A 142,282-nucleotide genomic window follows, 5' to 3' on the forward strand; every position below is an offset into this window, starting at 1 on the left:
ATGATAGCCTATAAATTACTTTAGAATATTCAAGATCAGTAATAAGTAATAAGTAATAACGTTGAGTTAACTGTCAATGATAGTCTATAACTATAAGATAGTTTGTATTAGTTTTATTCACTCCAATAGGTCTAATTCCGAACATTATTGAGCTTTAAATTAAATACAATCAATTATTAGTGTAATAGATTTATTAGTTTAATGTATTCAAGGTCACGAATAAGTATAAATACATAATATTACATAAAATGGTTATGATTACTTGATTAATCTAATTCACTTTATTATAATAAGTTTCAATTATCAAACTTAGAAATACGATTGATTATTAGTGTAATAGAGTAATGTATATTCTAATAGCTTATACTCCCTCTAATTAAAAACAAATGTCTCATTTGGAATTTGCATAAATTGTCTCTCTAGTAATATATTCTAAATTTCTAATAATTTAATTTCAAGCCTAAAAAGAAATCGAGAGAATTACTTTGAATTTGAGGGACTATTAGTTTAGAGTACGCAATAACATTATTGTCTAAGTATGTAATAGCCTATAATATAGTTTAGATTATTCTTATTCATTCAAACAAATCGAGTTTCGATTATCGAGTTTTAATATTCAATTAATTATCAAAAGTAGCAACATGATGCATTGTTAAATAATAGTCTCATATATATATATATATATATATATATATATATATATATATATATATAAACTAATTGAAATTAATTGATCTGCCATATTTGATAAAACAATCGGTAATTATTTTTTTTAAGTAAATGAGCATACTGCATACATCAATTAAAAACCCGACTATTAACTTATTTCGATATTGACCCGATCAATAGTTGTCCGTAACCGATAACTACTCGAAAAATAAAGCTCGAACCCGATTTGTGCCAAAAAAAAAAACGAATTAATGTTAGACCGATGACAACCCGAGCTCGATTGACACGCGACTCGAATTTCAACCGATAACAAACCAGTTTGAACCCGATAATGCGAACAACCGTTGTTAAACCGACATTTTACTAATCGATCTAACCCGAGTATGACCCGTTGTTGCATACAACCGAAATTTTACCGATTCGAAATCCGACCGAGCCGAATTACACCCGTCTGAAACCGACCCGATGACCCGAATGAACACCTCTAGTTGGATCGTTTCCATCTATGTTATAAAACACTAAAAATTATAAAAATCTAATATTATGAAAATATGCGACGAGACAAATAAAATAAAATCTCACGTGACTATATTTTTTTCTCGTATTATAACAAAAATATTAAATTACCATAGAATGATAAATGTACAAAAATTGGTTTGGTATATTACCATAGAATGATAAATGTACAAAAATTGGTTTGTTATAAGTAATACGAAACTGAGGAATTATTATGGTAATGATGTCGTTTTATTCGGTTATTCTGAAAGAGAAGTGATATAAAATATCTTAAATGGATCCATCAAATAAATCAAAATCTGATAACTTTAAGCCGAAAAAATTTAAGAAAAAATGATATTAATAATTCAACTTTTCACCTATCCGCTGTGAATAATTCCACCTTAAAATTTTTTTTAATAATCTAATTTTTGCTGAACTTTATTCCATTTTTTGCTGTGATATTAATAATTTTTGCTGTGGATGAGTAAAATATTAGATTATTAATATTAATTTTTCCAAAAATTTATTCCATTTTTCTTTCATCTTAATTCTTATCCAAGGGAAAATAAAAACCTAGTTACATTTTTCCTTGCTGAAGAAATTCTTTAAAATGGCAGATCAAGGGAAGAAAGCCGAGATCTTTGAACTCGACAATGGCTCAATGCATGTCAAAATTACAAATTATGGTTGTACAATCACTTCTTTATTAGTTCCTGACAAAGATGGTATGTCAATTTCAATTGATAATTAATTAATAATACATCATAAAATTTTTGTCTTTTCATAAAATTTTAGTTTTTTTCTTTAATTATTAATTTATGGATTTTATTCTTGCATGGGGGTTTCTTCTCTGAACTTTTTGAAGGAACACTTGCTGATGTTGTATTGGGATTTGACTCTATTGATCGTTACCTGGTAATCACTCTCTTAATTCCCTTGAGTGTGAATTCAATTGATTGATTGCATCTAATTTCTTTTTAGGGTTTTGTTTTTTTAGAACAGTTTCATTTTATGTTTGTTTTTTAGAACAGTTTAATTATATGTGAATTATGTCTCTACAATATGCAAATTAGCAATTGATTTATTGTATTTGTTAATGTTAATGATTTCAATTGCTGTTAATTTGTTGGTGAGATTACTAGAAGTTAGGAAGATTTAATAAACAGGACTAGCAAATTCTTATATTTACCAGTAATTTTGTTGCCCTAGATTTGCTACTCTATCAGTAACAGTAGAAGTTTTTTTCAAATGAGAAAGCTGAAGACTTTCTTTTTCACTTTGTGATATGAGTTTGATTCTCATATAGGGCAATCCTGATAAATCTATTAAGGGGCTTGCACATAAACCTGATGAGGTTCCATCATATAACCAATCGGTAATATGAGGAGTAACCCATCAAGATTATGTTAGTCAAGCTTCAATGTGGGATCACATATGGGTTATTTTTCCAACAATCATGGTATCCAGAACCTAATGGATTTTGCTTTGGAGTTGAATGTGCATTCTACCTCTTTTTCCACTGCCGTTGATCTTTGATGTTTTTATGCATGTGAAAATCTTATTCTAATAATTGTACATCAGCAAGGAGCCGGATCATATTATGGTTGTATTGTGGGTCGTGTTGCAAATCGAATCAAGGATGGGAAGTTCACACTAAATGGAGTTGAGTACTCTTTGCCTGTGAATAATCCCCCAAATAGTCTCCACGGTACGATATCTTTAGCTTCTAAGATGTTCAAGCTTGTTTTCTTTATCATGCAGACCATTTGCCACTGATGGAGACACATCTCTACAACTATTTGTGGACACAATATACAATTTAAGTATTGAAATTTGTTGGGTTTTTTTTCAGAATTATAACTGTCATTTGGGCCATGAACTTGAAATTTTCCTTCTTTTTTGAAAGATGTCTTTCCAGCATTATCGTAGTTAGATGATACAAAGTTTTGTATCTTATGCCTACATTGCTCTAGGCGCTTGACGCAATATAGCACCCATGCACTACAAAAGGGTGTAATTCCCAGCATTATCGTACTTAGATATTGAAGTTGCCGAATCAAGGTTTTTGCCCCCCAGTGCTGCTTTTTGCTCTGGGCCTCTGGCTGACCATGTTCTGGGGGCATACCTGGCCATGGTATGTTTGGGTTCTTGTTCCATGGCATTAAGTTGAATTAAATTAATTGGTAAATTAAATCACAGTGCTTTATCTGTTCCATTTGCAAGAACATACTGCACCCTCAGTAACATAAAATCATTTATCAGATGTTTCCGCTTCTCTGTTATGACCCATCTTTTGTATTCAGGTGGAAACAAGGGATTCGATAAACGGATATGGGATGTAGTAGAATACAAGAAAAATGATACTCCGTCCATTACTTTTAAGTATCATAGTCGTGATGGCGAGGAAGGTATGCTTTTCCTGTCTATCAATGTGTTCCTCATCTTACGTCTCTTAAGTATATTGACAATTTTAATAACTTCCCATTTGTTTTTTGTGCACGACAAACGGAAATTTTGTTGTGGAAGGGAGTATAATTTTCTAAGTAATGGAAAAAATTTGTTAGCACTAACATTCTGGTTTTGGTCTAACATGCTCGTCTGACTTACTAGACGAACTATTTAAGAACTTTTGTGTATGTTAAATGCTATTATCACTATATTTTTTCAATGGGATTCTAAGAACTATTCTTCATGGAACAGGTTATCCTGGTGATCTTTTGGTCACTGCAACATATACTCTCACCTCCAAGACAACCATGAGGCTTGACATGGAAGCTGTGGCGGAGAATAAGGCAACTCCGGTTAATCTTGCTCAACATACATACTGGAATTTAGCAGGGCACAATTCCGGTTCGGTGCTTGACCATCATATCCAAATTTGGGCAAATTACTATACCCCGGTGAATGAGAACATTATCCCCACAGGGGAAATCTCCCCAGTTAAAGGCACTCCATTCGATTTTACTTCAGAAAAGAGAATCGGTCTGGATATTGATAAAGTTGGCATGGGTTACGACCACAATTACGTGCTTGATTGTGGGGAAGAAAAGATGGGATTTAAGCATGCTGCTAGAGTCACTGAACCGTCCTGCAAAAGGGTGCTCGACATCTGGACTAACGTGCCTGGCATGCAATTCTACACGGGCAACTATGTGAATGGAGTTACTGGGAAAGGAGAGGCTGTTTATGAGAAACACGCAGGACTTTGTCTCGAGACCCAAGGATTTCCGAATGCTATTAACCAACCAAATTTCCCTTCTATTGTTGTCGAGCCTGGTAAAAAATATCAGCATAGCATGTTGTTTGAGTTCTCAACTGCATAGACTGCACCGTTTTCTTTCTCTGGAACAGTCTCTTTTTGCAATTCCTAAATAATATGTTTCGCCTGTGTCACTACTTATGCACTCAGATTTGGTACATACTTTCTCAGCCCCTTTGAGTTTGTGACTGAACATCAAAAAACGTTCACTTCGATTGTGTTATGTAACAAATTGAAAGGAACAATAACGAAAAGCAGGCGATTATCTTAAGACTGTTCAATATATATATAGATAGATAGATAGATAGATAGATAGATAGATAGATGTGTGTGTGAAGAAGTTCAAGTGAAAACTATCCTTATATGAGAACCGTGAGAATCATTCTGCTTAACAAAAAAGTGTTATTTTTAGACTAAAAAGGGGTAACTTTTTTTTAAAATAAAAGATGATACTTTTAGGCAAATAAGTATTACTTTAAGAAAATTTTTTTGAAAAAAACTCACAAAAAGGTGTTAACATTTTTATCAGAGAGATTAATTCTCACAGTTCTCATATAAGCTTGGTTCTCACTGAAACTTGACCAAATATATATATATATATATATATATATATATATATATATATATATATATATATATATATATATATATATATATATATATATATATATATATAGAAGTTCAAGTGAAAACCATCCTTATATGAGAACTGTGATAACCATAAAAAGGTGTTACTTTTTAGAAAAGTGTGTTACTTTGCATTTATATATTTTTTTCTGAAATACACTTTTTTGGTAAAAAGTACCAGATTTTTTTAAAAACAAAAGTAACACATTTTTTTGTGCAAAAGTAACACCTTTTTTGTAAAGAGGTAACATATTTTTTGGTTCTCACGGTTCTCATATAAGCTTGGTTTTCACTAGAACTTGACCCTATATATATATATATATATATATATATATACCAATAAGAAGGGGTGTGAAAATAGGAAGGATAGAAAGGAATAGCTACTGTTGATTAATTAAGATATAACGATTTAAAAAAAGTTGTTTTAACAAAAGATCTAGTAACACATGTTTATGAAGAAAGCATTACATATTAATTTAGAAAACATCACAATTTCAAGTGACACATGTTTATACAGAAACTATCACATATTAATTAAGAAAATATCACAATTTATTTACTGTTCTGAACCGCGTGCAAGATGAATCATTGATCTAAGATCTGACGAATGAAATTCCTTTCTATCCTTCTTATTTTCAAACCCCTTCTTATATATATATATATATATATATATATATATATATATATATATATATATATATATATATATATATATTCAAGTTCCAATGAGAACGAAGTTTATAAGTTTATATGAGATTGATTCTCACAGTTGTTAGAACCTTCTCATATAAGCTTATAAGTTTGGTTCTCACTGGAACTTGACCATATATATATATATATGGTCAAATTTTAGTAAGAACCAAGCTTATATGAGAACTGTGAGAATCAATCTCATATAAGCTTGATTCTCACTGGAACTTGACCATATATATATATATATGATCAAGCTCCTGTGAAAACCAAGCTTATAAGCTTATATGAACCAATCTCATATAAGTTTGATTCTTATTGGAACTTGACCCTATATATATATATACCGTAAGAACCAATCTACATGATAAAAAACTATTACTTTTTTTCAAAAAATGTGTTACTTTTAGGCAAAAAATTTTAATTTTTTTAGAAAAAAATTATTTCTTTTTGCCAAAAAAGTGTTACTGTTAAAAAAATTTTCATAAATCAAATTATACAAAGTAACACGTTTTTTCCGAAAATTACACTTTTTTATGTAAAAAGTAACACATTTTCATGAATTTTATTCAAAATTTATGTTTGAAAGTAACACTTTTTTTGTCGGAAAGTATCATTTTTTTTTTAGAAAAATAACACCTTTTTTACCTAAAAATAACACCTTTGTAATAGAAAAGTAACCTTTTTTTATCAGATAGATTGGTTCTCACGATTCTCATATAAGGATATTTCTCACCGAAACTTATATATATATATATATATATATATATATATATATATATATATATATATATATATATATATATATATATATAAAAAGTTTGGATAATGTGAAAATCACTGAAGGAATGAAAACTGAAATCAGTCTGAACATGACAAGTTGAAAAAGTTGTTTAAGTTAGAAAGATTATGAAAGATCTAACTTGATTGAAAACGATAGAAGATTTAGTACAGGATGAAGATTTCCCCTTCTCCAGAAGTTATGCAAAGTTTATATAGTTTTGTATTCAACGGTGGTCTTTTTGCAGACACCTCCAAAAACTATATACAGAAAACATGAAGGGGCCTAAAGTAAACAAGACATCAAACACATTCTGTAGTTGGTCAAATAAAACTCAAGAGTTGAGTATCAGAAAGTAGTTAACGTGGAGATGCTGATCGCTCTGAGAAAGTCCTGTAAATACCATTTATCGTCTTTGGGGTAGTTCTGCAGCATCCGCCAAATAAAGAAGCTCCTGCTTTCCACCAATTTTTCACGTAAGACACAAAATCTTCATCTGCAACCCCTGAATTTTGCTGCAAGAAATTTAGTAAATATACATAAACTTCTGAAGGACTCGCCAAATAAAGTAAATAACAGCAGGCAGGTATCTACTAAAAACAGAATAATATGTTTTTAACAAAATGCCTGAGGGGCTGCTGTGACGCATACACCAGTTTGAGAATAATAGGGTAACGTTAGTTTCAGTGGTGCTACTCACATTATGAAATAAAAATTATTTGTTTCAAAATATGAAGACGAATAGTTTGATAGAATCATAGCAACATAATAAGAGAAGCACAGTACATATCAGTATAACATGTACCACAGATGAAACATTTCCTTGATCAAGTCCCACATTAACACCAAGTTTGGATGAGAGGCAATGGAGGTAAAGGAAGGGGAGGGAAATGTCATTTCCCTCATTTGGATACCAATTGGGGAAATGAGGAAAATGGACGGAAGGAAATTAGGAGGAGGAACTTCCTTTGCATTTTAAACAAAAAAAATATTTCCAACAATGGAGAGCTTTGGAAGGAAAACACACCAATGTCCCTCTCCTTCGTTTACCTTCTCTCCCTCTTCCCCTTTCCTTCCTTTCCTCTCAAAAATGTTATCCAAACATAATGTAAGGTTCTGTTCTATATGGTTTACTCGTGTAAAATAAGTTTCAATAAGTTCAAAAAAGGGCAAATAAGTTTAATTAAGGTCAGAAAGGTGAATGTCTCACGTACTCCACTCATTTCAAGGCTAATAAGTTCAGATTAGGGCAATCAAGTTCAGATAACTTCAGTATCTAATGAGGGAAAATAGGTTCAGATGATTTATAAACATGTCTTGCAAGAAGCAAAAGGTTTCTTCCAGACTTATCTTATGGCCTTTGCAAGAAGCAATTACTCTAAGATTTTTGGGATGTGGCCTTGGCGATCATTTGGCAACACCAAGAGCCTTAATTCTTATTGCCTAGTCCCACCTGAGTTTCCCTAGTACAGAATTATTCAATTTTTGAGTTAGTCTTCAAGTCATAACTTGCAGCATGTAAATGACTAGCATCAGGTGTCACAATCAGACAAAGTCAACCATGTATAACCTTAGCACTTTGTTTGGATTCATGGAAATGGAAGGAAGAGATTTGGAGGGATACAATTTCCTTTGTTTGGATAACAATATTGGGGAGAGAGATTTGGAAGGAAAGGATTTGAAGGGATTAGTTTCCTTAATTTTGTTGATGACCAAATCTCTCCAAAAGCGGAGAGTTTTGGAAGGAAATGGTTTATTTCTTCGTCTCCCTTCCTTTCCCTCTTAAATAAACAAGGGAAGATTTTCTTGTCTTTCCTCTCCTTCCTTTCCCTTCCCTCCTTCACCTTCCCCTCCCCTTCCCGTCTTTCCCTCCCTCCAATTCTTATCCAAACATAATGTAGAGGTCTATCAAACAGTACGTACGTGAAATATGCACATCTAGGTAAAAAAAACACCGGCATCACCAAGGCTAAAAATGTGGTATGACAGCAAAAGGAATCAAGACTCTCCAATCAGTTGCTCCATGAGTTTCCAGGGTTTTCTTTCGCGTTTATATGTACTTTTTGCTAAGGAAAGCACTTCTTAGATATTTTTCATTAGCAGTACAAATGTATAAGAGATTGTTTTAAACTTAGATCTGTTGAGTAGGAGTGATAGTAAACAATTTCTCAACAAAGTGAAGAAAGGAACTCACCACCCACTCCTTTATGATGGGATCATAGGTCTCACCACTGTTTGGATATATGATAATTGGTTTGGTTGCCACCTGAAATATCATCAGTAATGGTGTTGAAATACAACAGAAAAGAGAGAAATAGAGTGCATCTTTGAATTATTAAGAGAACCAAAATTTTGAACCATCAGAAGATGTTCCCCACAGTGAAGCAGATATCAGAAAACAGGCTGATCGTACCTTTCTAATTGACAAAATTAATCCTTGGATAAACCTTGGAGGGGTACAATTAATTCCAACTGCAACAACCTTATTGCTTGCCTCGGCAATTGATGCACACTCGAGCAAGGAATCACCACTGACCACATGCTCCCCATCTTTTGAATTAAAAGTAAACCAAGCTGTAATGTTTACATTTCCTTCTTCCAGGAGTTCAGCATAAGCCTGGACAACCAACAAGACAACCAGGAAAAATATTATTGAAAAAATCCACATTTATAATGTGCCTCATTAGCTAAATCTATATCCTCCAAGGCCCCTGAATTGCAACTAGAATTTCTGACTTGACAAACCGGCATATGTTAAACAAAGTTGCATCTTTGCCATCTAGAACCAGAACAATGAATTTGAAACATCCAAAATAGAAAGCAGGAAAGTCAAAGCGAACAATGAATTACTAATAAATTGGCCAAGCTGCAAATGCACTGAATTTATGTTATATAGCATGTATCGAACAATTCATAAACTTCACGATCATATATATAGCCTAAAAAGTATCTATATATTCAGATCTCCAATCCAACATACCTGTGCTTCTAATTTATTTGGAATTGTTTCAAATGCAATCAGATCAGCGCCTGATTCAGCCAAAATCTGAACTCTTCTCCGATGAAAATTTTTCAAGCAATCTAGATCCACTGTATTACCATAGTCCCCACTGTAAAAGCATGATAGGATGAGGAACATGACTAAATCATCTAAATTTGTGCCATGATAAGCCAATAGGCCAATTTGATATGCAGAACATAGAAGATAGCCAAGATATTAAACAACATACAAGTTTAAGAAAATTCTTTATCTTTACAAACGTGACATAGTCACTAACCTTGTCTACTACGAAAGGACAGTCAAGGTGTAGAAAACGTAAAACTGAAACAGAACATATGATTAAGAAAGGCCGAACTAAGGAAACAACTTATTCATTCATGCCGGTACCACAAAGACTTAAAATAAAATCCAATAGGATATATGAAAGTCCAAACTCCAATGAGACACCAGTCTGAGTGCCTGGCCATGTAAAGCTTAGCTTTTGCTTCTCCGCTCTAAACAACATTTATTACAATCAATAAAGTCTTATCTCTTTCTCATCAACTATCTTTCATCTCTTAGGAGTCAAGTACTGTAAGTGCTTCTGTCTCAGGAGATAGATAATTGGGGTAAGTGCTCTCAAGTATTATTGGTGTTGCCTGTTGGTGATGTGACCTGTTAATCAGACATTTCTATCCCTAAAATAAAGTGTATAGCATATCATTAAAACGTGAAAGTAAATATATTAGCACTTCATGACTTCACATAAACCACGATAATGTCATGATCGGCCATGTACACATACAAAGAAAATAAATACGAAAAATGTAGTAATTGGAAGGGGTTTGCCAGAATTAGTGCATTTCCTCTTCTATCAATTACTCCGGAAAAATAATTGCAAGCTAACATGACAGCAATACTGGAAGTTATATAACTAACTACTATGATAAAGACAAGAAGTAGGGACACGCTAAAACAGAAAGGAGAAAAACATTTTTGGGACAGTAGAAGGATATTAGACAGGTAAACCATTACAACTTGAATCTACAGGTGTTTCTGGAATTGAAGAGATCAGAGAAGCTCAATGCATGGGATGAATGAAACAATATAATTACACAAGAAAAAAGGGGGATGGGAGGTCTTTTGTGTTACCTATACTCAGAACCATCAGCCAAATAAGCACCATAGCTCCCAACTGATGCTGCAACTAAGATGGGCCGACATTTTAGGATCTTGCTATCATCTCTATCTTCCATTGACGCTCTACCACATTTTTCATAATACAAGTTACGTGCTTCACAGGCTATTTCAACACTTTTCCTTAGCAAGGCTTCACTTTCTTCTAGAGAGAACCCTTTAGCCCTAAATCCCTGAATGGTCGCCTATCATGGTAAGACAAAAAATGTATTCAGTCTTCACATGTCTATGCAAGAGGGTACAGAAGCACAACAATTAGTAATCTTGTTGTGGTTCATTGATAACAAAATAAAACGAAGCTACCTGATATGATGCAGAGATTATAATATCAGAACCTGCTTCAAGGTAATCAAGGTGAACCTGCAACATCATGTACTTCATTATAAAAATGCAAATAAGGAGGCTCAGTGACTACTCATCCAAAACGGATTTTGAAGCCTCCTTCATGAAACATCATTCTATTATCGCTAATATTTAAGTACAAAACTAGTAGTTCGGTCATTCCAAGAAATGGTTGATAAAAATTTTTTAACATAAATATTCCAATATTGATTGACATGTTATAGAAACAAGATACTTATCGCAACTCTCTTCATTCAGTTTCTTAAATATTTTCCTACCTTAAATTGGTTTAACCTTTATGATTAATCTTTTTTAGTAAGTTGGTTTAACTTTTGACAAAGTAATTATATGAAACTACCCCTGGAGACATGACCAAGCTTTAAACATAAATTAACAAATAAATGTTGGCACTTTATGAAAGTTGGAGGAAGTATAATCTTAAAGCACTTAACCTATAAAAGTGGCCCATGTATCCTTTGGCGAAGAGTCGGCTTCCAACCCAAAATGAGCTTAAGAGTAAATTTTTGTCATCTCTTTTATCTTTTTTGGTACAAAAGTTGTGTAATTGGAACATCTATAACTATCATATTAAAACAGAATTAACACAAACAGATAATATTATCACCTAACCAACCAAGTCAAGTGGATTAACCTAATATCCACTAGCATAGCCAAATAAAACTATAGTAAATTGTTATTAAGTTACAATCTTCAAAAAAAAGGCCTAAAGGCCTAAAATTAAGAAAAGCAAAGTTAATAACAACTACTTCCCTTTTTTGTTGCTTGCACCCTATTGACTTTCGCGCTTTCTAACTTTGAATGGTAAAAGTAAATATCTTCAGTTATACAAGAGTAAAAATCATATAAAGTTGACATTACGAAACTAAGTAAGAGATGATTTTTGTTTAGCTCGCTTGACTAAATTTTTTCTTATACTCCGATGTCCCCTTCATTTGGCACCATTGAGGTGAAAAAGTTCTCATATCATAGTCCGAAATGTGGCTATTTATGTGGAGCTGAATTACTGAAGAGTACATTACACTCTTTGTCCCTAAGATTTTTCTACATTTTACTTTTTCATACTATTCGGTGCACCGATTCAATCATTAATATCTTTAACTATATATAATACAAAATTATAAAAAGTTGATATGAATAATTCTTGCATTGAGTCGAATCAAACAAGATCTCACCCGGTATATTTTAACTGAATAAAATACAAATTAAGACTGATTGATGAATACCGCCTAAAAAGCAACTATTGAAAAATGTTTAAGGGACAGAATGAGTAACTATTTGTGGTAAAACTTTGTTTAAGAAAAATGTAAGAAGATGAAATAGAGCAATTAAAAAAGGTAGTATTAATTAGCAAATCAATATTAAAATATGAACAATAAAAATGCTAATGTTTGAACTTGAGCTTCCGAAATATGAATGAGTTGCACACAATGCCTAATGTATTATTGTTTTTAGAATGAGCATGCAACACCTTTTATGCTAAAAACAACTTAAATATACTTTTTAAGCAAAAAGATATTGAAAAGTTTTAAATTCTATTGAAGAATCAACCTTTTGTTACTATAATTTGCTATTAATTACAAAAGATTTGTCATTTTGTATGTGATGAAGTCAATCCAAATCGCCACTTCCTTACCAAATCAAGAACTAAAACATGAAATAAACACAAATTCCGAACCTTAATCAAGCATACAAATAGACGCAAAAAACAACCAATTCAACATAACATCTCAACAATCACCACAAATCCACCAAAAAAGAGAGCAAAAAATCAGCAAAAAAAAAAAACACAAAACAAAGCAAGAAATCTAATTAAAATACCAGAAAATAATCAAAAAACATGAATAGAAAAAGAAAAAACCTGACGAACAAGATGAGGAGAAGTGAGAAGACATTTAGCGCTCCAAAGAGGATCATTAAGATCAGCGCCATGACGCTCTAGTTCCGTCGCTAATCCGCCATCAACGATTGCGATTCCACCGCAATCTGCAAGAAATTTAGAAAACATTGAAGAGGAAGACGATGATAGGTTTTCTCTCATTTGGCTTTCTGGTTTTCTCCACTGAAAATTGAAAATGAAGTTGGTTTCAGCTGAACTAGTGCAAACAAATTGCGTATAAGAGAAGAGCAGGAGAAGTGACAACTTCGAGTTTCTTTGATAGTAATGAGTACCGGATGGTACTTATATGACATGTGTGGACCCCCATACCACACCTCCGCTAATACTTTGGGACATTTATTTTTTTGAGGATATTCACTTATTACTTTTAACTTTTATTTTATTCTTAATTTACAAATTAAAATATGGTCAAAGTGCAAATTTGTTTTATTTGTATCAATACAAAGATTATTAATATTTAATTTTTTATAATATTTCATTATGTATAAAAGAGATATTCATTAAATAAGTGCATTGGATAGTGTGAGAAAGTAAATGTCTTATTTTCTATGGATTAGAGAGAGTATAATTTATAAATTTTAGTGTCAAATTTTGACTATGATTTATCATTAATCTATATGAAAAAACATATTCAATTGAGATCTTGATAAATTCTTTCTAAAAATTTATTTTTTAGAATTTTTAGAAAGTCACAATTAAAATTATTTGATTTTTTAATTTGCATTTGGAATTTGCGAAAAAAACCAAATATAGTTCAAAATTAACAAAATTACGATCATTGTATATGAGATCTGACAATTTTAAATATCCTCTTTTACACATCACTGTTTGACACAGCCTCCTACAAGGGGGTCTTTCGATATGTTGTAGTCTTGAGATAGAATTAAATTTGATATAGTTGATGGTAATTGCAATTTTTGGTACCTGCTGCATTATCGTATTAATCTTTACCAACAAATCAATTAAAAACCAAACTTCATAACTTTAAACTCTTACGAGGAGATAGATCAAAACGCAATATATGGGTAGAACAACTTTCTTGTAGGGAGAGGATAAATATTTATTTTAATCATATTCAAAAAGCTTAAAATGAACAAATCAGAGGCTTACCATCAACTAAAAGGTTGATGATAGTCCCAAACTAACTATGAAGATTAATGTTTTTTGGAGAGAGAAGAGAGGAAAGGAGAGGGAGGCGGCTAGGGTTTAATTATGCATTATCTTTTAATAGGTGTGTATTAAATAATAATAAAAAATTATAAACAAATTTATTATAATGATTAAAGTTTTATTTTTATAAAAATGACAATATATTTCATAAAAATTTATAGTATAAGTCATTCTCGTTATCACTTTTTATGCCAATAATTAAATTGCTGCATTTGAGTACGTCTATCATTGCAAATTGCGAATATTATAATTGTAGTAGTAGATTACAGACAATTGTATATTAATTAATTAATTAAATTTATTAGAACTTAGACATGTTTTCGGGTCGTAATATTTTAAATAGCTCTTTTTTTCACGAATGATACTTTAATTGCCCTAAATGCTCATTAAAATAAGTTTTTGGTTTAGATTTTTTATATGCATATTCGTCTCTTATCATAAAATAGAAGCTACATTAAACTTGTAGACGAGGTTTAATAATACTCTTTGCCTTTTCAAGAGAACATTTAAAATATAGAGTATAAAATTAATTTATGGTGAGAATAATACAAAATATAAATAAATATTGAAAATAAGTAATTTAATTGAAAAGAGAATAAGTTGGGAATAAGAATAAAAGAAAGGAAATGAGAATATAATAAAAATAAAATGGACCAAAATAAATTTTAAAGCTTTTTTAAAGAGACAAAAGAGTATAAATTTACCTTATTTTTTTTTATAAAATAAATTTGTTCTTACAAATTAATTCATTTAGTATGGATTCTCTCCCTTAAAGTCTCGTTAACTCCGGTACCCCTTGATTTAATTTAATGAAGCTTTAAGCATGGAGGAATCCATCTGGCTCTCACGCCCACAAGGGAAGACACTGACATTTAAAAATATACTTCCTCCATTTCGTTTTAGTCGCTACATTTGTATGGGCACGCGAATTAAGAAAATTGATTGACTTACACTGTAGCTGATTGTTTACTTTATAGAGTTTAAATTTTTTATTATTGTTAATTGAAAAAGAAAAAGGAAAAATAGGTTGTTAGGTTATTTTATAGAATATAGTATAGTATTTTATTATAGAGTATAGAGTATAGAGTAGGATAAAAATAGGGGTAGGTAGAACTTTAAATAATTGTTTTATTACTAAAAATGGAAATGTAGCAAGTAATATAAAATTGCCAAAAATAAAAAATATAGCAAGTATTATGGAACAGAGGAAGTATAAGTTTGCAAGGAAAGAGGATCTACCCTGAACCAAAGGTTAAAGATAAGTCGTGCATGCACTAACTGATTATGCTATCAAAATTCTTTGAATATATGTGATTTCACTATTAATATTCTCTATAAACCGCTAAACATGTATTCGTGATTATTACCTGTGTATTTGTTAATTGTTTTGGTAACTTTATTGATAGGGATCTACTTTGTAGCAAGGTTAGAATCAATCCTACGCATCTAGAATCGATAAGCAGTTGAATCGAATCGCAGAATCGTGAGATCATACAAATATATTTTGATATGATAATATAACTATAAGATAATTGATTATATGTCAAATTTGTTCATTTTAGTTCATCGAGATGTAAATAAAAATTGTTGACTTTATATTTTAATTGATTAAAAGAATACTTTTAAATAATTATTTATGAACTGCAAATCGATAAGTACATGAATTTTCATAATCTTTATGAATATATATTTTAACTTGTATTTATATGTAAGTAAAAGCTAAAATATAAGAAACGCTATATAATTGAGATTACCGTTGGAGTATCGGATCGTTGGATCTTATATTCTTGATTTTAGTAGGATTGTACTTATACTACCATTATTAAGATCCTACTAAAGATCTGGATCGCTCGCATGCTTTAATTTTGGATCGTAGAGTCATAGTATTCCTAATGATCTTATTGCTTTGCAGTTTTAAAAATAAAATAGTTCATCGAAATAGATTATAGAATTTTATTTAGTAGTATTATGTAGTAGTGTAGTACAATTATATTTCTTTCCTACATCAAAACGTATAATCACATTAAAATATATGTGTGTATATGATCCTACATACAATACCGTGCCAATATATCTACTAATTCACTTTATAGAAATTTGAGTACATCTATAGTTGCAAATTAAGTATATTATTAGTAGATTACAGATAATTGTATATTAATTTATAGAAATTAGACATGTTTTCAGTTCTTAATCTTTTAAATAGGTCGTTTTTTCACGAATAATCAACTTTAAGTTGCCCATTCAGGGCATAAATGCTCATTCAAGAAGTTTGGTATAGTTTCTTTATGCATTCGTCGTGATCTTATCATAAAAGAGGATCTACATTTAACTTGTATGATAGGTACACAAAAAATATGTGAGAAATGGTAGACAATTTCAAACTTGGATTGACTTATTATTTATTTTTTAAATACTGTATTAAGAATAATGTAAGTAAATATTTAAAATATTAAAAGTAGGCATTAAGTATACGGTAAGTAAGCATTAAGGATAATATAAGTAAACATTAATTTTTAATGGGCTGGACTTGAGATATGTCTTTCAAGAGACTAGTTGTAAGAGGTGTAATAAAACTCTTTCTGCCTCTTCAAGAAAGCCCTTAAAACTTAGAGTTTAAAAATTAATTTATAATGAGAGAATAAGACAAAATATAAATAGATAGAAAAAATAAATCGTTAAATTAAAAAAGAATAATTTGATAAATAAAATAAAAAAAAAGTGAAACCATTGTAAAAATAAAACAAACCAAAATGAATTGCATAGCATTTTCAATGGGTTAGGACGTGAGATTTAAAAGGGTCAAATGTACGCAACCTTATTATATAATTAATGATAGAACTAACAACATTGCATATCTAAAACAAATGGCAACATTTGCATAAAAAGAGAAGGATGTCAATTATAACACACTTAAGTAGATATTCCTAGCCTAGTTCAATTCAAAATGTGTACAGAGTTTGTTATATATTATGTACATTTTAAGCAACAAAAAAAGATTATTTTAAGCCACAAGAGGCAATTCTCTCATAACAATGAACCAATAACAACATATATTAGAAAATTGTTAAAATAGTTAAAACCGACTCCTAATTGTATGTATAGAAAAAAAGAAAAATATAACAAACATTATGGGCCACGGCCAAAACTAAAGCAAAAGCAACTTTGAACTCGATCCTCCGAAACCATATCACCTTTGCTTGTATCGATGGTTTCTAATTGTTTCACGACCTCCTCCATTTCGGGGCGTCTATATGGGTTAGCATCCCAACATTTGCGCATAATGTTCGCTAATGGTGCTGGACAACATCCCGGTATTTCTGGACGCAAGTTCTACAAAAGAAAACGAAATATTACATACAACTCGTTATGAATCTAAAATCTTCTAATTGTAGTTAATCTTACCAATCGAACCACCGAAGAAGACACATCGGCAAAACTCAAATTAGCATAAGGCATGTCACAACAATAAATTTCCCACAAGCAGATCCCAAAACTATAGACATCACACTTCCTATTATAAGGCTTGCCATCAAGCACCTGCAAATAAGTTATAAGCATCATTCATTTTGTAGAAATCGATTCTTGGTTTTACAGGCAATGGAGCGGTTATATGATCATACCTCTGGGGCCATATATCCAAGCGTACCCGTTTCACCGGTCATATCACACGGATTTTGTGCCTCGACTCGAGCAACACCAAAATCAGCAATCTTTAATCTCCTACTAGTATCTAACAACATATTTTCGGTTTTAACATCACGGTGTACTATTTTTTTCGAGTGAAGGTAACTTAACCTAGAAACGAAACAATAAATGCATCATTATCTCATAAATCCTATATAAAATATCAATGCCAGAGCCTTAATCCCTAAAGATTAGGGTTAGCTACAAATCCGAGGGGAGGGGGGAATGCAAGTGCTAACACAAAACTCACCCTCTCGAAAGGTCCAAAGCAAGTTCGATAACAACTTTCATAGGAAGTTTCCTTCTAGTATGTTTGATTAAATAATGTTTTAATGTTCCTCCGGCAAGATACTCGACGACAACGCAACATGTCCGAGGAGGGGGCGAATTGTCGACCTCACCACCTAAGCTAGCAGAAGGGATTTTGAAATTTGAAAATCCCATTGAAGCTCCAATAAACTACAAAATATAATAGAACATAAAGGTAAAAAACTAAAAATAAAGCTATAATTCAAAACACAAAAGTACCAATTGACCACCGTTTTTACCTTCCCACGTCTTAATTTAAATAACATGATATGAATATATAACGATATTAATCACATAATGTAACTTTTACCTTTGTAACATTCGGATGATCAAGTTTATTCCAAACAACAACTTCCTTTCGCAATGCGTTTCGTAGATTCTCTATTTCAGCAGCAGTGGCCATACCGTCTTCACCCCAGTTTAAAACTTTAGCTAAATAATCACAATATAAAAATGCAGAAATGATCAGAAAGAAAAAATATATAATTGTACTGAATATCATATTACACATCAAGTTACAATTCTTAAATGATCAAAAGATGCAGAAAAATATGCCCTATTAGCTAAACTATATGATTTTAATACAACCCTGAACTTATATCTAGGCCGGGTTAAGATGTAAAAACTTTATAATACGGTCACAATACACTGGTTTGGGCAATAGTTTACACTTTACACTGTGTAAGAATTACAACAAAATGTAGGGAGTGCCGACCACAACTTATGACACATTCATATAGATTAGGAGAACCGAGTACCGACCACAACTTATGCTAACTATACACACTCCTTATATTAAAGGACATGGAGTATGTTACCACATACTTCCTATGCCGCCAAATATTTTTTCCATTTGACCAGCTAATGAATTTCATTACTCTAATGCTATTAAATATTACATGACTCTTATCTAAGCTTCGATGAGTTCCATCTACGCAAGATTTGAGGGGTAAAACGCATGCAACCTGACCCTTGTAAAAAAAAGTTATTTCCAAATAATGCTTGATAGTTGCTAACAAATAGCATATGCAAACCTGAATAAGAAGTGTATGTGATTTAAAAAACCATTTCAAAACTAACTTAAGACCTTTTCAAGGTATTTGAGGTTAACACTTGGATCAGCTGGGGGGTTTCTTGACTGCGCACATCCTTTTTATTCCCTCCTTGAGGGGAACGGGTATAGGAAAAAAAAAAACCCACTCAGACCCTGCCTTTTGCGGGACACTAGAAGTGTCCTTTACCTTTTTACCTTTTACTTGGAGACAAATGAAGTTGTCTATAAAATGTTGAAAATTAAGAGAAATATATTAAGAGAAATACAGATGATGTAACCTCTTGATAGAGGCAGTGAGGCACAAAACACATCTTAACAACAAATGATGTTGAACAATGCATAACTCAAAGTCTTAGGTAGATTGCATGCTTTTCCTCCTCTTCTATAATTTCTATAGAGCTTAGATTAATGCATAAGAATACAATTTCCAAATTTTCTGTTTGACCTTTCATAGCAAATATCATCAACTTCACATAAATAAAAAGTGTTCGCTTTAATATATACATATCTTATAATGATTGACACCATAAGAAAACAATTAAACATCATGATCATCATACTCATTCTATGATCAAGATCTAGGAAGGATTAGATTACGGCACACCATACCCTTATCAAGACAAATAAGGAGGTCGCTTCCAATGAGACTCTCGACTCAAGAATAACCTGCAAATTAAATATCAAATGTATAATCTTAAAACCAGCAAAATATGCATATTAATTATCAACAGTTTTCATTACCTGCAACCTCTCTTCCATCATAAATAGCCTTGTAAACAGATCCATAAGTTCCATTGGCAATATTATACTTCAATTCGAGTTTCGCTGAGTCTATTTCCCATTCCTCCTTAACATCTCGAGACAAAACCCGACTGAAATGTCTATGTATATGAATATCAAAGTTCTTTAAATCAACCATATCAGCCCTAAACATCATGCTTTTTGAACTCAATTTTCCCACATCATTTGCATCAGAAAGGGAACGTTTCTGGGTGGCATTTGATTCTTCAACAGTCTTTCCGATCTCTGGAATATTTTCATTACTTTCATTGCTCTTTGAATTCATTTTTCCCCAAAATAATTAATCAAATTTCAATAAAATCAGCTAAATCCCTAATGGCTCATATTGCATAACCTACATACAAAAATTTGAGATCAAAATTCTGAAAAAGCCAAGTAAAATATAATAACCCAATTCATAATTGACTACCCTAAATCAAAAAAATTTAGTATGAATGATACAACTTTAAATAAGGATTAAAACCTATTTTTTTCATTTTATATTATAAAAGATCATAACTTTCACAATCAAACACAAAACCATTCAGAATAAAATTAATTAGACATCACCCCCACCAAATTATTTAATTTAATAAAATTATGGTCTCGACAAACTAAATAACATGCAATGAGTAAATATCCTTAAATCTACCCAAACATGAAAAAAGAAAGAAAAGAATTATCGCCCAGAAATAATCAAATAAAAATAATCAAATTTCATGTATAATTCGTACGAAAGATCAAAACATTAACCCAAAGACAAACAGAAACAATAAAAGATTAGTAATCAAAAAAAATCAAATCAAATAAATTTAATCAAATACAAATAATAAATCCCATGAGAATAATTCATAGAAAAAATGTATGAATCAAAACAGAAAAAGGATGAAAAGGGATAGACCTGGGTAACAGAACAAGGTAAAGGGAGGATGAATAATCTCTGTTAGGGATAAACCACAATAGTAGCTGATTTACAGGGAAAGTTGTTTCAAAATAGCCTAATTTTTGTTTGGTCGTTAAAGTGTTTATTAACTACTTCTATATATAGGTATTGTGGATTAGTAGGACTAGGGATGGACGTGAGTCGGATTTGATTGGGTCTAGATAGATACAGATTTAAATTTTAATTTTTTTATTGGACTCACGTTTGATCCAAATTCATAGGATCTGAAAAATTTGTACTCAGACTCAGATTCTTAGGGTATGACAAATCTAGGGTCTGGATCTGGGTTCAAAACAAATTTAATTTATTTTGATGAAATTTTTTTAAACATATACTATACAATTTTCAACCATTCATATACAGTTATATAAATATTTTCGACTAACAAGAATCTTGTAATATTTTATACTAAGTGAGTAAATAAATATATGAAGCTTTTCAACATATAAGTTCGTATAACGAAATATTTAGCAAATCTTTTAATTTTAAAAGTATAGATACAACGACCACATTTCAATTTATATGAATCGACAAAGTTTAAAATCACTTTATGTTCATAAATATAACGAAATTTCAAATCAAACAATTAAATTTTAATATATAATTTTTTAAAAAATTCTATATAGGTCTATGGGTCAGGTCTGGGTCTCAAATGTATGGACCTAGACCCGAACCCTAAGGTTATAGACCCAGATTGACCTAGATCCATAGAGTTCAAAAATAGGTGGATCCAAACCCTTCAAATTAGGGTCAGGTCGGATCTAGACCCTAAAGATTCAACACCCATGCCGTATCCCTAAGTAGGATTGTAGGAGTATATACTCGTATATAAATAGATATCTTCTATTTTATTTATCTAACTATCTATCTATAAACACTAAGAATAGGTGTCGACTTTACAATAAAAAAATTCGCTTTTTTTTTATTCCAATTAGGCAAATATTGTTTAGCATCATGTATTATCTTAGTGTCTTTTAATCACAATAAATAATTATCGGATAACATATGATTACTTATGTAAAAAAAATATTTTTATTAAAATATTTTTGTAATAAATTGAGAAAAGAAAATAATTTTAAATAATTTTTCATAGATAATTCATAATCCTATACTTACATAGCTATATTCCAAAAACTATAAAAATTAAATAAATTACACATTATTTATTTAAGTAAATAATTATAACAAACTTGTTGATGGTTTGAACACTACTTTACTCGATTAGCTAAATTTTCCTATATTCGTTATTATTAACAATGCACAAGACAACCATATTCTTTTAAAAGAGTTACAAGGATGCATATTTTCAAAAGTTTTTATTAAAGAAACTTATTTATTTTAGAAGTTCACAAATAATGGTAAAAAATGAATTTATGCCGTCTAAAATCATCATGCGCATAATTTTTATTTTCGTTTTTGAAGAGATGAACAAAATATTTTGTGACAGCACAGGTGATGTCCTAGAAGGAACTCCTAATGAAATTAATATCTTGTCTTCTTCGCATATATCAAAGAAATTGTAATAGTATGACTTTATGACTTTACTTTAACAAATGAACTTTTGTTTTGTATTAATTTTTTCATAAATTTTTTCGCTTTTCCACACTTTGGGAAAGGTACGGATATAAATAGTCTCCCTTGTTTTAAACTTTGTTTTTGAGCGGAATAATGACTTTGTTTTCGAGCGGAATAATGACTTGATGATGATGATTCTATAGATTGTTACAATATATCCGTACGATTAAACATTTGCATAAAGCAGAAAACGACTCAACTTACCAGACGGAATACAATAATATTACACGATATTATATTCCTAGTACATCATGTAAATATTTAGTTATGTTATTCGCTTGTTACTAAGATAAACCTTATACATCTCTTTATATTTCCAAAACGAATGAAATGGCAAGGCAAGTAAACCATTATACAATACTGCCTTTTCGCAAGGTCATTGTATAAGTTATGCCCAGACTCAAAATTGCATACAAAGCAGTATTTGGGTTACACTAATGACTGTCAGATTCATTCTCTGAATCTACGTTTGCAGATTGTGAATTCTTGTAGCCACCGATTTGATCGTTGTAACGCTTCTTGTCAGCGCGTGCTTTTGCTTCGTAAGGTTCTTTTTCCTCAGCTGCATATCAAACATCAATCAATTTTAGATTTGTTATGTTTTACTGATTTGAGAGACAGATTTAGTATGTTTCTGTTCAAATCATCATACCTGACATGTTTCTCCATTTCTCCCCAAGAGCTTTCGCGATATCTGTGAACATTATACCTGGATTTTCTTTCTTTGTGTTCTGCAAAAAAAGAGAGGATAAAGAGTTCGGTATGCTGCAACAAACTAGAAAAAAATAAAAAGATCAAAATCATCGTCATCCTTACCTCGCGTTCAGCTTGCGAGAAGAACATAAAACCAGACATCGCCTTCTTTGGTGCATTTGGATCCTTTTTCTTCTTCTGTCTTCTCTTCTTCGATCCTTCTTCATCTCCATCTTTAGATTTCTTCTTGCTTGAGGAGGCTTTTGATGTTGTCAAGTCTTTCTTTTCCTTCTTCGCAGGCTTCTGAATCTAATAATTCATAATTGAAATGAATCAAATCTGCAAAAATAAAGTTCCACACTGGTTGCAACACCATTATGTCGTGTTAGCTACTTACCTCTCCCTCCTCACCACTAGCACTAGCATCAGATTGATCTTCTTCAGAATCATCAGTAGGAGACCCTCCGTCATCCCGGTCTGCAACAAAATCTTCATCCTATACAGAAGGCACACAGCTAAATGTTCAGGCTTCTCAAGGCAAACCTTAGGTACAGTGGAAGTTACAAGTCTATAACCAACACTTTGCTTCCCCCTTTCCAGGATTTAAATTATAGAAATACAAACACATACAAACTTCAATGAAATGGCAAGGTTCTTGAGCAAGAAACTTGGTATGAACTTTAATCGGTCAAATACTCGAATCTATAATGTTAAAAGAAATAGCAAATGGTCTAATACCTCTTCATCACTCTCATCTTGTGCATCCCTGATTCTATTCAAATGAGGATCGACATCATCATCATCACTGCTAAGAGCTGCAATGGTGCTCGTAGGTTGACCAGCACCATCACCCAAATTCATGATTTTCAAGCCCTTAGAGCTGCAAAATCAGAAATGTCAAAGAAAACCCAGATACTGCTTTCAATATATACCAAAATTGGAAGTGTATTAAGACCTGATGAAGTCAAACAAGTTGTGGTATTCGTTCCTCTGGATATTCCGAAAGAGATGTTCTTGATCTGTCTTCAATTTTACAAGGAGGTCAAAATAATGCATATTTGATCCTGCAACAACGTGCCTTTGGAACTCCAGATAATCAATCTAGAAACAAGAGTAAGCCCATGTTTGTTAAGCTGACAAGAAGTAACTAAATATCATCTTTTGCAACTACTCTAAACATGGAAGAATACAAAATGTAACTCCGCACTGTGATTGAAAAGAATACCTCCTCATGAAGAATAAGAGTTGGGGGCTTGGGTAAAAAGAAAAAGCTCTTTTCAAGCGGGTACAAAATTCCATCTTCTGCTTTGAGTGATGACTTGACAGCATATCCATCTTGGCAGCTACGGAATTTTCCGGGTCTAGTGACTTTGGCACTAGATAGGGCACGCAATATGTTTGTGAATACATCATGAATGAGACCCTGAGTCATGGAAAAACAACATTAAAAATCAATGAAGATGACGAATATATTTCAAGTACTTTCAGATGCAAAATCTGTCAGCACTTCGCATACCTTGTAAGAAGGTTCCAACTTATCCTTGTACTTGGTATTTAAGAGTTCCTCACTAATGGAAAGAGTGCTCTCAACCACATAATCAGTCTCAAACTGAACATTAAAGAAATTAAAAATCAATATATAAAGCAATTCTACAATTCATGAACATCCAGAAAATGAAATTACACATACCTGCATGACGATGTGTGGATAAAGTGTTTGCCCTTTACGAATTGGAGGGTCTAAAGTGATAACAACAAATGTATGTGGTTGGTTTGACTGCAACAATACAACAAAACTATGTGACCATTGCATAGCAAAAGTAATTAGCGACGTTCAAAAGACAGAGAAGACGAACAAACCTTGGGAAGACAGAAAAGACGAACAACACTGCTGTACTGGATTTTAAAATCATTAGCTTGTCCTTGAAGACGTAAGAACGAAAGATGGAGTTCGATACTATACCGACCCCTGGAATAAAGAAATATTCAGCAACTCATCTTTGTTATAAAAGGCAAAGTGGCAAACATAAGACAAACAAAACAAGAAAACATCATTACATCTGAAGAGAAAAAGTGGATTGGATGTTTCACATACCTAGGAGTAAGGATAGCAATACCATCAAATGTGACAACAGCCTCTTCTGCATCAACATCAGCCATAGACATGATCTTGTCGTGGAAAACCTAAGAATGACAACCACCCAAAGCAAAAAGATTAGAAAATTTAAATGTAGGAAAAGTATTTTCTGCATTCAGCAAATTTATGGAAGTCAAAAAGGAACACACTTGAGCAGAAGGGCGATTTTCATCACCAACAAACTGGGTGTTAGAATTTGGTATGTGAAAACTGATCTCCATAAGCGAATCTTTCTGCAGAACATTAACCGTGTTACTCCAACAATATTATCAAGCACATAAGTTAAAGAGGTAAATCCACAGAGAAAAATAGAAAGTAACCTCGTTAGCACCAGTGGTATCATCCACATGGAACTCTAATAGAACGTCATTTTTTCCTTGCATCTGAGTTTGTGAAACATCAGCAAGAGAAAGTTCAAAGGCTTGCTTTGAGCCAACCATGAAAGCCAGCATATTACCTGTGATGAGCATAAAAATTGCTAAATTAGTAAGAAGTACCAATTAAAAAACCATATCAGGATTAACAAATATAATCAATAAGCTGAAGGGCACACCTATCAATAGTATTAGGATGAATGAATAAAGGAAGCCTCAGATAATTGTAGATATGGGACCAACTACCCACATTGGTTAACAAATGTCATGAAGCAAGAAACTGCTAAATAAAAAAATAGAAGTACATGCTACAAATAGGTACAAGAAAAGATATCAAGCGACAGATGAGTACAAAGTAATGCACAAGACAAATGGTAAAGGAAGGTGATATCAAGCAATAATTGGATAAAAACAGGTGAAATGAGTACGTTCATTCACTAGGAGGACTGCACCTCAAGGCAATCGTGAACGATGGTTTGACTTTGAAAATGGCATTGTTTGGGGAAGAAATATTGTTAATGTCATACCAAACTACCAATACACCCACTTCCTCGGCACACACCTTGAGGCAAAATTGAACGCGGTATTTGGTGTTGGGAACAAGGGGAAATGAACCACACTAAGCGACTTTAAAAAGACACAAAATTTAGATTGGCTTGGTAAAATCTAAGCCCCTTAAAGGACTTTGCCAATATATGTTTCCCCAAAAAACATTTTCATAGTCAACTCAAGGTGCATGGCCTGCAAGTAGGCATACGAGGTGCAGTGGTACTCATTTCAAGCACCTTCTCGAAATTTGCATCCCTTAAGCACATTTAATGTGTCTGTTCACTATAAATGTAGTTTCAATTAATGCATAATCTAGGCAGTTTTGTGGCTTAAGTATTGCAAATTTTTTACCTAATTGTGGTTTGGTGTCAATTTTATAACCTATTTGTTTCTGTGTTACTTTTCCACTTGTCGCTTGGTGTCACCACTTTTTGAAGAAAAACCTTGTTAGAGTAGAAGACATTGCTACAAAACAGCCCACTGCAATAACATCTAATTACAATAAAATCTTCCAATAGCTTCTTCATAAATCATTAATATCAAAGCTCCCAAACAAACCATTGGTTTTTAACCCACTGAGTTGCCAAGCATTTATCCTTGTCCCAAATAACATCTAATCCAAAGAAAAGATCCTTGAAAATGCGCCTATTCTTTTCTAATCATATCGCCCAGTGTGGCTAAGAAGCAACAATGTCATAAAGTCTTGTGTTCCTTCTTTCCAAAGCCACAAAATGTCATCTGAATATCCTAATCCTAATACTTGCCGGCTCAATCCAAGAGTCACCAATAATATTAAAAAAATTAACCCACATCCCTCTTGAAAAATTACAATGTCGAAAAAGATGGTCGTTAGAGTGAAGGGTAAGTGTTTTTGGAGATTTTCAATAGTATTGAGTTCACCCAAAACCACAAGCTAAGAAAAAGCTCTTAATCTTGCCGGGAGTTTTAGCATTCCAAATAAGCTTGGCCAAGGGAAAAGTTGGTGACTTTGAAGGAGGAAAAACAAGAAGGGAATATAATGAAGCACATAAAAAGGACTTTGAAGAATCTTGGTTCCAAACTCTCCTATCAGGATTAGAAATGACTATGTATGTTACTAAGCAAGGAAATAAGCTCCATTAGTGATTCACAATCTCTTTTAAGGGGATGATATCTAAAATAAAAAGATCATGAATCTAACCATCACTACAGCCTCCGTGATATTGCTTACCATCACCTTTTATATCTATTTAGTCTTTTTACCAATTTGGTTCATTGACCTAGATATGAAATAAGCCAGCAATCAAAGATATTAACTTGGAAAATTAGAATGAACCCAAAAAAATTACTTAGAATGTGTGATAAATAAATCAAATAGCTGCTAGGCCAGTTGATACAAACTAACACAAAACCCATGTCCTTATTCACAAAGTCCGAGTACAAGTGATTCATGCATAGTTCACAAGGTAAAGGATCATCCACTTAATGAGTTAGAAAAATAAAAATGAAGTCTCCAAAACTGCTTTGCGCTTTTCATCTTATGTAGCAGCTGCCAAGACAATATCCGCAAACACACTAGTCTCTAAAGAGATCTTTTGTGTATTGAAGAAAAATACTACTTATTTGGAAATCGCAATGCAACTGCATGTAAGTGTAAAATAAAACTGTTGACTTCAGCCAAGTAGTGAGTGATATTTACTTCCCTAGGAATATTATGTTAGCCAAAACCACCATTGACAAAAGTCCAAGAAAGTAATCTTATGTGAACCAAAAAATTCTACCATTTCCCTTTTCGTGCATATCATATCAATAAATGTCGACAAATGGCAACTGCGTATCCAAAATAGATTTCTTTTAAAAAGAAGGTTCATCTAGTAAAATTCAGTTTGTCACCTGTGAATTTAATAAATATCTCCTGGAGTCTAATTTCATACGTTAAATAGCAGCATGTAGCACCTGATAAAGTTCAGCTTTTCCTAATATAGGATCTGTTTGGCCTTGTGCCTTGCGCCTTTTAAAACTAAGGCAATAAACTAACAATTCTTTAAAATACATGGTATCAAGATTTACAATGCGACCACAATACGGTGATGTGGGAGATAATTTGCATTATGTTGTTTATAGTTAATTTAGTTTTGGGTACTCCATTCTCAAGGGTGGTGAGGGTTAAGACTGACATTTTGATACATATATACCTGTTCATCTAAATTACATAAAGTATACCAATAATGACAACCGATAGCCCCATTACTCATCAACACTCAAAAAGGTAAATGCTAAGTGTGAAATGACAGAAATGTATAGCGCCAGAAAGGTTGAATTATTTAAGATACTAAATACATCGAGAAATAAGAGAATGCAGTAATAAATAAAAGAACAAAGAAACCAGTTTACCATTAAAATCAACTTCTCCCCAATTATGCCCACTAACAGAAACATGTTTCTCTTCGGGGTTAATTCCATAGCTGCTTTTGAAAAAGCTGGTCAAGGTGGCAACATCCTGTAAATAAAAAAGATAATAAATTTCTATGTAGTAAACGCTTCTTAAATCCTTATTGGAGGACCCCATTAAAAGGCCCAGAAACACAATCAAGAATAACTTGAAAAAAATAACCAACGTCATTGAAGAACTAGCACAGCAACATGTCAATTTCCTAAGCAGTCTGCCGCATATAAACCATCATTCAGTTCATAAAACACAATATACATGATACATGTTAAACTCTGAGCACTCAGATTTAGAACTGACTTCTAATGTTTGACTCCAATACTTTGGAGCTATGGCATTGTTGTAATGTTGAAAACAAAAACATTCCACCTCATAGATTCTTTTTTCTCTTTTCAATAATTATGGGGAGTAAATGGTATTCAAAAGTGGATCTCCTTCAAATGTTTCATCCAAAGTATTTAACCTCCTTGTTAAAGCCTAGAAGAAATTCAGTAGCAAGTAGTACATCGAAAAGAAGCTAAAAAAAGTTATTTGTATAATATTTTTGACACCAATATTTTCAAATGGATCGAAGAATTAATAATGGATAAATGTAGAAAAAAACACCAGCCACAACAATCAACATGAGCATTATTAGGCTCATATGAGCATCTACCAAAGGTGTTCATATGTCCACTAAAGGTATGAAATAAAATGATTATCAAACACCTATGGTCCTCAAAGCCAAACATTCTCCGACATAATTACTTTACCATGGATACGACAAAACCAAGCATCTTTTCTTTTTCAAAGAATTCAATGATCCACTAAATTAATAGAAAACCAAGATGCTAATAGTGTTGTTATAACAAAAATAATTCAATGATCCACCAAATTCTTGTATGTCGCAATTAGGTTAAAAGAATACTCTTTTAATGTCAATAAGATAAAGCTACACATTTCCACTCCCCAAATGCTATACAGAGAGATTTTTAAGCACACAAGATCATGCTAATGCTAATAGCGTTATAACAATAATTATTAGTAACAAAATAACAGCAAACGTATACGTGAAACATAGATGTATAACAAGTACATCTATATGTACAAAGTGAGAGTATCAATAGTGATCACATTGCCAAAAGCCCCAAACAGCATCCAATATGAATGTAGATGTCAATCATTAAAAGATGTACTCCACAGATCTACATGCTAAAAGTAGCTTTTGAATCCAATCAGAGCTACAATAAAAAAAGTTCTCAATATTTTCCTATTAATGGTTCTAAATCTCAGTGTTTAAATGCCATTGAGCAAGAAACTCAAAACTCCAATTTTTGAAACGTTTGCAAAAGCAAGAAAATATTGACAAGATTAAGAAGAATTACACCCAAAATTAACTTAGTTACAACAAAAAGTTAAATAAAGAAGTGAGCGGGAAAAAAGAAATAGACCTGATCCCGGAAACCTGTAAACTTATAATACAACCCATCTCTGCTTTGAACTCCAAGTTGATTTGACCTCTGCACCTTCATCCAGAATAATCCAGAGATATTACTCTTATCGACTTCAACAGCTTTTCCCCCGCCCAGCTTTTTCCACAGAACAGCACCTGAATGAACTCTCATCTGCCCTTGCTTCTGCAAGACCACACACAGGGAAATCATTTTAGCACACCTCCATCGAACATTTCCTTTGGTCCCCCAAACATGAATGTCTGGTTACACACCTAAAAACGGAGTCAGCTCTCCACCCGATTGCACAAATACAAATATAACAAATTTAAATTAGCCAATATCAATGATTTTTCTCCATAATCCACTGAACACAAATCAATCAAGTGAGTAAATTGAATATAGCAAATTTAAATTTCCTCCCCCCGAGGCGCAAATTAGGGTTCACTTCCTAGGGTTTGTAATTAAAAAGAAAAGCTCAAGATACGAGGCAGATATCCATCTCAAATCTCATAGTGCTTCAAATTTCAATGACATAAACCCTAAATTCATGCAAAAAAACAAAAATAAAAACATTCTAACAACCTAGAGTATCATCAGAAATCAGTAAATTCAAACAATCCATTCTTACACCTCGTAATCAAGACTAATATTAGGTAAAATGGAGAAATGAACACTAATATCAACAAATATTAAAGAAGAAAACCACAGAAGTTACCAACCGATAACCACAAAAAATTAGGGTTACAATAACGAGGTAAAAATGAAATTGCAAACATGCAATAAGAAGACAGAAATTGAAAGAGTGAAATAAATAAACTAACTGTGCCGCCACGACCGCCAAGAGAGATGTTGTTAAAGAGGTGACCGTCCGCCATGACTAAGGTTTTGCGAGATTTTCAGGTGAGCGAAAAACAGTCAAGTTCTTCTGAGAGGAGAAATAAAATGGAAAATTGGGAAGGAGAGCTTTTATGTATGTGAAGTATGGATTATAATGGCGCGAATTTGTCCATCTTCATTCTTTGGGTTCGGTCACTCTGCACCGACTCATGTCAATATGTTGCATATTGGGCTTTCTACCATGATATTTTAGCCCACTTAGATGGCGAAAAGGTTTGGACTACTTTTGTGAAAAATTATTTCTCAAGAAAACGGGCTTAAAATAAGAACATATGTAATAACTTATATAAGGTGGACTATTTAACAGTTCGTCTTGTATGAGACTGTCTTACGGTGAGACGACCTCAAAACAAGAAGCCTATAAGCTAAAAGTTTTTATAATTGGGCTATTTAATCCAAATATGATGCATGTCTCACGGTGAAACCGTCTTATATAAGAATTTGTGTTTAAACTAATATATGGAATGTGTCTCACGATAAGACCGTTTTATGATAGAATTTGTGAAAAGGGTTTTGAGTATGGAAAGGTCGAAGCAAAAACTTCTTAAAATTTGCTCTCAATGGAAAATTTCATTTAAATGACAACTATAACTTGTTCAAAAGTTGTTGATGGGGGCCATGTAGTGTTGATTGATAGTCTTTGTTGGATTAGGGTTGCTCATAAGTCATATCTAACCGGAGGATATAGATTGAAAGTTAAACAAAAGGGCAAAAGTTATTTCTGATGAAATAGAACTAGTTAACAACTTAAATGAAAACTATTATCTTTAAGTAACAATATTGCATGTTAGTTAAGCAAAACTTATACCAAATAATATCTAAGGGAAATTCTTAAATGAATCCAATTTAACACCTCTAATAAAAATACCAAACATGCTCTTGAACTACCAAAATTCAACTAATCTATTCTCATGTATTTAATAGTTTTGTACTCCATAATTTTAAATTTTTTAGTAGGTCACAATAATATTTGGCATTTGGCAATATATCCCATCTAGTATGAGTGTGGTATGTGTGTAACTAGGTTTAACATAAGCCACATTTCACTATTCTCAAACACTGGGCCCAAAGGGCTTTTATTGGGAATTTTTGAAATTCTTGAGTGAAAAAAAAAATTAATTAAATAAATGAACCTTTAAACTTTTTCCAAAAGTAAGCGTCCAAATCCTAAAGCTGTGCTTTGAAGCTGTTCGCAGTTACTAACTGCGAACAGCATATAAGACAAACTAACTGTTCGCAGTTAGTAACTGCGAACAGTTCAAAAAAGACAAAATAGCTGTTCGCAGTTACTAACTGCGAACAAAAAAATAAATAAATAAAAAAATTTAAGGTCAGATAGTTGTTCGCAGTTAGTAAGTTAGTAACTGCAAACAGCTATTTTGTCTTTTTGCTGTTCGCAGTCTAACTGCGAACAGTTATTTTGTGTTTTTTGAACTGTTCGCAGTTACCAACTGCGAACAGCTAGTTTGTCTACTAACTGTGAACAGCTCCAAAGCACAACTTTAGAGTTTGGACGCTTACTTTTGGAAAAAGTTTAAAAGTTTGTTTATTTAATTATTATTTTTTTTTCACTCAAGAATTTCAAAAATTCTTTTATTGGTTGTTGAAGTTGGCCTAAAATTGTTTGCTACTACGTTTTTAAAGCATGTAGAATAATGGCAAATTTACAAGACACTGAGCTTTTTCCTAAGCTCTTATTTCTGCTATTGTTATTCACAAGTCTTTTATAACACCATTTGATTATAAAAGGTTTATATAATTAATCAACTTTTCTAATTGATCACTTTAAATTAAAGTAATCACTTTAAGATTATAAATAATTATTTTAAAACTATAAAAAACGGTAAATGATCACTTTAAAGTTCTAATTGGTTATTTTAAAATTAGAGAAATTCCACGTGATAGCATCCAATTTTTATGAAACGCCAGTGGTAGCACTTTTTAAGATTTCTCCACATGGTAGCATTCACTTTATGCTATCTGACTGCCGTAGCATTTTCCGTTAAATTCTTGTTAATTTTTGTTTAATTCATCATTTTGTAAGAATTTTCCACATGGTAGCATCCAATTTTTGCTCTGAAATGTTTAACTCATCATTTACACGTTTTATTCATCGATTAATTTATCAACGCCCTTAAATATTGTAACAATTTTATTTTATTCAAATTATTGGTATTATAAAGTTCAAAGGTGTATTACAAACACTAATAAATAATTCAAAAGGTGCATTTTATAAGCGTAAAAGGGCATTTCATAAGTTCAAAAGGTGCATTCCAAGCACTGATACATATCTACTTATTTGTTACAACATTTAAGGGCGTTGATAAATTGATCGGTGAATTAAACATTAAAATGGTAAATTAAATATTTGAGAGTAAAAACTGGATGTTACCATGTGGAAAAATCTTACAAAATGATAAATTAAATGAAAATTAACAAGAATTTAAAGGAAAATGCTACGGCAGTTAGATAATGTATAAATTTGATGCTACCATGTGAAAAAATCTTACAAAAGTGCAACCACTGACGTTTTATAAAAACTGGATAATACCATGTGAAATTTTCATTAAAATTATAAGGAGTCACTTTAATAAGATTATAAGTAATCACTTTTGACATTGTAAATATATATTAGAACAGCACAATAAATATAATTTCATAAAACTGTCCCATTTGAAAATTTGTGATACCAAAGTTTAAATTTGTATTCACTTTCATGATCAATTGTGACATGAAAGTGTTAAACATTTAATGTATATTAAATCCTAAGAACTATCACCAAGTACTACAAATAATAATGGGACAAAGTCTACTAAACATACAAGACCTAAAGGAGTCAAAGGGAAGGACAAAAGACAAATTGGAACAAAAATGTGCCTTTTCGTATTCTTTGATCAATGAGCATTGAATTCTATTCTTGTTCAACTTTGATTATGGAGTTACAAGTGATTTAATAGTGTGAATAATGCTCATGAATACCATAGTTATAATGTTATTGATTGATGGTTATTACACTTGCTCATCAATGAATGATTAAATGTCCATGACTCTTTGGTATACTTGAACTAGTATAAATAGGGGCTTGGGGAAGAATGTCACATACACTTAATTTCTGACTTCTTATATCCTTACTTTCTCTCTTACTTGTGTTCTTTCAAAAAGAGTTATAAACTTTTTGTTAGAACTTTTAAAGTTTAATTCATCAAACACGTTGTTGGTAAGTTTCATACCCTAAGTACTAAGGGTGTGTTGTGTTGTTTATATCTCATTGTGAATTTTCTAGTCAAAACCCAAGTATCTTTGTGGGGAAATATCACAAAAGAAAAGTGATTACACGCCTACAACAAGTATCAAGTTTTGGGATAACGGTTGTCGTTACAAAGATCATTTTCAAATTATTTGTTAGTGCTTTTATGTAAGTTTATTTTAGCCATCAATAAAGAGAAATACAAATTCTCATATTGTAATTTATATTTGCATTATTATTTCTTAATAGTAAGAGGGGTCCATTGACATAAAGGGGAATCCTTCTTGTATTTTGTCTAACCAATATAGCTTAATAATGGGTCCAATTGAATCCAAGGAATTGATGGCATGTATTATTGCTACAAAATACTAATGTGGGTTTTTATTTTGTCTTTAATTGGTGTTTAAATGGAGTACGTATATAATGGGGACACCATTCTCCCATAACTAAAATGGAAAACGAAGTTTTCCTAGAAGGATGAAGTTGATTGTGATTTGTGGCCATGAATGGAATAAGGTAAAGTACGATAACTGGATACAGTTTTACGTTTTCTATAAATGTGCTAAATTGTTTTATGTTATTTAAACTATAATATTTGCGTCAAACTCATGTTTTATGTTAAGCTCTTATAATATTTGAAGTGCTAGACTTAATTATTAGCTCTTTTATATAAAATTATAATTTTTATAATACTCCCTCTATCCTTAACATTTTGCAACAATTGCGTTTTGATATTGTTTAACAATTAGTCTTAATTTGTATCTAATTCGTAATTTATAAGTGAAAATTTGTACTTTGTAGCAATTGCCTTTTGACATTGTTCAATGGGGTTTCACTTCTATCAAGTGACCACTAAAATCTAAGAACCGAGTACTAGAAAAGTAAGAGTTAGAGCCAAATGAAGTGGTAACTTAAGCGATATGCCAAACGACAGATTTAGCATCATCATCATATTCAGTGTATTTCGTTTATAGAAAACTATGATCAGGGTCTGGGGAGGTAAGAATGACGACAGCTCATATCCATAGAGAAGAGTGCGGTCAAAGAGTCCCTCGACTCGATAATTAACTCGAATTAATTTCAGACCAAGTAATTATTGTTTTGTTTTTACAAAATCTACAATCTCACCCCTCACTTTTAATATTTTTTTTGAAAGACCTCATCTTTAACGGTTTGTTAAATTGCATGATAATTAACTCGGATTAAATACATATGACAAATAACCTATTTTTTTTTTGTTCTATGAATTTATCTCACTTTTTTTTCTGAATTAACTCCGAACTCTTATAATCTCTCCATTTCTTTTTGTTTATTCACTTTAAGTTTTTTTACCACTTTAGGAGAGATAAATTTTAATTTGATTTTTGAAGTATATTATGAAGAGAAAATATATTCATCTAAAATTTTGTTAGATTCTCTTGATGTAAAGAATTTTAATATATAATTTTTACAATTTTTTATAATGCGTATTAAGAGATATTGAGGCTCGTATTTACTTTGAAATTTTTATAAAAAAATAAAGTGGATAAAAAAAATAAATATAAATTTAATTAGCCTGTAAAACTAAAGTAGGGGTGGCCAATTGGCCATGCATATAGTATCGGGGGTGAATTATAGAAAGCAAATTTCAGCCACAAGTCTACGTGGTGACAGCATAATCAACCAATTTGCATACACCAATTCACCAACCCATATCACCTTGATTTGGACATTTTGCAATTAATTATTCCATCGCAAGTTCGCAACTCATAAACCCATGACAGTGCGCATCACGTGCTAGGCCTTTGAATTCAATTCTAATTAAATTCTAGGAATAAATACAATAAATGATGACCTTTACTCCACAAGAGAGTCCAATCAAAAATCATAAATTGACTTAATAAATTAATACTCCAATTTATTCATCTATAGAAAAATCAATACTCTTTCTCTTCTTGCGTGGAGGAAAATGAAGACCTTTTATTTTATTTTCATTTAAAATTTTCTTTATAAAAATTTAATCATTATAACTTTAGCATTGTATAATAATAAACTTTTTGAAAAATATTTAATAAAATAATCATTACTCCTAATATTTTCACTCAACAATTTATTTTAATATTTGGCTCACCTTAACGATCCTATTTAATATATTTTTTGCATATATATTTTCACGCAACTATTAAATTATTTTTTTTGCTGATATTAGTTGTTTTTACCAATCAAACTTATTTGTATGAATTTCCTATTGTTGGCTTCTTTGATATTGATTGTCGCGTCCTAATTGAACGTAACTATTTTTTTGAAAGAATTGAACATAACTTAAGCTTCACCGGTCTTATTTTATTTGCTATATTTGCTTTTTGCACATTTTTTAAAAATAATTGAAAATATCATAAATACATTTTATAAAAAGTAATGAAGACTATATAGAAGTATTAAAATTCTATGCCTAAGACGATTTTTTTACAAGATCTCACATGTGATGTGTATATATGTCAACTCTTATATATCCATAAAAATTCATGTTTAAATTACTCTCTCCTTGTATAAATCATTCTAAATGTTATGAATAAAATAAAACAAATGTGTATTATTTTTAAGGAGCAAAATATAATTTTATTAAATATTATAATTTAAAATAATTTAGCAATTAGTTTGAAATATTGACATCCACTTATTTTAAAATTTCATTTACTTAATAATATATATGATATACTTGTTACATTAGAGTTATGTTACTCATATATCTTAATACAGTCACAATTAGATGCATTTGATACATTACCCTCTTAAGAGTGTACACATAATTTTTTTTTTGCAATTGTGTAAACATTAATTCTTAAGTCCTAACACGTTACATGTATTTTATTTGTTTTGAAATACCTATTACATTACGGGTATCAGTATTAATTATTATTTTTACATATTTTATAAATCATTTTTATGTATAAGAATAAATATAGTCGTATGAGATTTTATTTGAATTATCAAATCAGATACTTTTATAATACTAATTTTTTTTAATATACAATTATAATAATTTAAAAAAATATATCATACTTCCTTTGGATTTTATTAATTGCTATAGTTCATGTGGTAACTACTGTTCATCAACTGATCTTATGGTATATATTTCTTCATGTATAATTTAAAATATAATCAAGTGGGATCTTGTTTGATTTGTCTTAACGCATATTTTCATAATATTAAACTTTTAGAATTTTTTATCATATAAAATTAAAGATATTCATCTTAATGCACTCTTCTTTATGAGTACGAGTTCCCGTATTTTTTCCCTCCCCAGATCCTGATCATAATTTTTCAATAAACGGGATATATTGGGTAATGATAATGATGATGAAAAATTACAATTGAGCATGGTGTAGCAATTATTAAAAACCAAAAAAAATAATTACTAAAATATCAAATAAAATAAGTATAATGAATAAAAAATGAAGCCATGAAGGAACAAGCAAAGTCAACAATAAAACTAGTATCCCGACCAATCTTCTTAGTATGCATAATCTTCCAAACTTCCAAAGGTGAAAAACAAATAGAAAGTACGAGATGTATAAAGATTAAAGAACATTATACTTTAACCAAAACGTCAAAGACAAGATTAAAACGGCCGAAGTAAAGAACATAGCACATAATGTAATCATTCAATCACGAGCAACAAAAACATAGCTTTAGATTAGATGCACCCAAAACTTCCACCTTCCTAACCAAGTGACCCTACATAATAGGAGTAATACCAAGCCAGTAAGCAACTATCGTAGAAGTCACTCAACCAATAGTTTCATGCTTTTTGGTGTTGACCATTTAGTAAAATTAAAGATATACAGATTTCTATAATAATTGTGATTTGTAAATCATTATAAAAAGATAAAAAATAATATTAAAATAAATAAAACAAAAAAAGATAAATTAAAATAACAAAACTCTCACCCTATCACATCCTACCACATAAAGGTGATTTATTTACCTCACAAATAACCGTTATTTACTAAGATATTTTCTTCCTCCGATTAATTTTACTTGTTTCATTTACTTTTTCACACTTACCGAGATAATATTTTTGACTCTTAATATCTCTAATTATGCTTAATTAAAAATCATAAAAAGTTCATATAAAAAATCCTTGTATTGAGACGAATAAAAGAAGATGCTATTTGACTATATTTTAACTTAAAGATTAAATTAAAATAAATGGGACAACTAAAATAAATCAGGAAGTATTAAATGAAACTGAATGAAAGCGATATATTTGCAAAAGTTGATCACGGTTAACTTTCAAAAATTGAATATATAGTATATATGGAATATTTATTTACAAATTATTTTAATTCTTTGTTTAAGTTATAATTATATCTATCAATCTCTAACGTAACAAAATTAATTATTCAAATATCCTGAATTAAAATAACTTTCAATTTCCTTCACCTAAAATTCTTTTATGACGTTGATATGAATTTCCATCCCACCGAATATTTCATCTAAAATATATATTAGATCTTCACCGAGCAATACCTCATAGATATACTAGATGTAGTCGATTGGCCTAATTATTGTTCGTAAATTTAATTTTAAAGTATTAAAAAACTTAACTTTCAACATTATGTATTTATTTTTAATTGATTGTTTTTAGATTATTTTGAGTCAATAGTAATAATTTGGATTATACAAGGTTAAGTATTTTAATACTTAGAAATATACACAGTTAAATAATAATTAAGGATATTTTGAATCAATGAACAATAATTAAGGGTATTAATAATAAATTTTCAAAAACTAAATTGCAGCGACCCATGAATTAAGAAGTTGAGTTAATTAGTTTGATGCATCCACCATTTTTATTCCCTTGTATTTTAGCTACCTAACAAGCTAATAGATGGTGATGGTGATGGTGATGGTGATGGCGGCTTTACATAATACAAGTGTTGGTATGTTATCCTTTAAAATAGTTTGATCACGATGGATAATTTGTCATTGCTCAAATTTATTTATTATAATTATCTTAATCCAATTTCTTGATAAGTTATCATCATGGTTGTTCTTTTGAACTTCACAAACTCAATTGTCATTATTTAACTGTCATAAAACAGGGCTATCAATTACCAATACTAATACAACAGTACAATACCTTATATTTCGAGGTGATTTACTATCTATAGTAAAATAATTTTATAGGAGTAATTTTCTAATCCACTTAATTTAATTTATTAATTCTATTTTTATCTAGATTCTAAATTCTGCATTAATTTCATAATGTAAATCCTAGTTTATATAATAACTAAAATAACATCTCATAATGATGATTAATAAAAGCAAACGAATTGAAGGGAGTAATATTCTTCTACAAATATTTAATTAATAAAAAGCTATTGATAAAAAGTTGATTAAATTGTCATGAATTAGAGTAGTTTTTACCGAAATGTTGATCTATATGTCTCCAATTATAAAGAACTCATACAACTACTGTGAGTCAATGCTAGATCAAAAACGAATCACAAGAATAAAAAAGGAAAATATGTTCATACCTAAGGAAGAATAAAAAAGAACTTTACATAAATTATTTATTATCATTTTTAGGGATCAATTCAATAAGATAAAAAGCAAAATCTCATACAATGATTTTTTTAAATGGGATCATTTAGAGATGCATAAATATTATAATTGAGTTTTTTTTTTTTAATTGGGTAGGTCGAGACTCAGAAGAAAAATATTTGTAAGAGTATATAATATACTAGGATAGAAATTGTACGAATTTTTAAATATATTAATATTTTAATGAAAATTTAGATCGCGAATCATATTTCACATTTTTCCTAAAATTTAAAATTGTAATTATGGTAGTCTAACAATATAAATGACCGATTATAATGATCAATAATTGAATTTTATGTCCTTTTAGTTTTAAATAACAATTGAGGGAACAATGGGTATTATGTACTTCAAGTAATTCCTAAATTGTTGTATAATTTTATACACAATGTATTTCTGCAGTATAATTTTCTAAATTGTGTAATTCCAATTACACTGGAATAAATGTAATTTATTCTGTACTATTATTTTCTACACGGTATTATTCTAGAATTTTATCACACAATATATAATGTTCTACACAGTACATTATATATTCCCCATTATAATTTTGTAAACATTGCATTTATATACAACTGTGTAATAGAAATAATTGTGATTTATTGCATCCATTAATGTATGAGTTTTTCCGAAAATATAAATTTGTAAATATAGTAAGTGTAAAAAATGCAAATCAGTCAAATTTCATTAATATTAATCAATGAAAAAAGACAAATGATATGCTCACAATCAAACTTTTTTTTGCTATTATACAGTAAAATTAATAGAATGTATGATTTTGAGCTTCAATCATTAGCTTAAGCTTTTTAGGTCATTTTCGAATCTCAACTACCCTTCATTTAAAGTTGAATTTTCAACACCTATGCGTATTCATACTTCTACCCCAATGAACTTCTCGTGTGAGGAGACATGTTACAATATATAATATATCATGAGGCTCAACTACCAGCTTAAGTATTTGGTTGAGTTTGTTCCTTTGACAATATTCATTAATGAATGAAATTTAAACTCTAAATTTTATTTTAAAAAACTGATACATACTAATTGAAATAAAAACCCGATTGATATTATGGATGATGGAAACGTGATCAATTTGTATAGGCACTTGATGACGAAAGGGCGACCGTCTCCACCGTCCACGGAGTCCACTTTTGTAAAAGTTGATTTAAGCCTCAACATCGGCGTAGTAATTTCAACCCTATAAATAAATAAATCTGATAATACGAGTTCGTTAAAATAATTAGTGGATGCCATTAACTTAGAAAATGCATGTGGATGATATTTAAAAAACACAAATTATAGAGATCATTATGAAAAATTGCAAAATAAGTGTAATTTTACACTAATTTACTCAAGTGTAAGTTTAATAAATTAGAAGCATCTATTATTTTTATAATAAAAACTAACAATAAAAAAATAAGTACGCTTTGCTCAATTGATAACAAATTTTGTATTTTCTATGTTTTATTCATATGACTTTATCGAAGATAATTTTTTCTATATCTCAATATATATTACTTCAATCCACTAAATTATTATTACATCTAATCACCAATACTTAGTACCTAAAGGTTAGTGAAGGTAACAAAATCACAAATGTTACTAACTTAAAACTCAAAAGTCAAACACCACAAAATAAAGTTAGTTACATCAATTAAATATTCCGACTACGATTAAACAGTCAAAATTTACGACTGAATTTACTACTTTTTTGTGTTAGTCGGAATTTACAACCAATTTTCGATTAAATTCAAAATGAAAAAGGGTTCCGAATATTTTCCTATAAATTTTTGACCGCTTTTGGTAAGAAAGAACTTTTTCCAACTATTTTGCTACCAATTTTCGTCCAAAATTTAGTCGAATTTTGTTTTTCATCTAAACTTTCATGAATTTTTTTCCCACATTATTATTCAATTTTTAATCATTCAAATAGGCATGAAGAATTTGATTTTTTCATTATGTTAAATTTGATAAAGTTGATGCGACTAACACCATACTAATTTGACTAAACCTAAACTAATAAGATTAATAATTAATATACATTATGACAAAAACTATACGATACTATTATGATCAACTAACAATGATATACTAATATTAAACTAATAGGACTAATGATATATACTTAAATACGCTAATACAATTAATACTACACTAATTGCACTAGTGTACACTAACACAACTAATAATATATTAATTTATATGACTATTATGACTAATAATATACTTATACGACTATATATATAATGATAATACAACAATACGACTAATAATGTACTAATAAAACACTAATAAGACTAATAATATACTAATACGTTACTAACACAACTAATTATATATACTAATACGACTATACTTTATTAACAATTAATAATATACTAATAATACACTAGTATTTTTTCTAAAAATTCTAGAAGTGTTCATGTAAGCATCTTGTGATTCCGTTAATTAAAATATTCTTTGATTAAACTTATAATCTTCTATCACTCTGAGAAATTAGCATAGGGAAAATAAGTACTATTTTTTAAGAATAATATGAATGTTTAATAATAAATAAAAAGAGAAAAATTATATACATAAAATTAAAAAATAATAAAAAAATTTTAAAAAATAAAAATAATACAAAATAAAAAAAAATATTAGAGGAGTGTGAGGGAAAAGAGTAAGTGGTTTCATTGCGTCTAAAGAGGCATCAGAACAACGTGGATTTGCTTAAGCTAGTGCAGTAAAATATTCATATTAGCTCGCATGAAACATGCACAATCATGAATCCCATAATTGATTTGATTTTGATCATCTTAATAATGATGAATCATCAATGATCATCTCAACTTATTTCAGAAATATAATTTATTCAATAGAAAAATAAAAGATAAAAAGCTTATCCATTGTCTCTCTAATTACCTCACGAGTTTACCAATAATTCTTAATTCATCCATTTTTATATTGCAAAATTTTCCGATTAATTTCTTTAATTAATTCATATCCACATAATTTTATTATTCAACTTTTTCATGAGAACCATGCAATGTATTAGAATTCTCCCTATTACTTTCTCTTCATTATCTATGCTAATATTTTAATATCTATTTTAGATTTTTTTTTAAAAAAAATTTTAAAATTTAGGTAACTAATCCTACATCTCTTTTAGCTAATGGAGAAGAATTTAAGGGGCCATTAGGTATCAAAGATGAAAAGAAATAAAATGAAAATATTTAGGTAAAGAAAATAATACTAATAAATATATTAAATTTATTAATTATTTAACATTAATATGATAAGAAAAACACTGATTTAGCAATGTTTTACCTCTCGTGCATTAGTGTATTGTTGCAAACGCTTAGAACCAAAGAGTAATTGTTAATTGAGCAACGTTCTTCTCAATTAATTAATTTCTAAGACTAAAAATCCCAAACGATACGCACACCAAAATAATTAACAAATAAAAACAGATACTTTTCCAATCAATCAAATGAAATCACCCAAGAAATCATTTATTTCCTTTTTTAATCAATTAATTTAAATTTGAAATTTGGACCTTCTTTTATTAAAAAAAACGTATAAATTCAATGGTTGAGTTGGAAACCCCAAACACAAGAAAAAAAAATTAATAAAAAAAAACATTTCACCAATAATTGTACTCCTTCTTTTTCAGCGTGACAACCACCCTCCAAAGGCTTACAATAAACAGTAGAAAAGCAAGGAATAAAAGCAAAGAAAAAAAATACAGAGGAGAGAGAAAATCAAATCAAAAAATAAAAAAGTTCATATAGTTTTAGAGAGAGAAAGCGAGTAGAGATCCAACGGTAATGGGGTGAACAATTCTTCTACTGGGTGATTTTTGTTAAACTGTTGACAAATCAAATTTTCTGGTTAGTATTTATTTTTATAGATTTTCTTTTTGTGTTTAATTTCTTAATTATTTATAACTGAGAAATGTCTAAGTAGCTAAAATCCAAAATCTCTGTTTTTTGCTGATGTACATGTTTTTTTTGTTTTTCTGTTTTTTTTTGATGATTTATTGCTTTATGCTTTATTAGTGAATTAGTATATTACAAGAAAAAATGGTTTTTTTTTTCAGTCAATTTGCTCATGTAATTCAAGCTTTTTGGGTTAGTTGGATGATTCTGAGGAAATTGAATAATTCAAAATGATTTATTTTTAATGAAATTTACATGGGTTTGAGTTAAATTTGTGTTGAATTTGCAATTTATTGTGGAGAGATAAGAAATTTACTTGATCATAAAGATTTTTTGGTTAAAAAAGCTTCAAGCTTTAGTTATAATTTGATCTCTATGAATAATTTTGGTTTTTGGAATGGTAGTTGGATGATCAGGTAATTTGCTGGGGAAATTATGGTGTAATTAATATAATTAGATGATAATTTTGACCTATTAATCTGAAAAATTCGGTTTATGGTTTACAGGTATACTTGACATTGTGAAATTGAGATAGTTTTGGTGGTGCAAAATGGCCAAGAGTAAAGACATGTATTCTTGGTGGTGGGACAGCCATATTAGCCCTAAGAATTCTAAATGGCTGCAAGAAAATCTTACAGGCAATGTTCTTTTCTTCTGTGCTGGTTTTGCTGATTGTGAAACACGAATTCTTGTATTAGACGGTCTCACCGAGAGATGCACCTGATACATCGGTTAAATAGCCCAACTAATACAAATTATTAGCAGATGGGCTTCTTGTTTTGAGCTCGTCTCACTGAGAGATGGTCTCTCACAAGAGTAGTTCATTGTGAAATTGTTAAATTTTGATTGATTGGCATATGAAGTCGAATCGCTTCTATGCGTATTTTATGCACAATTCAAGCTGTGATGGTGGAGGAAGATGGTTATATTGTTATTTTTGTGACTGTTAATTGATAGCATTGTGACGGTAGTTTTGCTGATTATGGAATTGTTAAGCTAGTGATTAATCAGGCTTATGAAGTCAAAGCCTATGTTACTTAGACTCGGGTATTGATGTTAGATACTGGTACGTGTTCAAGTGTCGGATACGTTTAAATATTCAATTTTACGCCTAAAATGGAGTGTCTAAGTGCCATACCAATGTTCGAGGATCAAGGATTGGACACGGGTACGTGAAGCAAAATGAAGAGTCTGAGTGAAATAGGTCAAAGCACTTGTATCGTGTATTTTATCCACAATTCGAGCTGTGATGGTGGATGAAAATGGATATATCGTTTGTTTTTGTGACTGTTAATTGATAGCATTGTGATGTGGACGAAAATTGTCGGGTTTTTTATGATTAATGTCATCATGATAACGGAAAGATGTGTACTTTTTTGTGTTTGTTAAGATGATGTTCAGATTGAAGATGGCATTGTAATAGTAGTATCTCAATGTTTGGTGATGAATATAGATTTGTTTTTTGAATTCTCCTTTGTTTGCTATGGCAACTAACTCTGTATTTTCTGTTTGCAGATATGGATGGTAAAGTGAAAATAATGATTAAGCTCATCGAAGTTGATGAAGATTCTTTTGCAAGGCGTGCTGAAATGTATTATAAGAAACGTCCTGAGCTTATGAAGTTAGTTGAGGAATTTTATCGTGCATATCGTGCTTTAGCTGAAAGATATGATCATGCTACGGGGGTGATACGCCAAGCTCATAAAACAATGGCTGAAGCATTTCCTAATCAAGTTCCGTTTCTCATGACCGATGATGCACCTGTGAATGGTACCCAAGATTCTGAACCCCGTACACCTGAAATGCAGGCTCCTATCCGAGCTTCATTCGACCCTGTTGAATTACAAAAGGGTGCATTGGGTTTATCTTCGTCAGATTTGGTTAAAGCAAGTGGAACATTCACAAGTGAGTCTGATGGTGTAGTTTGTAGAAAGGGATCAAAGCTGCTGAACGGGTTAGGGAAGGCAAGAAAAGTTTTGAGTTTTCAAGAAGCGGAGGAAAACGAAGCTGCGAAAAGTATCGAGAAGCATCACGATGAGGATGATGCTTTGTCTGAATCCGAGAGATTAGGAAAATCAGAGACTGATATCAAGGTTCTGAAAGACGCCCTCGCCAAATTAGAAGCCGAGAAGGAAGCTGGTTTGCTTCAGTATCAGCAGACCGTGGAAAGATTGTCGAAATTAGAGTCAGAAGTCTCGCAAGCAAAGGAGAATTCCGAAGGACTTAGCAAACGAGCAAGTGAAGCAGACGCTGAAGTGCAAAGCTTGAAGGATGCCCTAGAAAAGGTTGAAGCAGAACGGGAAGCTAGCTTGCTTCAGTATCAGCAATGCCTCGACAGGATATCCAACATGGAGAACCATATATCTCGTGCAGAAGAAGATGCTTGCCGTCATAATGAACGAGCTTGTAATGCTGAAAGAGAGACCGAAATGTTGAAGAACGAGCTTTCTCAAGTGAAAGTTGAAAAAGAAGCTCTTCTTTCCAAGTACATGGAAGCTTTAGAAAAGCTGGCGAGTTTGGAGAATAAATTGTTGCTAGCGGAGGATTATGCGAGCAGGACTTGTGAGAGAGCTGACAGAGCTGAAAAGGAAGTCGAAGTTTTGAGGGAAACTATAACGAGATTAACGGAAGAGAAGCAAGCCGCTGTTCTTGAACACGAGCAGTGTTTGGCGAAGATTGTTATGTTGGAACGTAAAATCGTTCTCATGCAGGAAGAGGCCGAGAAACTCAAAGCTGAGATTGAAGTTGAGGTTACCAAGTTAAAGGGAAGTGAAGAGCAATGTATTCTGTTGGACCGGTCAAATAAGTCGTTGCAGTTTGAGGTGGAAATGTTAGGACAGAAAGTGGGTGATCAGAACCAGGAGTTATCTGAAAAGCAGAAGGAATTAGGTAGACTTTGGACTTGCCTGCAAGAAGAGCGGATGCGTTTTATGGAGACGGAAGCTTCTTTTCAGTCGCTCCAGAATATGCACTGTAAAGTCCAGGAGGAGCTAAGGTCTGTCACTGCTGAGCTGCAGAAGAATGTTAAAATTTTGACGGCCTCTGAAAACCAGAAGCTTCGTTTAGAAGACGAAGTTCAGAAGGTGAAGGATGAGAACAAGAGCCTGAATGACCTTAATACGTCCTCAGAAGTTTCGATTAGAAGTATGGAAGAACAGATCTTTGACTTGAAGGACGGAAAATTGAAGCTGGAACAAGAACTCGAGCTACGACTTGATCAGAAGAATGCTCTTCAGCAGCAAATTTATGGTTTGAAGGAGGAAATAAATAGTCTGACCCAGAGACACCAAGATGTATTGAGGCAGGTGGAATCGGTGGGCTTTAATTCAGAGTGCTTTGGTTCTTCCGTGAAAGCGTTGCAGGACGAGAATACGAAGCTCAAAGAAAGTTACCAGAGCAGTGAGATAGAGTTAGCTGCTGTAATGGAGAAGCTGAAGTTAATGGAAAAGCTTGTTGAAAAGAATGAACAACTAGAGAAATCTATGTCGAATTTGAACGCTGAGTTAGAAGCCGCAAGAAAGAGGGTGACGGAGTTGGAGGATTCCGTCCAAATGCTTCTAGGTGAGAAGTCCACACTAGTTGCCGAGAAGGGTTTTCTGATATCTCAGTTACAGATTACTACTGAAAATTTAGAAAAACTCTCGGAACATAACGCTTTCTTGGAGAACTCTCTTTTCGATGCTAGTGCTGAACTCGAAATGTTGAGGGTGAAGTCTAAGAATCTCGAAGATTCATGCAATTTACTGGATGATCAGAATTCTGCCCTTTTGGCAGAGAAGTTGACATTGGAATCTGAGTTGGAAACAACACATTGTAAGTTAGAAGAATTGGGCCGGCAGCATTTAGACTTAGAGCAGCGGTTCACAGGCCTGGAGGACGAGAGACAATCCACACTTCGGATGGTACAAGAATTGCAGGTATGCTTAGATACCGAAAAGCAAGAGCATGCTAACTCAAATCGGTTGAGTCAGACCCAAGTGGCTGATTTGGAAAACCAGATTCATCTTCTACAAGAGGCAGGCTACCATATGCAAGAGGAGTTCGAAGAAGAACTAGATAAAGCTGTTAATGCTCAGTTTGAAATCATTCTCTTGAGGAAATGTATACAAGATCTGAAAGATAAGAATTCTACATTGCTGACATACTCTGAGAAACTTCTGGAAGCATCAAGGTTGTCTGAGAAACTCATTTCCGAACTTGAGCAGCAGAATCTCGGTAAGCAGGATGAAGCTCAGGTATTATCTAGTCAAGTACAAGGGTTGAGGATGGGTATATTCCATTTATTACATGCACTTGAAGCTGATGCGGGTTCTTTGGGCGATGGTTGTGGCAACAATGATCAGAGAGTTATCAGCCTGGCAATCGGAAAACTTGATGATATTAAAACATCCCTGTACAAAGCTTGGGATGAGAATCAAGAGCTTATTATCGAGAAGTCTGTTTTTCTTGCAATGATTCGTCAGCTTAAAAAAGATTTGGTGGACCTGAATGGTGTTATCCGCACCCTCAGGCAGGAGGTTGAGAGCAGGAACGAGGAAGTGGTCGTACTCCAGAAGGAGACACAGAAGCTTCTGGAGAATAACGAAGAGTTGATTCTCAAAGTCAGAGAGGGGGGTCAGAAAGAAGTTGTTCTTTGTACTGAAATGGAAGCCCTTCGGGAGAAGCTGTTTAGTTTGCAAGGGGCTTACGAGGATCTACAGAAAGAGAACAGCAAGGTCATTGAGGAAAAAGGGTCTCTGATGAAGGCGGTTGAAGTTTTGGAAGCGGAGAAGTACAATCTAGAAGACGAGTGCTCTTGTATGGTTGGCGAAGTTGTTACACTAGACAATCTTTCGTTTATATTCAAGAAAGTCATCGCTGAGAAAGCGAAGAAAGTCGTAGAGTTGACTTGGAATATAGACAAGCTTTGCACTGAAAACGATATCCTTGAGGACAAAGTGAGAATCATAGAGAGCAGATTGGAAGATGCTCGGAGTAAAAACATTGATTTTGAGCTTTCATTGAAGAAGTCCGAAGATGAACTGAAAGAAGTGAGGGTTGCAAATGATAAGTTGAAGGGTGAAATAGTTAATGAAAAGAACCTTCTTTGCTTGAAAGAAAAGGAGCTTCTAGAAGTGGAGTCAATGAAGGAGAATCGGGAGATCCAAGTACTTGAATTATCCAAAAATTATGCTGAGCAACTGAAAGAATGTGAAGACCTTCACGAACTTATTCAGAATCTCAAGTCACAGATATTCATGATGCAGAGGGAACACGAAGCGAGTGAAGCGAGAATACAAGTTCTCACTTCAGAACTGCAGAACGGAAAAGACGAGGTAAAACTATGGGAAACTGTTGCAGGAGCTTTCTTCACCGAGTTACAGAGTTCTAGTGTACGTGAAGCATTGATTAAAGCAAAGTTTTCCGAGCTTTTGAAAGCATATGAGATCCTTGAAGAAGAAAGTCATTCCAAATGTGTCGATATCATTCAGTTGAAAGAAAGAGTTGGGACCCTGGAAGGTGAAAATTCGGAAATCAAAGCTCGTTTGGCTGCAGATCTCTCGGCTATTATGTCTCTGAAAGATTCCTTGGCATCTCTCGAGGACCATGTTAAATGGAATAAGAAGATCCACAAGACGGACGATGAGGTATCTCTCGCTTTACTATTTATGCTTTTTTACTTATGGACTGTTATAGATCGATCGAGAAACACATCATACTCTATGTTTTTAATTTGACACTTTTGATGAAAAATATGTCAGGATGCCAAGGACAATCGTAACTTGAGTGAAGAACAGCAGATTGTGTCTGTCAACTTTCATGATATCCAGACTAAGATCCAAGATGTGGAAAAGGCAGTTATAGAGCTAAAGCATCAAGCAGAAGAGGAAAATTCTAGTGTCCGCTCTGAACTAGACTCAGCATTACGACAAATCGAGGCGTTAAAATCTCAGAGCAGCTCACGCCGTGGGAGTGGAAGATTAAGTAGGCGTGTTTTGTCACATTTAGAGGAAAACAAGCCTCAGAAAACAAGTGCTCTTGATGGGTCACAACCCGAAGAAGAGCTTCTGATGAAAGACATCATGCTTGATCAGGTTTCTGATTGCTCATCCTACGGTAAAAACAGAAGAACTAAAGGATCAGACAATCAGATCCTAGAGTTATGGGAAACCATTGATCAAGCAGGCAGCATTGACCTTACAGTTGGGAAGCCTGGCAGAGCACCAATGGTTGTTCCGAGCAAGTATTCTCATCTTGAGTCGGTAAAGGAGAATAGGAGTGGCCGTCCTTCTATAGAATCGATGGTAGAGAAGGAACTGAAAGTAGATGATCAACAGATGAATTCTAAGAGATATCTGAATCCTGATTTTAAAGACAGCAAGAAAAAGACCTTAGAGAGGGATGATCAACATTTGGTGTCGAAGAGGTTTTTGAATACCGAGTTGGAGGATAGCAAGAGAAAGACCTTAGAAAGGCTTGCCTCGGACGTTCAGAAGTTAACAAACCTACAGATAACTGTGCAAGATTTGAAGGAAAAATTGGAAGTGACCGATTATTCTAGCAAGGGGAAGGGCGTTGAATATGAAGGGGTCAAGGATCAGCTTGTGGAAAGTGAGAATACGATCCTAAAATTGTTCGAGTATAGTGCAAAAATAATGAAGAACATAGAAAATTCCTCAACAGCATCATCATTTGATGGCTCCGTTAATAGCTCAGTTACGGCTGATTCATCAGAAGGAGGGGGTGGCAAGAGGAGACGATGTTTGGAGCAAGCACGAAGAATATCAGAGAAGATCGGAAGATTACAGCTTGAAGTGCAGAAGTTACAGTTTCTTCTAATGAAACTAGACAATAACAAAGTAAGCAAAGGTGGGACCCGAGTAACTGAGCGAAACACACGAGTTCTCTTACGAGACTATCTATATGGTGGATCACGGACTCCACGCAGACGGAAGAAGACTCATTTCTGTGGATGTGTGCAGCCTCACACTAGAGGAGACTGAGGTTGGTAATGTGTTTTAAGCTTAGGAATTTGACCCTTTAGCTGTTATTTTAATCTTTTTTACCATCTTTTTGAGAACTTATTGATTTACATACATATATTCTCTTTGTTTTTATGGGAAAGAGAATCTGGTGTACAATATGCTTACATGATAGGCTTTTTTTAGAGCTTAATCTTTAAACAAGTTTCTGCTGCTAAGAACCTGGTATCTCCATGGTACGAGGCTTAGGAATAAAAACAGTTGTTAGAATGATTAAAGCTTGTTCGCAGTTCATTTATTCAACTCATTGAAGTAAAACACATAACAATACATGGTACGAGGCGAATGAGGGAATTTAGAGGGTCTCGGTCCTGTATGAATGCCACCTTATTCCCTACTTAAATTTCCTTAAATTGTGTTTGCTATTTCTTGTGCATTGTTCTATCAGTCCCTTAGATTTTGCTACATTACTCTTTAAAAACTCTAATTTGTATAGAATAGCAAAATCAAATGGAAGATGACCAAATAACTGAAATATAAAGCTGTTAAGGTATAGAGGAGGGATTATAGAATAATACCATGAAATACTATGTAAAGCTAATTTGTGTACTTTCAGCATGTGTGCGTTTGATTTTGATTTTGGTACATTACACTTTACTAACCGGACATCAGGAAATTTCATAGATGTTCCATTTTGACATGTTCTTAGAATTTTTCGGAGAACAACGATCAATCTGAGATTGTTAGATTTAGTTCACTTCAATCCAATCTTGTAAAAAAAAAAAAACATTGAAAGTATAAAGCTCATATTTGAGCAGCATTCCTATTAAGCACTACACATACTTATTTATAATAAAACTAATACTTCCATAAAAATAATAAAAATAATAGTAACACTAATACTTATAAAAATAAGCATAATAAAGTACACAACAACATCAGAAACATACACATACAAAACATAAAACCAAAATAATATTTATGGCTATTATATATATATATATATATATATATATATATATATATATATATATATATATATATTGCATCAGCATATTCATGAGTTCCTCGGACCTCTTGGAGCTGATCTTGCTCTAGTCTTGGGCCATTTTCTCCTTCCGAAAGTATCTATGAACCAATCATGGTGCTTATCAGTGATGAAAATCTTTCCAATTACAAAGCCTACTATAAACCCGCTTGCACAGCCCAAAGATCTGACGAGCCAATCAATCCACATTGAGTTGTCTTCTGTCACTTGCGTTGGTGCTGATTCTGGTGGGAAGTCTCTGTTTCCACATTTTTCAGGCAATGGGAAACCACATAATGCTAAGTTTCCCTGAAATGAACTGTCATCAAAAGTGTTGAATTGTTCTCCTTGGGGTATAGGTCCCACAAGACGATTATGAGAGACATTGAAGACTTCTAGAGAAGTGAGTTGTGCTAGCGTCTGAGGGATCTCCCCTGACAGCATGTTTTGAGAAAGGTCCAATGACTCGAGGTTAGTCATGTTAGCCAATGAAGATGGGATCACACCAACGAGATTGTTATTGGATAAGTTTAGCGCTTGAAGTCCTATAAGCGCGCTGATGACTTCTGTGATTTCACCACTAAAGAAGTTGTGTGAAAAATCAACTACTCGAAAGACTGTCAATAAGCTCGAGTAAAATCTTTCACTACCTTTATTTGATATGGTGATGACATAATCATATGGAAGATCTATAGGATAAAAGATACCCAAATAATTCAGGCCTATTGTGATAGAGGACATGTATGAATCTGATTTTTCTTCACTAGAAACTTTCATTGCAGACCAGCTTTGAAAATAAGTCGATGGCAAATCGCCAGTGTGAAAGTTGTAAGAAGTATCAAGTATACACAAGCAGGGGAAACCATAATAAAGCTTAGGAGTTGCTATCTTTCCATGAAAACGGTTATACCTCAGGACGAGAACTGCTAACCTAGGAAGACTTCCCAACCATGTCGGGAAAGTGTCATTTATATGGTTTTTCCCAACATCGAGTACCTCAAGCATTCTGCAATTGATCAAAGATTTGGGCAAATCACCTTTGAATTGATTTTGGCTCAAATTAATCATTTTCAACTTGCATGATTTTGAAAATTTTTGGGGGATTGTGCCATCAAAATTATTGCCTTGTAAATTCAGAACTTGCAAAGAATCACCAAGCTGATGGCTAATGCAGTTAGGGATGTGACCTCTAAGAGAGTTGTTGGAGAAGTCTAGAAAGACCAATGAGCTAGCCTGACAAATTTCCTTCGGAATAACTCCAGAATATCGATTATTTTTGACTTGATAAGCTTGCATGGAACTTGGTGGAATCATAACTTGGCCTCGAAACTTGTTATCATCAAGGTTAAGAATTTCCAAATCAACCCATGGGAGGATCGTTTGAGGTTGTTCAAAACTTGTTAAAAGGTTATCAGAGAGGTCTAGTACAATTAGACTTTCTCTAGTCGTGTTTACAAACCAATGTGGTATATCACCTACAATGTTGTTTTGACTTAGAGAGAGTTCTTGTAGCTCTTTCTGATACCGTAAGAACTCTGGGAATTCGGTCAAGTAGCATGATTCAATACCCAAGTGACTAAAATTCGAAACTGAAGAATTGGAACTTATGTTGGAAGGAAAGGTAAGGGTAAGACCAGACACATATAGCGAAAAAAGATTTGGGAGCTTTAGAAACGGATCAAACCTACCCCTTGAACCTTTAAAAGATATGCCCAATGATTCAAGATTAAGAAAGTTATGAAGCCATGGTGGGATTGTACCTTGAAATTGATTTCCTTCTAGATATAATGTCTTCAATTGAGTTAGATTTACCAACCAATGTGACAATGGTGCTGTTAGTTGATTGTCCTTAAGGTTCAAAAAAGTGAGTGAAGTAAGGTTTGCTAGATTAGGTAGGATCTCATCATTTAAATTCATTCTAAATAATTCTAATTGAGTGAGTTTGTTTAGCTTAACGAGCCAAGATTTCAATATCACAGGATCAATGATCTTGATATCGGACAGAGACAAAGTAGTAAGCCGAGATAAGTTCACAAGAGTTGAAGGGAAATCACCTCTTAAATGATTATGGGAAAGGCTTAAAGTAGTGAGCTTTGATAAGTTACCCAAGGAAAATGGAATATTTCCTTTGAAGTAACACATTTCAAGATCCAAAATTTCCAAAGAAGCAAGATTTCCAAGTGAATTTGGCAACTTACCTGAAAAACTTGTTTGAGCAAGGAGTAAGTATCTTAGAGGACTGTTGGAATGAAAGTCTGGAAGATGTCCTCGTAGATTCAAATTAGAATACAATTCAACTTCTTCGAGATTTGGAAGCTTTAAAAGATTTGGTGGGATCTTACCCAATAGATTGCAGTCATGGAGGGAAATGGCCTGCAAGGATGTTCGGTTAGCCACAAAAAGGGGTACAGTAGATGATATATCAACTCGGCTAAGGAAGAGTTGGGTTATTTGAGTCAAATTAGCTAACAGTTTCTCAAAAATTAAATCATGAAGTTTTAGACTGTACTGATCTTTAGCACCAAGAAAATCTCCATTATAAGAAAGATCAAGGTAAGACAGGCTAGACAATTTTGCCATTTCTGCTGGAATTTGGCCACTAAAAGCTGATAGGGAATTTGGCCACTAAAAGCTGATAGGGAGAGATTAAGGTATATCAGTTTGTTAAGACGACCAATTTCAGAAGGGATTTGTGAGTAGGTGAAGTTATTATCAGCAAGATTGAGTTCTACGAGATGATCAAGGCCAAAGATGGTGCTATTTAGAGGGAAATTTCCGTAAAGACAACTACTACTGAGGTCGAGACCTATCACATGACCGGTCTCATTATTGCAGATCACACCATCCCACCAACAACAATCGACTCGATTTTCATTGCCTACATGATCTAATTCAGGCCACATTTGCAGCTTTGAGTATGCAACAACAGGATAAGATTTCCCACAATCAATGGAGAAACTTTGCTTGAAGTGAAGCAAAGCATACTTCTCCTGATCATTACACAAAATCTTTGGTTGGTGCAAAGAAGATGAAGGATTAGCAAGGAGCAATATTGAGTTAGAAAGTAGCAATGAAAAAGATACTAAAACTAAGAGAAGTTTGCATGCAGATAACCAAATTTTCATGGTGTGTAATATCTGTGTATGATGGTATTAAACCAGCCTTTAAAGAGTACAATAACCTTTTCTAGTCTTTGAATTAGTGGATTGTTTATATACTTGAAAAAAGTTCAAGTCGATGTGTGTAGGAGAAGGATAAAATCTAGCAAATAGCAATATATATTCACACACACAGTAATTGAGATGAACGTGAAGATTGGGGCCAAAAAATTCTTGTGGTTCCATTGATCATATATTCACATGCAATGGGTGTGTAGTTAAGGGTTTATGTGGTTCTTGTAGTCAAACATTTTGTTACTATTACACGTTTTACGTTATCTATCTGAGTTTGTTGTATTTTTGTTTTTTTAATTTAACAGATATTAATTTTACTACATTTCTATTTTAGATAATGACCCTACATTTCTCTCTTTGTTTTAGCTAGAAACTCAATTATTATAGATTTTTTCATCTTACTAAGCTCGTGCTTTTCTTTCATTTACGTGTAAATTTACTTGTTAACTAATCACCTACTAAAACTGAATAAACAGGAAAATAATGTAGCAAAATGTGCTTAAGTGAGTCTAGTAATCTCATTTTGTTGAGTAATAGATTGTTTGTTTTTCTCACCCTATTAATTTTTTTTTAATCTTTTTAGAACTTTTTAACCGTGAATAAAGTCTCGTCTGAGTACCACTTACAAAGAAAGATTTTTGGTTCGATTCACACTTATTTTCCTGTAAATTAATAATCTAAACCTATCACTCAAATGGATTTAGGAATTTCATCAATTTTTCTTTCCCTTCTTATGTTCTATACGTTAAAGGAAGCAATTAAAAACATCATTCATATTTGATAAAGTACTAGTGTACTAGAATTCCATCAAATGTCACCATTGAGTCAATGTCATTGACTAGTACGTACACATCAATGGAAACTTTCCACTAAAATTTGTTGCCCCCATACTTCACGCTCATTTCTTCTCTTTTCACTTTGAATCAATTTTCTTTGGTATTATCTTTGAGCTGTCTTTATCCTATTCCTATTTCAATGTTTTTATAAGCTTGTCTGCTCTTACTTTCTCCAAATATTTTTTAATAATTCAAAATTGTCCGCCTATATACTTTTTTAAAAAAAATTTATTAAGTAGGTCTCTTCATTAATTAATTTTAATATTTGCCATGGATGATAAGCGATGAATTTGGAGCAGTGGTGTTCGTTAGCAGGTACGCCGGGTACCTGCTTAGTCGGGTATTTATTTTAACGGTTTGTGTCTCGACTTAATTTCTTCGAGTACCCACATAGATCGGGTCAGGACACCGGTATCCGATTTTTAGTGATAATTTTTAGGCAGAATTCATTGGTAACAATTAGGCAGAAATTGGCCAGCTTACAAATTTGTGATTCCGATGTTTCTGAAAATAAGCTCTCGTGTGTAATACCAAATAGTCTTGGTGCTTGTTTAGCCTTAGTATTCCTGTCTATGAAAAGAAATTATTTCCAAAGTACCATTCCAGATGAGTTGAAGGTATTGAAGAAGCTAAAAAACTTAGACTTGACCTTGAAGGCCAAATTATAAGTCATGTGACCTATAATTGTTGTTCTTTTTGGTTTTCTTAAGAGTTGTTTTGATTGTGGCTTTACTTGTCTTACTATATTTCTTTCATTACAAAAAGATGAACAAGCAACGCATCTTCAAACCCTAAAACAAAATTGCCCCCTCTAGTAAAGGATTAACGGGTACCCGTTGAAAATTATTTGCAACCCATAATCCAAACCCATGACTTATAATTTTTTAAGAAATTAATCCACTATTTATGATGGAGTCGGATTTTTCTGAACATCCCTGTTTGGAAGTGCTGATTCATGGCTGGGATATTTTGTCCTGTTACATCAATTCTTTTTGGGTCGGTCGGATTGAAGAGCAATCTTAGCACTAAAAAATAGCTAAGAAATAGTACTTGTTCATTAAATTAATTAAATAGTTTTTTATATTATATTGGGCTAAAAACAATTGTTCATGTCATAGTTTGCACATTTACTAAAGTATAATAAAATTAGCGAAAATTTAATAGATTATAACTCGAAAATACTAATATAAAATTTAAATATTTACCAAATTTTAGAAATAGTTCACTTAGTTTGAATTAAGATTTTAAAATGGATCAAATTTTCACAAATTATATTCCAGACGATAGAATTTGGGTTAAAACACAATTATTTAGAAAAATACTAAATCACCACTATATATTGGCATTTTTTTATTTTTTTGTTATTTTATTTATTTTATTATTATAACTTTTAATTTTTTATACTAATTTATAAATCACTGTGATTAACTAAAATTTTAACTAAAATTTTATTTATCTCGAAACCATAAATTGATACTCAACAAGTTTCGCAAGTATAGAGTTCAATTTCCAACAAGTTAGGAATGCAATTGTAAGCATGCTTCACCAATCACCATGAAGTAAAGAAATAGTTCGTCACTATTTTTTAGTTCGTTGTTTTTATTTTGTAATATTTTCTCTTATAGAAATATCTTTTATTATCTTTTTATTCTCATTTACATCATACACTTCAACCTTCTATAAATCTCATTAATATAATTGAAATAATCTCACAATTTCTTAATATTTATGCAATGAGAACAGATAGAGCAGTAACTCTTAACACCTCTCGTTACTTATGTAAGACACATCATGCCATATAAGAATTTGTCATCTTCAAAATGTACCACCTCATATTCCCTCATGCATAAAAACATTTACGTGGCACTTCCTCCAATCCCCTCAACACACACCCAAAAAATTATGAATCAGATATATATAATATATGGGAACTTAAAATTAAGAAACTAGAAAAAAAAAACATTAAGAAGAAAATAGGATGGCAAGTAATCAGGAAAAAAGAAAAGAAGAAGAAAAAGAAAATGGAGTGAAAGAAGAGAAAAAGCAACTACCATTAATGGCATTGAACCATGTTTCAAGGCTATGTAGATCAGTGAAGGAGTCGATAGAGTTTTACACAAAAGTATTGGGTTTTGTAGTGATTGAAAGGCCTCAAGCATTTGATTTTGATGGAGCATGGCTTTTTAATTATGGGATTGGTATTCATTTGGTTCAATCCAAAGATGAAGATCGTTTGCCTTCTGATAAACATGGCTTGGATCCCATGGATAACCATATATCTTTTCAGGTAACTCCTAATAATTACTAACTGCAATTTGTCTTTAGTCTTGTATAAAAGACGGTTGGTTGCATACAAGTCTAATGATTACAGTTAACCTTTTTCTAATTCATTGACATGGTTTAATTTTTAAACACTCCCTTTCACATTTGAGTTGGTGAAGATAGAGATTTTTTTTGTTTGCAACTCGTCTTGTATGAGATCGTCTCACAAATAATTATTTTAAAGTTATAAGTGATCTAAAGTGATCACTATGAGACAATACACTTTCATTTACGAAAGAGGGTCATGTCCCTAAATGTTTCATTTTTATTTTTGATAAATTGTACTAAGTCTAACTTTTTCGCATCTTTGCACACTGCACCTTTTCCTTCTTCACACGTGGTTCCATTTGACAATCTAAAAAATGCTGAAATATCAAATGGGATACGGGTGAATAAGAGGGAGTATTTCACTAACAAAGCCTCTATTTACTAACAGACTTGTTATTTTGAAGTAACCTTTCTACAGGCTTGCAATTGTAGTGTCATCTGATTTTCCTATATATGTTTTTGATGTTTTAGTGTGAGGATATGGAAGCAATGGAGAAGAGATTGAAGGAATTTGATGTGAAGTACATGAAGAGGACAGTGGAGGATGAGAACAAAACAGGCATAGACCAGCTTTTCTTTAACGATCCAGATGGGTTTATGATAGAGATATGCAACTGTGAGAATCTAAAGCTTGTACCAGCTGGTTCTATGTCCAAAATTAAGCTTCCTCTTGATCGTCATAACCCCCCTATTCAACTTACTAATGGAACAACCAATTAATTTTTTTTTTATTTCATCAAAATTAAGCAACATTATGTTCAATATTTTTCCATTTATCTCAACAAGTTTTTCTTTGTGTTTTTTTAGCATTCAACATTGTAATTTCTGTTTGAATGGGTGTCCTATGGTTTAGGATTACAGGATAGACGTAGTTGTAGGATACGTTATGTATTTTTCTTATTTTCATTTATATATTTATCTTACATTTTCATTCCATTCACAACGTTAATCCGTCAACCATATTCCTACTCCCTCTATCCCATTCATATATTAGAAGTTAGAACAGGAGGGCGTACCAGTTTGACCCAATTGAGTCTGAACTGAATTAAGCAAGTAAAGTCGAGTCCTTGTAATTTTTCACTGATCTCTTCAATAACCCCCGAACAATCTAAGATTCAGAAAAGTTTGTCTTGAAAATGGGAAGAATTGGAAGGATATGGGATACAAACAAGGAAAATAAAAGCTCTGTTAAATGGGAGAGTTATCCAAACCAGTTCGGCTCAACGAAGAACCAACAGCTCGCCTCACCATGCAAATATCCTATGAAAACTAACATACACATGACAGTTTGTGACTGTCCAGAAGTTCTAAAAGAGAACAGAAAGCTTGTCCCAATGATGCTGCAAACAGCGAGGTTGAATACAGTTTTCCTACAATCTATCTACAAGAGAAAACAATGAAGGGGTTCAAGATCCTCCAAAATGGAATACATTATTCATAGACGACAGCTACAAGCTTACACGATAGAGAAGGACTCGACTAATGTTTATTGTTAAAGGAACTAACTCAACCAAAAGCTTAAGCTGATGGTTGAGGCCCTAAGATATGTTATATATTCTAACACACCCTTTATACGAGAACTTAGAAGTGTGGATGCAACACATGTTCTCCTCATACATGGTGCTAAATATTTCACTTTAGATGAGGGGTGGTTGAGATTCGAATCCGTGATCTTTTATCACTCTGACTCTGATACCATGTCAAGGAACCATCTCAACCAAAAAGATTAAGCCGATGGTTGAGGCCTCATAATATGTTATATCTATTAAGTATTAAGGGATCTTGTTCACAGCCTGCAAAACCAGAGATGCAACCCAAGGATCTAATGAGGTTGAATACATATGCACATGGACATATGTGAGTGTGAAAATTTTCACATACCATGGGTACTGGGTAATTTTAGGTGGGTATTGGTATGGGTATGGAGAGGAAGTATCCGCACCTACCGCCCATTTTGCAGACTGAAAATGTAGAACTATGTGCTTGGTTTGCTATTATGAACTATAAACCATCTCCTTTTTGATATTACAATAGTATGGTTTATCAGCAAAAGCTGAAATGAATTCTTGAGGCTGAGATTTTTGTTAATAAACTGTCTCAGGCCCTCAAGGGAAAGGAGGTTTTTCACTAAAACAGAACTTGAAATTTTTTTGTCACTTGCGCACCAGTTCATATGTCGTGTGATTGTCATATATATTATATACTCATGAACTAATCAAGTGAATAATCAAAAGGATAACCATAACACAATAGCAAAACCCTTTATACAAGCTTGCTACATGCTTCCACCGTCATCCTTGCTACAAGCTGACAATATAGAACAGACCAACAATAGCAACCTAGGGTGTTTGTTATTTACAGACCTCACCACAAGCTTACAACATACTTCCTCTGTTATTTATTAAAGTCCATCAGTTCTTCAAAAACTTGGTTTGGGAGAAAGGATACACTTAAGAAAAAGGGGTAGTATATACAGTCAATAGAGGCAGATCGCTGAGTTCAAAGACATCATCATCCTACCCATATCCTACCCTGTGTATCTCGCTCACAGAAAAACTATAAACAGGGTCTAGGGAGAGAAGGGCGGCGGCAACTCATACCCATAAAGGAGAGCGCGACCAAAGAAGTCCCCCAACTCGAGAAAGATAAAAGATGTTAAATGCATTAAAAGGGATCTACATACCTGAAAGCAGCATATTGATGACTTCTAGGATGAAAGTGCAGAAGCATCTCAAATTCTAGACATTATTGAAGCAAGTCAAGGCCCTTTCCCTTGGCCTCCTCATTCCAAAACTCTTCATAAACTATTCATGATTCTTGTCGGTGATAAAATTCTAAAGCGAACAGCGAATCTGCTGATGCAAGGCAAAAACTCCAATGACCAAGATTCTAAACTATCAAGTCGCAGTTGTCCTTTTCAGGTGCTCCTTTGGCATTTCCACATTTAATCAGAAGGTGGACTTCCACATAATCGCATGATCCCAGAATAAGAGCCATTGTCAAAAGCATCGAACTGGTTGTGGCACTTAAGCTGATGGTGAGACACACTGAACACCTCAAGGGATGTTAATTGTGTCAGTGGGAGTCTAGGAGGTCTACCATGAAAATTTGATGTTAGCAAGATCAAGGATGTAAGGTCTTAAAATGTTGGTTTGAGATGCAGTGATGTTGCGATTAGAACTGTAATTTGATAGTTTAAGAGCTTGAAGCCACCTCAACTACCCAATGGAACTTAGAATATTGCGTGTAAGCGGTTGCTTGAAAAATCAGCACGGTAAGCAGTTGATGCCTTCGTCAACAACTTTTGATCAAGGCCTTGAATTTTTAAAGTGATCTGGTCTTAATATGTACGGATCACCACTAAATATGAAGGAATAATTGTAAAAGAAACATCAAGCAGCTTTTCCTTTGTTCTTTACTTAACAAACCAATTTCCCAGATAGCATATGGTAAATGATTCAACCATATGAAAATTGTGTGACAGCCGACAAGGCAATGATCTGCAGAGCTCAGAAATCAAAACCAGACTTCAGTTACCAAGGCTGCAACAAAAGTGTTTTCTTGAAGAACAAGTATCTGCAGGTTTGGGGGACTAATCAGCCGTGACGCGAAAGTATCTCCTACTATTCTCCCCAAAATATCAAATACCTCAAGCATGCTGCAATTCGATTTCCAAAATTATGATGGCCAATTGATATACCTGAATTATCTTGTTTGACCTTGTAGTTGTAGTTCATATATCCATCACCCTACATTTTCCTGAACTTATTTTATCTAGGCTTAACTCATTGGCCCTTCCGAATTAGTTTCTTAAAAGAAGAGAAAAAAATAGAAAACTCTAATCCAATAAGCAGCATGATACTAGAAAAACGCTAAATTGGTTGATGATTAGCTCAAGTAAATGAGAACCATACTTCGTACAGCCTAACATTTTCCATTACCTAAGAAATGGTAACCAATATTTCTGCTTCTAAAACAAGCATTTTGATAAGTTGACTTGTCAAGTTTAAAAATATCATTAGCCTACAATCAAGGGTTCTATCTTCTATCAAAGAAACAATTAACAACCGAAGTAAGACGCAGTAAGAGACTAAGAGAGGTTATGAGCTAAATTCTCCAAAAGAATTCATGGTACTCAAATCTAAGAAAAAAATTACAGCAAAATGATGTATTGTGCATTGCATAACCTAGTGACATAAGAACTGATTTGTGAACTTCAATGAAGCCCAAAACAACAATAACAGAAAAACTGAAAACATAGACATACTTATACAGCCAACTACTACTACCTCGTCTATTTGAGCTGCATATATTTAGTTATACTATCTCTTATGGTTTTCCCTAAAGTATCAACATACATACATGGTTTTACTTCATAACCCAAGTCATGATGACCGGAAAAGGAGTTATCAAAGAGTGAATTATCATCAAAATCAATCATTATGTTGTGAAGCAAACAACAAGCTAGGATGATACTGGGAAGCTTACTCTTGTCAGGCCTCCACATGACCTTGCTAAGAATCCTCCAACTTCCTTTCAAATGTGATAACGCCCTTACAGCAAGTAACCTGGCAGCCTCATGCGCTGCTCCAAATTTTGAATCAAGGGCTGAACATTCTTGATTTTCATAAGGGGTAATGAGCCATGGAAGAAGAGGGTAGTGAGCTCCACCAACTATGTATTCCTTGAGCTCTACATCATCTAATCGTAAGCCTTTACTTAGTCGCTCCCCATTTTCACACAGCTTGTAAAACCCAGAACACTTCAAAAATCTAGACACGGTCATTGCCCCAGGCCAACCAGTAACAACATCAAGAAAACGAAACTCATGGTCAACAATTCCCTGGAGCATCATGCTATAATTATTGGCCTCATCACACCAGTCATCAGAAGTTTGAACAGCCGGAAGAGTCATAAGAATATGAGTAGCATCTACTGCTCCGCAGCAATTGGGCAACCCAAACAATGTTTGAAATTTTGATTTGATCTCCTCTAAACGGTCCTCATCAGGCCACTTAATATGATGCTTAGCACGAACCTCCAATGACTCGATGAATCTCCAAGTGACCTGTGAAACAGTGGACTGACCAACCCCAAATGAAGCCCCAACCGAAACCTGCGAATCCCCAGAAGCCAACCTCCGCATTGCAATTGCAACTTGCTTCTCAACACTTAAAAGCCTCCCCTCAATGTTAATCAACCCCGAGGGTGGTCTTGATATCAAATCCTCTCTTACTAATGAACATATATATTCAAAAGTTTTCTTTGACACCCTAAAGAAATACTTAAATGCCTCTTCTTCATCATTAGGTATTGTTAAACCTGTATCATAGGTTTCAAAATTGCTAGTCAATTACCAATACTTTTAGTCCTTGTAAAAAGTGCCTCACTTAATATTTTCTTTCTACAAAATCAGATAGACAACTAGCGAAATTCAAAACATATTCACTTATATAATTGACCGGAAAATAGCAATTCATAGTTCGGGCAATTAAAATCTTCAAAATTAACAGATACCTTGACCAAACAATTTATACTTGAGTCAATAAAAAAACTTCAGAATTAACAATTATCCACAAGTAAAGTTTACCAAAAAATAGAAATTCGTATTTCAGACAATAAAAATCTTCAAAATTAACAAATACCCACTTGTACATTGACCAAAAATAGCAATTCATAGTTCAGACTACAAAAATCTCCAAAATTAACAAAAATCTAGGTAAAAAAACATCAAAAAATGCAATTCCATGATATAATGTCACAATTTTACTTTGAAAGAGCAATAACAAGGAAATAAAAAAAATGAAATAAAAGAGAAGAAATGTTGGGTGCCTGGAGAAGAGGAGCTTTTATGGCGAAAGCTATCCCACCAATCAGATTCAATGGCTCTGGATTCAATTGGAACAACATTTACAGTCCTGGTTTTCTTCTTTAGTTTCTTCAAATCCTTCTTCCTTGATTTCTTCTTCAAAGGAACCATAATTAAAGAAAGATGGCAAACAATAGCAATAATTTTACTGATAAACAGTGAGCAATTCAAAAAGAAGTTTAAATTCTTTTGCACTTTAAATGGGAGACAAACAAAATGTAATGAAGAACCCTAGCTATTGTGGAGAAGAGTATGTTTGCATTTGGGAGCAACAAGTGATTTCATTGTATTTTCAATTTTCATCAACCTTATACTCCCTCCGTTCAAGAAATTCGAATATACGGGAATTAAAAAAAATCTAAATTTTTCAAATAGTGTAAATATTATTTTATTTTAGGCAAAATGTTAAAAAACTACCTAACATAAACCCAAATTTGCAAATAACTACCTTAACTAAAAAATTTTGCAAAAAACTACCTTACATAATACATTATTTTGCAAAAGAGTACCTTGTAACGGAATTAGGCCTTTGACCGCTAATTTTGACGTTGACCAGCACGTGCCAGTCACGTGTCACCTTCATTAACCTAAATCTCCTTTCTCCCAAATTCGCAGCCATTCTTCCAGCTCGTAATTCCTGAAGCTTTCACCTTCTCAATTCGCTCCCATCCAGCTCGTAAGATCAAGTTCATTGGAATTTCTAAGCAAATCCGGTATGTACTACTAATTAATTATGGTTTTGTACTTCTTTGTTGCATCTTAGTTATAATTTTAAATTTTTTCGTTTTTAGATTTGCTTCCTCCTGCAGCGTTTTTTGTATTTGAATTTGTTGTTTCATATCTTTTAATTTGTAATTTGATTGTTGTTGTATCTGAATACTATATTAGGGTTCTTAAAATTAGCTATATCAATCCGTAAAAATTAGCTAAGATGAAGAAATTGACAATCCGTAAAAAAGCCATTGATTCGAAAAAGAAGCAGTGTGAGTTGTCAACTGAGGTGGGTAATGTAAGGGTAGATGATGTCTTGATTGAAAGTTCTGAGCTGTTTTTAGCAAACGTAGATGGTAATGCTGATGAGGTTGAGGATAGTAGTAGTGATGATGATTATACATGTGTTAATGAAGATGAATATGAGAATGATTCTGATTTGTTTGCGGAAAATGTAGTTTATGGTCTTGATGATGTGTTTATAGACGATGAGGAAGTTAGGTTGATATTAGATAAGGAGGTTGATGAGCAAAACAACACAGACATGTACTTTAATGATGATGAACCGCAGTCTGATGATTATGATTTGAGTGCCTTGATTGATGATGAGGAAGGTATATGCAGCTATCCTACATTCAACCCTGAGATTGATTTCAAGGGTAAGATTAATTTGTCTTTAGGGCTTAAGTTTCCTTCGACATATGTGTTTAGAAAAGCACTAAGGTACCATGCTATTGAATGTGGTTACAATTATTATTACCTGCATAATGGTACAAATAGGATTAGTGTGTATTGCTACAACAGATGTGATTGCATGAAATTGAAAGGTAGAATTGTGAACTGTGTTTGTGGGAAGGAGAAGAAGTGTTATTTTAAGGTTCATGCCGTGAAATTGAAAGATGAGGAGACAGTTCAAATAAGGAGTTATTTTCCAAACCACACATGTGGTCACCAACACCAAAATAAGAAAGTCACTGCTTTGTATTTAGCTGAGAAATACATAGATGATTGGAGGGACAATCCAACCTGGGAATTAAAGGCATTTAAGAAACGGGTTAATAGAGAGTTAGGTTGTGAAGTGAAGTATTCTAAGTGTTACATGGCTAAAAGAATTGCAATGAAAATGCTATATGGTGATGCTAGTGAAGAGTATAGCAAGGTTTGGGATTATGCGGAAGCAATAAGGACGTTTAATCCAGGAAGCACAGCAATCGTTAAATGCATTGGAATAGACACACCCCCACCTTTGTTCCAAAGGATGTATATATGCTTGACAGCGTGTAAGGAGGGGTTTGTAGCTGGCTGTAGGCCTATTATAGGTGTTGATGGGGCACATCTGAAGGGGAAATTTCCTGGGGTTTTGTTGACTGCTGTTGGTAAAGATGGGAACAATAATATCTTTCCCATTGCATGGGCTGTGGTTGAAACTGAAAATGTAGAAACATGGATATGGTTTCTAAATCTTCTGGTGGAAGACCTTAGGTCGGTAACTGCATCGAGTAGTTGGGTTGAAGCAGAAGGTGAAGCTTTCACCTTCATGAGCGATAGGCAAAAGGTAATTTCTTGTTAATACATTTCTTGTTTCAAATGTAACTAATGAATTTACCCTAAAAAAACTTGTGTAAAATGCAGGGTTTGGTCGAAGCTTTGAACTCAGTGGTTCCTGAATGCGAAATTAGGTTCTGCTGTAGGCATATATGGGCGAACTTCAAGATCAAGTTCCCTGGAGAGTTGTTCAAACAACACTTTTGGAGTGCAGCCAGAGCCTACAACAAGGTATGGAATCATTTATGTTTATAGAATCTTTTAGATACATAAATGAATTTAATGTCAAACTAATTAGTAACAATTTTCGTTACAGAATCATTTTGATAGAGAAATGAATGTAATAAAGAATATTTCTATTGACGCATATGCATATCTAGCTGCTATTCCTGCAAAACATTGGTCTAGGCATGCTTTTTGTAGTAGGAGTAAGTCTGGGATGTTATTGAACAATATTTGTGAGGCATTCAACAATGTGTTAGTAGAAGCAAGGGCGAAGCCTATAATTTCCCTAATGGAGTGGATTAGGAGATATGTAATGCAACGAAGCGCAGCCAAAAGGGAAGGGTTGAGTAACTTTCAAGGTGAGTTGATGCCAGCTATCACTAAAATTATTGAAAAAAATGCAAAAGAAATATATGGTTTAAGGGTAATCCCAGTGGATGTTTATGAGTTTGAGGTGGATGATATTGAAGACTGTTACGTTGTAAACTTGGCCAATAGAACTTGCCATTGTGGAAGTTGGCAGCTTATAGGAATTCCTTGCAAACATGCCGTTGCTTGTATTGTGCTTAGAAAATTAGATGCCAAAGACTTTGTCCACGAGGCGTATCTCATAGAAACGTATCGAAAAACGTATAGTCCAAAGTTTTATGGTATGCCAGGACACAAAATGTGGCCAACAACCACTTTAGCCAAACCACTTCCTCCACCATATAGAAAGATGCCTGGAAGGCCTAACAAGAGGAAAAGAAAGAAGGAAGTTGGTGAAGGTAAAGGAGGAAAGAAGGCTATTACAGAATTCAAGCAAAGGAGATGTGGTAATTGCGGTGAAGTTGGTCACTACAAAAAGGGCTGCAAAAATCAACCTAAACCACCACCACCAACAAAGACCAAGTCAAAAGGTGGAAGGCCTAAAATGGGATCTTCTTCTACTCAACAATCTACAACCAATGATGTGCCTAGCTCCAGTGGTCAACAACAAACGCAAAACGCTGCATCTACTTCATGTATAATGGATCAAAATAGTCAAATATAGACTTGTACTATGTTGAATTATGTCTGGGATGTACCCTGTAATGTTGAGCTTAATTAAATGTTTTTTAGCAAATGAAGTATGTATACTCAGAATGTACTGTTGCTCTAATATTGCTGTACCCAGTTGAACTTAATGTAATGTTCCTTGCAATCAGTAATTGAATTATTTGCACTATCTTGAATCAGTAGGCATATATGTGTGAATCAGTAATGTTGTTGTACCCTGTACCCTGAAGTGCTTTGAATCAGTTCACATTTTGAAGATGAGTATACAGAGTATCAGTGAAGCTGAGTATCAAAGTGTGCTTTGAATCAGTACTTTTTGTGCTTTGAATCAGTATGCAGAAGATGAGTATGCAGAAAATATGTGCAGCAATGTGTAATTGAACTGATTGTTTAAGTTGATTGAATAGTAATTGAATAGTAATTGAACTGATCATGTGGATTTAAGTTGATTTCTGTTGCAGCAACTGTGTGTTTGAAGTTGAACTGATTGTTTGTGCAGCATGTATTGAAGTAATCAGTAATTCAACTAAAATTGAATATTGAATAGAAGTTGAAATGATCAGTTCAGTAATTTAAGTTTATCATTAGCAATGTGTGTTTGAATCAAGAATGTGTGTGCATCAACAAATTGAATCAATATTGGCCATAATCAGAAAATGTGTTTGAAACAAGGTGTTGATGTTGATGTTGTGCAACAAGGTGTTTGAAACAGCAATGAACTGATCTTGTGGTGCAAATGTGTTTGAATTGTGTTTGAGGATGATTTTGAACTGATCATCAAACACATCACCAACAGAACTGATCATTTTAGTATGCAACAATGTTGATGTTGATGTTGAACATTAAAGTATGTAGCAATGTTCAATAATTGAAGAGAGCCATGTTTAGTATTCAATGTTCAACAGATCATCAACCACATCAGTTCATCAGTTCACCAGCAAACACACAGCAAATTTTGGCAAATCAATTCACACACAGCACCACAGCAATGTTCAACAACTCAGTACATCATTCATTCATTTATTCATACACAACACCACAGCACCACAACAAACATACACAGCACCACATCAAACAAAGGAAGCACAGAACAATACCTGCAAAGAAAATTAAATGGAAAAAATAAAAAGATCATTCATTCAATCAGAATCATCATGTTACAATATCCAAATCAATCTTACAATAATGCTTAACTAGGTGCTAAACATCAGTTAGCACCCTTGATTAATACAAGAAATACCAACAGAAAACAAAACAAAAACCCTAAAAAAAAGCTTTTGATATGATTTCCAAGCTCCCTCTGATTCAACCATTTCTTCTTCAACATTTTAATTTCTGAAAGAGCTTGTTCATTTTCGTGTTCCAAGCAACATATCCTTGATGTCAAGATCTTGATTTCGGTTGCCAATTGACGCTTTTCCTCCACAAGCTTGTTAGTGAGTTTTCTTTGCCAAACAACCATTTCAGGTTCATCAACCCATTTAAACTTTTTGCAACCCCTCGATTTTGTATCAGGATTATAAAAAACGCAAGTATTAAACCTTCTTCCAGGATTTTCCTTGGTCCATGAAACCCTCCTTGCAAAGGGAACTCCACACGCACAATTTTCAATGGAAGAGTTTTCGCTTGAAGAAGAAGCAGACATAACTGATTAATTGGAAGAAAACGATGATCTTTGAGAGAATTAGGGTTTATCGCAAATGGGAGAAAAGAGGAATGAATGGAAGATGAAGCAGGATTGAATGCTGGGAAGTGAAAAGAAGGAGACTTAGGTTAATGAAGGTGACACGTGACTGGCACGTGCTGGTCAACGTCAAAATTAGCGGTCAAAGGCCTAATTCCGTTACAAGGTACTCTTTTGCAAAATAATGTATTATGTAAGGTAGTTTTTTGCAAATTTTTTTAGTTAAGGTAGTTATTTGCAAAGTTGGGTTTATGTTAGGTAGTTTTTTAACATTTTGCCTTTATTTTATAAAATAATAAATTTAGTAGAAATCATATCATAATACAACAATCATAAATATCAAAAAATTATGGGAAACAAAAATGTTTTATTATACTAAATTTAATGAAAAAAATTATGAGAACCATAACTAAAATATTTTTATAAAGTCACTGGATAATAGGAAAATACGTGAAGATTATGAGCAATATAAAAATATTAAACTGAAATTAGTGGAAAATATATAGGAATAATAAATATTAATTAAATATTAAAATAAGGATGGACAAGAAAATTTTGAAATATAAATAGAAATATTTATTATAGGTGAAAACGAAAATCTCAAAGAGGTTCAACAATGAAAAACAAATGAAAAATATAATGCAAAAGATGAACACGAGTGTTTATGAGGTATCTTGAATACCTTCCCCTCAAATATAGTTTATTATAATGAATTCAACAATTACAAGTATAATAAACGTCCCTTATCTTGAGAACAATCTCTCAAGACCACAAATACTAAAGCAAAGTAAGAATACTCTCAAGTTTCTAACAATGCAATAGCCCTCTCAACAATATGTGTGTTTTGTGGTGTATGTTACTATGAGTGATGAATCCTATTTATAGGCTAGATATTCATCACTCTTAGTATTCCCTCATAAATCACCATAAACATACATGTAACATCTCAATTAACATCCTAATTAACTATGACAATAAACATTACAATAAACAATTGAGTAATGCACCACATTATTGCATAGTCACTACAAATTCTGACCAAAAACAGGATCCAATGTAGTTTGCTGGACTTCCGCTCGACCGAGTCACTACCTCGCTCGGTCGAGCAAGCTTTCAATGAAGCTACTGACTTGTTTTGGACACTTTGCTCGACCGAGCCAACACCGCTCGACCGGTCGAGCAAGACTTTGCTCGATCGAGCGGTTGGTCGAGCTACTCACAGTCTGCTTCTTTATTTGTTGCTAATCAAGCAACTCTTATCAATCGTTCCAAACCTTAAATCACCCATATTCGACACCTCTTTATCGACCTTCTCTAAAGTACAAGATAAAGCATGTTCGATTATATGTTTAAAGTTAACGTCATCATTAAGATTATTGGTACTTGCTTTAACAATAGGAACAACAAATAAAATAACTCAAAATAACAAATGAGAACAAATTTAATAAATGGAGGAACCTTTTTCTAATTCTTTCATGTAGGATACATTGATTTGTATTGAGGTAAACTTTTTTATTTAAAATAAAAAGATGTTTTGCAATTGTGACATGATTATTGATTGTTGCTATGTTTGCAAATTGCAATTGACTATTGATTATATTGTTGCATATTTGCCGGTTCACTTGGTCAATGTTTTACTAAAGGTTCCTTTCATGATTTATACATGATTTCATGATTTTTTTTTTTTTTGAAAAGTGATTTCATGATTTATACATGATACATCATTTTGATGTACAACAAAATAGTGTTATTTGTCGATTATTTAAAAGGTATACAAAGTAGTAGAAAATCACAATATATTCATTCAATATTCAAATACATTCTTTGACCAATTAACCTAACTAATTATAATTCTTATACCAACACTAGGGTGTTCAATGGCCCGGGACTCATTTTGAGTCTTTATCCGGCCCGTTTTAGAAGGGTCTTGTAAAGGTCAGGCCAAAAACGGACTATACTATAATTAAAATAAAGCGGATTATAAAAGGGCTCAATAAGGGCTGATCACGGGCTTTTGTAAATAGCATAATTAATGCATAATTTAAATATTATAAATGCCAATGTCAATAAAATTATTAATATTTTTTCAATTTAATTATTATAAGTGATAATTTAATTATTATAAATTGATAAATAGGGATTAAAATAATTTTTAGTAGTAAAAATGAGTCGGGTTGGGCAGCCCATTTAAAGCCCAAATTATTTTTAAAAGGCTCTTATCCGATCCATTAAACACCGTATACAACACCATCTCTTTTAGAAGCATGATATAGCTCTAATGAACGGGACACTAGTTATAATGATGATATACTTCTTATACAATACTGTCAAAATATTTTGTTTGCCAATAAAAATCGCAAAAAAGGAGAGCTTCTGATTGATTAAGATGAATAATTAGATTAATTATGCATGGTTTGTTAATTTGATTAAACATGGTTGCTCCAAGTCTCTGGTTCACCAGTTGTCTTTGACTTGCATGTATGAAGCATAAACCTACATGCTCCAACTGCTTCTCCAACTGTCAAATGTACGCATTCTTGCCCTATTTTCTCTATAAACTTGGTTCTATCTAATTTCTTCATAACTTCTCCTCCAGGGCTTGCTAATACTAGCTAAAATTGACAAAAGAAACCAAATAAGAAAGATTAACATTATGTTGATCAATTAATATGCATATTTTTGATGTAACACCGCTTTGATGGCGAATTCACAACTTAATATGAATTTAGATATACTTTTTCTAACCTGTGCACCAGATGCATAGGTTTAAACAATAACATTAGTAATTATTTGAAATTTCATTTAGAATATTCTCTAAAATATGAATATTATCAAATTTATCGTCTAAATTTATGCACCGGATGCATAGGTTAGAAAAATTGATTTAGATATTAAAATTATATATATATATATATATATATATATATATATATATATATATATATATATATATATATATATATATATATATATATATATATATATATATATAACCCTTAGAATTACATTCATTGTATTTATTATTTAGGGTTGTGTAAGGAGTTACATCAATGGACGCGTGATTAGATGATATAAGTAGTATATAATTAATGCTTATATATAGCTAGGCGTTGAAGCCACATAACATAACCCATTAATAAACTAATTAATAGTAATTTCTCATAATTAAGTGACAAAACTATAAGTGTACAGTTAATTACCTTGAGTTCTCTCCTGTCAATGATCTTCTTCACTTCCTCCAACATGCTAATTCCACTAGTGTCAATGCATAGAACAGCTGCAACATATATACCCAACTTTAGTCCTTCATTAGATTAATATTACTACACAAAGCTAACTAAGTCGATCATTGTACAATTGCGTGCATAAAAGGGTTGTCCCGATGTACAAAGTGTTCCCACAGAAGGTTGTCCCGATGTACAAAGTGTTCCCACATAGCGAGGATTTGAGATTGGGTCTCTCCATATATAAGGGTGTAATATGAAAATTATATGACTGATATATAATATAAAAATTATGTGTAATGAGTAACTGTTAGAGTATATAACATATCCTGGGGCTTCAACCAACAGCTTAAGCTTTTGGTTGAGTTGGTTCCTTGACATGGTATCAGAAGCCAATGTGACAAAAGGTCACGGGTTCGAATCTCAACCACCCCTCATTCAAAGTGGAATATTGAGCACCATGTATGAGGAGAACATGTGTTGCATCCACACTTCTAGTCCAAAGGGTCTCGTGTGAGGGGGCGTGTTAGAGTATATAACATATCCTGGGGCTTCAACCAACAGCTTAAGCTTTTGGTTGAGTTGGTTCCTTGACAGTAACGACTATACAAAATTAAGGCTGACCTCTCATATCCAAAATTATATAATGTAAACTTGTCTCTCCATTTGCTTTCAACCTATCTTCCTCATCATCAATCCACCTTATGATCCTAACAAGATTCATAAAACCCTAATTATATATATAGTACTCTTTAAGTATTTAGAAAAACAAACAAAAATGAAGTTTCTTTAAGTATAATTATTTTACCTTTCTCTTAAGTAAGTAGCATTAGCAAAATAAATAGGAGCACCGATCTCAAGAATGAGAATTCCAGGCACGGTTTGTGCTGAAGGGTAATGATCAACACTCCTGTAGCAAATCGAATTTGGGACATTACCAAGCACACTAGTCTTTGGTCTAGCCACAAATAATAATACCCTTAGCACTGATAAAGAAATCTGCATTTTTCAAGCAATAATAACATCATTAGCTTTATTTTAAATTATGGAAAATAAAATTAAAGTTATAACATATAACCAACCAATAAACTCAACTAAAAGCTTAAACTGATGGTAGATATCTCAAAATGTTTTAAACATCTATCGTACAACCTAATGCAAGAGCCCTTTGGCCTACATGCTCTCCTCATATGTGATGCTAGATATCTACTTGAAATAATAAGGGGTGAATGGAATTCAAGCGTGTAACCTTCTGTCATTTTGGTTTTTAATACCATGTTAATAAATGTTAATTAAGAAACCAATGCAACCAAAATCATAAGCTTATGGTTGAGTTCCTAAAATATATTATATACTTTAACATGCACCCCACACAAGAGCCCATTGGGCTAGAAGTACGGATGCAACATATACCCTTCTCATATCTAGTGCAAATATTCCACTTGAATTTGAAGGATGTGGTTGAGATTCGAATTCATGACCTCTTGTCACACTAGCTTTGATATCATGTCAAGGAGTCAACTAAATTAAAAATTTAAGCTGATGGTTCAGGCTTTATGATATTAAGATGGAACCTTATCGGATTTGTGTGCAGTTAACTCTCCCCTTATGCAAGTCTTATTGTGTATTTCCAATGACAAATTTATCAATAAACCAATTCAACCAAAAACTTAAGTTAAGGAAGGGTGATAATAATAATACTCCACTTAAAATAATTACTTACCGCCATCATTAAGCCAATTTCAATGTTGCCAAAAATAACACCAATATATGCACTTATGCAAACGACAAAATCGAACTTATCAGTCTTCCATAGATGGATAGCACCTTCATAATCTATAAGCCCGAGCATGGCGGAGATAATAATAGATGAAAGAACAACCAGAGGAGTGTAATAGAACAATGGTGTCAGAAATAGAAGTGTGATCAATACAGCAATTGACATCACTATGTTTGAAACTGCTGTTTTGCACCCTGCGTTGTAGTTCACCGCTGATCTCGAAAATGGACCTAGTTCATATATTTTAATTCCTTATTAGTATAAAATGAAAAATATTATATATATAATTAAATTAATGCTTATATTATACATAGTTTTATTGGAAAAATAATAATATTCAATAATGATAATAAAATAGGAATGTACCTGAGGTAAGATAGCAAGAGGTGCATGAGCCAAGAATGTTCATGACTCCAAAAGCAATCATTTCTTTATTACCATCAATATTGTAGTTCTTGAACATAGCAAAACTTCTTGCTACTGCTATTCCTTCCTGCATTTTTTATTATCAAGGTATAAAATTAAGTTAGTAATTTATTATATATTGATTTAATCTCCTAATCAAGGGGAAGTTAAATTAATTATTCATAATAGCAAAAAAAATAAAATATCTTATATTTTTACGAAAATTCAAGGTTTAAAAATAAGTAATAGCTAAACTAAAACAAGATTAAAAATGAATAACTAAACTTAATCAAACTAATCTTTTTTTGATTAGAAAATCAAACTAATATTTAAGATAATTTAATTATTTTAGTTTCTCTGTTGTTTATCATCTGCCACATGTTAAGAACTATATCTAATTTAAACATGACTATAACTCTTGTATACGAATTATTATTAGAAGTTTGTTTTGAAAATGACTAATTAGGCAAACTTATCTCATACGCAGTGATTAATATTTTGACATTGTTGCTATTGTTGGGTTATTATTTTGATAAACAAATTAGAAAAATAAAGTAGAGATATAAAAGCTTACAGCCATAGCTATAAAGCCAGTAACAATCCCAGTTTTAAGAGCCACCGGAAAATAAGGAGAATTAAACACAAAATCACCAAACGATGGTGGATTGATGCCTTTCTTTAAAGCTCCTATCTGCATTTGTGTCAAACATGAAATAACTCAATCACACAATTAAAGAACATAAATAGCTCTTTCATTTTAAAATACTTGTAAAATTTGACTTTTTACACAGTTTAACGTATTAACTTAAGATTTAGTATCTCTAATTTAGACTAAGATAAGCAAGTTTAAGTATAATAAACTAATCACAAATAGTAGGAAGATTGATATTCCTTTAGGTGATAAAACTTATCATAAGAACAGAAGAAAAAGTCTTCGACCACTAGGTCAACGTATAATTATCAAGTATACTTTCAAATACTCTCTTAGTCCTCATAAATTTGCTATTGAGAATGATATGAATTGAGAAAATATATTACTATAATTAGGTTGAACTTATTATCAATGTTAGTATATAATTAGAAAAATACGAGGTGCATACTTCATAAGTAAAAGAGATACCATTTGAAAATCATATGATAATGAAAAAAAATAATAATTTATAAATGATACGAATCTTTATTTATTAATGTAAGACAAATCAATCTAAAAATAGCAAGTACAAAATTAAAAGAGGACGAGAGTAATTTTGCCTTAGTGGAACGTAACATGATTCTTGTTGTGCGTCTATGGTTGGATTGCTACGTATGTACTCAATTTAGTTATATAATGGTCCAAGGTTAGCACTCTTAGTGGATGGATTTTGAGGATCTTAACACTTTGATTTGACCCACTTTGGAACTAAGAAAATGATTGAGAAAAAGTCTATAAGATGAATTCAAGTCCACTAAAAAGGTCAAACTATAATCGAGTATTTCGAGTTTGTTGAGTAGCAAACTATCGGATGTTCTTTAATTAGTTTTTAATTTTTTTTTTTTGACTTTTAGGTTTTTATGGGTTAAACAATTAAAAAATTTACTAAAATCAAACAATTACTCTAGCATTTTTTTCTATTAACTTTTGATTTTTAACTTTTATTTCTAATAAATTGTTAATAACCAATAAATTATTTTTATATAACATTTTCTTAGCAACTGGCTTAACAACTTACTTATAAATCAATATTTTTAGTTGGTCAAACCAGCAAAAGACTTCAACTAATAGTCATTTACCAATTAAACCATACTTCTCTTATTATTGATTAGGAGAAATAAGTATCCTATTTAGTATTTACATGAGTGCCACTAGTTAAAAGTGTTAATGTGTTACCATGCATGCATCTAATAATAATCAGTCAGTCTCTTAAAAGACCGTCTCTCTGAAAAATGTTGTTTAAGTCCAATCCATTAAAACTTAATATATACTCTTACGATTAACATTTTTCTTTATGGGTCGATTCAATTAGAGATGATCTCTCAAAGAAATTACCTCTCGTAAAAATTTGTGAATAATAATATGTAGTGGCATCAAGATCCGATAAGGATTTGCCGCAAAAGGTGACCAACGAGGGACATCTTGGTTCGTCGCTAATGACGTTTGAGTTGGCGATGATTTTCAGTGGTCGCTAAAGATGTTCATTTAGAGATCATTTTCCCTTGGCGTCGGTAAATATAACAAGAATTTGAAATTTCATTACTTGTTCATCATTAAATCAATTTAGCGATAGGTATTAGTATTTTTTTTTACGCGTTTGATACTAGTGATTGATGTGCATTTAATCTACTAATCTATTAATATTTAAAATAAGTTAATTATATCTAAGTATTAAGTAGCAATTGCTCATCACAAATCATAAAGCTTAATAATTAAGTACTTTTTAACTTTAGTAAATACTAAATAACTAGATAGTGGCCGCGTGATGCACAATTTTATTAAATTTTCCAACATAAATTACATTAATTTATATAAAGTATTATAACTATTAATAACACATTTCAAAATCAAGTTTAAAACAAAATATATGTAAAATTATTTGATAAAATTTTAAACAAAAAAAATAGTTTTTGTCATGAAAAATATAATTGGCTTACATAAAAATAGTTACAACCTGAATCATATTAGAATTATATTGCATTTAAGTAACCAATTGTATAAATAAGAAAAAATCCTAATAAAAGTATGTTATGTTTTAACCATCTCAAAATATACAATACACTAAATAATACTCATTTAATAAATAAAATAAAAAATATTTTATAAATAATTGAAAAACATAATATATATGATTTTCTAGTACATTAAATGATGTGAGTAATAAAGTCAAAGATAAAAAAAACGTAGTCATAAAAACAATGACATCGTCATTGAGTGTTGGAGGGAAAATTTTTATTGAGATTAGAACACGTAAATGATTTTAAATAGTGATAATGTCAGTAGTGTTATTTTAGTTATAGTTATACACAAATGGACAATAAGTAAAGGAAATTTACCACTTGGACACCATGTCTTTCGGCATGGGTGAGATAAACAAGAAGGCTTCCCAAAATGATTGATATCAAAGGAGACATGACTGATATCCAAAAGAACATTGGCTTTCTTTTGCTCTACAAATTTAAATAAATTTAATTATTTACTCTTTATACAAAAGCAAAAAGTACTCATGTATTCTGAAAGTGTAAAAGGCAACATTATTCTGGTCTAAATAAATAATATATAAATAATCTTCATTTCAAAACTTTACATAATTGTATCCCAAAAGAAACATTAGATAATTAGTCAATTAATAAATTGAAGTATTAGAAGAATACAATTAAATTAATATCATTAACTAGTGTAAAAATTGTGCAATGCACAATTTTTTAGCATCAACATATATAAACATATATATTATTAAAAAAATAAAGTCAGAAATATTATGTAATAAAAATACTTAATTTTGACAGTTATATGTATAATTATGATTATGAATTAACTTTGTAATTTTAGAAATTATCAACAACATGTTATGTAGCATATTATATTCTCTAATTTATTCAATTTAACAATAGAAAAGTATTACTGTATTAGTCAACAATACTTTAATAGTAGAGATATTGGTCAAGATCAAATGATATGTTATATTTCTTTAGTTAATAAATAAATTTCATTTGGAAAATTTTTATTTAGTTGTGACTCTTGTAATTTTTCGATCTTTTTAGTATAATATATGATTTTTAGTATAATGTACGATTCTCTTCTATTTAGGCAGCATTAATTACACTATTTTATTCTTGTATAAAGTAGGAGTATTACTTACAAAGTATTTGGTGAGCATGAGGAAGAAGAGGAAACCACATCCCAATACTGCACTTTCCCATCTCCACTGCAAATTACACAAAATTAACAAGTCCTCACACATAGTAAGAAAAGGAAACCTTTTTATTGTAAATGATTTTTATTTTTATAATATTGATGCAATAAAATCAAACATCAAAGTTTCATAGAATAAATATATTATTATAAAATAAAATATTTACCTTTCTTATAAATTAATAATATAATCAATTATTGAACTTCAAAGTTATTTAACTCATCTACTCATGTCTATACATGCCATCATTAATGAGAATAATCACGACAAATATTTCTATCATAATTATATTAGAATATGATAGATCATATAACATATCATGAGTTGAGTTACAGCACGCTATAGCTATAAGTCTAGATAAACTTTTTGTCGTAGGCACGGTAAAATATGTTTTATTATTTTTTACCCTACTAGAAAATAATTTTCAAAAACTATACTCTCTACGTTCCATTGAATTTGCATTATTTTACATTTTGGTTCGTCCCACTTAATTTGCATTATTTCTATATTTGGACAATGGCCCACTACTTTCTTTTAATCTCATCTATACATTTTAACTCTCTTATAATTTCATTCACACAATTCATTCTCTCTCTCTTCATTCTTTACTACTTTCTTAAAAATAAACTCATTCATCTTTGATGCAATTCAAAGAGGATAGAGCAGTATAAATTAAATGAGCAACTCTAGATTAATAACCGTTATTTGCCAACTTGGTAAATCACACCCATGTGGAGGGATTTAATAGAATGATATTTTTAAAATTTTAATTTATTTTTTTGTGTTCTGCTTATTTTATATTTTTATTAGTATATTTTTGTCTTTTTATAATGATTTATAAATTATGGTGATTAATTAAGATTTTCTATAAATTAAATAATTTGTTGCATGCATGTGAACCACAGTCCAAATAAGAGAAAGATCACAGTCCATTAAATAACGTGTTGAAATAAATAATTTAAAAAAATTGTACTCCTACAAAATTATTCTCCATTAAAGTAGGTCGATAATGCATTACAGTATATCAAACAAATTAAATGGACAATAAAAAAAGAAATTGAGAGTACAATAATAATTAAGAAGAAAAAAATAAAAATAAAGAATATAATACCTGGTGGTGTTGAGAAAAGACAGAATGCATAACATGAATAAGATCAGTAGATTGAGTGAAATGAGTAAGTCCAAGTATTCCTTTGAGTTGTTGCAAACATACAACTGTAGCTGCTCCTCCCATGAACCCCACTATTGTTGCATGTGATAAGAAATCCACTATGAACCCTAGCCTACATATTCAATTTTTTATTTTTATTTAATTTTACTTTCCTTTAGAAGATTGATCACACAAATATGGAGACACTTAAACATGTCATAATTATTATAACATCTAATTAAAGAGACAACAAATAAACTTCCATGCAACATGTCTAGTCGTCTAGAGATGGAGACGGATACACCCTGTCTTTAACTTGCATTATTTTTTTTACAGCTAAAGGAGAAATATATTAACTTTAAAGAAAAAACACTTTCTAAACACGAAACTTATTTTGTACTTTTTTTGGGCAATGGTTTCACTCTCTTTTAATCTCATTCATAAAATTATTTTATCACTTTAATTATTTTAGCAACTTATTTTTATCATTTAATTTTTTTTTTATCTTATTCTCCAATTTAATTTTCATTTTTACCAAAATTTCACCCAAAATGCAACTTCAACATTATGAGAGAAAAGGAGGGGTATTACATAGACTACAACAACTAAATAAATTAAAAACGTATATAAAAGTGAAAAATATTAAATAAAGGAGAAAGGGAAATAATATGTACTTCTATGAGTAAAAAATATATAAAGTGAGAAATTTCCAACAAAAAAACTCATAAGAAAGAATCTTTGAAAATTGAAACCCTTTTGTCACTTTCATATGCATTGTTTATATTCCTTTGTGAAGATGAGCAATGGCATACATGTATATAGTGGGAATTGTATGATTGTATGGGTCTAATTGTTGTATGCCCCAGCCCTACTCTTCCATAAGGTGGAACAATAATCCCATACTTCACCAAATAGCTAGTGAGTAGTAATGAAAGGCCCTACCTTTTCCCCATTATTTTCTGACTAGTCCCACTCAAATGATATGGAGAAATAATACTCAACTCAATCTCACATTATTTTTTAATTCCGTTTTATAGTTATTACTATATTTTTTTTATCATGAAATATATTTATTTTTAGTTTTCATTCGCATAGCTACATCTACTTATCACTATAAGACTAATCTGTAAAAATATAAGGATCATAATTGAAATAGAACATGCACGAAGCTAGGATATGTGGTTGTTCTAACCCTTATACTAAATTATTATAGAGAAAATAAATTAGAACATACTAATATTATATACACTACTACGCTTTTATTAATAACTTTGCATTACTTAAAAATTAAAATATGTCATAATATTAATTTGTTCATTTAATATGATATGTTTGAGCATAATAATAGAGAACAATATTTATAACTTTATTAACTACGCTAATCCTAAAAGCTTTAACATTTCAACTTATTTTAATGATTTTTTTAAATTACGGAATAGACCGAAGAAAAAGAAAGTCTAGATGAGATTCGATCTGAAAACCTTATTTGAAGAAGGCATTACTCAATGCAATTGAAACAAAATCCGAATTTGTTTATTAGTTGCTCTGCTCTCATCGCTCACCACTCAAGGCTCAAGCCACTCATTTAAGTGAGAACCAACCCAACAATATTACATGTAAAATATATATTTGTTTCAAGAGATAATATCCAATTTTAAAAGAAAAAAATACATTACCTTAATAAGCCTAAAGTAGCTTCCAAAAGACCAGAAACAAGGGTGGCAGTAAAAGCAAGGTGAAGAAAAAGCTTAGGATTATCGTTGGGATTAACAGCGCTACTTAACATTGTTCCGGTCAACAGCGACCCCACTGCGATTGTTCCTACGGCCACATCTTTGGAACTCCCCATCATGGCGTACACCAATGGTGGAACAAAGCTTGAATCTGAAAACCCACATTATTTTTAACTTGATTTTAAATAATATGAAATGTATGTATTTTTTTATATGTCAAGAAATCAATTCAACCAAAAGCTTAAATTAATGATTAAAGTGTCCTAATAAGGAATATATTTTATACTATATCATATCCTTCACACACGATAGTTCTTTGGATTAAAAGTACGAATGCGACACATGCTATTCTCGTATATGGTGCTAAATTATTCAACTTAGAAAAGATGATTGATAAAATTTAAACTCATGATCATTAAATTAATTAATTTAACTAAAAATTTATATCAATATAACGTAAGATAATAAAAAAATAATTCATCAAAACAGATTAAAATAAACTTTGGTGAAAGTTATTAATTTATCATCAAATGATGTTTTGAATTGATTGAATTGATGATATTAATTTGATATCTTTTATTTATTTTTCCCTAGTTAATACGCATGACTACATAAGAGTTTTAACTCTCTTAGTAGTTAGTATTGTAGTACAAAATTCAACATAAATTTTTTTTTTGAGTGAATTCAACGTAAATTATATTATAAAGCATAGACAGTAACATGCTCCCTTTATCTCGATTATATGTTACAAGAATAAAATCTAATGAATTTAAAAAAGGAATATAAGTAGGTGAAAAAACATAATTTATTGAAAAGCAAAAAAAATAAGTAAATATGATAAATAAATAATTTAAATGTGTATATAATAGTGAAATAAATTGTGCAGGCTAAAACCATAAATAAATATACAACAAAACCTATAAAACAAATTTAAAAAAAAAAAAACATAACAAAATTCGAGAGAGAAACATGGTTTCATTTAATTTTAAATGAAAATCTCATGTGTTGTTGTTTATAATTTCTAAAAAGTAAAATCACTATTAAAAGTACTGCCATAATTATTAAGTTATTTCTAGTTTTTTTTTTCCTTTGCCAACATTCAGGAATCAAAATCTCAACTAGTTTAATGCTGCAAAATCATGCAGTACACAGCAAATACTTGCAATAAAGGCAAAGCATTAAATAAAAGTGTTGATGTCATTAAAGCGAAACAATTAAGTGTGAGATGATTTTATTTATGGATTTACTTCTCACACTTCAATTAGCCCTTTTTGTATGAGCAAGTAAAAGTATCAAAATAAATATTACTCTATATTCCTTTTCTTTATTTCAAATTACTTGTAATATTAGAATTTTTACGTTATTTATTTATCCCATAAGTTTGTGTTTAGTTTTTGATTTATAAGTTAAAATATAGTCAAGTAAAATCTTATTGGATTCGCTTTAATACAAATTTTATTAAAGTTTATTTTTTTATAATTTTTTATTATACATAATTAAACATATTAAGAGTAGAATTAATAATTTAAAAATACATAAAACGTGTGGAATAAATAATTTAAAATACATAAAAAATCAAACGTTGTAAGTAATTTAATTTGAAACGAAGAAACTATAAATTTTGCAAAGGTTACCTTAATAATTGTGTGTTGGTTGATTCCAATTGACTTTTTGTATTGTTAAATAAAAGTGGTCAACTTATTAAAGACAAGTTTAGTAAAAAAAAAAAATAGTTAATGTAAAAATGTAGTTCATAAAAAATTGAAAATCAATGAGAAAGTAAAAAAATATTCTATCTAGTAGAAATATATAAAATTGTGAGAAAGAAACTTACAAAGGCCAAGAATTGGGGGCAAGTTTGCAAGCTTTGCATAGCTAATTCCTTGAGGAATAGCAAGGCTAGCAATGGTGATCCCAGCAACAAGATCCGACTTTAAGAAATCGAAATTATACTTGGGTGCCCACTCTAGGAAAGGAAAAAAGTATTGCATCCCAAGTACAAACTTTCTAGACCTTGTCTTTCCCTTGAATTGTCTTAACGGATCATCAGGAAAAAATGTCTCTTTTAAAGATGTTTGTATGGTTTTCAAGAAGGGTTGCGGTGGTGGTACCGCAACCCGACTCTTAAACGATTCTGTTGTATTTGTATTAGAGTATACATATTGATTATCATCTAATGTTCCCATATTAATTAATATTTTAAATATAGAAATCACGTAATAAATATATATTATCACGAGGAGATTTTCGTGGGAAATGTATTAGTAATGTTATTGTGTGACTAAAAGGATTTTTTGTTGGTGTGTATTGGGTGGAGATGAAGATGGAAAGAATTAAATGGAAGGTTTATATAGAGGAGTGTTTTGGATTAGGCTTGTTAGCTATACTCTATTACTCTCTTAGTTACTAATATATTGCAACAATATAAAATGACGTATATTAAATAAAAGGTAGGTTCTATTAAATTGTGTGAATATAAGTAAAAGTGAGGTAAAATAAAAAAAATATATGTATAAAATTAAAATAAGTAATATAATATATATAATAAAAATGTTGTAAAATTAAAAAGACAGACAAAAATAGGAATTGTAGCAATTTAGATAGGATAAACTTACAATTACGCATCTCTCCATTAGATAGAAAAAGAGTAGCTTTTAAGAAAGTAGTAATAAATAAAGAAAAAAATAAATTGTGTGAATGAATTAAAAGAGAGTTACAATTTATGAATGAGATTAATAAATATGGTGAATCGTTGTCCAAAAATAAAAATAATACAAATTAAATAAAACGAACAGCTATAAATTTAATGACACCTAAGAGTACAAGGGTAAAGTAGAGTGCGCGATGGGACCCACTTATGAACGTTATGTAAGTTGTACACGTGGCTGGTGATCATAGAGGGATTGTTTTTCGTGTTTTGTCATAGAGAAAAAGCCAAGAAGCTTTGCACTTTGCAAATTGCCTACCATTTTGCTTTTAGTTATTACCCCATCCTTCATACTACACTTTTATGTATACATAGCTTCAATTTCAAAGCTAAAATGTGTGCTGTTCTCCCTAAATACTAAAACAATAATTACTACTTTAATTTAATTTGTACTATTAAATACTCCATAATTTTTGGACATGATATTATTAAAAGTCATGTGATATAGTTTTAGTTATTACAAATTTAAATTTCTGTTAAGTATTAAAATTAACTTTAGCGTGTAAACTTATTTGGACGAGAAAGCAAGTCGGTCTTGTGGTTAATAATTATATAGATGTAAGTACTTAATTATATGAATGACGTATCATAAGTAATTTATATTACTATTGGGGCTATATAATCCAACTAATACAATTATTAACATATGAGCTCATTGTTTTATGGTCGTTTCACTAAGAGACGATCTCTCAAATAGTATAATAATTAAAGGGTTGTTTTTGAATTATTTGATCAATTAACTCATTGAACTTTCCACTAATCCCTTATCTTTCAAAGGTTTATACTAAAGTATACCAAATTAAATGTTTCCATGGACCATTTTGATGAATTTGTATATCATATCAATCATAATTTGCTAGTTTCCCATGCCTAAAATAATTTGATGCATGAACATGACAAGTCTTGGTGCCTTAGTTGATCTTATGGGATCATGAATTTGCTAAAAGTAGTAGATTCTTTTGGTTAGGTGTTAGATTATGGATGAGGTGCTAAAACTTATTGCTTATAAGTTAGTATAACATAACACATGGTTGATAAATTATTGGTTGTATGGCAAAGTGGAAATGTAAATGGTTAGGTTTATAAATTATGCAATATCATAGACCAAGATTGTGCAAGATTTTAATAACTTTGATTGATGAAGAATAAAGAATTCCATATGGAAAAACATGAACACTCAAGCACTTAACGGTGAGATGTGAAAAGTGTACAATATTGATTCTTATGAGTTAAAATATGTATATTACAAAGAAGATCGCTATTCATCACTGCATATAAGTGATTAGAAAATAAACCGACTCGAAAATATCGGAAAAAGATGGGTTACACTCAATTAAAATTCGAATTCTACCGTTTAAATTTATTTTCAATTCTACATCATCGTTTTAGTTGCACATTATAATTTTCAGTATAATCAATTCAATCAATTAAATTTGTTCTTGTTAAAAGATAAAATAAATTTTTTTTAAAATCCTTAATCCGTTGGACTGACCCAAATCCGACTAAAATCTTGTTAAAAGAAATTATATATAATTAGATTAGAAACTCATTTAAAATATATTCAGTATAGCATTTTAGATAGTTAGAACGGTAAAACTAAAATAGTACACACATAAAAAAATGCGGGCCTATTTTATGCTAAATTCATGGATTTGCCAATCATACAAGTAACAAGTATCAACCCACTTGGTAGAAACACTCAGGAATATTATTGTCAACGCATTTTATGGCAATCCATAATAGTGAGTAGTTGACTACACAGTGTTGACTTCCATGAAAATGTAGTTTCAAAAACCTGGAGATAACATAATACAGATCATATCATCACATGCGTAGATACAGAGGTGGAGCAAAAATTAACAAGTTGTTCAAAAGTTTTGTGTAATTTCAAAAATTATAATATTTTTCTAATAATTTTATATATTTAAACACTTAATATATACTACGTAATTTATTAAGATTGAGATCTCTAATTTTTTTGGGCCCTATACAGTCAAACATTTTGAACATGCTCATAATTCAGAACCTCCGATGCACAGATGACAGTACAATGCTAGACCTCAACTTCTTCCACTCAATTATATAACATATTCTAGAGCTTCAACCATCAGCTTATGCTTTTGGTTGAATTGATTCCTTGACATGATATCAGTAGCCAGCGTGACAAGAGGTCACATGTTCGAATCTCAACTACCCCTTATTAAAAGTGAGATATTTAATGCTAGGTATAAGGAGAGCATGTGTTAAATTCACACTTCTAACCCAAAGGGAGGCGTGTTAGAGTATATAATATATCCTGGGGCTTCAACTATCAGCGTAAGCTTTTGGATGAGTTGGTTCTTTGACACTTAGAGCTATAGTTACATTTTTCCATATAACATCTCACAATCAATTGTTCTATTTCTGGACGTCACTAGCGGAAAAAATCTTATTTGCTACGGTTTTTTGGCAATAATATGCTACGGTTTAGACCCCAAGCATTAGTGATAGCAGCACATGGTCTATTTTAAATGCTGCGGTTTTATAGGAACCATCAGATTTTTATTGGAGGTTCGCAGAATTTAGCTCCTCGTACGCCGCACTAAACTCACGAATAAGAAAATTTTGTCAGTAATTCGGTTAGTAAAACAATTAAACAATAATGCCTAAATTGTAAGATAAACATCACCTCATGTAGACATGGATAAGAGCTACATTTAACATTTCTCCTCTAAAAAATTGCTCAATGTCACTAGGACCAATAATTACAAAAGGGCTCTCAACAAAGCAGAATTGTTCCTTCTGCAGGATTAGAACGATTGGGTCCTCCTCACGCATGCGAGATGCACATGTGTGCAGCCATTTGCAATCTTGAGAGAGATCTTTTAGCTCTGCCTCAGTCAAAGTTGGAGTGATTGCCATCGACTTTGACCTAGTCGACACCTTTGATGAAGAATCGATCTCTCTCCTAGAGCCCTTTGGACTCTGTTGCTATTTCAATTTATACAATTAAATTAGTGTAAGCATGCAATTAAAAAATAAAAATAAATAAAATAGAAATGATTATTACCATGGTAGTGAATCGGACTCAAGTATATTGCCATGTGACGAAACTACCTAGGACGTCTGATAGTTTCTCAAGGCTCCATTCTGGCATTGGAATCGGGAGTGAGAAATCATCAAACCCCTTTAGAATAGTTTCTACGGTCACACTGATGTGGCCACTTGTAACAGGCATGGAATGCACTGTTTGGCCCTCTTTGGTTGGCTGTTGCCACACCAAATCCAACTTCAGTTAAGTTGCCATCACTAGCAACACCTAACTGAGGCAACAAAAGAGAACAACGAGTCGCCTTCTGAAAATTGTGTCGTTTAGTGTAATAAGCATCATAATAAAATATTAAAACACGTTGCAATTTAAATTAATAAGTGCTTATATACTATGTACCTTTACCACTGGCTCGGGAGTTGGCTCCGAATTTTGAGCAATAGAGTTCATGGTCTCCGGTGTAGGATTTTGCCCTTCGGGGGTAGTAATGGGTTGGGTGCTACGGGGATAATGAGCTCGAGTGTTGGCTCGGCCAAAACCTTAGGAACCCCATGTTGACTTTGCTGATCCTCGACAATCAGATTTGCCAAGTCTACATTGGGTGCTCCCATCTTCTGCAACATGAATGCCACTTTGGCGAGAACGTCCTTCGTAATTTCTGCTCTGAGGGTTGCTACTTCATTAGGTGGCATCGTTCTGGATTGAGTAGCAACACATTCTTTGCGGAATGTCTTCTTTAACCCTATGCGGACGCCTCCTTTTCCGACTACCCGCCCTCTATGGTCTTACCTAAGACCATATGCAATGCATCAACATTGCCTCTTGGGGTGAACTCCCCCTAGCTTCTTTTTCCTTCCAGCTCATCTGTTCAAATAAAAAGGAAATCAAAGCCAAAAAATAAAAAACAAATCAAGAATATACTTAATAATTTCAAAACTCACCACAACATCAGCAACCTTCTTCGTTCCCAGACCAGTAATGGTAAATTTACCACTTGCATCTCGGAAATGAATTCCGCAATACCAATCTCGCACCCGATCTCCAGCAGGAGTACTCACGGATGCCGAGGTAGTCGTAGATGAGGTCGTGGCCGGACTTTGAGTGGGGTATAAACTCGCATCTGCCCACTCTTTTCGGGCCTCATCGTGCGTTTTTGGGACTAAGCGATGGTAAAACTTCCTTTTGCTTGCTGATTCAGAAGCTTTACCACGCTTTTCCTGATTAATCAATAGAAATCAAATGTCATATATTAGTTTAATGATTGAATCAAAAGAAGTAAATTTAAATCAAAAGCTATAATATAATATGGAATACTTACAACTTCAATGGGAGTTGTTCTTTTGGCAACAAAAGCCTCCCATTCATTCTTCGATATGTGACCCCATATTTCAAAGGGCATCTTTGAAGGTGCTTGCTCTTCACCTTCGTTTCCCGTTTTGACCTTTTTGGTCTTATGGGCACGCTTCTTGATGATCCAGCCAGTTACTAGCTTGGATTTGAAATATCTGAATCTTTCAGCAACAGTTGAAAAAAACACATTCTTCTTCTCCTCATCATACTCGATGTGAAAAAGATTCTAGAAAAGAAAAATTATATTTATTAGAGTCAATTAAATTAATTTTAAAATGAAACTAAATGAATAAAAATAGTAAAGTTGCTTACCACAGTATTATCCCATAAAGAGTTCTTCAAACCCTCTGGAACCTCGTTCCATGCGTACAATATCGAAATCTTGTAGATACATAAGCCCACTTGTTTTTCATATTGCCACGCCATTTTTCACAGGGTTGACCCACCACATTGTATTCCAAATGCATGGGTTCTGTGACTTTGATGTTTTTCATAGGACCTCACCCTTTTCTTTTCTTAGTGGTAGTGGGAGCATCCGTTGGTGGGGGCATCTTCAATGTCATAATATTTGATAAGTGGTGGAGCGTCTTCAGCCATACGCTCGTATCTAACAATTTGGTCCTCTTCAGTGTCATAACTATGATGCTCATTATCTGAGGTCTCAATCTCGGGGACAATTTCGTCTCAGAAAAGATGCATTGTAGATCAGTACCTAAATGAGTATGAACAGAAATATATTAGAACATAGGAACGTAAATTCAATTCTAACCATTTCAACACAATAATATATACCAAAAGTGTTGTGTGCAAAGTTTCATGCAAAAAAAACCAAGTTTGAGCTACTTTATGCGCGAAAGTGCCAAAAAAGCTTAAAAACCCTTAAAATCACAACTTACCAAATAATATTAACAATATGACTATGATTTACAATTCTAACCACTTCAACACAATAATATATACCAAATAGTGTTGTGTGCAAAGTTTCATGCAAAATAAACTAAGTTTGAGCTACTTTATGCGCGAAAGTGCTAAAAAAAGCTTTTAAAACCTTAAAATTCATACCTTGTGAATCACTTAATTCAAATGTATTCCTTCCGTGTGATCTAAACGCATATAACCAACATCTACATCATCTTGATCCACTGATTTTCGATTGATAAAGGGCGGGGAGTCTTCAAAAGCTCAACATCACTTATACCAAGGATACTTCTTTTTCCCGGTACAATAATAAACCATTTGTCTACAATGTAGAATACTTGCTAGGCTTGTGTGGCTAGTATGAATTAATGGCTCCTCACAATCACGCAAACGAGCTAAGTCTACAAGAGTGAATCCACAAGGGTCGTCATTTTTTATGCATCGTCAGTTATTATCTACCCACTTACATTTGAAAAGACCAATAGTGAAAGTAGAGTAGTCAAGCTCCCATATTTCATGTATCCGCTCGTAGTATATTAATTTAGCATTAACTGACAATTGATCTTTGGCACTCGCGTAAAATGTAGATGATGCCAAAATAGAAACCCCACTATTCTGTAGATAAGATGACTTCTTATCTTGACCCTCAGTCCAAAATGTGAAGCCATTGACATCGTAACCCTCATATTTGTTGACATCATCACGAGGACCAAAAGCTAACCACTTAACAATTTCAGATACACCCTTGAGTTATTCACTTATTACTCGATTATGAAACCAATTAATAAACATCTTGTGATGCAACTGCATCAATCCCCTATCTCCTTTACAAGGATATTTTGCGTGCAATATATTTAAATGCTCTTTCAAAAAAGGATGGACTTCAGGAATATGATGCAACACATACAAGTGTGCTTGTAGAAGACTGTCTCAAGCAAGTATAATCGATTTGGAGCCAATTGTTCCTTTTTCCTCAAGCCTTTCTTCATGTCGAGAGGTGGGAAGTCCAATAGGCTTTGTCATGGCCAAATACTCGGCTATAAAGTTACTAATCTTATCGCTCACAGTGCCTTGAATCATACTCCCATCGGGTTGTGCTGGATTCCTCACCTTGTAAAACACCCATGGGTCTTTCAAAAGGATAACACCACCTTAAAAAAACTGGACCCAAAAGCTTGATCTCATGAACGAGATGGACATTAAGATAAACCATTATGTCAAAGAAACAAGGTGGAAAATACATCTCAAACTTGCATAAAGTTACAATCACGTCAACTTGAACAGCATCAAGGTTAAAAGGATTAAGAACTTTACTACAAATTGTGTTGAAGAACGAACATAGCTCGGTAATAGCATATCTCACATGTTTTGTCAGTATTCCACAGATTGCATTTGGTAAGAACACTTGCATCATTACATGAAAATCGTGAGATTTCATGTTTCCCAACTTCAACTCACCATTTAGGGTCACAAATCTCTTTATGTTGGATGAGTACCCAAACTGAACCTTAATGTCATACAAAGACTCACAAAATGCCTGCTTATCTGCTTTGGACAATGTGTAGCAAGCTGGAGGCAAATAAACTTTGTCATTACTCATCTTCTTCTTACCGCCCTTTCCCTTGTTACCGCCACCAACTTCATCAACTCTATATCTTTTCTTACTCATCTTAACATGTGCTTAAAACTCCGAACGAACACCCTTAAATTCAAACCAATCTCGCACGGCCTTAACATCCTTTGTCTTACCCGGAATGTTAATGGGAGTCCCGAGTATGGCATCGCATACATTTTTCTCTATATGCATAACGTCAAGACAATGCCTAACCTGTAGATCACTCCAATATGGAAGCTTCCAAAAGATTGATTCTTTTTTCCATAATCGGTTTTCACCCCATGCACTTGCCCTGTTTTACCAAATACAGTCTCAACTCCCTTAAACTGTTCATAAACCTCATAACTGGTCAACGGTCGATGAGCTACACGGTCCTCAACCTCCCCGTTGAACATCTTCTTCTTCTTACGATATTGGTGATCTCGTGGGAGGAACTTTCGATGGTACCTGAATACGTGTTTGCATTTAGGAATTCACGTGGATTCCATGTCCTTGATACATATTGGGCATGCTTTCTTCCCTTTTTTCTTATACCCCAATAAGTTTCCATATGCCGGATAATCATTAACGGTGCATAAAAGCATTGCACGCAAGGTGAACTCCTCATTAGCATATGCATCAAACACGGAAACACCTTCTTCCCACATCTTTCTCAAACCTCAACGAGAGGTGCAAGATATACTATATCATTGCCAGGTTGTTTAGAACCCGAGATAAGAAGCGAAAGCATAATGTACTTACGCTTCATACACAACCAAGGTGGCAAATTATAGATCACTAACAGTACCGGCCAAGTATTATGTTGAGAACTAAGATTGTCGAATGGGTTGATTCCATCCGTACACAGTTCGATCCTTAAATTACGAACTTCATCCCCAAATGTCTTATGCAACCTATCAATACTCTTCCACTCTGGAGAATCAGATGGATGTGTGAGCAAGTGACTTTTCTTCACCCTGTTTGCATGTCACCTATAATTTAACACATCTTTCTTTATAGAAAACAAGCGCTTGAATCTAGGTACTATTGGAAGATACCACAATACCTTAGCCGGGGGTCCTTTAGCGTCCCGAGCCCCTTTACGCTTGTAGCGCGATAACCCACACCTAGGGCACTCTTCTAAGTTCTCGTTTTCATTCTGATACAATACGCAATCATTCAGACACGCATGAATCTTCTGGTACTCTAAGCCGAAAGGACACATGAGCTTTTTTGCATAATATGTTGACTACGGAAGTTCATTTCTCATAGGAAGCATCTCACCTAACGCTTCTAATAACATTGTGAAACTAGCGACACTCCAATTGAACTTTGACTTAATGTTGAAAATTCTCAACACTGTTGTTAGTTTGGTGAACTTTGTACATCCAGCGTACAAAGGCCTTTGAGAAGCCTCTGTCAACAAGTCAAAAACACGAGGACGTTTTCCTAACTCATCCTCACCCCCTCCATCATCTCATCAACCCGATCCACATCCTCATCAACATTCTCTTCATCTGTCTCATACTCATCAACATGATCTACTACATCCTCATGGACATCGGCCACATTATTGACATCCTCAATAACATTTTTCTCTTTGTAAACTCCCTCCTCACCATGCCAAACCCAAACATGATATTGAGGCCTAAACCCACGTCGAAGTATGTGCTCCCTAATGATATGAACACTATCTACCTTTGATACATTGCCACAAGTGACACATGGGCAATAAAAACTAACTCCCCCCGTCCTAACTTGATGTTCAACCGCAATACTACAAAATTCTAATACGCCATCAATAAATTCTGACGATGCAATGTTTTCATACATCCAAGAACGATCTTTTGTCATCCTAAGTGTGATTAATTAATTCAAAACAAAATTAATACACAATTTTTAACATATACAATTAACCCTAGTTAAGCCAAATCAACCCTATTTAACCCTATATAACCTTTATATTATTTAAAGAAATCAAATTATGTATATTTTAATTACAAAACATATATAACAAAAAAAAAAACCATTTTCTTTAATAAGAAACTAATAATATACAACTACATACATAAGTAAATTATTTACATTCAAATATACAACTACATATATACATAAGTAAATTATTCACATTCAATCTACCCTAAAAATCCTAATTAATTAAAATTATTCACATTCAATATTCAAGTACATACATAAGTAAATTATCCACATTCAAATATAAAGTACATACCTTGGTAATCAGATATGATAATTTTGTTTCTATAATAGGATTACGTAATCTACAATGAAAAGCAAAATCAAAATTAGTATAAAAAAAGATAAAATCCTTATTAAAACACAATGAAGCTATTCTTGAAGAACTTAAACAAAGATTGAAAAATTTATACCTTGAAGATGAACAAGCTTAGCCCTAATTTCGTGATTTTTTGAAGTTAAAGCAACAATGGTGGGTTGAAAAACTTAAATAAAGATGGAGAAAGAAATTCGTGCAGTGGGTGGTTATTGAAGAACACGTACACTAGCAATCGTGGGGTTTGGAAGATGATGAACGAAATTGAAGAGAAGAACACAGTAGTAGTCGTGGGTTTTTGAAGGACTTGAAGAGATTTTTGCAGAGATTTTCGTGGGTTTTTGAAGAAATTTTTGAAGAACTTGAAGAAGAAGACAGTCGTCGTCGTGGGTTTAGGAGAATACAACAGTTATATGAGGATTTTGAGCAAATGAACGTTGAAACGCGGGTTTTTAATTTTTTAAAATCATTATTTGCTGCGGGCTGCAAAAAACCGCAGCATATACTCAACTATTTGCTGCGGGCTGCTAAAAACCGCAACATATACTCCACATGTGCTGCGGGCTATAAAAAAACTGTTGTATTTGATTAACTTTTTTTTTGTGAATTTTTTTATGCTATTTTAAGTTGCATTCAACAAAAATCGCAGCAATTAATTAACAGTAGATATGTTTTTTTCCACTAGTGCGGTGAAATTTATAATCATCAACAAATTGCAATCCTTTTTAATCGACAGATTCGCGAATTCTTGGTCAATAAACACAGTAAAGATAATGTGCGTGCACAGTACTGATGACTTATGATATTGCGCAACCACCATCTTCAGTGGGATATCGATGCCTATCTACAGGAATAATATGAGCGTCCATCGTTAACATTATCCAAATCATGATAGTATAGTCCACACTTATGAGACGGTCTGGCTCATGGCAATTTCTATAATTGATAAAGTTAAGATTGTATATAATAATTATTTTATAAGCGATCACCTTAAAAATATAAAAAGTAATCATTTATACTTGCTCATTTATTGGGTCGGCCTAATATAAGTTTTTTACCGTAAGATCGTCTTATTATATGAGAATTTGAGATACCTATATTATTTTATTAGGTAGGTTGGGAGAATAAAAAAAAAATAAAAATAAAAAAAAAAACAATTGAATAAAGGTAGGATTTTGTGTATAATATTTTAATATCTTGGGTTGGGTTAATTTATGTCATTGAGTATATCTAAATGTTGGAAATACTTCACATGTGAAACAAGATCCCACATCGATAAAATGTATATTGGAAGAGCTAATCCTCCTACTACCATATGGTTTTGGGAAACAATGCACCTCACCAAGTGTATGTGCAAATCAACACTCATCCCTGTGGGTTTGTGGGCCAGAGCTCACAGGTGTCGCGTGTCCACAAGAGTGAGCCACGATGAGATCATGTGATGAATTGTCACGGCCTAATAATATTATTTCAACAAACTAAATTTTTTCTTAAGAGCTAATATTGGATTCAATCGAGTCATAGTCGGTTATGATTAATCTATTCTTTTTTGAACATTATTAGCTAGGCATGATTTAATATTAATTGTGTGTAACATAATATAACAAACAAAAATTATAAATTCAATAAAATTCTACTTAATTATATTTTTTTATTACATATTTCTATTAGTCTCAATATATAAAATAAGAGTAGTTGTTAAACATGAGCAAATGTGCGTACAATGCAAGTTAAAAAAAATGAATAAGTAATCGTGAAAGAGTAAATTTATTAAATATATTTAAGAGAAAACAGTTTAAACAATCAAATCAAAATATACAAATAATAAAAGGAAGATAAAAAAGAATGATATTTTGTATGGATATTATGAATCCTAAAAGAATAATACTATATATGCAAGCTGATCAAGAAGCTGTTGATCTGCTGATCTTCAAGCTACATGATTTGAGATTTGTGCGTGCCTCTACAAATTTAGACCACCAAACAGTATGTTGATCCATACGAACTTTTCAGAAACCTCTATACAAAACGTGTTTTCTTTTTGTGCCAAAATAAAGTTCATTGCATCAAACACGTTGCAAAAGTTTTCAAATCTAGCTAATATACTCCCTCTCTCCGGTTTAATTTGATGCAAAGAGAAAGTTGATATTTTTTAAGAAAAAGGTGAATAATGGTAATAAATAAGGAGAGAAAATAAATTGTGTAAATGAAATTAAAACAGAGTTAAAATGTATAGATAAGATTCAAAGGAAATGATGGGCCTTTGTCCAAAATAGAAATAATGCAAATTAAGTAGAATAAATCAAAATAGCAAATGATACAAATTAAATAGGATGGAGGGAGTATATACTACCACTAAATTTAACTTTTTTTTTTATCTTATTAACATATTTTTTTTAGTTTTCGTAAAATGGCAATTTATGCTTATGGAGCAAATTAGTGTCAGGAAATACTAAACATTGGATTTTACTATATAGCTACTTTTTCCCAATGGGTCGGTTTGTTTTACTTTCTAAAATTTTGATATTAGATAAAAAGAGGAATTAAATTATGTGTATTGTACTAATAAAACATTTAATTAATAGCATTGTTCAACAAATGGTATTTTACGCATTTTGGTATTTGAAATAGTATACAGTATTAGCTTTTAAAATAGCGTTTTATGAAAAACAATTAGTGTTATTTTTGAAATAATAAATCTTAATATTCTCACCACTTGTTTTGTTGAACCCTATACTTCAACCAATATTCTTGACTTCTAACCACTTTATTACAAGTCAGTACTGGACTACTATCCAATACTAATTAACAACTATTAACAACTACTTGTACAGTTAACGATTAACGATTAATGCCTACTTACCATATCTATAATGCCTACTTATATTATCCTTAATGTTTACTTATATATTCTTAATGCCTAATTTCAATATCGTAATAAATGTTTACTTACACCGTTTTTAATGTCTACTTACAATAGTTTAAAAAATATATAATGGATCGGAGATAGTCTTTTAAAAAGACCGCCTCTAACAAAAATTTGTGATTACTGTATTGAGTTGTATTTGATGACCAAGGAAAAAGGGATCACACCATCTCAATAAGTGCCAAATGAAATGGATCCTTTCCAAATTGAAAGGTACTACCACCTTGTTCATTACATTTGCAACCTTACATAGCCTTGGTATGTACTGATAGTACGTATATTAGTTAGTGTGTCATATTGTGTATTATAATATTGTATATGATTTTTATTAGTTGCTATAGTTAGTGATATTTTTCCTTATAAGATATTTTAATATGTAACAATTAATAAAAACAAAATGCAAGTATTATTTCGTTAATAGTGTTGCATTATATTGCATGCCCTACCATAGCTTCCCATTAGCTAATGGTTACTTTTAGCTGTGTTTGCTCGTGTACTTGTGTACAGTATTAATAGTGATAGCTTCATGTCATAAAGAGCTAAATAAGAACGAATGAATGATAGACAACATCCTCCTACTAGAGTCCTAGTGAGTTAGTCAGAGGGGTCTTTGAGCACGTCTACGAGTCTACACTTAGTTACGGATTTTCAATTTTAAAAAATCGATTTGAGTATATGTACATTTGATATATTTTGGTATCCATGGTATCTAAAGGCAAATTTGCTACATTTGTACGTATAGATAAGGTCAAACACTCGTTTTTGCACGTGTATTCAACCAACTCAGTTCTTTTATGCGTTATATGTTACACAACACCGTATTAATAAAGTTAGGTATTTGAAAATATATTAGATAGTGGATTTGTTTTCATAAAGCTTGTATATGTGTTACAATATATAATATATCAACAACCATCAGTTTAAGCTATGATATCATGTCAAGAAACCAATTCAACTAACAAGTTAAGCTGATAATTATAGCTCTAAGATACTCCATCATGTCCAACAATATGCTTAACTCTAATGATGTCTAACAACATGTGTATAGACTATGTACGTAGTCTTCGTACCAGTAACTCGGCCTATTGCCATCTATAATAATTGTTGACTCTATATCTTCTAAAGCGACCTTACATATAATTCCGAATCATAGAAATGATAGTATGGATCCTACAACGAATAACTCTTTTTAGATTGGTTTGCAATTTAGATGAATTCAATAAATTGATGTTGCAAAAGCTCAATAAAGTTCAACAATCAACATGCATATACAATAAGCATCATCATTATCATACTTCATCTATTCTACTCATTGAAACGTATTATACCCATATAGAGGAGGGCATGCAATAAAGAACGTGTAGATCATAATCATGACAATTAATTTTTTTTTAAAATCTAAGTCTGTATTAAATGAAAATTATAAAGCGAATAAAATTTTCTGCTAATGATTGTTGGTTCATTTAAACTTATGTAACAACTAATCGACTGAATATCACTGTGATTATTGAGTTTATCAAATTACAAAAGAAATATGGTGATGATGAAAATGGATGATCTTAGACCATATGTTAAGAGTGACCATAATTATTATCCAAACAAAAAAATTGAGGGGCAAGATCACCCGATCTTTATCCTAAAGTGCCAAACCTTAATTTCTCATATCTTTTTATTTCTAGAAACGCCAAAGAATAATTTTGAAAGTGAAAGTAATTCATTGAAACATTCTTTTCGTTGCTTTGGAATGTTACACTACCCACTATTAGCTTGCACTATTCAATTCTATCATAACTTCATGAGGTCCACTTCCAAAATATAAACATTAATTCAAAAAGAAATTAGAAATTAGAAATTTTAATTTTTCAAAAAATTAGAATTTTACAATTTTAAACCTATAATACCATAATAAAGCCACTTTTTCATCATTTAGACACGCATATTTAAAAAGAGATTATGTATATTTGCTGAATGGATACATAAACCAAAATAAATTAAACAATAATAACTTGGAAAAATTACCTAGAATAATCCAACATTTTTATGATTTTTCTACAATTATTTCGACTTTAAGGGGTATTTGCTTAGAGTAATTTGGGGTAATCCGTTGACCTGCTATAGTAAGTAATTCACCAAAACAAAATAAACTGATAATTAATTTAAAATTAGAAAAAAAAAATTTGAAAATTTACATAAAAAATTCTAAATGATATAAAAAGTCATAATTTTTTTTAACTTCTTTCATTTTTTTCGACATTTTATTTTAATTTATCTTTTTTCTAAAAAAAATAAGACTTGCTATAGCAAGTCATCCGGTCACCTGATTTATACTAGAAAAATACCCTTTAAATTAGAATTATTTATAGTTAATCAATAAATAAGATTATTATTAAAATCATAAATAGGTTGGATTATTATAAGTAATTTTTTCCAATAACTTTAACATATTTATCTAATTGGTTATTGAGTTTCTCTTGCTAAAATATCCATTTTACATCTTCAACTTTACTTTCTCGAAGTGCTATATAGATAGGTTACGTCTCAACTTGCAAGTAATATATATATATATATATATATATATATATATATATATATATATATATATATATATATATATATATATATATATATATATATATATATATATATAAACAAAACCTAATATTATCAAATATCATATAACATCTGAGTGATATTGATTATGTTAAATCAATTGGGAAAACTACGGTAAATAATACCATTTTTCTTAATTTCTCTACAATAATACTAAGTATTGATTAACTATGAAATACCAACTTAAGCGGGTATATTTTTCTAGAATAATACCAACTTTAGTTTATTAATTAATTTATCAACTTCTTTTGTCTTATAATCACCTATAGTTTGATTTTTAACATATTAGGGATTTTGTAGGAAAATTTTCTTTTAAGTTGGTATTATTCATAGTTAATCAAAAGTTGATATTATTGTAGGAAAATAAACAAAAGATTATATTATTCCAGGTAATTTTTTTAAACTATTGATTGGATAGGTCGGTTCGAATAGATACAATGCATCAAGTTTCATTGCAGGATTAGTTTATATTATCATTTTAAATATTTTCAAAATACAAGGTAATTTTTTTCTTAAAATTTAAATTAAGTTTAATACATTTAATTGTCTCAATTTCAATCAAGGCTAGCCCTTAATTTGGATCATTTGATTAATTAAAACCCAGTTATATAACACATATGCACATTACATATAATAATAAGAATAATAATAATAATGGAGGTGCTTCACAATGTAGCTGTAATATAATGTGAGTATATCCAATTCACCATGGTCTTCAAATATGAAATATTCCTAAAATTTATACGTTGAGAAAATGGAAATTTAATTCATAAAATTGATTATTAATGTATGACCACATTAATTATAATGACTGCTGCTGTTCATCTAAAGTAATGTATGTCAAACAAAGATGCCTAACAAAAGAAGAGGTAGTAATGTTCCAAAATCATGTTGAAAGGTCACATCTATTAATGTCACTCTTTTTTTTTTTTTTTTTTTTTTGTAAATACGTGAATGAGAAGAGTTACATAAAAATGGTGGTCGGTTTCTCCATTCGCATCACTATGGTGGTCGGTTGCTCTTCATCATTGGTGTTCGTATCAAACTAATACTTTGAGCTGTTATCATGATAGATCGTCTATTGGTGTGACAACCTCAAAATAAAATGTAATATACTAATAATTTATATTTTTTTGCGTTTTTATTTTTTGTCCAATTTAAATTTGTCCATTTTAAGAGAGAGAAATTTAAATTAGATTTTTAAAGTATATATTAAAGATAAAATATATTCATGTGAAATCTGGTTAGATTTGTCTTGATGTTTAATACTCATATAATTTTTATAATTTTTATGATGCGTACTTATAGATATTTAAGGCTTAAAATTTGCTAAAAATATGTGCAAAAGGTAAAGTGGACAAATAAAAAGAAACGAACGGAGTATTACTAAGCTATTTAACCTATGTATAATAAGCGTCTTATATTAAAACTGTTTTATACAAGAATTTGTGTAATTTCTATTGATCTTAACAATAACATTATAGAAGGTAATGTAGATAGCTACGGAAGAATAAAAAATACTGCTATCTTCATTTCCTAATATTCTTCCCATTTAAAATATTTTATTTTGGAAAGATAAATTTGATTATGATTTTTAAGACATATATAGATGATTAAATATATTCATGTGGGATCTTGTTAGATTCGTCTTAATGTATACTTTTTTATCATATATTTTTTATAATTTTTTATAATGCATATTTAGAAATATTGAGGCTTGAAAATTACTTTAAAAATTTTGCAAAATGTAAATGAAAAGAACAAAAAAGAACGAAGAGAGTATTTTTCTCGTTTAAATTGTTTTCTACTTTTTAATTAAATTTCTGCGCAAGTTTTTATATTACTGTGTGAAAAACAAATTAAAACGAAGAGAATGGTATAGAGTGGATAGAATGCTACATCATATGTTCGACTTTATTTGAAGTCTATTCAATTTATTTTAAATTCAATTTTCATCTTACCGTATCTGTTTTCTTTAATGGGCTTATTCGAATACATGTATTTTTATTGCATCTAATTGTTTACCCATTAATTCAAATCCAACTACTAAGAAACTAAACAAAGTAGCAAATGTGATGGTTTTATGGTGATATTATTTCTATTGGACTAAATAATTTATATTAATGGCCTTAAATTAATTATTTATAATCTTAAAGCGTTTACTTGTAATCTTAAAGTGATCAATTATAATATTAAAGTAACAACTTTATAATGTAAAAATAATCACTTATAACCTTAGACTAGTGCTTATAATCTTGAAATGAAAAATCATAACCTAAAATGATCATTAATTAAAAAATACTAATTCTTTATTGAGATTGTCTCATCGTGAGACGAGTTCAATTGGATCAACCTAAACTATTTCAAAAAGAAAAACTGCTTTTTTATACAAGTGAGAATTCAAATTTCATTGTTTTTAAAATTTTTTTAATAATGGACTTTTTATATGGACCTGTCTCATGGTGAGACGGTGTCATACAAGACAGGCTGATTAAAAAATAAGTTAATTGTTTGGACTACTGTCATATAAGACTTAATGAAGAAACTAACGATATTTGAAGACACAAAAATATGGACGAGACGATCTCATAATGAGACCGTTAATTTCAGCCGATCTAATTCGCGCGTGTAACAACATTTTAATTTTCTGGGCATTTATCAATTTTGACCTTAAAGGTATCAATTTTGAAAATTGATACTTTTAAGGTCAAAATTGATATCTCTAAGATCAAAATTGAAAAATGCCCAAAAAATGAAAAAATGCCCAGATCGTTACCCGTTCAAATCGGGTCAACCCAAATTAACAGTCTCATTATGAGGCCGTCTCGTCCAAGACCAACTGATTTGAAGAAGGCAAGAATGTAGCGATTAGGTCCCACATCTGTTGGACATGTCAAATTTTGTGCCCTATTAAATGTTGGCCCAAACGTATTAGACATCTTGTAACTGAATGTCGGCCCAATTCGATCGTTTTTTCCGGAGAATTTGTTTTCATTCAAATTGTACTCCTATAATTGATTGCAATTCGGTAAAATTTACCTTTTAACTTACTTGAAAATTTCCTATCATATAGTACCCTAATGAATACTCCCCACTTGAGCCATTCCGTTTGCATCAATGAGTAACATCTCCATCAACCACCCATGACAACCATTCAACTAAACACCTAAAAAAAATTTTCTTGCCACCCTCCTAGTACCATTAGGTTTAATTAAAAATTCGGATACTAAACGAATGTTGACTCTAATTCAGTAATGTAAAAATTAAGTATCAATTAAAAAAATAAAATATATGAAATTCCTTTCACAATATTATTGATAAGACAATTGACCAAACAAATCATATTAATATTTTATTTTACTTATTGACAAAAGAAAAGGATAATATATACTTAAGACCGTCTAAGTTATGGCCTAGACTACTTGATAAAAAATATTAATATTTAATGGAGTAATACATAACAATATAACACAAAAAAATACTTGTCATATCGGCTTAATATACATGTTGAAATATATATTTGACTTATTTTATATTGATACACTGAATGTGATCCTTACTAAAAAGAAATAAGAAATTCCCTTTAATTATAATTCTACAAAATTAATAATTAATTTAGCTAACCGTGTGTTAACAACCCAATATGATAAAGGAAGTAGATGGTGCCATACAATTCCTTTTCCCTTAATTTCCAATTGTCCCATCTTTCAGGGGACAATTTACAATTCCTGGCAATTTCCATGCACTTCCAATATTTCTGCCGTCAACATGAGAAATACTTCCTATTGTGTGATTCAATGATTTTGAATACCCGCTTGACCAATGGCTGAGTGAAACCTACTTGCTAAAAATTTGTAAAAAAAAAACATAATTAGGTGAGATTTTGTTTGAATCATGTAATTATATAGTTTTACAATACCAACTTATTATAATTTTATTTATGCATAATTCAATGTATAAATAATAAAAATAACACATTGAATTGCATAAAAAAGTCAGTTTAGCAAATATAATGACACGGATAAAATATAGTTGTTGTTGCCTGTCGCTGAGTTAGATTCCATTGTTTATGGATGTCTATTAGTGACAGGAGTGAATAGACCGATTAATGTCCCAATTACTACTATGTGGCTCTGCCTCACATGAGTTTATCAATAATTTTATTTTTGTTTATCTTTTTTTACTTTGTAATAATTTTATTTTGAGTAACGTTCCTACTACTAATTTCTTTAATTCTTTATAGTATACATTTTCTTTCACTTTAATCTTATATATACATTTTAATTGCTCCTGTTATGCATATTGCATATTGATTGATCAAAACTCAAAAAATAATTATTAATAAGTGATAGTTAACACTGTTTCTTATCATCAAAACAATTAGATAGTTATCCCCTTCACTCAGCTTACTTATAATACTCCTATAAAAAAACACTAAAATCACAACAATAGATATCCTAATCCTATCTTCCCGACACAAAGTTATTTTGACTTCAAAATTATCATCCCCTTTATTATCCACCAAAACAAGTGCTCATCTGCCGACAAAATATCAATTTTACTTTCTTGGCAATTGTAGATTAATTGATTATTACTAAACCCAAATTTTAGTATCTTAATTTATACAATTAAATATTCATAAAACTATATATAAAGAGTAGGTAAACCAGACGTAAATCAATACTACTTTAGATGAGGAAGCCCAAAATTATATTTATCAATATAAAAAGATTTTAAGATGGTTGTGGTAAGAGTTGAGTTTTGTAGTAAATAATGTTTTTTTCGGTGTAAGATATTCTTAATTAATTATCTTCTTCTCTCGGTCTATCATGTAATACTCCCTCCCATTTCTTTTTATGGTCAAGTCACGTTAATTGTTTCATTTTCATTTTTAGTATGGTTTTTTGACCTTAATGCTCTTAGTGGGTATGTGTTATTTTCAATTATACTCCCCATTACCCATACTAATTGATCACCCTTTACATTAATCAAAACATCTTAAACCTAATTAATCTACCCACCCATTAATCACTCCCTTCCTTTTTAACCCTAAACCCTACCCATCCTTATCCCCTTTTCATGTACTCGTGCTTTGTCTTCAACCCTAATTCTGAGTTTTTTCTTCATCATCTTCCTCTCCCTCCTTCTCTGTACTCCTCTAATAAGGATTGTTCTTTTATCTCTTCTCATGCTTTCGTGTTCTTTTATCTCTTCTCATGGCAAATCCCAGTTCGCCTTTGAAATATCCAGCGAAGAACCCTAGATATGAGAATCCTATCTCGCCATTCAACTCACTAATGAAGAACCCTAACTCGCCATTCAACTCACCCATGAAAAACAATAACTCACGTACTTGTGTTTATCTAAGTATCCCCAAATCCCCTTACAAATCGCCTACTAAGATTGAGTTGAAGGGGTTCGATGATGAAAACCCTAGATCTGGTCTGAAGTCATTTGAGGAAGAGTCTTTTGATTACTATGATGACTCACCTTCTATTGAGACTGATCCTAAGTGGGGAAGAGAACTTGACTCTGAAGGTGAACCGATTTACACACTTGAGCCTGATATGTATCCTGATCATGAATATTCTTCCATTGATGCTGTTTTTTCGAATACTAATTGTAAAGAAGAAGATTGGCTTGATAAGCTTGGTCCTTTCTCAAGTGAGTATCTGTTCGTGTTGGTGCATGTTGATATTGACCGTTGATGATTTTTAATTTAAACGTTTTTTGATGCATTTTATTCCATTGCTCCGTGATCTGTAAGTGAGAGCAATTTTTAGCCACCATAAATCGAACAAACGGGGTTTGAATTGTTTTTCAACGTTTAAAGCACAAAGATGTTCGATTTTCCACTCAATTATTTAAAAAAAATAAACAAGTGTACCTGAGAGTACTGAAACAACCAATTTTTTCATTAATGAATATTTGAATACAAATGTTTCATTGAAAACAACATAAACTTTTTGTTGTTTGCATCTGAAATATCCCATGTTACAGATCCCCAAAATATTTTCAAAATCAAAAGGATTTACATTTGAAACATGTTGATGTGTTGGTTAATGTTGTGTTGGCTGCTGTTCTTCGTGGACTGCTGTTTTGTGCTATTATTGCTTAACTTCTTCCAAGAATATGTGTTGGTTGTTGTTTTGTTGTTCATAGGCTGGTTTCTGTTATGTTGGTTTTGCTTTGTTGCTCCCAAAAATAATGATGTTGTGGTTGAAATTGGTTGTTGCTGTTTTCTGTTAATTGTACTTTCCCATGTCAGCATTGCCATTAACTTGCATAGTCCTTTGTTCAATCCCCCTTGCATAGCCAATCAGTTCCACTAGCTGATTCATTTTATCTGTACTTAGTTTTGTGAATAAATGTTGAAGTGAATCAACATCCAATTGTTTTTCAATACTTAGGTAATCTGGTAAAGGGCCTTCCTTTGCTGCCTTTGTTTTGTTCATGTGAGGAATGTGATAGTCAAATCCCCCTTGTCTTTTCATGACCTCTTTCATACAAGCTTGTAAAGTGATGAATACAAACCTTAAGCATCGTGAACTTAGATTCTGAAATGCATTATTCACAGCCTTAACTCATCGTGTTACATTGTAAGCAGCTTTTTGATATTGCAAAGCTTGAATTGATCTAAAAAAACCTAGATCTAGTATATTCATGTCAGGGGAATTTGGAGGTTGTTGCACTAATTGTATATGAAATCCATTTTTCATTGCCTCCTCCAAAAATTCTCTGTCATTATGTGCTATATGTGGCTTGGCATTATCTTCTTGAATATAAATGTGCTTTGACCAACCTTGAGGCCATTTTGCTCTTATGGTTGGTAACACATTAGTTATAAGCATGACTCTAATGTGCTATTTTGTAATTGACTGTATTGGCTTTGTTTCCAACTCCCCCCTCTTCTTATTCTTGGAGCTTCTTTTTGCTAGCTCCTGTGTAATAAATGACCATATTCCTATCTTTCCATCAAAAAAGACATCACCATTAATTGTAAATATTGGCTCTGCGACAGCACACATGAACATGATTTTGGGAATGAACCTCTTATATTGACACTCTCTATGTGGTTCTACTTCACCCGGAGCTAGGTAATAAGTTTTTGTCTCTCGGGTTAGATAGAAATGTTTTTCATCTATGTGAACAACGTTAGTATATGGTTTAAACTTGAATGCATCATTTTGTTCATCATATTCACATTTAGATAATGCAAAACTTAACCTGTGTAGCTTGTTGTTTTCATTCAAAGTCGATTTGATTGCATTTGTGTGCTTTCTTTTGACTTTGTTCTTCTTCCACCTACACACCGTTGTTTGTGACACCTCCATCTACTTTACTACTGAATGCTGAGTACACTTGAGTTCATATTTAATGGCCTTAAACTTTTCTTCATCGAATTTGATTTTGTTTGCTGCTTCTCTGCCCACTCTCTTACTGTTGAGGTTAATCACTGTGTTGTTATTCCTGATCTGCTTCTTCACTTCATTCCAAAAACGTGTGATTGTTTTCCTATACACTTGAAACTCAGTCGCAAGTGCATTGATTGTGCCTAGCACTGGTTTGCCTTTCTTATTTAATGCAGACAGCAGCTTCTGCATTATTTGTGTTCTTTGTTGAGTACTTAAGTTTTTTGAAGAAGCCATTTTTTTAGATGGATGTGTAATTAATGACTTGTGTTTGGTCTATTTATTGTTTTTGTTTTTCATGTAATGATTGGTAATTTTTGTTGTTTTACATTTCATTTTTGGCGCCTAATTGTAACTTATGGAAGCTTTAGGGACTCTCATTTTCATTTTACTGTGTGTTTTGATATTTTTGAGCTGTAAATGGCGCCAGACATCATTTTGGCTTTCTTTCATTGGCGGCAGTTTCTGATTTTCTTATTTTTGGACATTGTAATTTGGGGTTTCAAATAAATTTGGGTAATGTGATGAATTTTTTAAATTTGAAAATTTAGTTGTTTACAATTCGGTGGCTATTTAAGAAATTATTATTGCGTCACTTTTGGCAATTTGAAAATTTTGAAGTCAGTGATCGCAAAAAAATCCGCACTCACATGATCAGTAACGTTGTAACTACATCGAAGCTGTTGAAGAATTGAGAAGGCTATCTGAGAAACCGTAACGGATGTATTTAATTTTCTTTAGTAGTCGGACAAATTTATGTAATTTCCAAAAATTATTGTACTTGTAGGACTTATTTATGTACTTTCGGAGTTAAGTAGACGATCGATGTAATTTTGGTCTTAAACTGAAAAAAAAGTTCAGACTTTTGGTGCCAAAAAATCAGCTTTTAAATTGGGCTCTATCCTCAAGGTCCCATTTTGACTCTCCTTAAAATCCGTGAAAAGTCAAATAGGACTCCTTAGAGGAATAGGAGGGGGTAAAAAATAATTGAATTAAAAATTATTATAAGTTTAAATTATTTGAGTAGCTTCGTTTTATTGATACTAAAATCAATAAAATTTACTTCTTCCGTTCTAAAATACTTGCAACGTTTGCTTTTTTACGTAGTTCAATGCACTAATTCAATCCTTAATATCTATAATTATGTACGATAACAATTATAGAAATTTGATATTAATGATCTTTGCAAACGAATCAAACAAAATTTGACTTGACTATATTTTAACTTATAGATTACAAATTAATCACAAACTAAGGTAGATAAGTGAATAGTGCATATATTTTCAATATTACAACTATATTGAAACGAAGGAAGTAGAATTTAAACATAAAGTCAAATTATTTTGTGGGTTAAGGACTCAAATATCTCATACTCCATTTCCCCATCTGTTCCTTTACATATATTACACTTTTTATGTATATTTAGTTAAATTTATTATATTTTTATGCATATAATTCCGTTGCTTTTATTAATTCTCATTCACACAATTCACCCCTACAAAATCATTCATAAAATTTAATTTATTATTTTATTTACTTAGCAACCAAACTATTTTTAATATTTATTTATGCACAAACTCATTGATAGGACAAGGAGTTTGCAATATGCACTAATCTTTTCTTATTTTTTAAGATGGGTTGTGAACTTGTGATAGACTCTAACAGTCTAACCTATCGCCTATTAATAGCTCTGCCTCTCTGATGAACTATTGATCAAGTTCACATGGCATAACATCACTCCTTAAAATCCAAACTTCAATTACAGAGAATTTATTTGACTTAACGACTAGATTTCAAATTAGATATCGAATTAATTTATAATAGAAATTTACATTTATATTACTTTCTCTGTTCTAAAATAGTTGCTATATAAGAATTATTAATGCTATTTATTTTTCAAGTTTATTTTATATATTGCGGCTAATATATTAAAAAAAAATAGTCAAGTGAGATATTGTTTCAATCGTCTAAATAAATACTTTAATAATATCAAATTTTTATAATTTTTAGTTTAGCATTGCTTATTATATAAATAATTAAAGTTACGGATTTGATTGCATAAAAAATAAAATATAACAAATATAATAAAAGAGAAGAAATGTTTTTTTATATAATTAAAATTAATTTTTAATATCAAGTGATATACTGATATCCAATTCAGTACCTATAAATCAAATTTAGTTTGAAGGCGATCAATTTTCCTATAGACTACTTTCTCTCTCCTCTCACTTCATTTTGTTTTGCTCGTCTTGTCTCCTGTCTTTTTCAGGATCCTTACTTTCATTCTCTATTTTGACTGCTTGTAGCTAGGACGAGCATTTCTTACTTTTCCAATAGTATTCCTAGTAATGTTTTTTGAAGTTTTGAATTACTGAAAACTTGCTTTTCAATCACTTTATCTTTTTCTCCTCATTTAATTTTATCTTCTTCTGCGCTTCATTTCCCCATTTATACTTGTTGAAGAGCGGGAAAAGGATTACATTCAACAAAGAGACCTGTTTTACCTCAACATGCTCCATTTTCAGGTACTGTTTTCCATCTGTGTCTTCAAAATTTTGATCTATACTTGTTTTTTTTTTTTTTGTGCTTGAAATGAGTGCAATGTAGTATAATTTTGAAAGGCGTTTGGTTGAATTTTGGGGTTTTGTTGAAGTTTTTAATTTTGTTTGAGATTTTGTGTTCTGAGTTTTGCTTGTTGTATTGTAATGTTTAATGGGTATATTTTTGTATTTTGTGTTTGTGATCAATTCCTGCTAATAGAACCCAAAATTGAGAGGACTTTGTTGAAGTTCTAAGTCTGTTTTGGAATTTGGGTTTTGGGTTTTGGGTTTTGCTTGTATTTGTAAGTTTAATGGGTATTTTTTGTATTTTGTGTACAGTAATAAGAACCCAAAATTGCACTTAAGAGTGGAAACATGTACTCTTTTTCAATCAAAAGAATCCCAAATTTTGTTTTTTAAAGTTGCTTAGGTAGGTAGAAAAGAGTTGCTGTACTCATTTTTTTCTTTTTTAGTATGGAAATGACTCAATAATGGTTGTTTGGCATGTATTGTAGAGACCTTTTTATTGGAAGTACAGTTTTGTGAATTTTATTACCATTTATGTGTTAGGGTTTTTGACATAATTATGAGCTTTTCTATGTATGAGTATGACCAATTCAAGGATTATGTTCCTCATAAGTCATACCTGTACTTTTTCATACCTTTCTAGAGATAGTTCTTCAGTATGTATAATTGCATAAGGAGGTTAGTCACTTTCATTTCCTGTTCTCTTGAATTTTAGGATTATTCGTAAGCATATTAAAGGATGTTTAAACAAGGTCTAGTGTTTTTTTTTTTGCTTCACTTATATGGTATGGAAGGTTTTACTTGGCTTTCCGCATTACTCTCTGCATCCCATTAGAATTGCAACATTTACGTTAAAAGCTCTCAATGGGACATATGGGTACTTGCTAAGTTCCTTTGTGATAAGGGATTTGGCTTGTGATTTAACATCAGTTTCATTGGGGTTGTGTTTGTAATACTTGCTATAGCCAATTGGGTTTTAAGGCTCATAAGAAGTGGGGAATGTCAAGCAGCTAAACGGCTTTGACATATTTGCTACCTTGCTCATTTTTGTCCATCTTAGTTCTTACTGCTTGTTTGGACTGTAATCTCTTGTTTATTTGTCATTAATAGGAGTAAAAATTGTTACTTAAGGCACCAGAATTGAGAAGTATTGGTAGTAGAAATGGAGCAGTATGAGATACTAGAACAAATTGGCAAGGGTGCGTTTGGCGCAGCCCTTCTTGTACGGCATAAACTTGAAAAAAAGAAGTAACTCATTTCTTATCTGCTGTGTTGAACATTCAGTCTATAGTACTGCGAAGTGTTTTCGCATTTCATGGTCTATATTCTTAGCTTGACAGCTATATGTTTTAGGTATGTCCTCAAGAAAATCCGACTTGCTCGTCAGACAGACAGAACCCGCAGATCTGCTCATCAAGAGGTCAGTTTAAGCTGTTAATCTGATAATATTAAATGTTATTATAACTTCATAGCTATATGCTTTTTCACCTGGCTGTTGTGCAATGTAGTAATAGTTATGATTTTCACACTATAGAAAGGACATTTTCATGCCTTGATATGATGAATAAATGCACTACATTTAAGCTAAAGATGCTTACTTTACAAGGTTTGGTGTTCATATAAAAAATGATAGATGACTTAATTTATTGAAGACAAGTGACTACTTTACATCTAAAATATCTTGTATTCCTCTTGATCTTTCCTCCAGGCAAAATACTTCATGTTGTTATTTCTGCCGCTATTGAGTATTGACTGTAATGTGTTTTGCTGTTCTATGATCTACAGAAAGAACTAATTTCTAAAATAAGGCATCCTTTCATAGTAGAGTACAAGGACTCATGGGTTGAGAAGGTTAGTACATGCGCTATTTGATAGCTCTTATAAAGGTCTATGTAAGTTAATTCATTGTTTTATGACAAATGCTCTAAAGCTAAACACAATATCTATGCTAAAGACTTAAACCCATAAACAATATTCTGAATCTAAACCGAATTTTTTTAATCTCTATGGTTTCTACACCGCCTATAGGCTGATGAGTCGGCAATACCTTTCTATCCTAATCTGTTCCTTGGAATTGCATCTTGTAACCTTCAAATAAATTTGTAAATACACGGCTGCATTTGTTAGTGGTGCCAATACTGTTTTAGTATCTTGTATTAACTCTGATATTTTGTTGTGCTGGATCACAGGGTTGCTATGTCTGCATTGTTATTGGTTATTGTGAAGGAGGTGACATGTAAGTTTTCCGACTATTCTTGTATATGTGGCAAGGCTGATATACAATTCACCTGCATGACCTTTAAATTCGCAACCTTTGTTAATTGCCTTGACATTGTAGGGCGGATGCCATCAAGAGAGCTAACTGCATTCACTTCAATGAAGAGGTATTTTATATGTTGCAAATATAGTTTCTTTTAATCGAATTATACTTCGACATTTTTTTTTTGTTTTTATTTTTTTATTTTTTTTTAATTTCTGCTTGATGTTCTCTTAATAATTATGCTTTTTGTAGAAACTTTGCAAGTGGTTGGTTCAACTTCTGATGGCACTGGATTACTTGCATATGAACCATATCCTACATCGAGATGTCAAGGTTAGTTAGGCTTATAAGGATATGGATCTTGCTGTCATATTTTGAGTTTTATTATGTGCTGACCTTTATCTTCTCGCTTTTCAGTGTTCAAATATATTTTTGACAAAGGAGCAAGACATATGTCTCGGTAATTCAATTTCATCATATCAACTCTTGCACTATGCACGCTTCAATGTTTAATACTTTATTCTTTATCTGTTTATTGATGAACGCAGGTGATTTTGGTCTAGCAAAACTATTGACTTCAGATGATCTTGCTTCTTCTGTAAGTGGTTTGTTGATGCGTTGGTAGGCCTAGATCCTCTTTTTCTGCGGTATCTAAAGTCCTTGACTCACCTTCTTGTACTTTAGGTGGTTGGAACTCCTAGTTATATGTGCCCTGAACTTCTCGCTGATATACCTTATGGCTCAAAGTCTGACATTTGGTCTTTAGGTTTGTTAATTGTTCTGTAAAATTTTCTTTACAGGGAGCCTTCTTCTGCCTTTGTATTTTTTGGTATTGCAACCTGACATGTGTCTGTTTCAGGCTGTTGCATCTATGAAATGGCTGCTCTGAGACCTGCCTTTAAGGCTTTTGTAAGTTGCTTAAAAATCTGTTGCAATATTACTTTCTGTATAAGCTCAGATATTTGCATAATAGTTTGTAACATAACGGCGGACAAAATGTTGATTGTGCTGTATTCCTTTCTCTATCTCCTTCCTGTACTAAACTTGAACTACCTATTTGATTGTCGGTATTAAATGTTGGAAATGGTAATGAAAAGTCGGTGATTTTGGTAGGAAAATCACTTAAAAAGTATAACGGACATGCCTGTTCAACTTCAATCATATCATTTTCTTTACAAAACTTATTCCAATACGTTACCATATGGTATTAGCCTATTGGGTGGTATTTGTAAACAAAAAGCTTTTTTTATGATCAAAGTTTCATCACCATGAGAATGACATGGTAAATTCCATAAGAATTTACACTATAAATCATTTCCATCAATACCATTTAGTACCAACAACCAAACGGGACCTTTTCCATACTATTCCTTTTTTTTTCCGGTACCCTTTGGGTATCTTTAAGGAAACAAGAAGATTGGAATTACCTGCTTCCGAGACAAAAATTATGTTCCTTTGTGCAATTATTTACAATGCATTTGATTTTTTGTAGTGACTTTGTTTATCCTCTTGTTGTGCAGGATATGCAGGCCCTGATTAACAAAATAAACAAGTCAATTGTCTCTCCACTTCCAACCATGTATTCGGGTGGATTGTAAGTGCTTTCTTTTTATACATTGTAGTAACTTTTTCTACTTTGACTTGCGACGGAATGTAATCCTGCATTATATTTCTAGAGTTCAATATGGATATTCTCACTCTATTTCGCCTTTCCATTTTGCAGTAGGGGTCTTGTTAAGAGCATGCTAAGGAAAAACCCTGAACTCCGACCCAGCGTATGCATTCTTTCCTTGTTCACCTGTTTAATTTTTTGATGCCACTTTTCTGTGTTATTATCTATTTCCAGTTTGAATGATTTGTGCCTTGGCGTCGGCTTTCTTTTTTAAATATTGTGACTAAAATTCTTTGATTGTCTTTGTTCTGATGACTCCGATTTATAATGTTTTTGACTTCATTGTTTCAGGCTGCTGAACTTCTTAGGCATCCTCATCTTCAATCACACGTTTTCAAAATTAATCTGAAGTTTGGGAACCCACGAAGAAACACTTTACCAATATCGTTTTACGATAACCCGAGAAAAGCTAGATTCCTTGAGGTCGAGGAAAATCCAAAGCTTGTCGAGCGAGAGAAACGAAGATCATCATACAGCAATGACCGAGCCCAAAATCCCAGCATCTCTGAAGCTGAGCTGGACCCCCCGTATTTTAACCAAAAGTTCGCAGCGATGTCTATTGGTAGCATGCACAAGGAGATTGGCATTGATAAGCCAGTTGTTGCCAAGGCTTCTACTTCAAAAACCTCTAGGTTATCAACACCCGCAAAAAGTTCAACCGCTTTTAGGAGGTTGTCGACATCCTCTAAGATCTCCACTAATGCTTCCAATCGTACCTCGGTATGTTTTTCTTGCCCGTTTCTTGGGGTTGGTTATCTCACTTCAAAAGATCGAATAAAGTTAGATATGATGGCTGGTAATCGGACCTTGTAGTATATAAGTTTGCTACTTGCTAGTCCTGGTTGACATACTTGACAATGCCTTTGTTCTTCCTGATCCTCTAACACCAATCGTCTAAATCATTTTTTGAATCGCTCGTTTTGCAGCTTCCCATGTCACATACTCCAACAACTAAAGATTCGAGGTCAGCACGTAGAGTTTCCCTTCCACTTTCAATGTCAAGCAACATGGCGGCGGACCATGAGACCCGATACAAATCCAATGTCGGTATCCTTCACAATGTCGAGTCTCCTGATGTATCTGTCAATGCACCACGTATTGACAAGATGGCCGAGTACCCATTAGCATCTTCCAATAGTCCCCTTTACCCTGTAAATAGGACCTCATCAATCTCTGCTCAGTGCTCTTCCACCTCCCCGAATGTTGTTGACCGCTCGATAATGAAGGACAAGTGTACAGTACAGACTGTTGACAGAGCCTTGACCAAGCCAAACGTGGTCAATGAGCTTTCAGAGCAGAATCAAGTCAGTGGTTTATCCAGCAAATCGTCATCAGATTCCAGGCAACAACGTTTTGATACCACCTCGTATCAACAACGTGCTGAAGCTTTGGAAGGTTTGCTCGAGTTTAGTGCCCGGCTTTTGCAGCAAGGGAGATATGATGAACTTAATGTGCTCTTGAAGCCCTTTGGCCTCGAGAAGGTGTCATCAAGAGAAACTGCGATTTGGTTGGCGAGAAGTATCAAAGAAACGGGTGCTTAGCTATGTTACTTTCTTCCACTATTTCTCCCTTGTATATCGGCTACCTAAGTAGCTTTGTTTTAGTTTGGTTCGCATCCGGCTTGAACCAGGTAATCTAGGCTTTAGGATCAAAATCCTTGGTTGGGATTTTGGTGATTCTGTCACATTTTAGATATGAGGATGCTTCAAGCAGTTATTTAGGCTTCGGAGTTGCTGCTGCTGCTGCTGCTTACGTTAACCTGCACGATAACAATTACTTATGTTACTAGGACTCATGTATATTTGTACGACATTTATATGTGTTCAAGTGTTCAATTATATATTTTATTAAATTGAGCCAAATTGAAATATTCAACTGTTCAATCATGTTCAAGTGTCAAGATTCCGATGCGGGTATCTGAGGTAAAGAGAAGAGTTTGAGGACAAGTACATAGTCATACTTAAGTGCCCTTTAGTTTAGGACAAGGGTTTTGACTTTATAAAAATGTTTATAAAAGTGTTACTTACAAATTCTATTTTACAGCATATCATTCTTCAAAATTGTTATTCAAATTTTATTTTACCTTTTTTTTTCTTTATTAAGATCCTAAAATTCTAAATTTATAATTTTTTACCACTAATTTTTTTATGACTTGATAGTAGAATGAAAGAATTATCTGAGAATTGAATTGAGCTTACCTATACTTCCATGATTCCATCTTAATGCCTTATAAACTTTCACTAATCAAATTTGGCGGAGATCTATAAATAGCACTCTCATGATGAAAGCGGGAAACTCAATCACTAGTCTGCTGAAAACTGCCATGGCGGATAGGAGAGAGATACTAGAACCTTACGAACTCGATTACTCTGATCTCATCTCCGTTTCATCATCATCATTGGCGGAGATCAAACGACTCGAATCAGTGACGGTAGCAGTTATGGAAGCCCTAGGGCCTACTGGTCCAGGACTTCTCACCATTACTGGAATCCCTAATGTTTCAGAACACCGTAACTATCTGCTCTCTCGCGCAAGGGATCTTTCGCTTCTTCCGCATCACTATCGCAACCGTATTCTTAAGGTCTTCCTTGTTTTGCTCTCATTTCCTTTAAATTAGTGGTTGAATAATTTCGATTTTTTTATGTTTGGAAAATTGATCAATCAATTAATATTGTGAGATGTCTTGGTTTCAATTGTTAAAAGAGAATGTGATAGGATATCATTGTTTGTCCAAATGATATGATTGAGTGGAATTTAGTTGTTGCTGAAAACACAGTGAATTTATTAATGTTGATTCGCTCAAATTTAGTGAGATTGGATCACAGGTTTTAATGATTATTTTATGGAAAAGCAGTGATATTAGGAAAAATATTGCCTTGGATAATGGTTATTTCAAAGCTTGGTAAGTTGGATATGCAGCAATATTTGTAGGCAACGTTGACATTATATGGAGATACGCTGATAGCCTTACAGGCATTTAAGGATGCATTCTCTTTTACCTAATTATTTTATCTATCTTGTTAATCATCTTTTAGTTGAAGCTGATAATGTGAACTTATCAATATCACTTCTTGTAAACTCTAATAAAACCTGGCAAGTATTGAAAATTTGTTCTACAAGGTGAACATAACAGTTATAGATGTTTAAATCTAGTAAACATTTTCAGGATATTAAGTCAATAATCAGAGGGTGTGGGGGCTAGTCTTTGGGTGTGAGGCACCCAAAATTCAAAAAATATAAAATAATCTAGAACCCAAAAAACCCAGCAGAAGAGAATAGAAAATATACCTTGTGGGTGCCCGCATCAAATGAGCTCCTTCTAAGACTAAGAGTAAAAAGCGTGTTCCTATGTCTCATCATAGGCGTTATAATGCACGTTGAGGCGCTTGCCTTAGGGCATTGTATCGCCTGTCATATCAAGGCACCCAATCCATCACCCGCCTAACCTTAGGTGAGCTTTTTAAGACTAAGATCGAGACATTTCATATCTTCTCTAAGCCATCCACACATTTCACATTTTTGTCTTATTGACTTTTAAACCAAACCAAACAATAACAAAGTGGGAGAAAGCAATGGTAGCAAACTTCATGAGAATAATTATGATATCGGAGCTCGTTTGCAATGACGCACAAAATTTCAGTATTGGGGGTCCTTACGTCTGCATCTTACTAGTAATGCTTCATTTTTAATTGAGTGAATATTAAGGAGACCATTCGTAAAATAAAAAGTTAGTGCTTGTTGTATGCGATTTTCAGTTGGTTTTGCCGTTCTTAATTCTGTAAATTGTACATTGTAGTATTCATTATCGTCCTATGGACTCGTAAGAATACAAGGAGGTGTTTTTTGGGATTGCTTCTATTTTTATCTTCAATCTGCTGCCTATGGGATGATAGACACATGTCATACAGCAAGTACGTTGGATACTTATGAGGATGATGATGAATTGAGTGTCATTCCTTCTACAACCTATGCTCAAAAATGCCTATATTTTGGCAGTTTACCTCTATATTATCCGTTCATGTCTTCAGCAATGTAGTCGTGACTTATGAATGAAGGTATATTGCAGGATCATGGCTTAGGGAGTGATGTTCCGTTGAAGAATTTGGATAGATGTGTCTCTTCATTTGCAATGCAGTTGAAATATGAGCATGATCTGGATTCGAGTAACTTGAGCCAAGAAAGCTCAAAGGATATTGAAAAACCCATTTCTGTTGATGAAAATATTGTTTCTGAGGGGTATGAAAAGTCGATGGATGATCACTTCAAGGCTCTTGGTTGTAGCTTTAGAGAACTTGGATTATGTATGATGGACCTGGGACTTCGTGTAGCACGGATTTGTGATAGGGCTATCGGCGGAAAGGTATTGGAGAACAGCTTGTTGGAGTCAGGGACAGCAAAGGGTCGTCTCATTCACTATCATTCTTCTCTCGATACTTTTATAATCAAAGAATCAGGCAGAAGAAAGGGGTCTAAGAAAGGACAGCAAAAATCAGAACCAAAGAGCTTGCATTTTAAGGATGAAATGAAGTCCTGCAGGATTGATCAAATGCATAGAGTTGGCAATAGTGGAAGGGCATGTGTTAAAAGTTGTGACCTTTGGCAACAGTGGCATTATGACTATGGTACTTTTACTGTTCTTACTAGTCCAATGTTTATAAGACCAAGAAGTTTTCAGATGGGCAAAAGGGAAGATGATTGTCTGCTTTCTGGAGGGTTGGAATGCCCGTCACCCAGTGGTAATACTTATTTGCAGATCTTTCATCCGAACAAGAAAACCATTTGTACTGTAAAGGCGCCTCCTGATAGTTTCATTCTGCAAGTGGGTGAGTCGGCTGATATACTGTCAAGACAGAAGGTTCAGGCAACTCTTCACTCCGTTTTACGACCAATAGAACTAGAAAACCTGAGCAGGGAAACTTTTGTTGTATTTTTACATCCAGCTTGGAATAAAGTATTTGATATTTTAGATTATCCTGTGGAGCAGGTAACCTCTTATGATCATTTTCAGAAACATGTGGAGACACCTGAAAGTGATGAAGAGCTTAAAAAACTAACACAAGATATTGACAATATAATTCCTCCCCTTTCTACTCGGCTAAAGAATGGGATGAGCTTTGCAGAATTCTCCCGTGAAACGACCAAGCAATATTATGGTGGTAATGGTTTGCAATCAAACAAATGAGGATCGGGAGGCCAGAAAATTATGTATTTATGTTCATTCCCCGTAGCCTTAGCAGAGGCACATAGTGCAATTTGTGGATGCTGGATCAAAGTAAACGAAGTGTTGTACCTGATTTGTGGATAGATTCAGTGTCCGGTTATATGATTTTTTTTTAGAAAGGTGATTTTTCTTCTGTATGACGAGACTGTTAATTTTGTGGTATTATTTGCTTGACTTAGGAAGCAATTTGAATTTTCAACTATCTGTCATCGTTATAACTTGTTACCTTGTTCATTCATTTTGATTATTCTCTAGCATTTTACTGAACTGAGAAACTCTCATCGAGTTATTTTTTAAGAACTTATCTTAAAAGGTAATGGGAACCAGACATTATATCATCCATTAAAAAAATCGGAACTTTCATAATGTGGCAATTTCAGACCAGCTCACATGTAGTTTGCACTTTACAACATTTAAGAGACGTGTTAGTTTTACTGTATTTTGCAGGGTGAATAAAACGGTTGCTGTTCTGGAAACCACAACATGGTCATTTCTCAAAGACTTCTTGGAACTTTCTTGCAAACTATTTAAAGTTTTATATCTGGCTCTTTGCAGTTTGATCATTTCAAACAATCCAACGTGTTGAAGCGTAAAGCAACACTATTAATGATTTGAAATTAGAATTTCTTTGTATACCTAGCTGAATGAAGGGATAGACTTGAAATTAGATATTTCTTTGTTTGTTCGTTGTCCTAAGTAGTTTTCTGAGAGAGAAAAAAGGAACTTGTCAAACTGAATTTCCATCGTTCATACTCTACTCATGTCTGTTCAAAGTGGAATCATGCACCCACTTAAAAAAGTGTCATTTCTTCAATCTCCGTCATTTTGATTGTAATCTACTTGTTTTAGTTGTTTCCAGTTTGTTCTTGGCTACTTGTGTATAATTTTATTACCCTGATAAAACTCACATTGGAACTAATATTCTGATTCACCATCTTATCTATCTCTGAATTATTAATTTAAGTGTCTCGAGTCAGACTCTTGTCTGTGGAGTTCACCGCTGCAAATGTGATGTGCGTGGGGAGCTTCTTGTGCTACAATCTCTGAAAATGAGGGGTATGAACACCAGCTTATTGTGCTACAATTTTCTGAGAATCAGGCGTATGAGCACAACAGAGGTTGTTGTGCTAACTAGCTCTCTGACGGTTGCATCCGGATTTACATCATTAATAAAACTCGACTTTTTAACCTTAATTACTAAGGCGTCTTTCTTTTTTATGCACTTTTGCTTAAATTCTATATCTCTACTTGATAATCACAAGGGTAGGACTATTAGTTAGACACAGTGGTTTCTTGATGAGTAATTGGTGTATAATTGTGTTTCTGTACCACTTAGAACATGTTCTCTTCAACTTATCTTTTTAACTTATTACTTATTCTTATTGGAATCAAATCAGATCAGACCAGATCAAATTTGATCAAAACTATTCATATCAGATTAGAAAGTTTCAGACCAGACCAGATCGGATCAGATCAGACCAGATCAGACCATACCATTATTATTATTATTATTATTATTATTATTATTATTATTATTATTATTATTACTACTATTATTATTACTATTATTATTATTATTATTATTATTATCATTATTATTAATATTATTATTATTATTATTATTATTATTATTATTATTATCATTATTATTCCTTTTATTATTATTATTATTATTATTATTATTATTTTTATTATTATTACTATTACTATTACTATTATTATTATTATTATTATTATTATTATTATTATTATTATTATTAATGTTATCTAATGTACAACTACCTAAACCTTAAGAACACTTTACTTTCTAGCATTTATTATTGTATCTAACATTCACCTGCTTTATTCTTGGAATCAGATCAGACCATATCAGATCAGACTGAATCAGAACAGATCAGACTAGATCAGATCAGACCAGATCAGATTAGATCAGATTAGACTTTAGTAAATTCAGATCAGATCCAATCAGATCAGACGAAGAGAACAGACCTTAGTTGATCTATTATGAATGACGACCAATATTCATTATTTACACTTCTGGTTACACTAAATATGTTATGCCCACACCAGTGAACCATTATCCTTTCCTAAAGCCTCTAAATCATGTACGATATGACACTTTAATCGCTTCTGTTTACCAAGCCAAACTAGAGAAAATTGCCAAGTACAGCTGAATCTCCTCTTAGATTTGTACATATTCCTCATCATTGTATCTTCTTATCTGAGCATTATTGGACCTGGCTCTGTTGGGCTGTTTAGGCTAACACAACACATATTTTTATATCTCTTTATTTTTGCCTTTTTAAAATTTTTATTTTTGATATGGTGGGGTAATGCAAGAGTGAATCATCCCTGGGCCAAGTTATTAAAGTGAATGAGTGAATACAGAGGGAGGAGGTAAAGTAGAGGAATTATTGGTTAGTCGCTTGCAATTTGCATGTCTTCTTGTTGAAGACCTCAACATCATCTTTGGAAAGGAAAGATGACAAACTTTTACTCCTTCTAGGCAAAGGGAATAAAGGGTTGCTTCCTCTGATTTGTTGCAGCAGTGACTATGTTTTTAACCGAGGTGAACATTTTGGACCACTCTCATGATCCAATACTTAGTGGGTTGAGTGTCACTTGTGCTGTGAGAGATGGACCATAATGTACATTAGTGATTGGTAATAGTTGAGAATCATAGGTTAGCCTAGTAGTTGAGTGCTTGTCGTTTTATCTTTGTGATATCTAACAGAATGAATAATTTTTTCTTCCTCTTACCTGTAGGGATTCTCTAGCATACCTCAGAATAAAACGCATCCTAGACTCGCCCTACGTACATGGGATTAGAATTGGCCCTTGTAGATTAATGTCTATTACACACTAAAGTAGATGAGTTTCTTGTAAAATAAATTTTTTATTGAAGAGAGAGAAAGAAAACATGCTTTTTTTGTGCTCTTTTTGGCATCAAATTATAGCCAAATTTGTTGATACATGAGTTGTCTTCAAGTGAAGCTTGGGCATTATGTGAAGTACGAGATCATGACGTCTCATAGTTACTAAGACATCGAAAGGTCACGCTTTCTTGCTTGTAAGTTCATTTCAGTTCTGAGTCTTTACTCTTATTGCAGAAATCTTGGTTTTAGTTTAAGAGAGACAATAATTGCTAATAAAATTGTTATCTCGCCTTAAAAAAGCAGGGGGTCCTTTCCTTTTGCCTGCCTACAATTTTGATAGTACTTGCAGAAATTTCCACACCCTTCAATTCTCTCATTTTATAATCACTTTCTAATATTTTCATTTTTAGACCCTCTATCATAGTAAATTTGCTACTCCTTCCGTTTCTTTTTAAACGTCCAATTTGATTTTTGGACATTATTCATCATTTACTCTTAATTTGTATTTTATTCTTAATCTATAAAGTAAAACATAGTCAAATGAGATCTTGTTTGATTCATCCCAACATAAGATTTATTAATATCTAATTTTTATAATTTTTAATTATACGCAATTAGAGATATTAAGGGTGGTATTAGTGTATTGACAAACATGCCCAGATCAAATGTGACATTTGAAAAGAAAATGGAAAGAGTATTAAAAAAGAGAGAAGTACTAAAGTATTCGAATAGAGTATATAATGTCTTAACTTACGTAGAATGTTGTATGTGAAAGTTCATACATACTTCATCACTTAGAATTCATTTGGATTTGAAATTGAAGTTCCAAAACTGGAGTGGTTGTTTTTAGAAGGCGTTACTACCACTAGCAAGCTAGCAATTTTATTTAGTCTTAGTTATTAGTGGATCTATGTTGACTTTTCAGAAAGAAAAACTAAAATTGATTAAAAAAGTAAAACTGTGACTATTATTATAGGATACAAAAAATAAAATGCTAATAACTATAGTTTTTCTTTGAATAAAGTCGAAAATAAATCAAATTCAATACGGACATTATTGCAAGAATTGATTTCATGTATACTTACATTTAGGTATATTTAGAATAAATTTTGACATGATTTTGTCGAGAAAATATGACAATTTCCATGAGGTTTTTTTTAACTGTTATTGCGTATAAAATAGGAAAAATATCAATGGTATCCTTGAATTTTGACATTTTATTAATAATGGTATATTTAAGTTTTTTTATTATCAATTTTACCTTATATTATTGGGCGTTTTACAACCGTAATTATTTTTGACTTTTTCTGTCCAAAATCGTTAATTGTCGTTTATGTTTTAAATCGAAAAAAAAAAGAAAAAAAGTTAACAGTTTTGGACGGAAAAAGTTAAAAAAGATTATAGTTATAATTTGTAAGACGCTCAACAATACGAAAATACCATTGATAATAAAAAACTTAAGGATATTATCGATAAAGTGTCAAAACTTAAAAATACCATTGATAATTTTCTAATAAAATAAAAGCCATAAGATTTATTGTCTTGTGAAAAAATCTTGGAAAAAAGTAGTAGTGTCAATCTCCTTTGAGCAACCAAATAAAAGCAATAAGCGTAGATCATAATAATACCTGGATAGTGGATACAATACACGTATTACTATGGAAAAATAGTTGTACAAGTCATACAATGAAACTGTTGCAAAAATTATAGGTACAAAATTGTAGAAGACTAACGCGGCCACTACCACACAATCTTAGTGATAATATAATAAAAAATTAGTGTAATTTAATAGAAAAATCTCAAGTTTGGTAGTTATGCTTGTTTAACTTTAATAATCTCATTTTCTTCACGGATATATTTCAATGTATTACCGTTTGAAATTGTGATATGAGGTGGTCATGAAAAATTGAGAAATTTTTTTTTATGATTAAATTTCATTAGCAGAATGGCATGATGCATATTATAAAAATTTACACTATAAATTATTTTCATTACTGTCATTTAGTATCAATAAACAAACAGATGGTTAAAGTTCTTATCGGTTAATGGTGGAGTATTTCCTTCTTTTGAAGTATAATTTGTGAAACCCAAAAACTGCCGAGATAATGCACATTTTGAGGTTATAATTATAGCCATGGCCCATGAGGATATAAAACCCCTGAGGCCCTGACCTGGGGAGGGCATCTGTGAAAGTAGAGTTGTGCAATGATTTGTGAGTGCATAAAAGTCACTAGACAATATTTGGTTGACCTCTGAAAATATTCTAAATTACAATCATGTTTGAAAGACCGCTTGATCGGAATAATCCTACAGTTGACATTTATTTGGTTAAGAACATAAAAAAAAAATTCATAATTAGAAAAACTTAAGTTAGAATTTTGAGCAGTTTAGAAGAGGAGAGAATATATGTAGATGGTTGTTAAAATTGACTTTCTTAGGTGTAGAGTTGATTAAACTGTTATATTTATTAGACATAGTTTTTTATATTATTTTATTTTAGTTTAAGTAGTTGGGATTATAACTTTTACATTATTGACCTTTCAAGTTATTAAAATTGACCCTGAATTATTATAAATTGAATTAGTAAGAAGGTTGAAAAACTAGAACTAAAATAAACATGATTGAAAACAATTTTTTAATTATCGCAAATGCATTTTTTTAAATAAATTATAAGACCTTTAGTTTATGTTTTTATGTTTTTTTTTTCTAGGATGGCCTCCAATTTAGATTTAAATATCACTATAGTTATAACCTAATACTGCTCAATATACCAATGACTTCTCTTAACTTGAGTTGGTTACTTTTTGTGTTTGGTGGAGGTAGCAATATATTTACCAAATTAAGGTGAAGTAGCCATGAACTTGTCCTCCAATAATTACCACATTTTTAAGTGTGGAAAAGTAGAGTGATTTAATGAGTGTGAGTTTGGTCCCTTTAATATCCGTATGAAGAAAAAGAAAGGAAGTTATGAGGGTTGATATTTCTCAAATCTCTCAAAAGATCAGAAATTAAAATTAAATTTATTATTTAAAATTCGCATATATTTTTTAAAACGTAAAATCAAATGCCCCACACATCAAAGTGTCATTCTCGTCATTTACGATCCATATTCCATGTAGTATAAGAAGAAGCAATAAACGTGTATAGTCCCACATGAAATAAATGGTAGGAGGTAAGATTTTTAGCACCAAATACCACTTTAATAATTGTGCTACACAGTTGCACTCATAAAAGTTACAAGACACTCAATATCACATGCTTAGGATGTATAGATTTCATAGCAGTGAATTTATAGTAATGCACAAGAGTGATTATGCAAAACCATGCTTTATTCAATAGAGTAACTGGTTTGAATAGGACTTGACCCAAATAATCAGAATCAAATATGGGTAGGGGGATAATTGTGTAGTATAATGAAGAGACATGAAGTTTTGTCAATACTTGGAGTACAAGAGGACCACCATTGGACATAATGCTCTCTTTCAAAGATAATAGAGCCAGGCACCAGTGAGCAGCTTAATGCTCCTTTGACTGTGCCCCAGGCCCCTAACTCATATGTGTTCAAACTCTTCATTCCTAGCCTAGCCCCCCTCCCCCTCCCCCTCTACTCCTAAATCATTCACCAATTACCTCATATTTGAAGAAAAAACATAAATGGCTAACTTATGATTTGTGTACCGCTTTGATTCAGCTACATTTTATTTTGTTGCTTTTTTTAGTTGGCGAAAATAATTGAAAAGAAGTATCATACTACTCGTTCCTTTGTGTTTGCTTTTTTCGACCAATTTTTATGTGAGCTTTTTTGTCGAATGAGACAGATTTAAAGGAAATGAAGAAGTATTATTATATAGATATGAGATGAAGAGAGAAATAAGTAGGTAGATGAGATTAGAAGAATATGATCTACTATCAAAATAGAAATTATAGCAAACTCAATGAGACGGAAAAATAGCTCAACTTGTCCTCAAAAATTACTAACAAAAAGGGTTCTGATAAATTTTTACCCCAAAGAGAGTTGAATAGTTATATTATACTCTTCTATTTATTTGAGTTTGTCTCAAGAATTTTTTTTGTCAAATGAGGCAAATTCAAATGGACATAGAAAATATCATCATATGGATGATGAGATGAAGAGAGAAATAAATTGGTAGATGAAATTAAAACCACTGTCAAAATAAAAATTATAGCACAATTCAAAAAGCCGACAAAATAGCTCAAATTGTCCTAGAAAATTACTAAATGATTAGTCTATTTCGTTAATAAAAGGGCCTTAGACGAATTTTTTCCCAAAAGAGAGTTGAACTAATTAATAGATTTTCTATATCATGCAAATCGAATTAAAAGCTTTTTATATTATTGCATAGAAAATTTAGAAAAACAAAGAAAATACCGTGATGATGAGCTATATTGGCTCATATAGGATGGTGCCATCCTATAACTTTTGAAACTCTTTTAGATTGTGTTTGAGAATATGTATTTTATTTGAAAATTTGAAATTAGTTTAAATTTATTGTTTGGTAAATTAAAAATTTTTATATTTTTATTTGGATCAAATTTTACAATTATTTTTAAAGTAGTTAAAGTTGAAAATTTGAGAATGACTACCAAAATCTTGTCATTTTTAAATTCTTTATTTGTGATTTACATAACTGAAATTCATACCTAGTGTTACATTGTGTTGCTTGGATGAATGAAGGTCCAACATAATCCGATGCTATATAGCAAGCTCGACAACTTGTAGGAAACATAAATGCTTGGTACTTGATTTTGTATTAGGAAACTTATTACTCCTACTTAGAGCATCTCATATGATAAAAAAAACTTTCATATAAGGTAATTAAAGTAGACAAATTCAAAGGAACCGAGTAATAAGAATAAGACATCGAATTTAGGATAATCATTGTTGTTATATAAAATGTTCGAATACTTCGTATTTTTCTTATTTTTATTCCTAATTTATACTTTTCTGATATAAATATCGACAATTATTTATTCTTATAGACTTTTTATGAAACATCTTAAAAAAATTTAGTCTATTTATAATTTTGTAATATAAAAAGTACTAATTTTGTGATATAAATATCCCCAAAAGCTACAAAGTTTGATTATTAAATCCAAAGTGTGAACAAAAGTAAGGAAAGAAGCAAGATTTGCACAAAAGAAAGAATAAATATAGTAGTACAAATAAAAAAAAAAAAGTACACTCTATAAAAGGGTAAAAGAACCAACCTCTGCTTATCCAAGTCACCAAGAAAACACTAGACACTAGTGAGAGACTGAGAGATCAGCATTCAGCAAGCTAAGCTTAGCCTCTCTGAAAAAAATGGAGGATACTATTACCAACCCAATGTTAATTAGTGAAAAAGAAAATCTTAACAGCAGTGTGAATAAACTGCCTGAAAGTCCCAGGTTACCCATGGAATTTCTGTCAAGATCATGGAGTTTACCGGCTCTTCAACTCTCAAAAGCTCTATCTCATTCCCTCCCTTCTTTTGTTTCCAAAACTGCTACTTCCTGCACAACTCCTCCTATTCTTGAAGAACAAGATCATTCTGCCTTCTTTTCTGGTGATTCTGATGATCATAAAAGACTCATTTCTGGAAATTCTTTCTCATTTGCTTCCTCTGCAACTTCTCAACTTGTTCTTGAGCGCATTATGTCTCAATCTGTAAGTTCTCATGGAAAAATTATATACCAAATTATTATTAATTCACTACCTTCTTTTTGGGTTCTTTTTAGCTTGTTTTGGGTTCTATTCTGTCTTAAAAATGTTTGAACTAAAGCAAAAGTTGATGCCCTATGTGATCGAGCACCTTGCATGTACCTTGACTCACCCTGAACAGAATTTACCCAAAAATATAATATCTAATGATGACTTTAGTTCATTTTTAGTACACAATATTCAAAATTCTACAATACATTTGTTTAATTCTGTTGGGATAGTTTGTAGTAAATATTCGTACTGCATATCATAAGCTGAATTCTGTGACAGTGATTGAAGATATTGTGGGCATGTAATGTTGCAGGAAGTGTCACCAATGACATCAGGAAGGCCTTCATGTAGTGAACCACCAAATGGGTTTGGAGGCCAAAGTTTTTCTGCTTCATCTCTTACAGCTGAAATGTTTGACAGTCCTACTGATCCCATTTCACCTCCTCTGGATTTTGATAAGGTTTTGCTCCTAACTTCTGTTTTTCTTTGTCTAGTTTTAACTTTTTAAGTTACTCATTGCTTTTTTGACCTGATACAACATTTGTGTGATGTGATCTTTCTATTTTTACACTACTACACATACTTGATCTTGTTTTATACACTTGACCACTTTTAACTTTTAAGTTGAGGCTAGTTTCTATTTCACGTATGTGATAGAATTTTAATTCTCACCTCTGACAGACTTAAAATTAAAGTGTCAAGTCTCAATAGGCATCTACGACTAACTAATTCTTGATCTTGGACTTCAATTATACCATTCACATATCTTATTACTTCCTAAGTTGCTATCAATGACGAATATGGTGAATCGATTTCATCAATGTCGGAAAAACAAAGATTATTTTTGAAAACAAAGATGTTTCCGGTAGCAAAACATCTTTTACATAATGGCATATATAAGAAACACATTAGTTAATAAATTATTTTATCGTAGTCTGTTATAATTCAAAACAAAGAAAAAAAACTGTATAAATTTTTAAAAAGATAAAACACCATTTAAATAAAAAAATTTGAAAAAAAAGTCCAAATTAGATCTTTGCTATAATCCAATTCCATTATTTAAATGTAAATTGGTTAGTGGATTAGTTTAGAAATAAACATAGAGTAATTAAAGCATGAAAGAAACAGAGAAGACAAGGGTATAGCTTGGAGAGTAGAGATGTCAGCTTTGTTTCCTGAAGTGAGGCTCCTTCTTTCTCCTATATATGACGCATTGCTTTTTAGGTTGTCTTTTATATACTGGCCTATGATTGTGTTAATATTGCACTTGCACAGTTCATTAACTGTAAACATTAGGACATCACTTTTGTATAGTAATCTAATTATTTCTTTCAATCCTGTTTTTCTCAATTCCAATCCGTCCACAATCCACATAGTACTGTCAACTCTCAACTGTGTGCATTCTGAATTTCTGATTGGAATGGATAAAACTATTTTACTTTGATTTTGAACTCTCAATCACCAAAGAAAATCTTGTATAGATTTGATATATACTATTTTAATGTGCACTAACCTTAAAAAATACAAAAATAGAGTATGTTTTATGTTTTTCTACTTGATAAGTACATCATTGGAACTATTTGTTATTTCTAAGTTGACGCAAATTAAAATAGTGTGGACTAACTTTATACAAAACTAATTGCCAATCAGCACTGCATGGTCTTTATATGTTAATGTAGCTCCTGTATTTTATGTAGACTTGACAATTGACATTCACCCATGGGTAACATTACATACCCATGGAGTGAAATTGGTTTTTTTTACCCATTGAAAAGATAGTCTTACCTCATAATTTACTTCCTCCGTCCTTTGAATTCAGCATAGTACAACTTAAAATCTTATTTTGATTTGCACAATTTATCAAAATCAAAAGAAGATAACTTAAGAAGAATGTGACACTTAACTTATTGTTGCGATAGGACTTTCTTTTTAAAATGGCGTGTGGAGAAATAAATTAGTTGGGCATATAGTTGTAGAGAGCTTTCATACATTTAACAATAGTGTCCACCACTGACCACGTGTATCCTATGTGTCACATCGTCTTTTGATTTTGCTACATTTAACAATAGTGTCCACCAAGGGAAACTAAAGACACTCCTTTTTGGATTGAAGGGGTAGGTTAGAATGATAGGTGGACGGGTATGAACAATAAATTTCATTCCCAAAGCTATACTATACTCCTATAGATGATTTAGATTTAGTGTAGTTCCTTTATTTTTGTCCATTCAATTTCAAACTGAGTTAGTAGGAAAAGGATTCTCTATAGAAAAAGGGAAGGACACAGAGAAGGAAAACTGGAAAAAGTAAGGCTTTTTCCTTGTTTGGCTCGTTTTATTAGTTGGGAACCTTTGTTGACTAATCCTTTTCTTTTCGAGGTTTATGAAGGAAAAGAGAGAATAATAGTTTTAAGCTTAAGCATATCTAATCAGCTGCTTATAAGTGGCTATTGATAGTATAAGCTTTTTTAGATGGTGGGGACTGGGGGAATTCATATGGCAGCCATTTCTTGAATACAGAAAAAGTTAAAAAAATACTCTTAAATCCTAAAGGATTGTTTGTTTTGAAAGAAAATATTTTTTGTGAAAAAGAATTCCTTTTCTTCTGAAAATTACGTTTTATTGAACTATGCAAATGATAATTTTATTTTTTTGTTTGGTTCATTGGATAATACAAATGTGGGATTAGGAGCGGAGAGTAATTGATTAAAAAAAAAAAACTCTACTTTTCATCTTACATTTTATTTTAAATCCCTAATTGTAAAACTGAAACAAAAATAAGAAAAATGTTTTCTGTCAAACCAAACACCCTATAATCTCAAATTTCATAAGGTCTTCACCAACAAAGTGGAAAAGCCATTGATATTTTTTTCTTTTTTTGTGAAATCGAGTAGGTTTACTTAGTTAACATAAGGGTGTACAAATTAAGTTTGGTTGTGCCATCTTGGTGGGATTAATTTTGGTAAATCTAGTTTACAAGCACATTTCCCCCAATAAAAAGAGTGGAGGATGCAATTAAGAGTCCATTTTATTGAAGGAACATCAAGTTCTGATAATAAAAGGCAAGGGTTCATAACTCAGACATTATGCATTTAAGTACTCTATATAACAATTCCAAGTTGAAGTAGTACACTATTTAGAACAATACTTAATGCATCAATTCACCTCAACATAAAAGGATTTGATAGTCACTTAGTACACTCTAAAGATCTAGATTTGAGCCAATCCAAAATATCACCAAAGACAAGCTCTACATTTTCTTGTGGCTCACCAACTAGCTGATGCCACATACCCGGATATATCTTGAGAGTCTTATCCTTGCTGGTTGCGCGTTGATACAACTCCTCCACACACGCTGGGTCACACACCACGTCATCGCTGCCGTGAACTATCATCAATGGGATGTCAACCTCCTCAAACCTCCCTTGAACCTCCCTACATATCCTCATTAGCTCATGCGCTGTGGCTGCGCGTGGTTTTCCCATGTATCTCTTTGGGCTCGAGATTGCTAGCTTACGCTTCCATTCCTCCTAAAGATTCAAAGGGCATGTGATATGTTGCAATACATAATAATACGATAACTAATAATAATTCGAACATTTATTTACTATTTGTTGTATTTGAAATTTGACACCAATAATACCATATGTTATGGTATGTTATGGAAATAAAAAGTTAATCTCTAATTGAGGTTGATCCTACCTGTGACACATATTACTTGCATCACGTTTAAATAACAATTTTAGAGTAAAAAAAAAGAAAGAAAACGAGAAGAGAGTGAAGGGAAAGAAAGATAATAAAAATGTGTGTTTTTCTTTCAATTTTTTTTTTTTTGAGAAATTACAATCTTAACAAAATTTATTTATATTTTCTTTCAAAGTCCTCTCCTTTTTTTTTTTAATATTTAAACAAGGGAAATTCCACCTCTTTCATTACCTCCCTTTACTTCTATAAAAACAGTGTTATGGTGTACTTAGAAGAACATCGTTTACTGTTCTGATTTCATTAATATTAATGTTGATATAATCATGATTTCATTAACATTAATGTTGATAATCATGATTCATTAATATTAACAATGTTAATAATCATGATTCCATTAGGCCACATCCCGATGACATGCAACTCTTTCCTACAAATACAAAAACTAAGCACAAATACAAATGGCTTCAAAATCAAGGAAAATGATTAAATTAAAGATCTTTTAAAAGTACTTTTTCTATTCTTTTACTTATTATCAAACACCGGTTTAATGTATCTGTCTAATTTGTCGGATAGTTTATTTTTAGAATTAAACGCAATCAAAAATTATAAAAATTTGATATTATGAAAAATACAACGAGACGAATAAAACAAGATCACACGTAATTATGTTTTATCTCGTTTTATACAATATGTAAAATGGTACTTTCCATAGAACAATTAATAGTTCAAAATTTTTATTTTACTCAAAATTTGGAGAAATTTGTAGATAAAATGAAATGATAATTTTAATATTTGAATAAAAAAAAATTAGCCATATAGAAAAATAGAATTGAATATTCAGTAGTAAATCAAATCAAAATAAAAAATTAAATCTCATAAAAATAAAGTGATAGAAGTACTGAATACTGATTACTGATTAGTCAGGACTCAGGACCCTCACCTTGAAGGAAACATTAGGAATAGACCCACGCGTAGGAACCACGCGCCAAGTAGGCAATGCCCAAGCAGCAAGTCCAAGCAGGTGTTCCAAAGGCCAAGGTGGCTTAAATTTTGGACTAATGCCACACATTGCTCCATTCAACACCAACCCATCAAACCATTTACCTTCCTCCACGCGCTTTTTCCTCAGCGTGATAAGCAGCGCTATTGCTCCGCCAAGCGATTCTGAGTACAAAAACGATGGCAAATCCGGCGCGTGCGTCTCACAAAACGAATCAAAGAACGAAATGCAGTCATCTACCACAGGATTGATATCAGGAATATGTGCTACATAGCCATCAAGCGCGTCGGAATATCCGTGTCCTTGATGATCTATTGCGCATACCACGAATCCTGCTTTGGCGAAATAGATGGAGGTGAGTTGCACGGTCCAGCTCGATTCGCCTGTGTAACCGTGCACGACACAGATAACTCCAATTTTCTTGGCTTCCAGTGGGATCCACCACTGAGTGAAGAGCTTCATGCCTCGCGAGTTAGTGATGTATTCGGATGTATGACTCACTGAGTGCTTTGCATAGAACTCGGCTGGAGAAAGCGAACCAAAAGGACTCTTCTCGTTGGCTTCTGCAATTGGGTGCACCATTTTTTTTCCTTTTCCTCGTCTTTTTGGGTTTTTCCGTTTTACTGGAATGAATTTTGGGTATTTTAAAAGATGGGAGAGCAGAGCAGATTTTCTGATAATAATTGTGGCAGAATGAGTCTGATAGGAAGATCAACCTACCAAAGGTAGTTGGGGATAGATCATAGATGGGTTTCTTTAATGAGTTTTTTTTTCTTTGTTTCTTCCTAATTGATTTTTTTGCTTTATTTTTTTTCTTGGATTTGATTTAAGGAAAATATAACCTCGATAAATTTCAAGTATGATATTTTGGATTATGTTAATTTTAGGTCTTGTATGTGTCAATTTAATTTATTTTTTGTAAAATTTAAGTAATTGTTTGACCTAAAAATTACTTAAGTCAAACGAGTAGCTTAAAAACTTGTGGTATTTTTAATTGCGTTTAATATTTAAATTAATTGATGTTTTCAAATATATACTTTTAGGTTAATATCTCATGGCCTCACCTTAATGTTTGAGTGCTTATATATAATTATTGTTTTTCTTCTTCATTATTTGTATTTGATAACAATTACTATCTACAATTACTTGGTTCTTCAATATTTTTTCCTTTCATTCTTCAATATTCTTTCTATTTAACATATTTAACATATTCATTACAAGGAGAAAGAAATTTAAATAAATTTTTTAAAAAACATATAAAGATAAAATCTAATATTGTGAGATCTTGTTATATATTTATTTTAATGTATAATTTTTATGCATTTTTTATAATGTTTTTTATAAAATTTACTTAGAAATGTTAAGGCTAAAAGATTACTCAATTGAAACACATTTTTTCAATGCATTGGATTTATATGGGTTGCAATGCAATTGTCATGAATCCCATGAAAAATGGACGTAAAACAGACATGTCGTTACGTGTGCAGGTCTTGAATCTTTTTAATGGTTGGGAATTTGGGATATTATTTGAGTAGTTGGTTGGGAGATGATTTTAGCATGATTAAATCAGGAATTGGCCCATATGTTCAACTGCAAACAATTTTATTTATTGTCTTATTCATTACTTTCCCCGACTATTTTATTTTGTCACTTGCCACTTCAATAAATGTCTAATTATAATTATTTTTTTATTGCGGGTAGAGATAATCGCTACAGTATAAGAAAAGAGATAATTAATTCTTAATAGTCTAATTACTATAAATTCACTAATCACCGTTGGCTACTGCCCTCATTCGAATAAATATTCCATTCCACTTTTTTCTTGTTTAAAAAAGGGAAAAAAAAAAGAAAGGAGAAAAAGAGTAAAGAAACAAAGAAAAGAAATAAGCATCACCCTTTGGTATGCTTTCTGGAATAATATTTACTTGCTTATTAAAAAAAAGCTTTTGAGAAATTTACATCCTAAGAGCTTTTACAAACCTTCTTTGCTTAAGTATACAATAAAGGAAACTAGTCATGTGACTACTGACTAGCATGTGCTTCTTCCTTCCCTCCCAAAAAGAGGTAATATGTATTTGCCTTAGGCCCTTGGGCTTTGATGCTTTCTCTACTCTCTATACTCTATTAGTGCCTCATTATTGATATACTTGATACTATAATTAACTGATGGTTGCTTAGAATTTTTTAGTTCTCTGTAACTATTATGGAGTTGACAAAAAAAGAGGTTTGTGTAGTCGCCCCATCATCTGACTTGAAAAGTATCATGTCATTTCTCATCACTTTCGTAAGCCATAAAAATGGCCAAGTTGAATGTGTTCTGGTCCTGGATAAAAATTGGGTGCTAGGACAGTAGGACAGGCTTCAGAATAAATGAGTTGTGCCTTAAAATTTCTGGCTAAATGCCGAAGAAAATTGTTGAAATTCAGATGTGCTGGTTTTGCAACTTATAGAGTGGTGTAAATGTGATAAAAATTGCCAACTGTGGATCTTTCTCGAGCCGAGGGACTCTTTTGCCGCACTCTTCTTTATGGGTATGGGTTGTTGTCTTCCTTCCCTCCTCAGACCCCGATGATGACGATGGAATGTGATGACATAAGAAATACCTTAAAATCGATCAAATTCATTTTTTGCAGAACATTTAGTTTCCAGAACTAATTATGTTGATACTAGTGCTTATCTTTCCTGTGATCTGCCTGAGAGAGTTAAAACTTTATTGACCTTGCCACAGTACCTTGCAAGCAGTACCCCCCAACCCTTACTGCCCCCCATACGTGTGGGTCCTAGAAGCGGTGGAACAACACCCTGTGCTGGTGGTACAGTTGGGAGTAAGACAGTAGGAAGGTGGCTAAAGGAGAGGCGAGAGAAGAAAAAAGAGGAGTTGCGTGTGCACAATGCGCAGCTTCATGCAGCTGTTTCTGTTGCTGCAGTTGCTGCAGCAGTGGCAGCAACAGCTGCAGCAACTGCTGCTGCTTCCGGATCATCTGGAAAAGACGATCAAGCAGAACAGACCGACATGGCAATGGCTTCAGCTGCCACTTTGGTGGCTGCAAGGTGCGTAGAGGCAGCCGAGGCAATGGGTGCTGAAAGAGAACAATTGGCTTCTGTTATAAGTTCAGCTGTTAATGTTCAGTCTCATGGTGATATCATGACTCTCACTGCTGCTGCTGCAACAGGTTAGTGTGTTCTTATTCTATTGAGTATTGACATAGGAAATCATATTGCTGCATTTTCTCAATCGAAGAGTAACTTAGAAAAGATTAGAGGCATGGGAAATTGGATGTGATCATGTACTATGATAAAGGGATCTATGGAAAACCTAATTATCATAAACGAAAATCAAAGTTAGACATTGCAATCCTTCGGTTGCAAGGTGGAAAATCTTTTTACAATTTATATTTCGATAACCAAGTTATTGGAGAATCATGTGTGGGTCTAGTGGTGGGTGCCTCTTATTCTACTCTTGTGATACGGGTTCAATTCTCACCACCTACTAGAAGGATCAGTTCTCCTTACCCCTTTCTCGCCCATAGTGGATTCTCCTTACCTCTGAATCAAAAATACAAATTTAACAAAGCTACTTTCGCCTAGGTCACTTGGACTCATCTTGCTATCCTTCATCTTGAATCCTTGACATTTGAGATGACATTATATATGTCTGGAAATGCTTGTTAACTGAAGGGGGTTCTCTTTACAAACCATTTCTTTCTATGTGCATATGCAGCCTTAAGAGGAGCAGCTACATTGAAGGCAAGGACTATGAAAGAAGTGTGTAATATAGCAGCTGTTCTACCTGTGGAAAGAGGTATCAAAGGTGAGAACAGACACAGTCGAAATGGAAGTTACAATGGCGAAGCTAATCTCAATAGTAAAAACTTTCTTGGTTTATGTAATGAAGAGCTTCTAGCTAGGGGCTCTGAACTTCTCAAACGCACTCGAACAGGTGATCTTTCTCCGCCTACCTCTGGTTTAAAAATTCAGGTAAATGGTTATTGATCAAGTTCTTTCATATGGTTTACTAATACCAGGTGACCTTCACTGGAAAATCGTCTCAGTTTACATTGATAGAACTGGCCAGGTTGAGTTCTTCCAGATTCCTGTAACTTGCTTGACATCCTCTCCAATCGTATGTCCTTTTTCTTCTAACCATACTCTTTTAATGCAGGTTGTGCTCAAAATGAAGAGCAGTCATGTAGCAGGAACAATCACCAAGAAGAAGAAAAGTAGTCTTCAAAATCCTGTGTCATTATTTTTCTTTTTAACCAAAAGAATTCCTTCCCTTCTAAGATTATCGTCTATTTGGTTACAGAAGTGTTACTCGAAGTGTGCAAAGACATGCCAGTATGGCCTGAGAGGCGGTCCATCAAAATCGCAGGAGAGGATCGACATTACTTTGGGCTAAAAACGGCTACACATAGAGTAATAGAGTTCGAGTGCAGGACGCAACAAGAATATGATATATGGACTCAAGGCGTCTCAAGGCTCCTGTCGCTGGTCAATGAAAGGAAGAAAACCAGTTCAAGTCCAAGAACCAATATGTACTGGAATTAAGAGGCTTAACTTCGATTATGATAGCAGCTAATACAGATATGTAGAGTTAGTTGATTCGGACAATTCTCTTTTCGGCAAACTTTGATAGGTTGATTATAAACGGATCAAGACACTCAAATTGTGGGAAGGATGTATTTGAATGTCCTAAGCATTACCAATCTCCGTCCCTTGATATTTCGATCACTTATTGAGTAAAAACTTCTTATGATCAGTGTTGCAAACTTATAATGAAAAGAGGATATAGCGTCCCAATACCCAACCTATTCTTGTATGGTTTTTACATGAATTATCAATTACTACATAACTATTGGCCGGACCAGCGCAGGACACAACCCTCTCATGACTTGTATGAGTACCGTAACCATGCACAACACTTTCGACACGCAGTTTCTGTCGGCAAGGACTCACAAGCTACTGTTTTGTGACATGTTCGCTTCAGCATCATGCCCATGCCAAGCTATAATGAGCTACTGTTTTTGCAACTTACTGGTAAAAGGCACTCTCACATTGAAACTAATTTATTCCTCAGCATAACAACCAAAAATATTGCTTTCTCGCAGCTGTCTATAAGGTTTTTCCTTTCAGGGACACAATCTACCAACACATTAAAACTCTTTCGTAACCAACACACTTAGGGCCGTTTGGTAATTGTAACAAAACTCTTTCGTAACCAACACACTTAGGGTCCGTTTGATAGATTGTAATAAATGGTGGTAATGAAAATGAAAACTAATATAAATTTAGTTGAATAATCTTTTGGTTACCTTAATGTCTATACTAGTTCATTTTCCATCATTTTATTTTCTTTATAAAATTCACTTCAAGAGGTCATATTAGATGGTAATGAAAATTTGTAAAAAAAAATAAAATTGTGATCATAGTTTACTCATCATGGGAATGACATGGAATTTTTAATGAAATTATACACCATAAATCATTTTTATTACCACCATTTAGTACCACTAACCAAACGGGCAGTTAGTGTTTTGTTGTTAGGTGTGAATGGCAATGCAGCCAAAAGCCAACGTCAACCTTGCTTCACAATTATATGCATAATGCAGCCGAAGAATAAAGACAAGCCCACTTCACAATTATTTGCAATAGAAATAATACATCTCATACAACCCAGCATAAAATTCAAACAGGAATAAATTTGGAAAATTGAAAAAAAATTCTTGTACATTTTTATAACTCCAAGAAAATGATATGCAGAAACAAAATGAACTATCTACTTATAAATTCGTTACATTCTCATGGTTTGGAAGACGATTGTAACTGATCAAAGTTCAATTACCTAACTGTCAGCAGCTCTGAAAACTGTTAACAGAGAAAGGAACAGGTTTATTATATCAAGGTATAATGACACTGCAGCCCAGATGTACTCATCGTATGTGTGTCGCTTGATGAGATTGTCGGTGTCGTAAACGATGTAGCCACAAAAGATGATGGATGCTATACAACCGTAGATCATAACACCAATTTTGCCCAACGGGAAAAAAATCTGAAATTACAAGATTAAGTAAGTTTAGGTTGCTAAACAAACATTGGAATTTAAGAAGCAAAAAGACAAACCCAGTAAGAGTATCCCACCTGAACCAACGCAAAGATCATCAAGACAATCAAGGACCCGAACAAGAAAGGTCCAAGGAAATTGAAGTCATGGCCTTTGTTCGCCGCCCAAAATGTGTAGAGAGTGAGACTTACAACCACTGCAGACGTCAAAATCACAGACTCCAATATGACTTTCCCTGTATTGCAGTACTTGAGTGAGTTTATGCCATAGCAAATCACATACTCCCCCCATCACTCTAAATACTTTACATTTACTACTTTAATTTGTTTCACTTAATTTGCTACATATAAAATTAAGACATAGAATTACGCTCTCATCTATCTCGTTCACACGTTAAATCCTCTTCCTTCTTCTCATCGCACATTCGAATTTTTGTTTAGTTCTCCCAAAACCCAAATAAAAAAAGGCACCTGAGCATATATTGCTAAACTTGCAATTGCATGCATTTATATTGTACCACAAAAGAAAAATCTCACTCTAATGTGCAATATTTATGGTTCGGCCTATAGCTCAGCAATGTGCCTTCTTATGATAATATGTAGTCTTACTTAACAAGCCTATAGCTCAACAAGTCACCAAGTCCGACATTAGAAATAGTAGGATACAATCCGAAATTTCAACTACCAAACTACTTTCTGAAATTAATATTCACTATTGTACAAGCAATGGTGAGACTGGGGCACTTTTTACTTATGAAGTTGCACGTGATGTTTGATAGCGACAATAAATTAGAGTATCAAGACAGTAACGACTGCTTCATTACACTAATTGCAAGAGTCATCAAACTGACTTTTAAAATTATCCGTAACATGAAATTAAAAAATATAAATTTTGCTATTAAAAATCCAAATAGTCACCAATTTACTTCCATCCAGAATCAAAATTCAAATATCTCACGACCAATTGCAAAATGATAGCAAAATCAAATCCGAGAAAGAAAACTTACCGCTAGTAAATGCACATGTCAACCCAACAGCAAACGCAAGCGAGAGTGTGAATATCGAAAGCAGCACATAGTTTACCGGATGACTTTGATGATAGTAATATAGTGGACATAGCACTATACACAACAAGAAATACACCAAATTAGCATAACAAGCATTACATGATAATTCCAAATTTCAAATCAAGGCGTACAAAACCATCCGAATTAACACAACAGTTCCAATCAAAATGATATTGCAATATATTCTATATCAAAGACTTCCTCATCCGAAATCGTAAGCAAGGAAAACACTTAGAATATCCTAGCAATTAACAAAATTAGTGAGGGGAAAATAGTCCCGCACCTGTCTTGACCGTGTATTAGTTCATTTCATTAAAACTGTATTAATATCGAATTATCGTTACATTCAACACATAAGAATGACATATGAATTGATTCACCACAAATTCGAGTCAAGAGTGCGGTTCACTTTCATACTAGTATCAGGAATTCGCCGCTAAATATAATCCAAACAACTAAATCAAATAAGCAATGAAAATTTATGCCAATTCCATCCAATTCCATCAATTCCTATCAAGATATAAACAACCCACCAAAGGTACCTACCCATAACAAATTCATTCAAAACGAAGTCCAATTGATTCAAAGGGAAGCCAATTAATTAAAAAAAAAAAATTCATTTAAAAGAAACCCAATTGAAATCCCCAATAATAAAATCAAATTCTTGACAAACCGCCATGATCAAAGACCACCAGTGAGCTCGTGTGTACAAGCCCATATAAGCGGAGAATCTACTATACACAAATTCGACGAGATTGCTTACTAAATAGGAGTTACCGACCAAGCTTATCACATACGGGCAGTTCCTCAACAAACAGCAACCAAAACGATCATAAAAGCAGATTAATAAAGAGAAGAAATTGTGAATTACCGATAAAAGGGGTGATAATAAGGATGATATAGCAAGCAAGACCACCACCACTAGAAGTAAAGAAATGGGCAATTGGATGATAAGATACAACAACAGCGCCCACAATAATTGTAGCAAGAAGCTGTATTGCAATAATTGAATAAACTTTCCTTATGAAACCCCATCTACGTTGTGAATCTTCAAGCATCACCGGATAAAGTTGTGATCCTGCTTCCACATCGTTTTTTCTGTTTGCTGGTTGCCACATCATTTCTTTTTGTGGAAGAATGTAAAAATTAAAGCTTTGATTTTTATTTCTTTAAGCGATGATTTAAGTTACTTGTTCGTGTGATTTTGAGAGAAAAAAGGGTTCTGATAGGTTTTAAAGGAAAGAAACGAAAGTTCTTGAGAAATCTTCAAACTCTTTTTGTGCAACTTTGATGGTGAGTTGGTAAGAGGGGATTAAGATGCGGTGGAAGATTCTGGAGTGACAAATTTGCCGTAGTTTCTAGGGTTCTCATGAGAATTGATACTTTCCTTATTTAGTTTGTCTTGTAGAAGTATTAGACCGTCTTACAAATCTAAATTATTAACTTATTAACTTTATTTTTAATTGAATTAGTTTTAAAATTATTAGTGATTATTTTATATATTAAATTTATATAAATTGGTTGAATATAAATAGACGCATGAAATCGTCTCATTTAAGAATTCACATCTCACCGTGAGATATGCCTCATACTTGGGTAAAATAACTCAATAATATAAACTTTTAGCTTATGCGCTTCTTAATGTGAGGTCATCTCATCGTAAAACAGTCTCATATAAAACAAGTTGTTTAACAATTAGTATTCCTTATTTATATTAGTTGTAAATTGCAATTTACTCCTTATTTCTTTACTTGTCTTATTAATTTTGTTGTAGATATAAAAATAAAAAGATATTTGAAAATATTGTAAAAATAGGTTGAGTTAAATCAAATTGAAATGAACATAAAAATATCACGAACAAAAAAAAATAACTAATATTACATAAATTATATACTTCTACATTTAATGTAAATTGTATAATATTTACCTTAGCTTTATGCTTTATCATTTGAGAATATGAATGCATTATGAAAGTAAAAATATTATTTTAAAGTATATCCACAAAAATTTACATCCGTGGAACTCTATTCTCAAAAATAATGAATAGTAAGCATTACTAATTATTTGATTTGAACTTCCAATATAAGATGATAATTAACTTTGATCTAATCTACCCTACACTAATCTTAATCTATATTTCTTCTACTCACTATTCTCCCCATAGTTGTAACTTTACAATGTCAAAAATTGGATGCTATAACAAATTATATTGTAGCAACAAAAAATAAAAATTTAAAATAGATAAGATTATTTATTAAAAAAAAACACACAATAAGACGCATAAACTTATTTCCATTTATAAGCGCCTAATTCCCAAACCTATGGGTAGGAGTCAATTTGCACTTACTAACTGTGAACAAGTGTTGTGATCCAAACAAAAACCAAAGGAGCTGTTCGCAGTTAGTAAGTACGAATAAACTATTGACTTTTTCTTAACCAAAAACCCTATTCCCACTTACTAACTGGGAACAGAGGAGACCTGGTCAAACAGGATCAACCATCTGTTCGCAGTTATTTTAACTGCGAACAAATGGTTGATGTTGTTTGACCAAGTCTCTTTTGTTCGCAGTTAATAAGTAAAAACAGAGCTTTTGACTTTTTTTTATCAATCTCTTTTTGTTCGCTAAACTAAGCCAAACCTGAGCTCTGGGGGTTGAGGCATTTATAAATGGAAATAAGTTTATCCGTGTCTTATTATGTGCTTTTTTTTGATAAATAAATCTTATCTATTTCAAATTTTCACAAAAAATTGGGAAAAAAGTGGAGTTTCACCTATATCACTGCCCTAATTTCGTGATAACTGCTCTCTCAAATGCTAGTGTCCCTTTGAGATTGCTAATGGCAGTGTCATGTTGTGAGGGAAGTATAACTGTCAATAATATCGATCTCAACGGGACAAAAGAGTGATTGATCAAGACAATTCCAGTTTCAAGCTCCGGGACTGAAAGAATAGGAAGACTTGCGGCTATGATTTCATAAACTTCTTCACCATCTCAAGTTGGCTGTCATTGACATAAAAAAGTACATCAGGCAGCCATCAGAATGAGCAATTTCAAATAGCCAAGACAAACAAACACAAGCCAGGAGAAAACAGCTTAAGCAACATATCACATTATACTAATCCTCCCTATAACCTTGCGCAACCCCAACCCCAACACGCCTACCCCCACCAAAGAAAAAGAAGGCATCAAAAAGATTCCATTTCACCAAGATAGTCTTTCTCTTCATCCCCTATAGTTCTTTTATTGGACTTGAAATTGATCCGAAACCTAACCGAAAACAGGTATAGTATAAGCAAGAAATTTTGACATACAACCCGAAACATCCCCATCTAAAAAACAGAAAGAATTGGGTCAACAATTCGGCCCAACTTGAATCCAATGGTTTTGACCAGTTTTTCTAATGTGAATTTTTCAATTCCAAGTTATCATATTTAGACGGATATTACTATAGTTCTAGTCATTTTTTGTATTATTAGATTATATTTCTTTTCTGGGTCGGATGATGTTGATGATGATTAGATTATATTTCTTTTATAAAGCATTGAAAGAGGTACAATGGTCCTTTTTTTAAGTAAAACTTTACCCTCTCTAATCCTTAAGATTTGGTCCCACCAAAAATATTCACGGGAAAAATTATAATGATTTAAATAGTAGATATATTATTTTATTGAATAAAAAATGGGGCCAAAAGCATTAAAAAAATATTAAAATAAAAGTAGTGGAAAAAAAAATATGAAAACCCACATTAAAAAGATATTTAAATAAAACTAATAGGAAACATGTGGAGACCATAAGCAATTTAAAATGTTAAAATGAAATTAGTGGAAATATATGGAGACCATAAGCATAATAAAACATTAAAATGAAGATGAGTAAGGTTAATTATATCCAAAATCTGTAATATAAAAATAGAAAAAGTTCTTTAGGGAGAACAACAAATGGAACA

General features: G+C 32.3%; 17 protein-coding genes across 29 annotated transcripts in view; 7 read left to right on the forward strand and 10 right to left on the reverse strand.

The window, feature by feature from the left end:
* The first annotated feature begins 1,708 nt into the window (after positions 1–1,708).
* Positions 1,709–4,697, forward strand: LOC130798521 (uncharacterized). Its single transcript, XM_057661545.1, has 5 exons — positions 1,709–1,892; positions 2,033–2,082; positions 2,749–2,875; positions 3,471–3,575; positions 3,868–4,697. The coding sequence occupies exons 1-5, from the start codon at positions 1,778–1,780 to the stop codon at positions 4,488–4,490; spliced, it is 1,020 nt and encodes a 339-aa protein (XP_057517528.1). The 5' UTR covers positions 1,709–1,777; the 3' UTR covers positions 4,491–4,697.
* A 1,933-nt stretch (positions 4,698–6,630) lies between these two features.
* On the reverse strand, positions 6,631–13,209 carry LOC130798523 (homocysteine S-methyltransferase 2). 2 transcript variants are annotated; one of them, XM_057661547.1, is made up of 7 exons: positions 12,923–13,204; positions 11,005–11,061; positions 10,657–10,886; positions 9,505–9,634; positions 8,938–9,141; positions 8,719–8,790; positions 6,631–7,029 (listed from the first exon to the last, which is right to left on the reverse strand). In XM_057661547.1, exons 1-7 carry the CDS (start codon positions 13,100–13,102, stop codon positions 6,997–6,999), a joined length of 906 nt encoding a protein of 301 aa, XP_057517530.1. In that variant the 5' UTR covers positions 13,103–13,204; the 3' UTR covers positions 6,631–6,996. The 2 variants fall into 2 exon arrangements, with proteins under 2 accessions (XP_057517530.1, XP_057517529.1); XM_057661546.1 differs by having other exon boundaries at positions 6,636–7,039; positions 12,923–13,209.
* Positions 13,210–16,993: 3,784 nt separating this feature from the next.
* On the reverse strand, positions 16,994–20,987 carry LOC130798525 (serine/threonine-protein kinase STY13). Its single transcript, XM_057661550.1, has 7 exons — positions 20,863–20,987; positions 19,923–20,316; positions 18,438–18,559; positions 18,069–18,277; positions 17,755–17,929; positions 17,537–17,671; positions 16,994–17,464 (listed from the first exon to the last, which is right to left on the reverse strand). The coding sequence occupies exons 2-7, from the start codon at positions 20,245–20,247 to the stop codon at positions 17,261–17,263; spliced, it is 1,170 nt and encodes a 389-aa protein (XP_057517533.1). The 5' UTR covers positions 20,248–20,316; positions 20,863–20,987; the 3' UTR covers positions 16,994–17,260.
* Positions 20,988–22,640: 1,653 nt separating this feature from the next.
* LOC130798524 (FACT complex subunit SSRP1-like) lies at positions 22,641–31,105 on the reverse strand. Its single transcript, XM_057661548.1, has 16 exons — positions 30,915–31,105; positions 30,091–30,276; positions 28,606–28,711; positions 25,630–25,766; positions 25,459–25,542; positions 25,268–25,356; positions 25,033–25,141; positions 24,863–24,949; positions 24,689–24,781; positions 24,398–24,595; positions 24,128–24,273; positions 23,911–24,052; positions 23,570–23,668; positions 23,296–23,481; positions 23,132–23,210; positions 22,641–23,041 (listed from the first exon to the last, which is right to left on the reverse strand). The coding sequence occupies exons 1-16, from the start codon at positions 30,966–30,968 to the stop codon at positions 22,914–22,916; spliced, it is 1,923 nt and encodes a 640-aa protein (XP_057517531.1). The 5' UTR covers positions 30,969–31,105; the 3' UTR covers positions 22,641–22,913.
* A 12,088-nt stretch (positions 31,106–43,193) lies between these two features.
* LOC130798526 (protein NETWORKED 1D-like) lies at positions 43,194–51,045 on the forward strand. Its single transcript, XM_057661551.1, has 4 exons — positions 43,194–43,695; positions 44,250–44,381; positions 45,259–49,370; positions 49,485–51,045. The coding sequence occupies exons 2-4, from the start codon at positions 44,294–44,296 to the stop codon at positions 50,724–50,726; spliced, it is 5,442 nt and encodes a 1,813-aa protein (XP_057517534.1). The 5' UTR covers positions 43,194–43,695; positions 44,250–44,293; the 3' UTR covers positions 50,727–51,045.
* A 717-nt stretch (positions 51,046–51,762) lies between these two features.
* On the reverse strand, positions 51,763–52,212 carry LOC130798232 (receptor-like protein 6). Its single transcript, XM_057661134.1, has one exon. It carries the CDS (start codon positions 52,210–52,212, stop codon positions 51,763–51,765), a length of 450 nt encoding a protein of 149 aa, XP_057517117.1.
* A 65-nt stretch (positions 52,213–52,277) lies between these two features.
* LOC130798234 (receptor-like protein 6) lies at positions 52,278–54,857 on the reverse strand. Its single transcript, XM_057661137.1, has 3 exons — positions 54,407–54,857; positions 52,383–54,338; positions 52,278–52,312 (listed from the first exon to the last, which is right to left on the reverse strand). The coding sequence occupies exons 1-3, from the start codon at positions 54,855–54,857 to the stop codon at positions 52,278–52,280; spliced, it is 2,442 nt and encodes an 813-aa protein (XP_057517120.1).
* A 2,273-nt stretch (positions 54,858–57,130) lies between these two features.
* Positions 57,131–59,264, forward strand: LOC130798528 (glyoxylase I 4). The gene is made up of 2 exons (XM_057661553.1): positions 57,131–58,028; positions 58,583–59,264. Exons 1-2 carry the CDS (start codon positions 57,720–57,722, stop codon positions 58,829–58,831), a joined length of 558 nt encoding a protein of 185 aa, XP_057517536.1. The 5' UTR covers positions 57,131–57,719; the 3' UTR covers positions 58,832–59,264.
* LOC130798527 (protein ANTAGONIST OF LIKE HETEROCHROMATIN PROTEIN 1) lies at positions 59,264–64,268 on the reverse strand. Its single transcript, XM_057661552.1, has 2 exons — positions 63,944–64,268; positions 59,264–63,433 (listed from the first exon to the last, which is right to left on the reverse strand). Exons 1-2 carry the CDS (start codon positions 64,089–64,091, stop codon positions 62,406–62,408), a joined length of 1,176 nt encoding a protein of 391 aa, XP_057517535.1. The 5' UTR covers positions 64,092–64,268; the 3' UTR covers positions 59,264–62,405.
* Positions 64,269–65,481: 1,213 nt separating this feature from the next.
* Positions 65,482–67,678, forward strand: LOC130798529 (uncharacterized). Its single transcript, XM_057661554.1, has 3 exons — positions 65,482–66,246; positions 66,324–66,467; positions 66,553–67,678. The coding sequence occupies exons 1-3, from the start codon at positions 65,506–65,508 to the stop codon at positions 67,492–67,494; spliced, it is 1,827 nt and encodes a 608-aa protein (XP_057517537.1). The 5' UTR covers positions 65,482–65,505; the 3' UTR covers positions 67,495–67,678.
* A 3,179-nt stretch (positions 67,679–70,857) lies between these two features.
* On the reverse strand, positions 70,858–83,797 carry LOC130798530 (sulfate transporter 3.1-like). The gene is made up of 12 exons (XM_057661555.1): positions 83,197–83,797; positions 81,306–81,513; positions 79,591–79,762; positions 78,426–78,491; positions 77,620–77,733; positions 75,167–75,283; positions 74,554–74,680; positions 74,131–74,417; positions 73,216–73,406; positions 73,032–73,117; positions 72,384–72,460; positions 70,858–71,795 (listed from the first exon to the last, which is right to left on the reverse strand). Exons 1-12 carry the CDS (start codon positions 83,546–83,548, stop codon positions 71,610–71,612), a joined length of 1,983 nt encoding a protein of 660 aa, XP_057517538.1. The 5' UTR covers positions 83,549–83,797; the 3' UTR covers positions 70,858–71,609.
* A 24,621-nt stretch (positions 83,798–108,418) lies between these two features.
* On the forward strand, positions 108,419–114,564 carry LOC130798531 (serine/threonine-protein kinase Nek2). Its single transcript, XM_057661556.1, has 15 exons — positions 108,419–108,722; positions 109,875–110,012; positions 110,118–110,184; positions 110,550–110,615; positions 110,954–111,000; positions 111,103–111,148; positions 111,277–111,357; positions 111,442–111,484; positions 111,573–111,622; positions 111,709–111,790; positions 111,884–111,933; positions 112,545–112,618; positions 112,748–112,799; positions 112,988–113,416; positions 113,623–114,564. The coding sequence occupies exons 2-15, from the start codon at positions 109,927–109,929 to the stop codon at positions 114,235–114,237; spliced, it is 1,788 nt and encodes a 595-aa protein (XP_057517539.1). The 5' UTR covers positions 108,419–108,722; positions 109,875–109,926; the 3' UTR covers positions 114,238–114,564.
* A 178-nt stretch (positions 114,565–114,742) lies between these two features.
* Positions 114,743–119,223, forward strand: LOC130798532 (uncharacterized). 2 transcript variants are annotated; one of them, XR_009039068.1, is made up of 3 exons: positions 114,756–115,277; positions 116,763–118,037; positions 118,365–119,223. XR_009039068.1 is itself a non-coding variant. In XM_057661558.1 (2 exons), the coding sequence occupies exons 1-2, from the start codon at positions 114,975–114,977 to the stop codon at positions 117,876–117,878; spliced, it is 1,419 nt and encodes a 472-aa protein (XP_057517541.1). In that variant the 5' UTR covers positions 114,743–114,974; the 3' UTR covers positions 117,879–118,132. The 2 variants fall into 2 exon arrangements, 1 of the variants encoding a protein (XP_057517541.1); XM_057661558.1 differs by lacking the exon at positions 118,365–119,223 and having other exon boundaries at positions 114,743–115,277; positions 116,763–118,132.
* A 6,701-nt stretch (positions 119,224–125,924) lies between these two features.
* Positions 125,925–136,012, forward strand: LOC130798535 (VAN3-binding protein). Its single transcript, XM_057661570.1, has 7 exons — positions 125,925–126,461; positions 126,820–126,966; positions 133,936–134,380; positions 134,929–135,147; positions 135,233–135,282; positions 135,370–135,427; positions 135,514–136,012. The coding sequence occupies exons 1-7, from the start codon at positions 126,117–126,119 to the stop codon at positions 135,753–135,755; spliced, it is 1,506 nt and encodes a 501-aa protein (XP_057517553.1). The 5' UTR covers positions 125,925–126,116; the 3' UTR covers positions 135,756–136,012.
* On the reverse strand, positions 127,469–132,103 carry LOC130798536 (caffeoylshikimate esterase-like). The gene is made up of 2 exons (XM_057661572.1): positions 131,148–132,103; positions 127,469–130,032 (listed from the first exon to the last, which is right to left on the reverse strand). The coding sequence occupies exons 1-2, from the start codon at positions 131,787–131,789 to the stop codon at positions 129,691–129,693; spliced, it is 984 nt and encodes a 327-aa protein (XP_057517555.1). The 5' UTR covers positions 131,790–132,103; the 3' UTR covers positions 127,469–129,690.
* Positions 136,013–136,824: 812 nt separating the features above from the next.
* On the reverse strand, positions 136,825–139,746 carry LOC130798537 (protein LIFEGUARD 2-like). Its single transcript, XM_057661573.1, has 4 exons — positions 139,206–139,746; positions 138,275–138,388; positions 137,346–137,503; positions 136,825–137,256 (listed from the first exon to the last, which is right to left on the reverse strand). Exons 1-4 carry the CDS (start codon positions 139,453–139,455, stop codon positions 137,050–137,052), a joined length of 729 nt encoding a protein of 242 aa, XP_057517556.1. The 5' UTR covers positions 139,456–139,746; the 3' UTR covers positions 136,825–137,049.
* Positions 139,747–140,271: 525 nt separating this feature from the next.
* The window catches only part of LOC130798533 (uncharacterized), a 10,314-nt gene continuing 8,303 nt past the window's right edge, over positions 140,272–142,282 (reverse strand). For 6 of the 11 annotated variants that reach the window (XM_057661559.1, XM_057661561.1, XM_057661560.1 and 3 more), the window contains one exon: positions 140,273–141,336. In XM_057661559.1, the coding sequence (XP_057517542.1) occupies positions 141,300–141,336 (37 nt within the window). In that variant the 3' untranslated portion in view covers positions 140,273–141,299. Of the gene's footprint in view, positions 141,337–142,282 lie in introns of all 11 variants that reach the window. The other 5 variants (XM_057661565.1, XM_057661569.1, XM_057661566.1 and 2 more) reach the window with 1 other exon arrangement.

Source organism: Amaranthus tricolor, chromosome 13 (genome assembly GCF_026212465.1).
Source record: "Amaranthus tricolor cultivar Red isolate AtriRed21 chromosome 13, ASM2621246v1, whole genome shotgun sequence".
Classification (NCBI taxonomy): domain Eukaryota; kingdom Viridiplantae; phylum Streptophyta; class Magnoliopsida; order Caryophyllales; family Amaranthaceae; genus Amaranthus; species Amaranthus tricolor.

What these genes read in the sequence shown, in the direction of transcription:
- LOC130798521 (XM_057661545.1), top strand. Translation starts at nt 1,778, where the DNA reads ATGGCAGATCAAGGGAAGAAAGCCGAGATCTTTGAACTCGACAATGGC. An exon ending in ACTCTATTGATCGTTACCTG is followed by an intron (nt 2,083 to 2,748) that starts GTAATCACTCTC and finishes ATTGTACATCAG; the next exon opens with CAAGGAGCCGGATCATATTA. An exon ending in TAGTCGTGATGGCGAGGAAG is followed by an intron (nt 3,576 to 3,867) that starts GTATGCTTTTCC and finishes TTCATGGAACAG; the next exon opens with GTTATCCTGGTGATCTTTTG.
- LOC130798523 (XM_057661546.1), bottom strand. Translation starts at nt 13,102, where the DNA reads ATGAGAGAAAACCTATCATCGTCTTCCTCTTCAATGTTTTCTAAATTT. An exon ending in CTCCTCATCTTGTTCGTCAG is followed by an intron (nt 11,062 to 12,922) that starts GTTTTTTCTTTT and finishes ATGATGTTGCAG; the next exon opens with GTTCACCTTGATTACCTTGA. An exon ending in TAATTTTGTCAATTAGAAAG is followed by an intron (nt 8,791 to 8,937) that starts GTACGATCAGCC and finishes ATGATATTTCAG; the next exon opens with GTGGCAACCAAACCAATTAT.
- LOC130798525 (XM_057661550.1), bottom strand. Translation starts at nt 20,247, where the DNA reads ATGAATTCAAAGAGCAATGAAAGTAATGAAAATATTCCAGAGATCGGA. An exon ending in ATCATCCGAATGTTACAAAG is followed by an intron (nt 18,278 to 18,437) that starts GTAAAAGTTACA and finishes TATATTTTGTAG; the next exon opens with TTTATTGGAGCTTCAATGGG. An exon ending in CTTCTTCGGTGGTTCGATTG is followed by an intron (nt 17,465 to 17,536) that starts GTAAGATTAACT and finishes TTTCTTTTGTAG; the next exon opens with AACTTGCGTCCAGAAATACC.
- LOC130798524 (XM_057661548.1), bottom strand. Translation starts at nt 30,968, where the DNA reads ATGGCGGACGGTCACCTCTTTAACAACATCTCTCTTGGCGGTCGTGGC. An exon ending in ATCCACACATCGTCATGCAG is followed by an intron (nt 24,782 to 24,862) that starts GTATGTGTAATT and finishes TTTAATGTTCAG; the next exon opens with TTTGAGACTGATTATGTGGT. An exon ending in AGTTGGAACCTTCTTACAAG is followed by an intron (nt 24,596 to 24,688) that starts GTATGCGAAGTG and finishes TCCATGACTCAG; the next exon opens with GGTCTCATTCATGATGTATT.
- LOC130798526 (XM_057661551.1), top strand. Translation starts at nt 44,294, where the DNA reads ATGGCCAAGAGTAAAGACATGTATTCTTGGTGGTGGGACAGCCATATT. An exon ending in GCTGCAAGAAAATCTTACAG is followed by an intron (nt 44,382 to 45,258) that starts GCAATGTTCTTT and finishes TTCTGTTTGCAG; the next exon opens with ATATGGATGGTAAAGTGAAA. An exon ending in TCCACAAGACGGACGATGAG is followed by an intron (nt 49,371 to 49,484) that starts GTATCTCTCGCT and finishes AAAATATGTCAG; the next exon opens with GATGCCAAGGACAATCGTAA.
- LOC130798232 (XM_057661134.1), bottom strand. Translation starts at nt 52,212, where the DNA reads ATGACTAACCTCGAGTCATTGGACCTTTCTCAAAACATGCTGTCAGGG.
- LOC130798234 (XM_057661137.1), bottom strand. Translation starts at nt 54,857, where the DNA reads ATGAAAATTTGGTTATCTGCATGCAAACTTCTCTTAGTTTTAGTATCT. An exon ending in ACAAATCCCTTCTGAAATTG is followed by an intron (nt 54,339 to 54,406) that starts GTCGTCTTAACA and finishes ATTCCCTATCAG; the next exon opens with CTTTTAGTGGCCAAATTCCA. An exon ending in CATCACCATATCAAATAAAG is followed by an intron (nt 52,313 to 52,382) that starts GTAGTGAAAGAT and finishes CAACTTCTTTAG; the next exon opens with TGGTGAAATCACAGAAGTCA.
- LOC130798528 (XM_057661553.1), top strand. Translation starts at nt 57,720, where the DNA reads ATGGCAAGTAATCAGGAAAAAAGAAAAGAAGAAGAAAAAGAAAATGGA. An exon ending in ATAACCATATATCTTTTCAG is followed by an intron (nt 58,029 to 58,582) that starts GTAACTCCTAAT and finishes TTGATGTTTTAG; the next exon opens with TGTGAGGATATGGAAGCAAT.
- LOC130798527 (XM_057661552.1), bottom strand. Translation starts at nt 64,091, where the DNA reads ATGGTTCCTTTGAAGAAGAAATCAAGGAAGAAGGATTTGAAGAAACTA. An exon ending in TAAAAGCTCCTCTTCTCCAG is followed by an intron (nt 63,434 to 63,943) that starts GCACCCAACATT and finishes CCTATGATACAG; the next exon opens with GTTTAACAATACCTAATGAT.
- LOC130798529 (XM_057661554.1), top strand. Translation starts at nt 65,506, where the DNA reads ATGAAATTGAAAGGTAGAATTGTGAACTGTGTTTGTGGGAAGGAGAAG. An exon ending in TCATGAGCGATAGGCAAAAG is followed by an intron (nt 66,247 to 66,323) that starts GTAATTTCTTGT and finishes TGTAAAATGCAG; the next exon opens with GGTTTGGTCGAAGCTTTGAA. An exon ending in CAGCCAGAGCCTACAACAAG is followed by an intron (nt 66,468 to 66,552) that starts GTATGGAATCAT and finishes TTTTCGTTACAG; the next exon opens with AATCATTTTGATAGAGAAAT.
- LOC130798530 (XM_057661555.1), bottom strand. Translation starts at nt 83,548, where the DNA reads ATGGGAACATTAGATGATAATCAATATGTATACTCTAATACAAATACA. An exon ending in TCATGCTCACCAAATACTTT is followed by an intron (nt 77,734 to 78,425) that starts GTAAGTAATACT and finishes TTAAATTTGTAG; the next exon opens with AGCAAAAGAAAGCCAATGTT. An exon ending in CTGGCTTTATAGCTATGGCT is followed by an intron (nt 74,681 to 75,166) that starts GTAAGCTTTTAT and finishes TAAAAAATGCAG; the next exon opens with GAAGGAATAGCAGTAGCAAG.
- LOC130798531 (XM_057661556.1), top strand. Translation starts at nt 109,927, where the DNA reads ATGGAGCAGTATGAGATACTAGAACAAATTGGCAAGGGTGCGTTTGGC. An exon ending in TATTGTGAAGGAGGTGACAT is followed by an intron (nt 111,001 to 111,102) that starts GTAAGTTTTCCG and finishes TTGACATTGTAG; the next exon opens with GGCGGATGCCATCAAGAGAG. An exon ending in ACCCTGAACTCCGACCCAGC is followed by an intron (nt 112,800 to 112,987) that starts GTATGCATTCTT and finishes TCATTGTTTCAG; the next exon opens with GCTGCTGAACTTCTTAGGCA.
- LOC130798532 (XM_057661558.1), top strand. Translation starts at nt 114,975, where the DNA reads ATGATGAAAGCGGGAAACTCAATCACTAGTCTGCTGAAAACTGCCATG. An exon ending in ATCGCAACCGTATTCTTAAG is followed by an intron (nt 115,278 to 116,762) that starts GTCTTCCTTGTT and finishes GGTATATTGCAG; the next exon opens with GATCATGGCTTAGGGAGTGA.
- LOC130798535 (XM_057661570.1), top strand. Translation starts at nt 126,117, where the DNA reads ATGGAGGATACTATTACCAACCCAATGTTAATTAGTGAAAAAGAAAAT. An exon ending in AGCGCATTATGTCTCAATCT is followed by an intron (nt 126,462 to 126,819) that starts GTAAGTTCTCAT and finishes GTAATGTTGCAG; the next exon opens with GAAGTGTCACCAATGACATC. An exon ending in AATCACCAAGAAGAAGAAAA is followed by an intron (nt 135,428 to 135,513) that starts GTAGTCTTCAAA and finishes ATTTGGTTACAG; the next exon opens with AAGTGTTACTCGAAGTGTGC.
- LOC130798536 (XM_057661572.1), bottom strand. Translation starts at nt 131,789, where the DNA reads ATGGTGCACCCAATTGCAGAAGCCAACGAGAAGAGTCCTTTTGGTTCG. An exon ending in TTCCTAATGTTTCCTTCAAG is followed by an intron (nt 130,033 to 131,147) that starts GTGAGGGTCCTG and finishes TTGAATCTTTAG; the next exon opens with GAGGAATGGAAGCGTAAGCT.
- LOC130798537 (XM_057661573.1), bottom strand. Translation starts at nt 139,455, where the DNA reads ATGATGTGGCAACCAGCAAACAGAAAAAACGATGTGGAAGCAGGATCA. An exon ending in TATTATCACCCCTTTTATCG is followed by an intron (nt 138,389 to 139,205) that starts GTAATTCACAAT and finishes TGTTGTGTATAG; the next exon opens with TGCTATGTCCACTATATTAC. An exon ending in TGATCTTTGCGTTGGTTCAG is followed by an intron (nt 137,257 to 137,345) that starts GTGGGATACTCT and finishes TTGTAATTTCAG; the next exon opens with ATTTTTTTCCCGTTGGGCAA.